Source organism: Furipterus horrens, unplaced genomic scaffold (assembly GCF_987537825.1).
Source record: "Furipterus horrens unplaced genomic scaffold, mFurHor1.1.pri manual_scaffold_5, whole genome shotgun sequence".
Classification (NCBI taxonomy): Eukaryota; Metazoa; Chordata; class Mammalia; order Chiroptera; family Furipteridae; genus Furipterus; species Furipterus horrens.
Window position 1 is genome coordinate 68,880,735 of NW_028327175.1, and position 135,720 is coordinate 69,016,454.

A 135,720-nucleotide genomic window follows, 5' to 3' on the forward strand; every position below is an offset into this window, starting at 1 on the left:
GAAATGAGAGAGGGAAAGACAAATTTGTGTTCCTTCCTTTGGTGATTATCTAGGAGGGGCGTTTATACTAATTGTGGTGAGTCCCCGCCTTAAGTCTTCCCTCCATCATCTCAACTGAACTCAAAAAAGCTTTACCTGCTTTATCTGTTTTGATTTTATATGTCCTATAATTCATTTTCTGTACAGCATTCAGGTTGATTCCTCTAAAAATGCATGCCTCACCCCATAGCTCCCAAGCTCCTCACAGACTCGTAGATCAAACACAAACTCTTGAACATAGAATTTGTCGCCTCTAGTTCCTACCACCCTTTTTAGATTCATCTATCATCCTGACAACTCAAATATTCTAAAGACTCTCCATCCTGACAATAATCTGGCATGTCTCCTACAAAATAAAGAACTTTCAGCAGGATGGAGGCACGTTCTCTGGTCAAATACGTTCTGGAAGCATAGAGAGAGAAAATATTCTTAAAATGGATTCATGAACATGGAAGAAAATGAGTGAGATACTCATCAAATGACAAAGCTCAGAAATCCTTGTCTTTACCCTTTAGATATAATAGTTCTCTATTTTATATTCCCTATAGAAATCTGGCATTTTGATATTTTTAGGTAAATTAAAGTTGTGAATCAATCAGCCATTTTGATCTTATTGCTTCGACATAATATGACTAATAATATGGCTAATATGACTAAAAATGGAATTCATTAGAATACTGCCTGGTAAATCAGAGATCAGTGTGAATAACAAAAGATTAAAATTGGGTAAAAGGACAAAAGAAGAAACTCTGCTAAGGTCAAGAATGGTGTTACTGCTAAACATTCTCATGCAGGCCACTACCACTGGACTGTATGAACTCCAATTTCTTTCTCTTTTCTCTATTAATTGTGTGAAGAGCATCAGGATGTACACCTAAGATTTTGACAACAGAGGAGGTATAATTTTTATCTTTAAAGCTTAGGATGAAAAATAAGTTACACATATTAGTGGTAAGAGAGAAGATGAGGGACTTCAAAATGTAGGTCATAGAAACAAAATAAGTATGGTGGACTAACAATTTTAAAATGCATTTTAGATCACAATATTCCATTAATCTATATCTCAGTTCTATCCCAAACTAAAAGTAAAAACTTCTTTGAAAGTTTAAACTTATTATTTAATGTTTTGTTTGTAATATAAAATAGGCAGTTTAACTTTTAAAGAATTTTTTTTTTCTACTGATGTATTTTAATACTTCTTTTTCCTTTTCTTCCCTCTGTAAGAATCGGTTTCAGTGAAGGAACATGGCTAACCTAGGGGGGAATCTCAATGCAGTAAACAGACCTGATACTCCAAAGAAATATTACATTATAGGAAGTGTTCAGAAAAGCAATCAATCAATAGAGTAGAATGCACTTATTCTGTGTTGTTCCTATCGTGATGAGCAAACTAAATGTGATGCTTTTTGTTGCCATCTCATTTAGCTTGCAGGACATAATTGCAGAATTATAGGCTGTCTACCCAGGATGGATGTCTACTCTCAAAAGAAGCTGATCACACACAGCTTATCCCATTTGTTTTGGTTCCCTTTAATATCAATTGCAATGACTGTCAGGTTGACACAACTTTAACACAAAGATTATAGGATTATACCTGGTTATATATCACCCATGGAAGGAAAATTCAATGTTTCTCAGCTTTATTACACTAGCCTTTTTCCATCTGCCTTCAACATTTACAACCTTCTAAGGAAAGGAGGTGTCAAAGTGATGAGGTCCCATCAGTGAAGATACAATAAAACTGCTACATGTTTTCATGTGTAAGCTCATCTATTGGTTACATTTAGGACTCTCTTGGTTATAAACCAACTCACGCAATCTTAAGTCAAAAGAAAATTGTTGAATGCAGTGATTTTCAATTGGTGTGCTGCAAGAATTTTTTTTAAACCTGACTATGTAGTCAGGGGCACTGATCTCTTTCCCCTTAGATCATCAAAAAAATGATGACAGCCAACAAAGCAATCATTTTCCAGTATGAATGAATCAAAATTATACCTATTTTTGTCATAGCAGCAAAAATATATATTTCTGATGTGCCGCGGAATTTTAGTAATGAGTTTATGTGTGCCATGGAATGAAAAAGGTTGTAAAGTGCTGGATAGTGCAACAGAATGCTGAGCATGACTTAGCATTTGCTATGAAATTGGGGACCAGGACCCCAAATGAAAACTGGAAGCCTCAGACATTCCCCATTTCAACAACATTCCCACAATTGTTAGTGAATGTTACAGGTTAAAGTTTAGAGAAAGCAGACTCTGAGACAGAGTTTATAGAGTCAAGACATTTATAAAGGAGCACCACGAGGATCAACAATGTGGAAGGGAACAGAAGGGATCAGAACTGAGAAGAAGAAGAGGGCAAACTGCTGTGAAAGTCAGCCAGCCTCCCCAGACCCCAGGAATCACCTGGAGCTGAGGTGAACCTTCAGAGCTGTCTTATTTTGGGACAAAACAAATGGGCCTGTATCCTCTTGCCTCCCTTAGTCAGCAGGTGTGAATTGACTCTGGAAGGACAGGTGAGATGGCTCTGCAGTTGAGACAATCATTCAACAGATGGAGATTCTTTGCTGCAGCACCTGGGGTAGCAAGTCCTTCCTTAAAGAGAGATCTGGTGGCACAACCTCCCATCCCCACAAACCCCTGTGCGCCACTGAGATGCATCTCTGCCTATATGTTCAGGGAACAGCATCTTCAGGAATCTAGTTAAGACTCACTTCTCCAGAAAAATGTCAAAATAGAGAGAAACTCCTGTCTGGTCCACAACTGATATAGAGTTTTACCATTCTCAGCTACCCATGCTAGATTCCACTGACCCTCTACAACCTCTCTTGGTCTCAGGGGCTTATTTGATGACATGACCCAAACTATCCTCCATGAGGGAACTAGACCTCAAGTCAGTATGCCATTTTCAGGCCGGATTTGCTATTACTGTTCACTTACAGTAAAAACAGGGCCACAGGAGTGTATTAGCCTGCTTGGGCTGACTTCACAGTATACCACAGACTCAATGGCTTAAACAAACAGACATTTTTCTCACTGTTCTTCTAGAAGCTAGAAGTCTGAAACCAAGATCCAGCAGGGCTGGCTTATAGTGAGGCCTCCTTTCCTGGCTTGCAGATAACTGGCTGTCTTCTCACTATGCCTTCACATGGCCTTTCCTCTGCTCATGCAGAGAGAGAGCACTGTGGTATCTCTGCCTTCTCTTATAAGGGCACTGGTCTTATTGAATTAGGGCTCCTCTCTTATGACCTCATTTTACCCTCATTACCTCTTTCAGTGCTCTATCCCAAATGAAGTTACATTGGACATTAGGGCTTCAACATACTAATTTGGAGGAGGAGACAATTTGATCCATAAGAACCAGCACCAAGTGTGCCTAAGTAGTTCTCCTTGGTTCCTTAAGAATTCCCTCCAGCCCCAACTTCTGCCACGATGTATCTCCACTGTTAGTCTGTGAACATAAATTCCAAGTGCCCAGCTGGCTGATGTAAATTGTAATCCAATGGGACTCTAGTAAGAGTGTGTTTGCTTTGGGGACCAGGACATCTAACCCTGCACAGTCTAGAGTCACAGGGACAGAAAGCATGCAACCCCATTCTGGTCATTATGAGTAACAGTAACTAAGATGACCTCTGCTTTCACTCTTGGGTTCTGGCAAAGATATACACCATTAACCTCTGGCTAAAGTGGTGAAAACAGGTTTTGTTCAATAATGACTGACAGTAGGGGATAGAGCTGAGCTCCATTCCTATTTGTGCAGAACTGATTTGGCATTTTAAAGGAAGAATGGGGAAGGGGGAGAGATTATGCATATTAAATACACATTTTAATGTATTAGTCAACATGTTAGCTATTGATATTATTGTCTTTGCATTTTCCAAACAGATAATTGGGTAAGATAAAGTTATCTGTGTCTTTGTGACAAGAGCCAATCTAACTGGGTCCTGTAAACAATTGCCAATGTAACAATGACCATGAACACTAAAACAAAAAATATTATTATAATAACTAACATATGTTGTATAATGGCTATGTACCAAGTCTTTTACATAGATTACTTCCTTAATCTTCACAAACTTGCTATTATGTAGTTACTGTATATATAGTGGTATAAAATATTATAGTGTTTTATATAGTATGCTATATATAATATATAAAAACTTTTTAATTCTAGCTCATAGGGAAGGAAACAGTGCCAAAACTTATTTAACAAATAATCATGTACCTGCATATTTCAAACTGTGCAGTCCTAAAATATATTTAACATTTCTCTATGATGGCTCTTATATCTACAATACAGATTCAAATACAGTAGTATCTAAATAATACCTTTCTCTAAACACCGAGAAAAGCAATGAACTTTTGAGGAATTGTGAAATGACTTAGCTCTAAAAGAATAGGATTTATTGCCCTACAAAATCTAACTCCTTGGTGGAATTTATTCAGTCTGTCTGCATCTTGAGACAGGATAGGGAGAAACTAGGAAAACTCCTTAGCAGTGGAATAGGGAACCTGAGCTAAACACAATGGCTGAGCAATTTACAGCCAGATGCAGATGGTCACCGGCATGGAAGGGAGCAGTGCCTAGCAAGGGGCAAAGCTGGGAAAACAAGGACCTCACCCCCAGAGTAACCTTTCCCCGACTGGCATTTCCTCTCTGGAAATAACACCAAGGCTTCAGTTGCATTTCAGCTCCAGTCCCAGAAAAGCAGCAAAATCAGATGGGTGACATCAGATTCAACTGCAGTGACTAAAGACCCCCTGTCCTGTGACTGACCAATCAGTAGAGACCATAACCCTGAAAGGGCACACCAGAGAACTGATGAATATTACACTGAAATACACCCCTGAGACCTCCCCTAAGATTCCCACCTGCAAGAAAGAGATAAGAGCCCCAAGACAAAGGACTCCCTCTGGGGAGCAGCCCAAGCCATTTCTTTCCTTTCTTCTTACCACGCCCCCCCCACCCCCCACCTCTTTCGTCACAGGCACATGTCTTCTAAACTCTAGGGCAATGCACAGCCTGGTCCCAGGCTGATCCCCTGAACTTGTCCCTAAAGCTCCATTTTCTCTGACTTCCCAGTGAGCTAAGCCAGCCCAGCCCAGCCCAGCCTCTCCTGTTACTTCTTCTGTGCTAAGCCCTCCCAGCTTTAATAAATAGATCCTCATAGTCACCTGACCTCATGTTGTGAAATGTTTTCTACACACATTCAAGAACCCACTCACTACACCTGGCCCTAGGCAGACCCACTCAGTGCTGGTGACAATCTCACAGGAAGATAAATAAAATCAGCGTGTCTGCTATCGTCTGTCAGTGCCAGGCAATGTCATTTGAAACCTTCTTCTCACTATGTAAAGGCTCAATGCACAGACCTGCATCAACCATTCCACTCAAGTACATGTGTTAGAGGAGAAAAGGAAAGGCAAGATGTGTGGTTACAGAGTCATATATTGTCCCAACCTGCATCACTCTGACTGGAAGTCACCCCTCTCCTGAACCACAGCACAAACATTCATACATTGTAGGATATAGTTCCCAGTTCAACTTAAGTACTTGCTTAAAGTGGATTTCACTGTCTTTAAAATCCACTGAACTAAATAAAGCACAGCTCTATAACTTTTGGTTTTATTTAAATTGTCACATTGCCATCTTGTGGCTGTAGCTGATAGAAGAGGAAATTGATGGTCATTGGAAGACCCTTATGTCTCTCTGTTTTGAACTTGGGATATGAAGGCATGATTTCAATTCAACTGCCTGACTGAGTCATGAGAGCAGAGGTGGATTAAGGTCAGTACAAAACATCACATAGTTCTCTAGAGAAGGACAATGAGGTTATTTTTTCAGGATCCTGTACTTTTCTAGGAAATAAATAACTCAACATAAAATACGGTTGGTAATTAAAGGGAACAAAGTAGGTATGGGAATTGTATTTGTCTTGATGCAGACCTCTGTTGAGCTTTCAGATCAGTGAAGCAGGGAGACTTGTTTTGAGTGGCTTCTGTTTTCAACTTGGTCTGTAGCTGCATGAATTGGACGTCCAGTCTGTTACACCTCTGAGAAGCATTCATTCTGTAATTGTCCAAGTTAGTTATCAGTGTATCCCTAGAGACATTTGGAAATAAAATTACAAAATTTACTTGCTCTTGAAATAGAAGGAAACAACGATGAGAAATCATTTTATTAAAAATAGGAATTCTACTTATCTCAAATATCAGTCCTCTGGAAAAAAAAAAATGTTTTAGCCCTGCCTGCTGTGTCTCAGTTGGTTGGAGAGTCTTCCTGTAAACTGAAAGCTCACGAGTTCAATTCCCAGTTAAAGCACATACCCAGGGTGTGGATTCCATCTCTAGTCAGGTTGCGTACAAGAAGGCAACCAATCCCTGTTTCTCTCTCACATTGATGTTTCTATTTCTTTCTCTCTCCCTCTCCCTCTCTCTCTTTCTCTCTCTCTCTCTCTCTCTCTCTCTCTCTCTCTCTCTCTCTCTCTCTCTCTCTCCTGTCCCCTTCCTCTCTCTAAAAAAGGCAATAAAAAATATCCTTGGGTAAGAATATATTTTAACTGTTTTAGGTAATCCTTGTAAAGACAAATATCATTACAGGAATTTTTAGCTTAAGGAAATTGAAAATAATCTATAAAGAGGAGAGACTGGTTTCAGTTTCAACTGTTGTCTTTATTTGGTTGCAATAGTTAGTTAAAGGAACAAACTCTGAAAAGTGAGACCACTGAGCCAACTATAATATTTACAGTACAAAATTTACAAGACATCAGGTCAGGTCAACCTTTAAGATGTACTTGTGCATATTTCTGTTATTGTGCTGCAGAGGCCCCAGAATGAGCCACCTCATGTACTTTGCTGGGAATCAGAGTTGGCCAGGCATGACTAATGTCCACAGAAAATGTTGAAAGCAGGTCAGCAGGTCAGTTTTGAGGCCTGAGATGATCTTCCTCAGCTGAAGGGAAAGAGATGCATGAAGTCTTAGCTTATTCCCAGAATGAAATTGGAGTCAAGTGGTAAGTGAGGCTGCAGGCATATATAATTGAGCTATATTCTTGATATACTAGACTTGATTCTAGTCCTTAAGGAAGAAAATGTAAAATTGAATCACAAAATCAACATTCTTTACAACTCTGCTGATATTCTTCATAGCTCATAACACCCACCTGAGTCCCAACTTTGCAAGTATCAGAATTTAGGTTCTGGCACTGACTAGTATTGTCACGGTGGGTATCAACTATAGTGACAGACACATACTCATGCTTTTCACAGTCAACAGCCATCATGGAAAGGGCTAGAGCCACAGAGGAAGAATATGGCAACTGTGCACAGGGTTAAGTGAAGAGAGAAAAGACTTTTACATCTTCTGCCCTCTCCTTTTCTGTGGTTTGGCATGAACAGGATGATAAAGAGCAAGGTTTCTAACATATAACAGCAGCCTTCGGTTAAGTTCACAACTGAGCTTAACCTTGCAATTCAACATGTCACAAAGCTAGAGACTATTCCCTACTAACTGCCTCAGAACATATAGAGCAGTACTGGTGCAGCTTTCTCATGTGAAGCCTTTACTAAGAGAAAAGTGAGTATTGCAAAGCAAAACTAGCCCTTTGAATGCTAATCTTCCTTATGCAAATTTATTCAAACTTCAGATTGTTTTGTCATTGATGTGTATTAATTTGAAAGCATGCACTTAATTTTGTGATAATGAGTTGAGCTAACAATGCAGGCTCTGGAAAAAATATGGATTTAGTATGATAGTGCAATTGATATGAAAATCATAATTAGTCAATGAATGTAGAACACTTGGATAACATTCATATTTCTGAATACTTTCAGGGTTTTCTTCAATTAGTTTTTCTATCACATATTTCTCATTTTGAACTTTTATTTACCAAAATAGAAACTATATGAACACTAACTTGAATAAACCTCTGAATAACAAGAATAGATACGTCAACAGTTACCCTAGACAGTAATGAGCACGAGGCTACTGGTGTTCTGGCTCCACAGGGGCCTTGTTACCAATGACCAACATTCTTCAAGCCCTGAGACAGACAGATCTGAGAAAAAGTCACTGAAAAATTTTAGCTGGCTCAGGAAATTCTAAAAATACATGAAACTTTAGCTGTAATCCTGGTGACTTGCTTGTCTTTCCCTCAGCAGAAGCCTGAATTGGGTTAGCAAGAAAAGCAGTAAGTAGATGAAGAATAAAGCCATGATTGAGCAGGAAGACGACTAAGCAAGTGGGAGAAACTTGACCTTAACCACAGACAACCACTCAAATGACAAGCAAAGGCAGGTATGATTGAAGGTTAAGACTGCATTTACCTACCTGGAAAGCTACAGAAACCTATTATGTGATTCTTAACTCTGGTCTGAGAGAACAGTCTCTTCCTGTCCACTCCCCTCCCAATACAAGCTCAACAAGCTACCTAATTTTTTCAAATTCCATATGAACTAACACAACCACATTTTTTTCCCAATTTTTCTCAAGATATATTGTATTTAAATAGGAACCATTTGACCAAATAATTCAAAAAAGAAAAAAAAATCTAAACCTCTAAAATATTTTATAGAATATCAAACACATATGCTAAGAGAAACAGAAATTGTATTATGATAAAAAGCAGAAATATTTTCTCATTCCCAACTAAAATAAAAAAATGTAGCTTTTCCTATATCACCAGTTAGATTTTATTGACCTTTTTGTTAATACATTTTCCCTTGTTATTGAGAGTCAGTATCAAAATCATAGTCATTTGTATTTGTGAAGACCTATAGTCACTGAAATTAAAACTACATGTTTCTTTTAAATCCTCATCAGTGCTCTTTGTGATCCTAATATTTTTCTTTATAAAGATCACAATTTCACTTTTCCTTTATATCTTTCCCTTCTATTGTGCCATTAAAATTAGAGATTTCATATAAATTTCCAATGGAAATCTTTATTATAGTTTAGTTTTTGAATTTGTTGGTGAAGGAAAGTGTTGTTTTTAATTATAAAAGTTATATTTTAATTGATGCTAGCCATCTGAGATGATCTTAGAAAATATTAAAAGTGAGGACTAGATTCTTTTAATCAGCTTCATCATCTCTCCCCACGTACTTATTTACCTGAGTTTCTTCAGTGTTCAAGCTTATATTTTACTTCAATATTTTTAAACAGGTACTGACTTTTTCTTTGTGACCTAGTATACAGTATTTAGTCATGGGTGTAAATATTCACAAACAGGTGAAAAATTGTATTGACTCAGCATATAAAATGCAATACACATCTTGATTTTATAATACATTTTGCTGAATTATTTATATCAATTTAATTAAATAAAAATTAATTTGGTGCTATTATATGGCAGGTTCTTATTTAAGTGTTATCCACACGACCAGTCACAGATTCAACATCTTTATTTAATCTCCAATACAATTATACATATTTGTGTCAATTGCTTCTTTTGTTTATTGAAATTTTTGTTTTATATTATTCAACCTTAGGACTTGTTTTTTACATAATGATTATTATTATTGCATTTTGTTTTTTGTTATCCATGCTTTCCCTTAATTTTATTTTAATTGAATTCAGTTCATTATACAGTATATCTTTCATTGTTATCTAATGTTTTTTCAAGATCCTTAGCTTGCAAATGCCATGGTGTTGAATTACATTTTAATACAATCAAATCTGAGACTTTATCATTAAGCAAAAAAGTTTGAACCATTTACTCTCTTTGTCATAATTATTATGATAGAATTGATTTTAGTTTTCCTACTTAATACAGTCCACATCCATGTTCTCTTGATACTTTTAAAAATTTGTCCTCAAGGTATGCGCTAGAACGTATTTGTATTTGTTTTGATTATTATTTACAAAGCAAATGTCCTATATTTTTTTACTAGTGATTATTTTAAAACACAGCTCATATATTTTGATGTTGTGTTTCTGTGATAATTTAATTAAAGAATAATGACTTTTAATTTACTTTTAAAGAATTAAAATGTTTTGTCAAGTATTGTAACAGAGAGATGTCATGAAAAATACCATGGCAACTCCAAGCTAATAGACCTAAGAGTGAGATTGCTGTATTGTGCTTCTTTAATCATAAAAAATAATACTATTGCAATAGCAAAAACCATGAGCATTATCATTGTAAAGAACTCTACCTTTCCAATTTCCTTCTGTTTACCATGGTTCTTGATATGTAAGTTTATCTGTTTAGTCAGAATATTGGACATAAATCTATTGCTTCATCTTGATTCCCCACATATATTCTATTTCTCTCTCAAAACAATGATTGCCAAATTTCTGTTACTGCTCTGTTTCTTTCTTGATTAGGCAGCTGTTGCTAAATTATCTTGATTCTCATATTCATCCTACACAAAGGGAATTTAAAGTGTTCTGAATTTTATTTCAAGAGCATATACCACTTACACTAGTATGGTATATGAGATGCCTACCTTTTCCAGAAGTGCAAATCCTCTTTCCACTGTTAAAATTTAAAAAAAAAAAAAAAATGCAAGCCAGCCTTGAAAATTCCCTGAGCAGACAAACCAAATTAGTCATACATAGAAGTGAAGCTCATTTAGCTTATTCTGCAAGACTACCTTGACCTGGGTCATTTCTTGTTTATGCCTCTGGTAATCACATGCAAACCTAAACTGTTTCCCAAGATTGATGTAAAATAACCATTAGGCAATTCCCTTTCATTAAAAAATTTAATATAATGAGCAGTCACTGTGAAGAATAAATATTCTCTGCTTTCTCACTATATGAGCTGCTTCATAAAAATAAACCCAAGCCTCATGCCATGTTTTGACTTGAGTGCTCCCAGATCGTGAACTGTCTTTTGGTGTGCACACAATAAACTTTTACTAATTATTACTTCAGTGATCCATTGGTTTTACTTCTGTTATTTCTGAATTTTTGACACAACCTCCTCCAAAATTCATGTTTTAAAAATATCATTGTAGGACTTCTACCTCCAACTTTAGAGTATTAAATCATATCATACCAACCTTTCTAATTAGAACAAAGAAAATATAAAGACTACTTTTTAACGCTGAAAACCTATATAATTTTATTAACCAATGACACCTTGATAAATTTAATTAAAAAATTAAATACACATATCGTTTTATAATAATTTTTAAAAATCTCTTTGACAACATCAAGGGCCTACAAAGGCAGGCAAGGCTTGAAGTTTTTTTTTTTTTTTTTTTTTTTAAGTATATTTTATTTGTTATGTTGTTACAGTAGTTCCAATTTTTTTACCCTTCGCTCCTCTCCACCCAGTAACCCCCTTCCCTCCAGCAATCCCACCCCTCTTAGTTCATGTCCATGGGTCATGCATATAAGTTCTTTGGCTTCATCCTATCCTATATTATTCTTAACTTCCTCCTGTCTATTTTGTACCAACCAATTATGCTTCTTAATCCCTGCACCATATCCCCATTTCTCCCCCTCCCAGCTCCAAGCTGATAACCCTCCAAATGATCCCCATAGCTAGGATTCTGTTCCTATTCTGGATTGCTTAGTTGGGTTTGTTTTTATTTTTTAGATTCAGTTGTTGATAGTTGTGAGTTTGTTGTCATTTTAATGTTAATAGTTTTGATCTTCTTTTTCTTAAATAAGTCCCTTCGGCATTTCATATAATAATGGCTTGATGAGGATGAGCTCCTTTAGCTTCACCTTGTCAGGAAAGCACTTCATCTGCCCTTCCATTCCAAATGATAGCCTTGCTGGATAGAGTGGTCCCGGATTCAGGTTGCCTTTCATCACATTGAATACTGCGTGCCAGTCCCTTCCTGCCTGCCAAGTGTCCTCTGAGAAATCAGCTGATAGTCCTATAGGTACTCCCCTGTAGGCAACTCTTTGCCTCTCTCTTGCTGCCCCCAGGACTCTCTCTTTATCTTTCACCTTTGGGATCTCAATCATGATGTGTCCTGGTGTGGTTCCCTCTGGGTCCAGCTTGCCTGGGACCCTCCGTGCTTCCCAGACCTGTATGTCCATTTCCTTCACAAAATTTGGGAAGTTTTCCTCCTTTTTTTCAATTCTTGCTTCCTCATTCTGCACTGGTTAACTGTTTTTTTTTCTTCCTTATGTTCCAAATCATTGATTTGAACCCTGATTTCCTTCCCTTCACCATTGGTTTTGTGTGGATTTTCCTTCGTTTCACTTAGCATAGCCTTCACTTCTTCTCTTATGCATTTGCCATACTCAAGTATGTCTGTAAAGCCTGTGAGCATCTTTATCACCAGTGTTTTGAATTCTGCATCTGTTAGATTGTCTATCTCCTCATCTGTGAGGGTGACTATCTCTTCATCACTTAGTTCTCCCACTGGAACCTTGATCCGTTCCCCCTTTTCGGCCATACTTCTCTATCTCCTCATTCTGACAGCCTCCTGTGTTTGTTTACCTCCATGTCCCAGGTGGAGCTGTTGTTCCTGTTAGGTTGTAAGGGGTAGAGCCTAAGGGATTCTTCAGTACAGGGTGACCTATTTCACCATGTTGTGGTGTTGTATGTGGGGGAGGAGACCAAGAGGGAAAAGTGCCGCCTGCCCAGCACTTGCTCCTTTTCCAAGCACCTCTCCCACTTCTGCACTGGACTGGCATCTCTCTAGCTGCTGCCCTATACGTCGTTCCCAGAGTGGGTCTGCGGACGTTCTAGGACCATGGGGGCCCTTTTAAACAAGTGGACTCTGCTGAGAGACCAGCAGTTTCTGCCTCAACCCCAACCCCCACTGGTCTGCACAGTCAGAAGCAATGAGGCTTGATTTTCCCCAGTGCTGGGACCATGAACTTCGACGTCCAGTGAGGAGCTGGGAACGCTCACCAGGTGTCCCTCCTGAGTTTTTAAAATGTGTGGCTATGTTCTCTGCTGGTCTGCTGCTGCTGCCACCACCATACTGCATCCTCTCTGCCCAGGCTCCACCCCTCCTACCTGTCTGGATGAGTATTTCTTCTTTATATCTTTGTTTGCTGGACTTCCATGCAGTTTGATTTTCTGGAACTTCTGGTTGTTTCTAGTTTTGAGGTAGTTGTATTTCTTCTTAGTTGTAGAGATGCAGCGTGTCTGTCTGTGCCTCCATCTTGGCCAGAAGTCCAAGGTTTAAAGTTTTAAGATGATTTGTGGTAGACTGATTTCAAAATGTCCCTGTTTTTCTTTCCTCCCATTTGTGCCCACTACTACTTGCAATGAGTCTCTGTGGATCCTCCAAACAAAGATGGAGCTTCTCCACATCCCTCTACATAGGTGGATCTGTGGCATGCTTTTAGCCAAAGAAATGCAACTAAAGATGTGCTGTGCCAGTTCCAAGCCTAACTGTCAAGAAATGTTTGAAGTTTTCATCTCTCTCTCAGGGATCCCTACTACGTGTTCAGTGGATGAGACACGTGGAACACGAGAACAGTGAAGATGCCCAAGCTTGTAGCCCCCCAACCTTCAGAAAACTGTCTAGTTGCTTGTAATTGATTTCAGAGGAACTAGAAACCCAGCTGAAGCACAGACTTCCAGAGTACAGCCTAAAGGACAAACCTACAGAGTCATAATTGAATAAACGTTTGTAATTTGAAGTTACTAAGTTTTAGAGTGGTTTATAGCAGTTGTTAACTAGTACAATCCTGGGAGACAGAAACGTACAAACACAGCGTTCCAGTGAAATCATCTCTCAACAACAAAGGACCATAAAGACAATCTCAGACAAAGGAAAATGAGATATACCATTGAAGAATGGCGCTCCCCCGCCTGGCGCACCTCCTCTGCGCATCTCCAGCTGCGGCCACACTCAAGCCTGGTCGCTGCACCCAAAGCTGCGGCTCTGAGCACTACCTATGTGCCACCATTTACTACCTCAAGGTGTTCCCCAAGGGCTCTCGCTTGTCCTCCTGCCTCTCCAGGGCCCCCGGGGTGAGCAGCTTCCACTCACTGTCGCCGTCCCGAGGCAATGTAGCCTCTTCTGCCACCTGCAACTGGGCTGTGTCACTCAGCCAGCCTCCCCCGCCGCCGGCGTCCTATGGGCTGGACGTGAGCCAGGCGCCTGCGTGCACCAGAGCTTTCTTGCTGGATCATCTGCACCAACAAGGAGCAGCTGCGGGGCCCCAACGCCCGCTCACCGTATTCACGAAGTTGCACCAGCCAGAGACGGAACATTAGTGGCCTCTAAGAAAATGTCCCAGGAAGGTGAAAGTTTTGAAAAAATATTGGAGGGGCAGTAATATCTACTAAGAAAATTGAGACAGCAAATGTATTATAGGAGAAAGCACCACTTCAAGCCAAAAATATATAATCTGTTGCTTAAAAACAAGTTAATGCTTAAGAGAGAATATGCTGTTGACTTGTTAAACAGCCTATTCCTGAACCAAAACACGTGTTATCACTTCTTCAAAGCTTCACTCTCATATTTGGCATGAATTTATTTCCTCCAATAAGAAAGCCGCGCTTTATAGCAGAACAAACTGCTGTCGTAGCCATCACAGACATGTCACCTATTTAAGAATACATCTCTCTCACCCAAAGCTCAGGCTGCACAACAATGGATGATTCAGGTACAGAGGGAGTATAAACTTTGGTGTTAAACCTGTGATTATTATCATTTACTGTGAATTGAAATTAAAACCTGTATTCACTAACTATACCCAGCCATTACCCAGCTATATAATTTCATTCGATAGTTAAAATATAAAAGCACTGCAAGGATAATCCAATGATCCACACCTGATGCCACTCAGAACTGTTTCACAAATGATAGGTGTTTGTTTAATGGTCACTTTCACTCTACCCACCCATCCTCAATTCAATATATTCTTTTCTTTCATTCAGGGGGAAATATGAGACTGGTGTAGTATTCTTCCCTTGTAAACACATTTAGGCTTTTCTCAGAACTTTCCCCCTTTAGCTTTCTTTGTTCAATGGGTTATATTAGTTGCATGTTGACCGTTTCTATAATTCATGTATTGACTTCTCCCTGTCCATTTCATATCTTGCAATTCTGTAGCTTTAAAAAAATGGCAGTGATAAGTTTTAAGGGTTGCCCCCAGAAAACAAAATAATGAAAAAAGTCCCTGGATTTTAGGCTTTCAGCTTATTCAAATCCATTTAATCAGCAGAAAAAACTACTTTGTTAGGAATATTTTCCACCTTAACTTTTAAAAGCACAATCATAGTTTTCCCAAGCTGTCATTAAGCTGACATCAGACTTAGTAGCAGTATAAACTAGAAGAGGTAAGTATCTGTATAGATGGAAGAAGCCAAGGTCTCATTTTTTCTGTGTCTGTTCATTTGTGATGATATAGAATTGGTTTTTCATGCTCTTATACTTAGAATCCACAAAGGGACCTTGTTTTCACTCTCCTATGCCTTTTAAAAGTGTGAAGTGCACACTACTTTATCATCAGGACACAGTTTTACTGCCCCAAAGTGAAAGAAGTTAGTCTGGTCAATCAACACCAGCAACAAATTTTTTTTTTAATCTTTCTCTTTTTGAAGAGTCTTGCCCAACAGTTTTCCCGCTGCTGCATAACTGATAGGCTCTCGTGCCTCCTGGAGAGGGGTACCCTCAGGCCAGCGAAGGGGCACATGTGTTCCTATGCACATGCTAGCAAAGAGGTTCTGGAGCTTTACATTTCCATCTGCCCAAGTGTGTGGCAACTGCACTGCCCGATATTCCACATGTGTCAAGTTTGATGCAGGGTTCTCTGTCAGAGTCACTTCCACCAGAGCTAAAGAGTTGCCATGTTTCTGTCATGCATCTCTATTAAGAGCGGTGTGGTGATAAGGATGTGATGCTTGTACTGAACTTCCTTATCTTAGCACATGCTTCAGTGGCTAAGGAACTTGAAAGATACTTTTCTTTTCTTCCTTTCCCTTTCCATCCCTGTCTTCACTCCCCAGACTTACTGTAAAGCATTAGCAAAATAAAAATTAAGTCATATGAATCCAACTGGAAAAAAAAATGGCTAAAAGGAATTATTTAAACAGAAAGTAAATGATAAAAAAAGTATCTTGGAGCATCAAAAGTATGAGTACATGCAATAAACTATCTTTATTGTCATGAGTTTTGTTATGAATATAAATTTTTGACATGTTTTCAGATCAAACCCAACAAAATTTAACTAGTATAATATTTCATCTTCATGGGAATTTTATTCCAAGGACTAGAGGTAGTTAATATTTACAATGTTAATCAATATATAAACTCATTAGATTAGAGTATTCAAAAATCATATAATTATGTCAATAAAGATCAATACATTTAAGAATCATTTGACAAAATTCACTCATGACAAAAATAATTATCAAAGTATGGAAATAGTTTATTTATGTATGAAGAGTATCTGCTAAATCAACAACAAATCATATTTAATAACTTGATGGTTACTTTTCAGAGCTTGCCTCCTGAAATTGTAAATGAGACATCTCTGACCATTATTATTCCTTTCCCTCAATATTACACTAAAGGATCTAGACTATGTAATAATACAAAAACCAAACAAACAAACATAACTTGTCAGTTATTGCATGCTCTTAGAAAAATCCAAGAGTCTACGGATAATTTAACTTTTTAACTGGTATCTAAACAGTCCAAAACTATCAAATATCTAGAAATAAACAATGAAAGATCTGTAAGACCTCTATACATAAAGTTACAAACCATTACTGAGTAATATTAAGACACAAATAAATGAAAGATAAAACATTTGTGAATCAGATATGCCTCTCTTAATTTATGGATTCAGTGACACCCCAATCAAAATCCAAACTATTTGCTTTATGAAATTTTACATGCTGATTCTCAAATTTCTATAAAAAAGCAAAGAAGCATGGATCTAAGACAATCTTGAAGAACATACATTGGTAAGACTACAGTTGTTAAGACAATGTGGTACCCCCAAACTAGAGCAATAAAACAGAACATGTCATCCAAAAAGAACTATATAAAGATAGAACTTGATTCATAGCAAAGTTGGCATGAATAATAATAATACACAGCTTTTTAGTAAGTTTTGCTGAATTTATTGGGTAACTATAAAGAAAAAAAATAAATTGACTGCTATCTCGCAACACATACACACACACACACAAATCATTGTGTTCATTATTTTGATCTTGATGGTGACTACGTGTGTGTTCACTTTGGAAAAAAATCATCATACTTTACACTCATGATTTGTCCACCTTTATCCATGTGTATTGTACATCATATTATGTTATACTAAAAAGTATATTCTAAAAAAAACCTTTATAGATCTCTATTGTAGATTGATGGCATTAGTGGCCTGTCTATATCCTTGCCTTTTGCTCTGAAATTTTGTTGATCCCACTGTATTAGTCTGGTAGGACTGCCATATTAAAATACCACAGACTGGGTGGCTTAAATAATTGGAATTTACTTCTCACAGTTCTGGAGGCTGGAAGTCCAAGATCAAGGTGTTGGCAGGTTTGGGTTTTCCTGAGTCGGCCTCTCTCCTTGGCTTGTGGATGGCTATCTTCTTACTGTGCCCTCACAAAGGCCTTTCCTCTCTTTGTGTATGCCTGGTGTCTCATTCTTTTCTTATAAGGCCTCTGGTAATATTGGGTTAGGGTCTCACCCTAATGACCTCATTTAACTTTAATTATCTCCTTAAAGGCCTTATCTTCCAATACAGTCACAGTCGGGGTTTGGGGTTCAACATATGTATTTTGATGGGACATAATTAAGTCTATTTCATCACCTACTCTGATTTTGGGGCCCAGACACATGACTTGCTTTACCAAATAGGATATGAAAAATATGATGCAGAACCATGAGCCTGGATTCAGACATAAGGATACGGCTATGCAAAAGTAGCAAGCCATAAAAAACACACCTTTCCAAGAATACAATGAAAAGTCTCAGTGACTTAGCACAGAAAAACAAAACAAAACAAAATACAGTTTATAGCTGTATAAACAAAAAGGAAAAAAAGAGATAGAAGGAGAAAGGACAATGACATGCAGACTCGTAAGTCCTTCTCAAGGCTTTGGCCCAGATAAGAGCCAAGAGGTAGTTAGTATATTGGGTAGTTTGGAAGGAATGTTAAGGATAGAGGGGTTTGGGAATCTGAAAATCTGAAAGAAAATCACATTGTAGGCTGACCCACACCATCTTCAGGGCAACCATGTTAAGGTAGGGTAAACCACATAAAGACAGCAAATATTGATTAAGCAAATTCCATACACTTAGATCTCTGCTAAAAATATTTCAGTATATGAAAGATAAAATATTCACCTGCTTTCAAGGAATGCACGTTCATTTCGGAGAAAAAAAGACATTATCAGAGCTGCAAATAATAGACAGAGATGGTAATTTTTAGGGGTCATGCAACCAGTTAAAGTAACCAGTGTCCATGTTTTTGCTGCAGTGCCATGATGCAAAACTGGTTGTAAGATTAAGCTGGATATCTGAAGAGGAACACCCTGCCAAAAATCTTGCTGCAATATGTTCCAAAGTACATTTGTACGTAAATATTTCGTTGTCAAAATGTCAATAAAGCCAAATGTCACACAGATTTCCAGTCTTCATGCTATGAGGTAACAGATTTATAGTTATGGAAACTCAGTTCACATTAACCACTAAGTAAGTATATGTCTCGTGTCTTCTTAAGGAACCCATTAGACAGGTGGAAATTAAGTCAATTAGTGATGCATGATCTCAACCCCTTTGAATGGTTTTGTTGATCTTATAATTGATTTAAATTGGAGAGGGATTACTGATTTATATGTTGTCATGGTTTTATGTGGCCTGAGGCAATTTCTTCCTCTTTCATGTGTGGTTTTAAAGCCAAGGGTACAAAATGTACTTGGTGTTTTGCTTTTCATAATTGAGGTATAGACTGTGCTGAAGGGGTTGAGTTCAGGGCATATTTCATCCCACATTATAAAATAGTTAACCATTTTCAATTATATCCAGTCATGCAGCAATGTTCAAAAATGATTTTAGTAAAATCTCATTCCTGTTCTTCCAAATAAGCAATGCTTTTAATCTAAAGCCATGTTTTTCAAAGTGGAGTAAAATCTTTTTATGGACACAGAGCTCTAAAGCAAGGCTGTATCTTGAATTTGTGAACTATTCATATTCTTTCCATCCCCACCATTTCTTCATTTCTTTCTTTGCTCCCACAGAGATCCTTATAGCTTTGTTTTTTCCAATTTCTCCTTCTCTCACCTTCATTTTTTGGTATTGTCTCACTGCCTTCTCTCTCTCTCTCTCTCTCTCTCTCTCTCTCTCTCTCTCTCGCCTTCATCCTTGCCCTTCTTTCTTTTTCCCTATTTCATACATACCCACAAACATTCTTTTCTTCCCCTCTCTCTAAACCATAGCACATACAGAAACCAGAACCTGACTTCAAGCAGCTTGTTCCACCCACACAGTGTTACCTTACAAGCATGAGGAAGTTACTGTTGAACAAATAATGACACTTCTGCAGCAGCAGGAGTTCCTCTTCCCTAGATAATTTGTGGTGGACAGGTATGAGCCAATATGAACAAGGCTGCCAATGATAGCACCTCACTCTTGAGTCCACATACAGCCAAGTGTTGGGAAAGGGACATAAACCAGGCTAAGTGGAATCCTTGTTGTTGATGGAAAAGACCTAAAAGGATAAAACCTCAGTGATGCTCAAGGCCACCACTTTTATCCAGCAAAAAAGACCTGAGTGAATGAAGGTGGCACTCTGAGAAAAGAAGTGATGAAATGTAAAAACAGGACCCTTGTTGCATAAATTTCCTAATCTGAGTCTATGGAGTCAACAGGGCTTTCCTGCTTTCAAAATCTATTTCTATTTATTTATTGATTGATTGATTGATTTGAGAGAGATAGAGGAAGAGGAGGAGATAGGAATAACAATTTATTGTTCCACTTATTTATGCATTCATTGGTTGATTCTTGTATGTGCCCTGACCAGGAAAATTGAACCCACAACCTTGGCATATAGGGATGACTCTCTAACCAGCTGAACTACCCAGCCAGACCTCAGAATCTATTTCTTTGTGTATCCTCTAGGCTCTTTTCCCAATAAATTGTTTTGTTTTATTTAGTTTTAATTATTTTGTTGTGTGTATTAGAGTTCAAACTGTGTTCCTGTTACTTGTAATTAAATAAGTCCTAATCAATATTACTATTTATTTCTGTCTCATTCCTTAACAAAACCTTTTGATTCTATTTTTAAGTTGTAAAGTATGGTGGCTAATTTTATGTTTAACTTGACTAAGCCACAGGGTGCCTAGATATCCAGCTAAACATGATTTCTATTGGTCCTGCCCTGTCCTCAGGCTGGGACTCGTAGAATCAGTGCCACTGACTCTCAGGCCTTTGGACTAAGACTGGAACTGCACCACTGGCTTTCCTGGGTTTCCAGCTTGCACACAGCATATCATGAGATCAGGGGACTTCTCAGCCTCTATAGTCACATGAGCCAATTCCTAAATATATATGTATTCTCCTCTTAGTCTGTTTCTCTGGAGAATACTGACTAATATTCAACGTTATAAGGAAGTGTTCACACTTTTATATTTTTGGTAGAGCTATAATTGAACACTACATCTATGAAAAATAATTTGCCTTGTTTATATGGCTCATACCTGTCCACCACCGTTTATCTGGTTAATAGGAAATCCTGCTGCTGCAGAAGTGTCATTATTGATTCATTTGCCAATAGTTATCAGAATATAAAATGTACTCAATCTTTGTCCTTGTAATTAATTCCATTTCCAGTAATTCATTTTATAGATGTACTCAACCTTTAATTATATACATATGAGAATATATATGCACACATACACACACAACAATATTGTTTATAATATATAATATTTAAAAATAGCCTCGGCCTGGCTGCTGTGGCTCAGTGGATTAAGCATCAGCCTGCGAACCAAGTGTCGCTGGTTCAATTCCCAGTCAGGGCACATGCCAAGTTGCACCACCAGGTCCTCAGTTGGGGGCACGTGAGAGGCAACCATGCACTGATGTTTCTCTCCCTCTCTTTCTTCTTTCCCCTCTCTCTAAAGGCAAATAAAAATAATAATAAATCTGTTTAAAATAAATAAGTAAATAAATGAGGAAAAAAGTATTTCTTCTAAAAAAATATTTAAAATAGCCTAAACAAACAGAAATACGTATTGGTCAAAAGTAGATTGTTTCATCTGTGGTATATCATTACTATGAAATATAACAAAATATTAAAAAGAATGAAACACACATACATGAAGTGATATGAAGTAATATCCAAGATAAGTTGAAAAAGAAAGTTGCATAATAAGGTGTATAAATGTTACTATTTGTTTAAATAAAAATTGCACATACATATTCACACACACAGACATCACACAGATACCATCATTAGTTATACATCACTATGAAATAAAATTTGCTATCAATTAACTAATAACACCATGCTTATTTTTTAAATTCCTATATTTCTCTAAAGATTTCTTCACTTTCCATATTAAATTATTATTGGATTACATGTACTTTAATAGTGAAATTTTCTTGTGAGTTGAATGATGTAAAACAAAATATTCAAGTAAAATAAATTTCAAATAAATACTACTGGATGAATGAAGAATAGAGTACCTTGTTACAAAAAAGATCATTATAAACATTTTCTTAATTTGGAATAATATTATGCTATCAGGTGAAGCTGATCACTCTTTGTAGTACTATGGATGGAAAAAGGACCACATACCAAACTGGCAAGCTCAGAGGAGGTCTGCATGGCGGCCTTACAAACTCAGAGACCACACAGGATGGTCTGAACATAAAAATTCCTAACTAAAAGCAAGTCATGGCTGGTAGTCACATCCTAGGCCTAAAGTTTCCTTGACACAGGTCAATCTTTAACTAAAGTGAGCCTGTCTAAGACATCTTCTTTTGCACCCTAGATAACATATCCTTGAAATGCCAGAGTAATCTCCTTTTTCAGATCCTTCAGGGCACAGCCTCTGCACCAGAACAGGAGACCACAGTGAGCGGGAGACCTCACTGTTATCCTCTTCCCCCATCCCGTCTCTATGTGCTGTAAATGTTAATTATTAATTATCCTGTACCCACCAATGTCAAATCAGTATGCATCTCCATTCTACTCTTTATCCAGTCTCAGTGATTTCCTCACTTTGCTTTCTCCCATCTCCCTAATCTATCACCAATGGATTTCATGTGACCTTCCTTATGCCTCCTCTTCTGACTGTAATGTAGAAAATAAGCTGCAAAACTGCCATTCTCTGGAGCATCTTCTCAATGTGTTAAGATTTTGATTCCCAGCAATTGTCATCAATTTGGCTCAAATAAGCTCATAAAAATTCTCTACAGGTTTGAATATTTCTTACATTAACAGTACACATGGTAACAGCCATGGGATGAACTATATCAATAATAAAATTTCTTCCTCTTTAGTTTTTAAAGCAAAAATATGTTCTCAGTTTTCATCAATGTTATTGATGCTATTGTTTTACCTGCCATTTGGTTCTTGTCACACACTTTGCTTTTCAGTTGCATTCCTTTCATGCTGCTTGCCTCCCACTTTCTAGTCTAAGGAGGTCAAGGAGAAAAATGAGAAGTAAAGTACTTTTAAATGAAAGACATCATTTACAGTTATAGGAGGAAATTAAAGTCAAGAGGGAAAGTCAGAGTTCTTCACCCAGTGCTCTCAGAGCAGACCATACACCTTACAGGAACTGAGAGTCACCAGGATAACATTTCAGAAGCTCTCCTTCCTTGATTTCTTCCCCATTGCCTTGGGCCAGACATCAGAATGATTCACCTGAACACCCAAAACCTCATTAGAGATCTAGTATAAAGAGCTTTGCATTTCTCATTCTCTTGATTTACTTCAGTGGAGGGATGGCTCATTCAGAATAGACTGGAATGTGTGAAAGTATGAGCATGTGAGCAGACAGTATCAGAACCATTATTGCCATAGCGATATCAGAGATTTTTATGAAATGCACATATTACATACTTGATTTAACTATGTGAAGCTATAGTCCTTACAGTGGGAAAGTTATTCTAAAGAAAAAGAAATGTATTCATTAAATGATTGATATTGGGTGGCAAGCTTTTTGAGAGCTTCCCCAGTGTAATCTGAAACCAGCCCCATTTTCAGGGGCAGGGAGGAACCAAAGAAAAAGGCAGGCCACTCCACGCTGGAAGGTGGCAGGTTTAACCAGCAAAGGAACTTAAGAGGCTATAAGACAAGTAGACTTCTGCACCCAGCCGCCAAATCTTAAATGTTTACATAGAGCCCTTAAATGAATTTAGTCACATACCCAGTCCAGACAATCTCATCGCCACATTTTTATCTCAAGGCCATGTCCTTGGGCAGCTTCTACTGTGGGGAAGGCAGGGGAGCACACATTCCAAGCATAGCAGAGGGAATGGGAGCCTCCAATTGCCCAGGCCCCATTTGGAAGTCAGTGCAGCCCTCATGTCTTCTTAATGACCTTCCACAACAACCGATTGCTCATACTTCATATCAACTTTCAAGTGATATCCCACTTTTGCATCTTAGTTGTTGTAGTTAAGCCCAAAAGCTTTGTCTTCCTAAATGTAATACAAATGAAGTAGTATTTCTTCCACTCAACTCTACAACATAGGTCAAATCATTTAGGACACTGAAAATCATCACTAAGTGGAATTTTATCTTATATTCTACTAGGGTTTGTAGTAGAGTTTGAAATACCCCAAACCTTTTAATCTAAAGTTAAATTTAAGTCAAAAAAAGTCTTGTATCCTGACTTCTCATACATATAACATCAAAAGTTCAATGTCATCACAAATGACCCTGTTCTCCCCTCAAGTTTATTTTCCTGCTTTTACCTCACTCTTACATCTTCTCAGTTAGAAGAGTTCCATGAAGTTGTTGTGATGAATTAACTGAATTGGGCTAAAACTATTACAGTACCCAGGTGAGAGGCTATGTGGTCTGGGATAATCTAGTAGCAGTACAAGAATTGAGAGTGGAAATCAAGTTCAGGGTATATTTTTGAAAACTGAGATAATTTCACTGCTCATGATTTGGTTGTGAAATAGAAGGTATTTATTGAAACCAAGGAACTATCCGATTTTGAGGGGAAAAGGGTTTAGGATAATAAAGTTTGACAGAGAGCTCAATTAGATGGTCAAGTACAAAAAGCCGAGCAAGGATTTATAGTTATTGAAGTTTGAGTTCAGGAACACAATGAGTGCTTAACATATAAAGAGGGAATTACAAGTATAGAGATGGTATTTGAACCTATGAGATTAGATCAGATCATGTAGGATGTGAGTATAAATAGATAAAATAGAAAGATTCAGGGATGACCACCAAGTGCTCCAATATTTAGTGATTCAGGAGAGGAAAAGTGACAAGAAAAAGAATCTGAAAAGTAGCTATCAGTGAGGTAAGAGAAAAGGTGTTCAAGATTCTGAAGTGTTGTAGTCCAGATACAAATAAAGAAAATGTCTTTAAAAGGTGAAATAGATCGATGGTGTTAAATGTTATTAAGAGCTCTAGAAAAAGAATACCGTGGATTGCCCATTGGGTTTCAGTGATGGAGATCACAGAGCATTTGTACGAGAGCTATGTTAATGGAGTAGTGGGAATGAAACTCTGATTGGAGATGATTGAGAAGAGAGTAAGAAGTGGGTATGGGGAGAATGAGTATATTTGTCTTTGGAGGACTTTTGATATAAAAATGGATTATTTAATAGCAGCTAAAGGACCATGTGAATCTAGAAGGATTATTTTTAATGGGAAATAAAAAAGGAGAGGATAGAGCAAAAATATAGTGAAGAAGTAGTTGTGTAGATTTTTCAGGTGGAAAAATAAAGTAGTTTTCTTTGGATTTCTCAGATTTTCTCAGGAAAATCGAAGATAAAATCAGCTCAGATTAGGGATAGAAAGAGGTTAGAAGTGAGATGAGAAACCAGGTAACAATTATATCATAATTTCAAGCATATAAACAAGATGCTATTTGAATAAATTATTATTAAAAATTATGACTAAACCCTAACCTCATTGAAATAATATAAACAGTAGTGAATCTACTTTGGTAGGAGGTACAAGAACATTTAAGTAAGTAGGTTTGATGGAAGAATATAAATTATGGATTTTAAAAATACTAATTCTACACAATATTCCTAAGAATGCCACTCTTAAAGCTGACCATGCTTAGCTAGAGGTAATAAAATTATATTTAGCTTAGACCTAATATTGGTAAATGTTTGTTTTGATCCTCACTATGGCATAAAATTATAGCTGAGAAATAAGCACGAACCGTGGCTACTAGAAAAACCTCATTCATATGTTTCCTAAATGTTTTGAGTCAAAAACAGTCAAGAATAAACATATTTACTATCTTCTCATTACTGAAGTCTATTACATTATTCTATAAAAATTACCCTAAATGTATCTGGGTAGCCACTCTCAATTTGTATGGCATTCTACAATTTAGAGTTGGTAGATAAAATAGAGGTAAAATGGACATATATATCTCTAAATGTGTAAGAATATAAGGAAAAGAACTGATAGAATTCTGTGTGTGGTAGAAACAAAATGTGGATATTCCACATGGTAGCTGATATTACAGTATTAATCATAAAATATCTTTCTGATTTGTTTCCACTTATCTAAATAATCCATAATTATGATGTTTTACTTAATTTATTTGAGAAAAGAATTCAAATGAATATTTCAGCATTTCTGGGAAAAACAAAGTAATAATCTATTCTATCAAGTGCCTAGTTATTGGCATTTATTTACTCAAGTAGGAAAATAAAAGCAGGCCATGTGTAACAAGCACAATGTTTGTTGAATACCTACTGATTTATATTTCTCTTTGTAATCTTGTTTCTCCCTCCCAACCCCTCTCTGCCACTAGGATCCCAAGCTAGGAAACAGAGTGAACACTGTTACAGAAAGGAGAAACTGATTTAAGGGAATGCCTAGCAGACAAGAAGAGAATGCCTGTCCATCCCCGCCCCATGTCCCCTGAGATGTTAAACAGAAGTTAGGGGGAGATGGTGAGAAAGGACAACTTATGCCCTCATATTTTCTTTCAGGAAAATTCCTGCTGAGAATGGTGGATCTAAAGAATAGGAGAGAGGGAGAGAGGACAGTGACATATTTACCCAGGATACTCTAGGAAGGCTGCAAGCCTCTAGGGCATGAGTCAGCAAATCTTTTTTATAAAATTTCAGGTATTAAATATTTCAGGCTCTGTGGCCTATGTGGTCTTTGTTGCAACTACTCAGCTCTGCTCTTGAATCATGAAAGAAGCCACAGACAACACACACATGAGTAAGCATGGCTGTGTTCAATAAAAGTTTCTTTATAACATCAGGTAGCAGAAGGATGTGGCCTATGGCAGTAGTTTGCTTACGCCTGCTCTAGGGAAAACTCGTATGTGTTCATATTCAACTACATGTCAGGATCATGTAGTATTGGAAGAGAGAAGTGGTTAAAGAGATAGCCTAAGGTTGGCCCCGAACTGTGGGAGCCTTAGAGGGGGTGCCAAAAGTTTTGTTGTGCCCTGGCAAAGAGATGCAGCAGATGAGCAGAAGCAGGAGGGATTTGGATCGAAGAGAATGCTATGTGTAGGGACTTCATGACTGGTGGCAAAAGGTGGGGAGCTATGGGAAGCCAGGGTGCTTGGTGGTGGCAAATGTAGCTCAGCCTCATAATAGAAAACCACTGGGAGCGTGGCGGTACACAGGACTCACTCCACACACCGGTTTTCCTGTGGGGAACCAGGCCTGCATTTCTATAATAGCTAAAAGCTTGCTTTCTGCTAAAGGACCCCCTCATCCTGGACTAAGAACAACAGATGTTCAGTGTGTAACCTTGAAGCGGTTTCTTAGGGCCTATTCTAGGCCAATTTCTAAGAACAGGATGTGGCTAGACAAGTTATCCTTATCATCCATGCATGTATAACATTCTTTTCTCTGTTATATAAAATTAATAATCATATAAAACAATGATTGGCACAATGCTTCACAACTTTCTTGGATATAATCCACCTAAAGAATCAATAAAAGCCTGTTAAGGCAGGGGCAAATGGCACTTTCTCCTCTAGAAAGTGGCCAGTTCTGTCCCCTCTTCTCCACAGGATTCTTGGAGTCTGTGTACATTTATTCATTTCATCCACAATGCCGTGGACCCTGCTGGTTGGAGGTTCACAGCAGGAAGCGTCACTCCAAAAGTAAATTTCAGACAAGGCCCAGTTAACAAAACCAGGAGGCCATTAGACTTGGGTGGTGCTGGTGCTACAGTGGCCTAGGTAAGCAAACAAGCCCAAGGCTGTAAATGCTTCCAGGTTACAGAATTGAAGCCCTAGGACAACAGGACAAAGGATCACAAACATGCACCCAACTAGGCTTTAGCTCTAGCCAATGAACAATTTTCTTATTTTGCTTCTGACTTTTTTCTATAAAAGTCTCTCCCTCAGCTCATGTCGCTGGAGCATCCTAACCTCTGCCTGTTGGGTGCTGCCTGATTGAAATCAATTTTTGCTCAAATAAACTCTTAAAATGTTTAATACATCTTAGTTTATCTCTCAACAGCCCAACATCCATGGATCCACTACACAGCCACTAACTCAAGGACTGTACAGGAGCAGTCGCTCCACAGCAGAAACCTGGCAAAACAAATAAGTACAAAAATTAAATTAATCAACCCTATTATATGATTTCATGTAGTGTATTTTTTTATTCCTAAAAATTTTATTTTGTGAAGAAAGGTTGTTTGTCCAATGCCTATTATAATTCTGTACCCTTTCTATATATCGAGGTGCAGAAAAAAAAAACACTCATGCAAATTTTAACATTTAAATCAAAGATCGATGTAAAGATTAGACTCTAATAGGAAGAGAAAAACTGAAAATAAAGCAGTCCCATAGAATAGAAAAATATTCAAATAGCTGGATTTATTTGTGAGGTTAGGAATTTGCTTCACTTTCTCTTAGGGTTAGCTTCTCCGCTTCCAAATTTCAAATGATAAAATGCAAACTTGGAAATACCAGGAATTATCAAAAGGGATTTTTAAGCATGTGATTTCAAAGCTAGAAGATGTTAAAATGAGACAGGAAATTTGATTTGGCTAAAGTAGCTTTTTCCATCCTCAGTAGGCTTGTCCTTGCTTTTATGACATTTATAAGCTGCCCATCTTGCTTTTTCATTTACATTAAATAAGACTTGTCCTTGCTCCTAATTGCTATCCAATGTCATCGCTGTACCCTGGTCATATTATGGAAAAAAACACAAAGTTGATTCATATTATTCTGAAGGCAGTCTTTCTCCAATTACTCGCTGATGGGCCAGTTTCTAAAATATTTTAACTGAAGATAGAAATTAAGGTCCATTTTCCTAGATAACTCTTGTAAAACATTGATGACAGAAATGATCAGTAAGAATCCGGAAGTATGGTAATATTTTATAACTAGAATTTTGTATTTGTTCATTAATTTTAAAGCTTTTCTACTAGAATGAGCCTTTAAAATTTGAATAATAATGTCAAGAACTTTCCAGAAATCCCATGTTCTATTTTTTTTACTATAATAAAGCTTTTGCAAAGACCCCCTGCTATTTATCTACTTAACTTTTTTGTTACATAAAGAGAAGCCTCATTCCTGAAAGCAGTGATTCTAACTCAATTTCTCTAAATATCAGAATATTGTGAAAATGGAAAGAACAGATGCCTGCATTCCTAAAGTTACAGATAACTAAGAGTACACAAAAGAAAAGGGCTTCCTTGATAGATGGCTCAGTCGGTTGGAGCATCGTCTCATATACCAAGAGGTTGCAGATTTGAGTCCCAGGTGGAATGCACACCAGAGGCAACCACTTGATGACTAGATGCCTCTCTCTCTCTCTCTCTCTCTTTCTCAACCTCTCTCTCTCTTTCTCTTTCTCTAAAATTAATTTTAAAAATATATCCTTAGATGAGGATTTAAAAAAAGGACAGGGTCAAATATTCAAAACAAAGAATGAAAAAAACATTATTATGGTAATCATTATTACAAAGAATTAGTACCATGTTTTTATGATAAGAATTAATACCATATTTAATTATTAAAATCCACAATTTTTTTCTCATAATTTCACTCTAATTGAAAGGTACATGAGTGGTATGCAAGCACCCAGGTTTTGATCTATGGCTACTTTTAAATTCTTTAAATCTCACCATTAAACAAAGAATAATGGCTGCATTTAAGAGCTCCTTTTAAGGACATAGTTAATTAAAAATAAAAGAGTACCCTTAATTGAGAGCTCCATTTCCTAGTATTTATTCTTTTAACAGCCTAATTACACAGAATATAATGTACCTAGTCATGAAAAAAGAAAGACGAATCATCAAACCTTTCTTTTTACCTTTTGAGTTTGCAATTTTCAAGCAACTTTGTTGTCAGGAATAAGGGAAAACAGGTCAATACGTTTGTACTCTCTATAATTTTCCTTCTTTAATTTCAAGGCTATAACCAGGTCTTCAGCATTTCCTTGCTAAATGGGTTTTGCAGAATGGGAAAACAAAATCTTGCAGCCAAGTCTTTTCTCTGCCCTTTGGAAAACATTAGTCTAATGAAGAGATTATTTTAAATGTGATGAAGGATTAGGGAGAGAATCAAATCTTCAGGAGGGTTATGAAACCTCAATATGGGGAAATAGGACATTGGGAAGTAAAGCAAAGGACAAAGGAGTAAAAGTAATGCAATTTTCTTTTGAGAAGATAACAATCCTGCAGAGTGTTTCTAAGTATTTTTTCAACACTCTTCAACTCTTCATATTCACCAGCAGTGATAAAAGCCAGGAGAATGGATTGAGAAGGTGGGCAAAAGGTCAATTGAAGATTAGAGCAGGAAGAGGCATCTGGAGAGGAAAGGAGTATTCCTTTTGCCATTTTAAGTTCCCTGACTGCGGCAGTGCTGGGCTAGTTACCTTTGATGCAATAACTTCATTTCCGATTTATTTTGTGAAGAGAAACAAAAGTTATAGAAGGTAAATATTGATTACAATTGGTGTATTATATATTGTTCTTTCAGTTTATTTATGAGGTAATAAAAAGTCAAATGTTGTCACCCAATCTAGATAATTTCCTACAGTCTTTTACTAGCCAAGGATTTCTGCTAATATACAGTAAATTTTATGATTCGTGATATTATTTCTAAGTATTGAAACATTTCCTGGACTATACTTAGTTATACTTCAGAGCAGTTATTTACTGGGCCCAAGGCTGACTCAAAAAAGATACCTTTTGTGTGTTGTGTGCAAGGAAGAAAGAGTGAGGTCTTCATATTTAGTGTCTACACAGCTTTAAAGTGTATTCTTTCATTCATTTTATAGACTGTTGGAACAGCAGTCATTTAACATTCTCAAATCTCCATTTCCTCATCTATTAAACCCACCAATATATTGTGTGGACTAAAGAAGTTATTACATGTAAAGACACTTGCATTAGTTTCAGGAATATAGGAGGTTCTGAACATATTTATCTTTGTTATTTTATTAAGTGTCAACAATGAGATAAACTGGGATGCACGTTCTCTACCTTAAATTTCTGAGGCACATTCTTGACTAGGCCAATAGGAAGACTTAAAGCATGACCAATAAACTTATTACATATTAGCATTCTGTCCCTAGCAATGATTTACAAGAGGTTCCTTACATGCTTCCTCCCTGGACCATGGGAGCCTTTCTACCAGGAGCCTAGAACTCTTTCGGCCTCTGCAATATAGGAAATTTAATGTCTTCTGGGCCAGATGCCTGTGTCAGGCACTCTAGATCAAGTTCCAATATGCTTTTCTTCTCCATACTCACAGTGCTCCATCATCATGTTAGTCATGACCTTGCTTTATTGCTAGGGAGAAATTCCTCACTGGCCATAGAGAAGTCACATAGGAAATAGCAAGCTCATAATAAATATGGCATGAAAACAAATGACTGGCAGATGATGCTCCAGTAAGAGAACAAGGTGGATAGGGGGCCCATTCACTAGATTTATGTGGCAAGAAATGTAATTTGTATGATTTGTTTGAGGCAGAGATTTCCACACCTTCCCTGGAAGAATGGGCAATATGATAAAAGAAATTATGTTTTATGCTAGCCCTATAAGGATACTTTGAAATTTCTTTTCATTTTCTTACAGATGTTTTGCAAGTTTGTCTCTGATTTCCACAAATTAGTAGCTGAGTATGTAAAATTGTGATTATATATTCTCTGCAAAATCACCAAAAACCTTTTTTTAGATGACTAACTTCAACATTTTCAGTCTGTGTATTTTATGTATTTTAAATGTTAGTTTAAAAATATTAGTTTCAATTATACGAAGTCACCTTCTTGGCACTTCCAGCCTGTTCCATACCTAGGTCAAAACTGCACCTGTGGCCAGAGTTCCCAAATGGCAGCATGTTTGGCAGCTGTCTGTGAGTGAACTCCTTGGTATGGGCATGTGGCTGGGCATCGCCAATATCTGAGTATAGTGAGGAATTCTAAAGAGTCCAACACATTTAAGATGATTTGAGTCTGTGTAACTCAGAAGCATGTAATAGAATAAATATAGTCAGGAAGAAGAGCAATGTATAGACTCTAAATCCAGCTTTGCTAGCACTGGGTATGTGGTGCTAATGGGACATCAGAAATGTGTGCTTTGAACTCAAGAACGAAAATGGGTGATCCTTAAATGGCATAAACAAGAACTGGGAACAGGAGAAGAATAGAGCACCGCCCCCCCCCACCCCCAAGAATAAGCTTAATGGTTGAAAAAAAAACTAGATATTACTGTGTTATCTTTATTGGCATTAAACTAACAGGATTATGCTAGTTTTGCAACATTAGCATTATTTATTAAGGTAATTTGCCTCTAACATCAATTTGGAGATATGTCAAAAGTTTATAGAATATTTGGTTTTGCAATATTAAGTTTCATCCATCACTGATTTTAAGAGTGGCTATGCGAGGAAATGTATAGATTAATAGTTACAAAAGTAGACATTCCCCCGAACCTCAATTTTTAATATTGCTGAATAAATTCTTCTATTTTCAGAAATATTACCCTCAGGGAAGTCTGAGAACAAATGTTCAAAAACTGAAATCAAAACTAGTTTTCATTTTAGTTAATTCAAAGTGATTGAAAACAAGGTAAATATTTTGTTGAAAGCTAGTTTGTAACTTTAGTTATAGTATTCATTATAACATATACCATAATAACATAGTCACTTAGCCAAATGGCTTTCCTTTGCCTTTGTTTAATAAAAATGTGGTTTTAATTGTTTGTCATTTAGCAATAACCTAAAATAACACTGCCTCTGCCAAGTTTGCCATTTCTGGGACAGCAAGTGTCATTCTTCTAATCAGTCATCATACTTCAGGTCGTGCTGCCTAGCATTTCTGTGACTAGAGAAAAAATGATGCAATAAAAGCATGTCAAAAATTCACTAGCAGGAGGAAAGAGGAGAAAAGACTGGGAGGTCCTTTTTAGGAGACTCTTCAGGCTTATCTTTCCTGGTAGTGTCTTAACAGTGTAATGAACTATTTTCTTATGATTCGTTTAATGTTAAAGCCTCTGGTATCTAGATATTAAATGAACGCAGTGATGATTTTAGCAGATTATTTCTCGTTTTCTCAGCCTCATGGCTTAATTCTGCTTATCAGTAACAGAGAAAGGATGATTACTTTGATTTTTACAGTGCTTTACTGTTACTTATGCACAGATTTTTGGACAGAGATCTTTGGAGTCCATAACTATTAAGGCCCATATTGAGCTAAAAGTTTATCCCATGTGAATGACTCACAGAGCTCGCCTTTCTGATCAACTCCTAATTATTTTCATCCTGTGAGCTGCCAGTATTTAGTTTTCAATAAGAAAATGTAAGATTGTGTTTCTGAGCATAAAAACAAAGTGTTCTGCTCCCATGTACTTCTATTACTGTGGGCAAGAAACTTTTTCAAAACTCATGATTTGACTACTTTGAGGGAAAAAAAGAAAGAATGTGTTTTGTGTGTGTGCAAAAGCTTGAGTTATATTTAACCATTCCATAGCAAGTGTATTTAAAACACTTCTGTATAAATGCTAGAAATCTCAGAGTTTGTTTCTATACAAGATAGAAAAACTTGGCAATGAGTCAAAAGACTTTTTGCAGTCCCTTGAATTACTAAATTCTTCCCTTTTTAGCTAATTATTCTGACATCATGTGCAGACATATTGTGATGATCTTTCCAAATCTGTAGACAAATCACAAATTTCAGAAAGTCTTCAAACTGTATGCTTCACTTTGAGATCCATCAATTTCCGTTCATCTTTTTCATAAGTAGATGGGAAGAATAGAGTGAAAAAGGATATGTTATGAAAGGTATATCACATGTACAAAATTGTAACTGAAGGGAAATTTTAGACATTCCACTGAGAAACCCACAAAACCCTTTGAAAGTCAATGGGTTTTATTTTTATTTCTGAAAATACTCAGTTTTACTAAGTGAATTAAGAAGTATGTAATTGTAATTTATTCTTTATATACATAATATATACACAGAGTTTGAAAAGAGGCTGAACCTCACTAGCTGTAAGGGAAATGCAAATCAAAACTACAACGAGATACCACTTCCCACCCGTTAGACAAGAATAACAAGTTTTGCAGAGGATGCGCTAATGCTCATCGGAGCAATAGAATCACATTTGCTACTTTGTACTTACGAAGGTTATCCTACAGTGCAGACTTACAATATACGCAAATACGCAGGGATGTAAATTAGTTTGTGGATATGTACTTCTTTTGTTTATGGTTTTAAAAAGAGTTTTCTGTGCATATAAATAAATATTTTTATTTTTCCTGTCTCTTTTTTTAAGGGGCCCAATATTTTCTTCTGTGCCTGGGGCCTCAACTGACCTTAGTCCACCTCTGAAGAAGACTAGACATTGGGTGGTGAACACACAGTGCAATATACACATGATGTATCATAGAACTATAACCTTGAAACTTATATAATGGCATTGTGGGGCCCATAGTGAGTCACATCAAGATGTGGCTCTGTGGTGTGCACATTATTTAAGCCAAAGGCAAATGTAGCCTCAGGCTCAAGAGAAACTTCTTCCCATCCCTTTAACTATCTAGAAGAACTTGGATTAGGGTTCTCCCTCCCCAGAAATTCAGCATTAACTTCTTTTGATCCATCTATAGGGCAGGACAAACTTCTATTTACTAAACCTCTCATCTTTTTATCATCCTGTAATGACCCTTTGAAACCCCTATGGGGATTTTCTAGATATTAATCTCAGATCTATGAAGTTGAATCTCATGGTTTCAAAAATACTGACAAAGAAAGCTTATCTTCTTATAATTTTTTTTGTGTGCTAAAATCACTGGATGTCACAAATTTATCAGATAGACCATATTTCATACTACCATGTAAGATTATTTAGTTTCTTGGTTACGGATAGACTCATCAAATTCATCTCCTGTGTCTGACCAGAACTGTACTCAAACCTATTATTTAAAGATGTCAGTCTGCCATATTACATTTCCAGTTATGGCAAGAATAATAAATTAATCACAATATTCACACATTAGACATCTATAGGTTTAAAAACTGGGTTAGATATATCTAGAGAGACACTGGCTCAGCCCATGATATAATAAAAGAAAGAGGAGGCAGGGGGAGTAGTGTAAAATTCTGCATAACACAATTGCATTTTCCAGTTTTGTAAAAACTAAATAGACAAACAAATAACTAAATAAAGAAGGAAATTCTCTTTGTGAAAGTGCACAGAAAAAAATATAGGAAGTCTATATACACTGTTATCCTAATTAGGGGAATGAGATAGTGAAGAGATGGGAAGATTGGTAAAGGAATGGTGAAGGGATAAAAGATATTTGATTTGTTTCAATAGTCATATGATAATGTTATAATTTTAACTAATTCAGTATATCAATAAAGTAAAATCTCCCAAAATGAAAGTTCCAGAATCTTTCTTGCACATGATTCCTATGTCTTACAAATTTTAACACACACAAGATTTCTTTTTTTCTCATAATTTAACCATACTTCTTGTCAGTTATTTAAAAAAAAAATTCTTTCATAAGGCCTTGGAAAGTCAGATGAGACACTAAAATTTAGGTGCCAAGTCTGACTCTCTGAGTTTGCTAAAATAATGTAAAACATTGTAGTTATACCTATCCTTGCAGAGAAGGAAAACTCTGACTCCAAAAAACCTCCGCTGCCTTGCGGCATACCTCTTCAGGGGAAAGGCTAAGGGAGTAAACCCTGACAGAAAATCCGGAGCCGGAGTCCCTAAGGCGGTTTGACGTTGTAGTCAACACCGGCAACTCCTGCGGCGCACCTGAAGCCAAGCTGTATCGACTCCGTCTTTCCCTTGGACCCTTCAGCTGCGAAGAGAGGGGGGGTCTGCTGCATGGGCAACAGCAGACCCTCCATATCACCCTGCCCAGGCTCTGTAGCTTCAGCTTCACTGGAGAGGACACTCCAGCGTCATCGCAAGATGTCGATTCAACACGGGAGGAGACAGATACCGTGTCACTCCCGAGTCGGACTGCACAGCCATTCTCGGCGGTGCAGATAGACTCTTAAGAAGCTACACCATCGTCTCTCGAGACGGACGGCTGCCGACGACGATACCTATCCTTGGTACTAACTTTGTCATTTTCTGGCAACTCATGTAATCTCTTTCAGATCGCTCTTTGTATCTAAAAACAACATTTTTTTAAATTGCATTTACTGGGGTGACATTGATTAATAAAATTATATGGGTTTCAGGTATACAACTTTTAGAAAGGAGTATGATAAAAATAATTTTTAAAAGGGAGAGTGATACCTACCTTCTAAATTTTAGGTTGTGGTAATGTTGTCGAATGCAAACTAATACAAAACATTTCAACTTATTAAAAAGTGAAAATGTCTGCAAGTATAAATCTATAATAATCATGATTTGTTTGTAACGTTTAAATCAGGACAAAGCATGAAAGATTACAGACCTAAGCCTAGGATCATATTTTCAAACTAAGACCAGAAGCTTGGGGAAATACAATTCAAAACAGAATCCCCTCCTAAAAGAAAGAATTTGCAAGTTTCTAAAGGAAATGCTCTAAGCAAATGAGGAGAGAGAAGTCTCTTCTCTTATTGTCTACATGGAGAATTAAGCTTCTTATTTTTAAATTTGTATTTGCCCGTATCCGTGTCATATAAACTCACAAAGGCCCTATGGGATATTTAAATTTTTTTAGAAAACACAGCAACACTGGATATCTGTTGTTCTCTGTACAAATGTTTAGCTTGAGGAATTCAGTCATAACATTTGATTGCCCTACGGCTATTCCTTTAGATGATGTCACACCTTTGAAAAGCTGAGTTTCCAGCAATCCCTAGGATGAAAAGCAAGTACCTATGAAGATTAATGTGGGATAGAAAACAAGGATGGCATCTGGAAGGTTCTGACTCTAAGGTTGAAGAAGTTGTATCCAAGTGGTACACACATTAGTAACTGTAATTATTAAGGATTAAATACAAATATAATTTTTTCAAGTTATGTGTTATTTTTTCAAATAACTATTAACTTTTTAAAAATAAACATTTATTAAAAGTTTGGACCTATCTAATGAATAAACACAACTCTTAACCATTTCTTCAGGTCTAGATGTGCAATAAAATACTCAGACACTAAGTTTGCTGTGAACTAAGAAAGTTTTGGAGTCTTTACTGATGTGGCTCAGCGGATTGGGTGTCATCTCACAGACAAAAGGGTTACTGATTCAATTCTTGGTCAGGGCACATGCCTGGGTTGCAGACCAGGCTGTGGGTGGGGGTGTGAGAGGCAACAAATAGATCCTTTTCTTACACATTGATCTTTCCCTCTCTTCCTCCCTTCTTCCCTTTCTAAAAATAAATAAATAAAATATTTAAAAAGGAAGTTTGGGAACCCCTGTACCAGCACTTAATTTCTGCAAAACTACTGTGCAACGCAGCAGTGAAGCAAACTCACCTCATTCTTTGCCCCTTTTTCCTACACCTTTAATGTTAGAAGAGTATTTGTCTCTTCCACCCTCTGAGTTAAGTGCATATTCATTAGAATGGAAACAATTCTAAAACAATCCTTATCTAGAGCAGATCATGGGTGGCACCAAATTTAGGTTTTGTCTCCCCATCCTTATCCCCTGTGATGTCTTGTCATAGCAATAATAAAACAAATTACTCACATTTCCCCATTGCTCCCTCTTCCCCCTCCCAGCTGATAACCCAGCAAATGATCCCCATACCTATGATTCTGTTCCTATTCTGGTTTGCTTAGTTGAATTGTTTTTACTTTTTAGATTCAGTTGTTGATAGTTGTGAGTTTGTTGTCATTTTAGTGTTCATAGTTCTGATATTCTTTTTCTTAAGTAAGTCCCTTTGACATTTCATATAATAATGGCATGGTGATGATGAACTCCTTTAGCTTCACCTTGTCTGAGAAGCACTTCATCTTCCCTTCCATTCCAAATGATAGCTTTGCTGGATAGAGTAATTCTGGTTGCAGGTTGCCTGTCATCACATTGAATACTGCTTGCCAGTCCCTTCCTGCCTGCAAAGTGTCCTCTGAGAAATCAGCTGATAGTCCTATAGGCACACACACACACACACACACACACACACACACACACGGTAGGCAACTCTCTGCCTCTCTCTTGCTGTCCCCAGGACTCTCTCTTTATCTTTCACCTTTGGGATCTCAATCATAATGCATCCTGGAGTGGTCCCCTCTGGGTCCAGATTGCCCAGGACCCTCCTTGCTTCCTGGACCCTCCTTGCTTCCTGGACCTGTATGTCCATCTCCTTCACAAAATTTGGGAAGTTTTCCTCATTTTTTTTTTCAATTCTTGCTTCCTCATTCTCCACTGGTTGACCGTTTTTTTCTTCCTTATGTTCCAAATCATTGATTTGAACCCTGGTTTCCTTCCCTTCACAACTGGTTTTGCGTGGACTTCCCTTTGTTTCACTTAGCATAGGCCTTCACTTCTTCTCTTATGCGTTTGCTGTACTCAAGCATATCTGTCACGCTTGTGAGCATCTTTATCATGAGTGTTTTAAATTCTGCATCTGTTAGGTTGTCTATCTCCTCATCTGTGAGGTTGGCTATCTCCTCATCACTTAGTTCTCCCACTGGAACCTTAATCTTTTCCCCCTTTTGGGCCATACTTCTTTGTCTCCTCATTGACAGGCTCCTGTGTTTGTTTGCCTCTGCATCCCAGGTAGAGCTGTAGCTCCTGTTACAGTGTAAGGGGTGGAGCCTTAGGGATTCTTCAGTACAGGGTGACCTATTTCACCACGTTGTGGTGTTGTATGTGGGAGAGGAGTCCAAGAGGGAACAATGCCGTCTGCCCAGCACTTGCCCCTTTTCCAGGCACCTCTCCCACTTCTGCACCGGACTGGTGCCTCTGTAGCCACTGCCCTGGTCCTCGTTCCCAGATTGGGTGGGTCTGTGGATGTTCTAAGACCATGGGGGTCCTTTAAACAAGCAGACTCTGCTGAGACCAGCAGTTTCTGCCTCCACCCCAAACCCCACTGGTCTGCACAGTCAGAAACAATGAGGCTTAATTTTCCCTGGTGCTGGGACCATGGGCTACAAGGTCTGGTGAGGAGTTGGGAATGCTTCCCAGGTGTCCCTCCTGAGTTTTTAAAATGTGTGACTATTCTTTCTGCTGGCCTGATGCTGCTGCCACCGCCTCTGCTGCTGCCACCACACCGTGTCCTCTCTGCCCCGACTCTGCCCCTCCTCCCTGTCTGGATGAGTATTTCTTCTTTATATCTTTGTTTGTGGCCTTCCACGTTGTTTGATTTTCTGGAACTTCTGGTTGTTTCTAGTTTTGAGGTAGTTGTATTCCTTCTTAGTTGTGGAGGGAGATGCAGCATGTCTGTCTGTGCCTCCATCTTGGCCAGAAGTCAACAGAGACAGTTTTAATCAAACTAGAAATAACATCTGGGCCTCAGTTGTGTTTCAGCTCCTGGTCAGAAAATCTGCAAAACCAAACTGAAACAAGGCCATGACTGACATCAGGAGCAGTTGTACTTATCAACTACCCCTATCCTAGCACCAGCGAGTCAGTACAGACCACGACCCTGACCATGACCCTCACTCCCTTAGTCATCATGATTAATGTTCTTTCCCCTATGGCACTCATGCCCTAGAAGCTATGGGGGAGCCAGGTCTTTGGGCATTGTTAGCTGCCAGTAGGGGCATGGGCCACTTCATGACATAAACCCTTACTTACTTGTTTAAAACTCTTGTTCATGTCTTATTGGGCTTTGATGTGTACAGGTCCAAAAAAACCCCATCATTCCAGTAACATGACAGCATATTTCTTCATCAATTGAACAGTTATTAATATATAAATCCAGCAATTGCATGACTAGTGAAGAGGATATGACACTGGAAAAGTCTTCAGCTAGACAGGCATAGCCTATTGCATCTCCATTAAAGTTTCATGTGTACAGATTGCATATCTGCAATGTAGCTAATCCTAAGCCTTAAGAGAAAAGAAGAAGGAAAGAAACAGAGAAAGGCAAAAAGGAGCTCACCTGTACACCATTGCACGTGTCTGTGTTCTCTTATAAAAACCAGATTCATGAACCATTGCCAAAGAAGGTCATTCACTTTAACTGGAATGAAACACAATAGCAATGTAATTTTCTTAATCTCCCATATGACTTTCCTTCCATGCTCTACATTTCCATCCCTTATTTCTTTTGTTTCATTTCATGTCTTCTATTATAGTGGCTTTAATATGCTTACTCCCCAATCTCTTATTGGCCCACATTCAAACCATTTACTGTACATAATTAGCTTTAGTGTTTCTGAGCCTGTTATCTCTGCTGTTCTGCTGTTCTGTTCACAGCAGTCTTTTACGAGTGTCTTCTTACATCAGAATCTAAAAGAGTCAAAATAGGATCAATGTCTGTTAAGGATACTGTGGCTGAGTTTTTCACAGTTTCTATCAACTAATTGTTCTATTATACTTTTTTAATTAAAAACACAAATCCTCTGACAGATGTACTCTTTAATTAAAAAGTAATAGGGTAAGTCAGACTAAAACTTACAAAGGGCTCTTATATTACAGATTTCCTAAATCCAAAATCAAATACCAAGCAACCAAAAAAGATATGCTGCATAAAATGTGCTCAGGGAGACCTTAGGAAAAATTGGAACGAAATCAAAGAATTTGCATCCCCCCTGACAAAGACAGCCTTCACATCCCTCTCAGCTTCTTCTGGCCTCAAGGCCCCTGACCTCTCTTAGAACATTTAGAATACTCATAATGTAAATTCTTTCTCTGCTCCTTTGAGATGTTAATATTTTTTAAAAGCTTCTTGCCTGTATAACTTCCTAGGAATGTCTTTTCCAAGCACTTGGGTACCATTCCTTTGAAATGTAGTCATCTAGGAAGACAGCACCACTTTCCTGCCCCTCCCCCCATTTCTGTGGAAGGATAGGAGGCTGATTTTCAGTAGGTTCCATGCTCTGATCTACGTTGTAAAAGTACCTCCATGAAGATAGGAGGAAGCTTACTTTTCTTTTGGTTAAAGCCAGTGGGAAAACATGGATGGCCTAAGATGTCCCCCACTCCCTATTTCTTTAAAACAAAAACAAAGCTTAACAAAACTGCCTTTTGTTTTGTGGAGTTAAGATCAGAAGTTTAGACTGAATTCTGGTCTCTCTTGAATAAAATCTTTTTTACCTGTTGAAATTTGCCCAGCATAATTTTTGCCTTGACACCTTAATGCCTAAAAAAATTATTTTAAACATATTCAAAACCATCTATTTTACTTCATGGCTTTCCCCCAGAACTGGCATTGGCAAATCAGCTGGGTGCTGAGTAGGTGGAAAATAAGAATTCAAGAGAATAAACATTTCCATATTGAGTTTATATCAGCAAAGTGATTCATATTCCAGATTACTAAATTATCATGCTTTCATGAAAGAAATGTTTGAAAATAAAAATTAAGCCAAGAAATTAAATTTAGTATTTTATCATTCTTGATTTTTCCTTCATCCACTTATTTCTTGACTATGTATAGATAATCGGTAAATAAAAATTCAGTCTAGATTTAGATATGACATTCTGTTAATTCTGTTTTCATACACTATAACACAATACATATTTATTGAAGAAATTTAAAACTATGTTTATATGTTATACTTTCCTTGAAATTATAGCCATCCTATACAATATTTGTTGCTAGTTTATAGCATGTTGTCAAGATAGGGGCTGTTTACAGGTTTATAATAGGATTTCTTATGGGCTTAGAATGCAAAAGCAGAGGGAATCTGGGAGTCAGCTGGGTATGGTTATTAATCAAAATGGAAAAACCAAGAGAAGAAAGGAGGCTGACTTGGGGGAGGCAGGGAAGATAGTGAATTCATTTGCTAACACCTGGAGTTTATAATGACTGTGATTTAGCCCAAGGGATAGCTCCACTAAACATGTTACCAAGCAAAGTGGGGTTCATTCACATGGTGCCTTGGTGTAACACCCAACAATTAGTGTTGAGAAAAACAGGTCTTTATCTACAATATTCCAACCTGATGGTGGAGGGCTGTGAGCACTTCAGCTCAGAGCCCTGTTCTCCCACTGGACCCAGCACTTCCCTTACTCGCCAAAAGGCTATAAGCCAAAAACATGCCCCAAAGTTCCCCATTCCTTATCCATCAGCTCTCTCCTTCAGGATATGGGGTATGATGTCATCAGGCCCCACATAATAGTCCAGGAAAGCATGTGCCATGTTGCACTGGATCATGGTGAAGCCCAGGAAGGCACAAGTCCTCAGAAGGCACATGTCCCAAGTTCCAGGAGTCCATATAGAGTCCGGGTCTGCAAAGCAGAGTCTGTGGTGGCTACAGAGTCAACTGGAGCTGGCATGATCAAAACAGCATCATGCCTGCTTTCTTACTAGTCTAGTTCTCATGGCCCCCTTTTGTTCTTTCAGGCCGCATGGCTTACTCTACCTCCTTTCAAACTGCATGGCTCTGCCCCCGCCCAAATGGCTGCTGCTTTATTTTAAACTCTAACCACAGCCTGTGACACAGTAGGTAGGGTGACCAATCATGGCCACCTGTGAAATCTTGCACAGGCCCCATAAACTCTTTTGTCACTATTCTATGGTCAACTCCCCTCCCATCTTCCTGGCACCTTGGAAGGACCATAGCCATTTGCTTAAATAAGACACTAGCTTCCCGCCATAGATACGGAAAGTACCTTAGAAGCTGCACTCCGCCCCCCCCCCCCCATTCCCCAAACCACAACCATGGGCTGTGGGGAATTTGGGGATTGTCTTCTTCCACCCTGTAACATACATTCTCCTGAATATGGGGAGGCCCATCAGGGCTGGAGTTGGGCGTTTAGAAGGGATAAAGGGAGAGAGCAGATTTTCTAGAGAAGGGAGAACCTTGAATTCTCTAGATGTGAAAGAGGAAGGGAGAAGAGATTAACGTGTTCTACAGAACAGGGAAATTAACTGAACAGGCTGCTGAGAAAGACTATCAGAGGGACTCTAATGGAATGAAGGGGCTAGTTTGGTAGAGTACCTTTAAAACAGAAGAGGCTCTTTTCCTTGGAGATGGTACAAAAAACAGGTCAATGTTAATTTGTAAACAGGATATAAAGAGATGTAAATAGAAGCTGAAAGGAGTCCTATTTAATGTCTCTTTCTTTTCTGTAAAGCAAAACGCAGAAACACCTGCAGAAAATGAGGTTGAGATTCATACTCAGAGCTTCTACATGCTTGTTCCACTGCGGAGCTATAGCTCTCACTAAACCAGTTTGGGCATAAAGCTGTGCAAGTCGTTTGTGATCAGGCATTGCTTTGTAACATTATGTCAATCCATCACTTTCTAAATCACTAACACAAGCTGTCATTCTACTGCATAAAAATTCCAGATAGAGTTGTTGAGTCACTCCCATTGTGCATTCTGGTAACTATTTGAACACTCCATATTATATTTCTTTACAGATTTATTGACTGTAAGCACTGGCTTGGGAGGAGTGGTGAGAGTAGGATCTATATTTCTGTATTATCAGCTGTGCTTGACACCAAACTCCTTTACATAAAAAGCCTGGAGATAAAATTGAACTATATTTTAATATAATTGATTAACCACAACTCTATTTACCAAAGTCCATGAGACCTTGAAATATATAGACAAATGGCCTCTCCATGCCTGCCACACAGTTTTTGAAGCTCAGCATAGTTCCCAGCATTAAGTAAAAGGCCAATAAATGTTTCTGGAGCTGAATGTTTTGACTTTTATTTAAATCTTGAGTTGTTTTACTTGTTAACTCTTCACATACCTCAGCATTATTTCACCAATTAGATGCTAAGTTTCTGAGGACAGAAGCTCTGGTCACAGCACTACATATTAAAGCTCCAATTGGATTAAAAAGAAACTTTGAGAGAGACAGTGTTGTGAGAAAACTACAGAACATAAAGCATTTCCTGGCTAGACAAGAAGGGTTTGAGAATTATGAACACACTTGTGTATAATAAAAGCATATAACAAATACAAGTACATATTATCTGTATCTTCAGATTCATTTTTTAAATTGTATTTTCAGGTGGTCTTATAGCTACCAATGGCAGAAAATCCCACTATAATAGTAAAAAAATATTAATAATATTGGTATGTACAGAATTCATGCTTGCCAATGGAGAGACAATGTGGTTGCAATATGGAAACTTATTAGTTTTGGTATTTCTTCTCTATGCTTTAGAAGGATCAACTACTTTTAATGGAGATAATTTAAATAGCTATCTAAAATTCACTCTTGGCCAATATCTGGAAGAAAAACCCATGAAATCAGTAATATGTTCCATTCTATTTCTAAATGAGAAAAAGAAAAACAAAGTAGAAATAGTGAAATTTGCCTGGCAAATAATTTTTGTTAATTACTAAATAATTTCTAACTGGAAATTCTTCCAATTTTCTTCAATGAGAAAATAATTCTGGAAAAATCACTAGAATGATAGGAATAATAATGATAGAAAATGGAAATAAAATATTTACCAAGATATCAGAAATACTTCCCCGTTAAGAAATGGAACAGGTTCTTAAAACAAAGCACTTTTGCTGTGGTAGTAAAAACAACACCGCCACCTGCTGTTAAGAATATAAATTGCAAACCTGTTAAGATACTGAAAGGGTTTAAATTCAATTTTTTTCTTGTGACCAGCACATTTTTATATCTAGTGACTCAAATTTTCTAACTATAAATTTATAAAATATAATTTTAGGATTTAAATAAATATTGGATAAACTCCACAATTAAAAGCTTTGGGCTTTTTTTGTTTGTTTGCTCTTTTCTTTTAAATCTATACATATCCTCAGTGTATTCCAGAGAAAAAAAAAGAAAAATACCGAACTTTAGAAACACAGATACTTGGATTCAAGTTCTATCTCTGACACTTACTAGCTTTTTGGCCTTGAAAATTAAATTTTCCCCGGGATTTAATTGTCTCTCATGTGAAATCACTGTTAGTATTACAGAGAGTATAAAATATGAATACATATAGCACATTTCCACATACCCAATAGATAAGCAATGACTAATGTTTTCAATGAGCAATAACAGCCTCATTTTCACTAGGCTTGCCTGATCTTTGCTATATTTTTGAAAGTGTTTTCATAAGTAGTGTTAGCCAACAAGTTTTGCTGCTTATAACTTTCAGACCTTCAAATTGCCTGTCAAAGACATATAATTATCATTATACCATTTGCTTATATGTATAAAAGGGAAGCCAATAATAGATTGACTTAACCTAACCAAGGCAAAAGTGAGATGTATATAAGACAAGAAAAAGAGAAGAAAAAAACTTTACATACATTTGATACAGTGATTTATTTTTTCCTTTCCTTGGGTAAGCTTCTTCTTTGCTGACAATTAGCAAAGAAACTAGTCACAGTACTCTGCCATTGGGAAGCCAGATGGGTCCGTTGTTCCCATGTTCTTTGGAAGATCTTAAGGATATAGTGGAGGAATATGTGCCAGGACATCTTTGTGTTATGACTGTCAGTGTGTTAAGCATCTCCACTTAATTATGTCAATTTTGCTCCATCTTCCTCTACCAGAATTTCTCACATTATTGCTACAGGATGCCACACACTCAACCCTATTCTTGGATCACTCTATGAAATAACCTGTAGTTAAGTGTCATGCCCACATTATTACAGAAGTGGCTCGTTAATGATGGAAAGAAAGAATTTATCAAGTGCAGTTCTCTAAGTTTTTATTTCTGAAAGGAAGAGCCTTGGGGAAAATTTGAAAACAGGTAAATTGCTTTCCAACTTTCTTCCCCAACTCACCTTACTCCATCACAGAGAGCACATGCTTTCATATTTTCAGAAGCCCCCAAAGTTACCCCATTGTTCTTTCTCTATCCTTTGCTTTCAGACCAAAGTTTTACTGTCTTAGAAATGAAACTAGAAATAAGAAAACATAATTAAATCCCTGACAAAATGTGATTTACTTCTTCAATGTGTTAGTTTCTATTTAGCAGTAACTAATCACGAGTTCACTTTAGAATCACCTAGAAAATTTTTAACAAGTGAATTTAATTGGTCCTGAATGGGGGTTGAATATTAATTTTTGAACCTCCACAGTTGACTTCAATTTCAGGCTTGTTATCAATCACTCAACCCAAACTCAAGTTAATGATTTTCAGAAAGTTAAGGAATAAATTTTTTCACGGGTGAGAAGGAAATGTACTAAAATCATGTTTATTTCCTCTGAATAAGTAAAAGGATACAAAGATAGTAACATAACTAGAAAAGGCGGAACTCATGTGAACCTTCTTATCCCATTGCTACCTGCAGATCCCTTTTGTAGGATCTATTAACTTCGCCCTCTTGACAATATTCCTAGAGATAATCCATAGCCCCAAGGTCATTTTTAAGTATCAAAGGTCTCGGTTCTCTCATGTTCCCAAATTAGAACTGACTTGTAAAAAAGGGTCCTGTTAAGGGAAGGGGTAATAAACTCACTAGGCCTTCTCATATTCTGCATTCTCCCGCAGGGGAGTGGGAGAGAGGCAAAACCCTGACACTACCAAGACCTGCGTGCTTTTCTCTTGACTGCTACTGGCTGATGGCCATGCCCTCCTTTCTGGAAGGCCTCTAATAAAGCTGGCTTAATTATGGGGTGCAACTGTAGGTCCATAGAGACTGCTGAAATGATCAGTTCCCAGACAGGTTGATGCTCTCTTGCGCTGATTTCTTACAGACTTACTATTCCAGTCTCTACAGTTGCTCTACCGCTGGCAATGGAATTATGTCCCGATAAATCCATCGTAAATTTCAAAAATCCTAAATTGGAAATGCACTTAATACGCCCAGTCTCCTAGCATTCCTTACACATGCTTAGAACACTTACATTAGCCTACAGTTGGGCAAAATCATCTGACACAAAACCTATTTTATATATTTTTTAAACGTGTTGAATATCTCATGTAATTCATTGACTACTACACTGCTGGTGAAAAACAGAATGGTTGTAGGGGTGAGAACTCATCCTTAGCCTACGCAGCTGAGAGCACACCGGGCCTGAAGAATGTTGGCAGCATTGAACCCAAACAAAAAGTGCTGCCAACATAGCACACTGTGGAGTATCAGCTGTTGACCCTGCGGATCGCCTTGCGGACTGGGGTCTGCTGCTTGCTTCCCCTGCCCAGCATCGCGAGAGTAGCACACTGCATAGAACTACCCCGGGAAAAAGGTTAAAATTCACAGTATGGTTTCTACTGAATGTTTATTACTTTTCCACCATCATAAAATTGAAAAATCCTAAATAAAACCATTGTAAGTCTGGGACCCTCTGCAGAACCTCACAACAGACAGCTCTTTGGAGCAGTCCCATCGAGACTTACTCAAGAGGGTCCCGTTCTTGACATCTCACGGCATCTCAGGGCATCTCGGGGCAGGGGCAATTCTGGTCTTCAGGTAAGTGCAGCTACTCCTCTAAGGCTTCCTGTCTGTGTATTGTGGTGCCTATGCCTAAGCCAGGAAACCAAATCTGTGTTCCTTTCTTCCCTCAAAATATTGGTGTACATACTCCATTCTCATGCCACTGAACTCAGCAGACATCCAATTGGGGAGGAGATACCAAGCTCCTTTCTTAGAAACAATCTTATCACTAGCATGATTTCCAGCAATTTTTTTAACATTGTTTCTAATATCATTTTCTCTTTATAAATAAACTCTATTGGGGCATGATTTACTTATAGCAAATGCATTATTTTAATATATACAGTTCAATGATTAAAAAAAAACAAACACATTGCCAACACAGGAAATAGTTCTGCAATTAATTACATATAAAATCACCACGGGTCAACTTATCAATTCAAGCTTACTTAAAAATCATTACAAATTGTAAAAAATACATATAATAAAAAATTGTCTTTTAAAAGTAGCATAATACCAACCCATATCCAAAAGTATAAACAATGTTTACAAATTACAGTAGTGTCTATTCTGCCCTATCATGAAAGGAGATATTCTTTATAAATATGTATATTATAAATAAAAGAGACTCACTTCCTTCAAGTGCCAAAATTTTCACTTTGACCATTATTAAAAAGTTTGTAAAACGTATCATGAAATTGAGTACACAGAATACAATAAAACCTTTGATAATTAAAAGCCATTAAGAATGCCAACTATTTAGAGACTTGCTCATCCAACTACTTTTATGTACAGGGTTATTTTCTTTTCTGAAGTGGGAATGTTTTCATAGTTATTCTGTTTCCTCTCTTGCTGTTGTTTCACATCTCTATCAATGAGTTCCTCGGAACTTCCCATTATTTTACATCTAGAAAATTATTCTATTCAAGGCCCCACTTCCACACATCCACACAGAAAGCCTAAACTCTCCTTTAGGTTTGCTCCAACAGGAAGCAGGATTTAAAATGCCTCTGGTCAGGTGGAAGGGATTGATTCTGAATAGAGGTATCCTGTGTTTGTTCCCTGCCGACCTTGCACTCACTGTCTTTTCGGTTGCTATGAATTTCCTGCTTCCCAAATTCCTGGGTTTTTGACTACACGCCTAACCTTAACCTCTGGTTTTATATGTTCCTGGTTTAAGTTTGCCTGTTTCTCTGATTACTGACCCACCGTTCCTCTAATTCTCTAATAACCAGGTGTGCTTGCTTGCCTAATTCATCCTTCTTGCATTTCAATTAATAAATGCTACTAGTACTTGAATCATCACTGGCCACAGATTAGCATGAAACATAATCTCAAATTCTGTGAATTACTAGTGCTTCTGATCCTGGCTTCCTACCAGGCTTTTACTCTGTTCATTATTCTGATCACAGTGTATATAACACACTGCTTGTAAAAAAGCTAACCTTATTAAATTAGTAACTTTATTTCACAAAAATTTCTAATAGGTTTGAATGAACATTTTTCTTAATCAGTAAAATTCTTCACCAGGCATGTTATTTTTGTTGATGTTCACTGATCTAATTTCTCCACATTCTGAGTAGACAAAAGTTGGCTGAGGTCTGACCTGAATGAGTGGAGTGTTGTAATGTTACCAGACATTTGAAGCACTTTATCTATCAAATAAATGGATCAGTTAAAGAGTAGAGTTTGTTTTAACCAAACAATAATAGGGCATGCCAACTTATAAGCATAGCACTGTTTTAGCACTATAAGTAATGTACCAGGTAATCAGGTTTTTAAATGATAACAATTAAAGTACTGAGTATCTAAATATTAATCATTTATTAAACATCTTTTCAAAGAAAACCAGTAAAAGCACCTAAGTCATTTTAAAAAATAAACTTTTTTGTATCTAATTGGCACTTTTCTTTGCTGAAGCTGGTACTTTCCTCTGGAAGCTATGTAACTGAATAACACTATCACAGATTCATATTAAGAGGTTAAGTGTTATAAATCAGCAATATCAACAAATTACTTCCTGGATTTTTTTGAGTTAAAGTGAAAATATGTATATAAAATTCTGATATTTCTAAATTCACTATATGCCAGAACACAAAGCAGATAATTAACCTATATTCTAATAGTTCTGTAAATTTCTGCGATCAAGACACATTAGTATATGTAAATTAAAAAAATGTCATTTAGCTGGTTTTAAATTCATGGTCTTTCGATAATAGTTTTTGAAAATCATCACACATAAATTTAATTAAATTTTTACACCATAAATTTTAACTAATCATTGGGTTTTTCTTTTTTCTGGCTTAGTTTATTAGTTGGAAATTTCATACCTAGTCAATGGGAAATGTCTGTGTGTGTGTGTGTGTGTGTGTGTGTTCAGGCTTTTGGTGGATTTTGAAGGCACCAGTCTGTTTCTTACATTAAAACAAAACAAGTAAGAGTTTATACATATACAGAAAACACATGGAATTATAAAACATCCATTTTGTAAATGATTGTCCATATTAAGTAGATAATGCTGTGATGGCCATGTGCATTCTTATAAGTGGAGGCCAATTTTCCAGCTGTAAAACAGTCTCTTCTTCTTCTATGTCATCCTTCATTCCCTGCTTTGTTGAAGTCACATTCCACTGCCACAGTAGTCCCAGCTGTATTTGAATTTTGATATGATACATCTGTGTCTAATGGTGGTGGTTTATACAAAAAGACCGCAAGTCCATTGAAGAAAATGGTAATAATTTTACATGTAACACCTAAATATAAAAAAAAAAAATTAATCATGCACTTGGGACTTTAATTATTAAAGAAACCAATTCTCATCGGGAAATTCTTCACAACTAGAAACTCACTATGTTAAAGAGTGGTGTATAGGCATTATAGTTCTGTTTTATTTATTTTATCCTCACCCAAGGATCTGTTTTTATTGATTTTTAGAGAGAGAGAAAGAGAGGAAGAAAGAGAGAGAGAATGCGATTGAGAGAGAATTTTCATGTTCATGATGGAAAATAACTCAAAAGTTTTGAAGTTCTTAGGAGAAAGCCTCTGTGAGAATATATCACATTTGATACTTATCAAATTTACTTTTAAGTATCAAATAAAAATATGAAATAGCATGATTCACTTCACAAGCTTGATTTGTTTTCAAAGAGCTCAGATTTTGAGCTCACTTATATGAAGAGAAATTAGTTCTGGCCACAGCACAAGCATTTAAGGTCCAGTCAAATAAGTTAAATGGCCTTACAATGTAGTTTTCGCAATGTAGCTACTTTGTGTTCATCATTAATATTTTACTCAAAATGTATAGTTGAAAAACAGGAATGCTCAACAAGCTAAGTATTTCTAGGTCTAAAAAAAGATTAATTACATAAGTACTACTATTATGTTTTTGAAAAATTTAAAGGCATATATGTTTTGAGGGAAAAATTCTCATTATTCACACTAGGAAAAGAAATAGTTATCTCTATCTTTTGTTGAAAGAATACACACATAATTAAAATTTTAAACACAAAAACACATCGAATAAAAAAATGTTTTTTAGCAGGTAAAAGTGGTAGGAAGATTAATTTTGCCTATTCTGATCAATATTTACTCTCCATTTTTTAACTTATGTATTTATTTCTTCCATGGATATTTTATTACTTTGTCATCATACATTCAAACAGCATACTCTGGGTTCAAATACATGTAAGAGCAATAAGCTATCTTGATAGCTTGCTAAAATAATTGTGATCACACTGCAATGAAAATCAAACATGTAATTCTTTTTTCTATCTAGGATTTCTGTTTTAAAATATTCTAATTTCTTAGGATGTTTTAAAATTTTTTATCTTACTCTTACAAAATATATGCATTACTCTGCTTCATTAACCTTCACTTTTATGTATTGCGTAACCAAGACCATATAAGACAGACTGCCAAAAGCAGAAAAGGTTAAATATCATGGCTAATCTTCTAAACTTATAAAAAGATTTCTTGTAAAGTGCCTTTGAGCCAAAGGGCACTTGTTACTCAGCTCTATGTGCTTTCCAGAGCCTAGGTACTAGATGAAATCATTCCAGAGTTTCTAAGAATTCTCCTTCAGTTTTTGTTAGACTTCTCAAAAAGAGTTTGAGAGAAGTTGTTAAAAGAAAATTATATGATATGTGATATAATGAAAGTTAAAATTTTATTCTCTTCTATTTTAGACTGAGTATTGCAGACTCCAGGTAAAGCCTTTTATTACTTGCTGATAACTGATCTCTGCTTCGGGACTCTAGGACAGCCCAAAAGTGTAGACTGAACATTTTAAAACCTTTGTAATAATAATTAATTTTTTCTCTTGACATCATCAATTTAACCTGAAGTTATCAGTAAGTCACTACTTACTTATGGCCACTAGCATATGGGCCATCTTGATGTTATCATAAATCCAACAAGCTCCTTTAATTCCACATTCATTAATATCCCAGAGAACACATGTGCTGTCTATTGCGACACCAAAAATAATTGGTCCAGGTATTGAGCCTAGAAGAATTATATGTGAAATACACATGGGTAAAGATTAGTTTATAGTTATAGGTTTTTATGTTCATGATTATCCATATATTTTACATAAATGAGAATAGGTATTAAATTTATCCATTTAAGCAAAAATTTACTGACTTTGGCTTACTATTTATACTTGAAGGCAACGCAAGCAGCAATTCTTTAAAAAGTCATAATGTATAACTTTTAATGCATTTGAGTTATTCAAGTTATTCTAATACTCAATAACTAATTTTCTATAGAAAAATATGTCTCCATTTGCAAATCAATCAGTTCACATACAACTAATAGAAATATAGGCAAAAATTCCAAAATAATTATACATAATTATATATTATTAATCCATTAAAAACTAGTCTAATAAAAATCTCTAGCATATATTGCACTAATATTTAGTTAAGTAAATATTTTCATTCACTGCTTTTCTAATTTAATAAATGTGTCTTTGAAATTAACTATTATACTTTTTAAAAATCTAAATAAATTGTTGATGCACAAAATAACAGCTAAAACAGTGTGTGTGTTGTATGTTGTGTCTATGTGTACAGATACATATACTGACATGTGGAAGTGCATGAGAATGTACATGTTTACCCACAAACATTAATCTAACATGCCTAGTGCTATCTGAAACACACACACCTGAGGTTAGAAGGCACAAAATTAAGGAACTTTCATATGGACAATACAGTAGTGAGTGCTGGGAGGAGAGAGGCATAAAAGGACTAAATGGTAATGGAAAAAAAAATACAACAAAGAATACACTACACAAAAAAAGGAACTTCCAATTGTAACAAATAAAATAAGCAATTTGAGGTGGTATTGCTTAGACAAAGGTTCCAGCTGCATCCAGCCTATTCTTTCGTGACCTGTGGCATGGCAGAGTCAAAAGACCACTGGACTGAGTGAGAAGACTGCTTTCCTACTCTCATTTGCACCATTAATTGTGTAACTGTGGCCAAATCCCCAAATCTCTCAGGGCCTTCACTTACTCGTCTGAAAAATGGGAAAGGTTGTTCAGGTGACCACTAATATTTCTATGTTTTAAAAAAAATTATCGTAATATTATACGCATAATATTGTGTAAGAATACACACATAATTATGTGTATAATATAATGTTTTCTTTTTCTTACTACAACTGAAACCTTATAAAATTTTCTGGTATAAATTCTTTCTCCCATTAATTCTTAACTATTTCAATTGCTGATACAACATAATCATGCCCCAAATGGAGATAAATTAGGAAGAAAAAAATTACAGTAGTTATAAATAAGATTTTATCATAATTTATGTTGGTAATAGGTTTTATATGAATAGAAATAGGTCTCTATTAGAAATGCATTGACGATCATATATTTCAAATAAATATGATATAATGTTTAAGTTTTACTTGCAACAGAATTGGAAACAATAGTTAATCAAGTAGGCAAAAAGTAAATTCATTATTTTCTTATGTGATATACAAAAAACACTACATCTTGAATACTGGCAAACAGCTTTCTTTAATGATAATTATGTAGTTTTCTAGCACATTTAAATTAATTGCTTTCTTGGTACATACCAAAAATGAAAAAATCAGTAACACTAATGAACAAAAATAATCAAATTACTAATGAATTAAGGAAAACAGCATACCTAATAATCGAAGCACCATAAACTGTATTCCCAATGCTAGAGACCGTTGCCTTTGATTAACACACCTAGAGACAGTAAATACACTTGAGGCCAGAAATAGTTGTACAGTACATTCACTTTTTGAGCAAATTCGTTTTTATACCAGGATGCATTTCTAGGTTAAAGTAAATATTATGTGCATAAAGAAACAAATTATTTGTAATAGTTTATGTACAGTTCAAACTTTCTGGAAATATAGAAGGAGAAAAATGTTTTGTGAACTAAAATACTGCAAAGAATCAAATACATGTTAACAAATACACTGAAAATGTATGAATTATAACAAATGTAAAGGGAAAAGACCTATTTTTGACTACTGCTGAATTCACATGTCACATGACTTAACTCTCAAGCAAATAATTTTTACTCTCTTACTAACTTTGAGACAGATATCATACCTATGGGATAAGAGTACAAGTTTGAGACGATGTGAAACGGTTGCTGAGGCTCAATCTGATATAACAATAACTCTTTAAGTAATGATTGTCTAACATGAATGGGACATGATGCTGGGAGTTAGATATGGCTTAAGAGATCAGCTAGTCCTCCAAAACATATTTGCCATTGAAAGGTGACACAGATAAATTTTTTCAAAATAAATATTTTTTACAAAAATCTGAGCATTTAAGGTTTTTATATTTAAAAATTATTTATTATAGTTGGCATACAATATATTTCGGGTATATAACATAGTGAGATTTGACATTTATATACCATATGATGTGATCACCACACTAAGTCTAGTAACCATATGTCATCATGCAAAGTTATTACAATATTGTTGGATATATTTCCTGTGTTGTACACTATGTCTCCATGGCTTATTCATTTTGTAACTGAAAATATGTACCTCTTATTCCCCTTTACCTTTTCCACTTATCTTCTGACCCTTCCCCCACCCCTTGGAAATCATCAATTTGTTTTGTTTCTATGAGTCTGGTTTTTTTGTTTTTTGTTTTTTAGATTCTATATATAAGTGAAATCATGAGGTATTTGTCTTTCTCTGACTTACTTATCACTTAGCACAATATCCACTACATCCATCCACACTGTCACAAATGACAAGATTTCATTCTTTTTTATTGTTGAGTAATATTCCACTGTATATGTAAGTATATATGTATGTAGTATGTAGTATGTATGTATGTAATCAAGCACATCTTTATCCACTCATCTATTTATAGACAACTAATTGGTGTGGTAATTTGAGAATGGGGGGTGGGGAGTATAAGGGGACTAAATTATAATATAAAAAATACAATAAAATTTTTAAAATAAATAAATGAAATGAAGAAGTGAAAAAACATCCAGTTGAAAGTTTGCAGAGGCAATGAATAGACATTTCTCTAAAGAAGACATAGAGATGCTCAGCATCACTAATAATTGGAGAAATGCAGATCAAAACCACAAGGAGTTATAACCATACCGGTCAGAAGGACTAGTATCAAAAAGTCAACAAAACAAGTGCTGGCAAGTATGTGGAAGAAATCGAACTCTTGTGCACTGTTGAGGTTGTAAACTGGTGCAGCCACTATAGAAAACAGAATGAAAGTTCCCCCCAAAATTAAAAATAGAACTGCCATACTACACAGCAATTCCACTTCTGGGTATTTTTTTGAAGAAATCCAAAACACTAAACAAAAAGATATATGCACCCCTGTGTTCACTGCTGCATTATTTACAAAGCCAAAATAAATTTTTAAAAACATATTCTCTATTCTCTAAATGACTGCAACTTTCCATGTAGTATAATATTAAGACTATTTAATGTTTTTATATGGAGTCTCTAAAACTTCCATTTGTCAAAAAGTATGTGAAAAGGTATCAAAGAACCAAAACTGAAAAGGGAAAAAGCCAGAGTTTGTTACAAAAGAAATAGAAAGGCTGAAGCGCTTATGGGAGGGCAGATAGGAAACATTTTTACAAAGTGGTATAGAAGGCAGAAGAGCAACTAAAAGCACAGAACACTGTGAAAAGCCAGGTGACAGCTAGCTTATCTATTAGCGCTGTTTACAGGAAGGTTTACTATCATAGCACCTGCTGTATAGGGTATAATGCATGTCATTCTGATTCTGACATAGATGGAGTGCACTGTATTTCCATCAAACTCAAATACAATTGAACATATTTCCAGCTTACAGCCAAAACCTCATGAAAGAAGCAGATAAACTAACATCAAGCATATAACAGGTGGGTAATGTTAGGACACTTTCACATACGTGATTTTATTTAAACCTCACACATCTGAGACTCAAGGAAGTAGCATTTTTAATAGCATCAAACTAATGATCTTGTCAGGGCTGAATTGGCATTAAAATCAGAATAAACCGCAAGTGAACCCCTGAGTCCACTTTTTTTTTTCATTCACTATGTTGCCTTAGGAATGGCAAATTTCAAACTACAATACATACCTTAGGATGGACACAGTTATAGGAGTACCAGCCATAAAGGTAAAAACAATTGCAGCAAATAAAACACCAAGGAATACAGGCAAATTTGTACATCGAGTTTTACATTTTCCAGCTTTAGCTTCAAAGTCAAAACTTGCTGCAGGAGGTGTTAGTTCTGTGTTCATTTCAATACAGGAACAGTTGTAATATACCTAGAATATTAGACATAAAAATACCAAAAGTGTCTATCTTGAGAACATGTTTTATCATTGTCAATTAGGTGATATCTAGACATGGCTCCCTTACAGTCTTAGTACATACACAATGAAGGATGCTGAGAAAGATGAATTAACCCGAGGAAACTAAGCTAGGGAAAACAAATAGCCATGTTCATGAAGTAGAATCATCTGTGTTTGACATTTGTGTCCATTACCTCAATTTGTAACCTATTATTGATTCAGGACTTACAAAACAAATTCACAGGAATCCAATAATTACATTATCACACACATTCTAGGCTGCTTAGAATTGATCATAATTGTTCAAATAATTTTCCTGCTTTCTTCTTTTCCATTATAGGAAAGTCCCCCCCCCCAAAAAAAAAGCATGCACAGTGACAACCTCTCCATTGCACCACTTTACAAGAACAAACACTATAATTTAAACACGGGATTCAGTAAAATTAACTAATATGTCACAAGAGTTTGGGGGGAAATGCTCCTCTCTACAAATAGAAAATTTGTAAGTCAAACAACTTGCTTTTCCTAAGCAGTCCCTAGAAGACAATTTAATGTTTAAAATGGCAATTATAGTATTTAGTAAAAGAACATGTAAATATCAAATTAATCATATCAAAATAACCAATACCATTTCAAGGATGTTTCTTATATTTACTTAGTTATTCTTGATTTTCTTGTACAGAATAATATTTGTATCTATAAATTTACTTTGTAAAACCCTTCCAATAACTTAACTTCCATGTCATAATTTTCTAATTAGAGTAGTCAATAGAACTTATTGAGCTCTGATTCTATGACATACATCATGCTCTTTTATAACTGACACAAACATCTAATTTCCTAAACCTATTTTGAAACTGAAGCAATACTAGATGTCCACTGGTGTAAAGGTATGATAACCCTATGTTTGGGGATTTAAAAATATTCCTGATGTCTTCTATTAATTTTCATAGTCACATCATGGTAGTGATCTAAGGATTAAGATTACACTTAGTCATGTCTATCAGGTCTACTATGACTCAACCTGGCCTCTTTTTTGTTTTTGTTTTTAACATGTTTTCAATGTCCTTAGATCATTTAAAAATCTGTTAGCCAGGTAATATAAAAAAAATATATACATTGTTTTTCACATTCTGGTTTACCCTCAGTAGGAAGATCAAATCCTAGTCTGTTGAGATAAATGTTTATTTATTACCTGCAAAATTACTACAGATGTGCATATATTGCACAAACATATTTATGTGTGTACATATGAACACATAGATGTGTATAACCACACACACATATACACACATCTAGAAGAAATATGATCTTATAGATTTCAAATAATTATTTCTCCTTATTTATACAAAATATTTTCCTACAATTTTAAATTTGTCTTTATATAGAAAAAGGAATGCTATTTCACTCGACCATTTTTCAAATATTGAAGGTTGTGCTGTTTTGTCATCCTATTCATTATGGTCTCATACCATAGTATATATTCCCCTCAGGTATTTTTAGTGTTATTACATTATTTATTAATGGCTAAGATATTATATAGTATTAATAATGTGAGCATTATTTTTCCCAAAACTCTTAAATTTAGCTACAATAAAATCCTCAGATTGTAAATAAAATACCATAAAATTTTATATTAGATTCTCTTAAAACTATATCACTGTATTTTTAAAATATCTAGGTAAACTGATATGTATTCTAATCCAGAATTAAAAGTAAATTTGTACTTCAGAACGAGTTAATGATTTGGGTACTTTTTAATGAATCCATGGTGCATCAAATAAAAGCAGTAAATATTTATGATGTTTTTACTATATTCAGTTTAGTTAGTAAGATTAGAAAAAGTTCCCTGACTTGAAGGGGGGTGTGTAGTTGAGAAAAAAATAAAACAATGCAAAATGGTAAGTAATATTTAATTTAAAAAATGTTACTAAGATGTAACTGCCAAGTTAATTTTTCTCTTGGATTGGTCAGATTTTGTGGTTTTGTTTTTGTTTTTTTAAGGTAAGAACACTTCACATGAGATCTACCTTTTAATGAATCCTAAGTGTACGACACGTAATAGGTGATTACAGGTACAATGTTGTACAGCACATCTCTGAAGCTTATTCATCCTACATGACTGAAACTTTATGCCTGGCTTCTGAGCGGAGGAGGAGGGCCAGGAAGGAATGAATAGGCACTGTGTAACTCCATGAGAGAGACTGAGAAGGCCATCTATAAATACATAAATACATTGCCTCATTAAGGTAAAGTAGCAAACACAAGTTACCTCTGGCTGTCTTTTTGAAACAGAATTTTTACAACCTGCAAAGCAGGGAGAAAAATATTGGACTCCATCTCTGCCACAGACAGGGTAATAACGTGATCGCATGCAGTTACAATTGGCATTACAAGGAGTGGTCAAGTTTCCCAGGTTTCCTGTCCTGTCAACAGGAAATGAAAGATGGGCAAATCATCTGTTATAACATTTAATGAACATTTCAGAAGCATTGTTATATCTTTCCATTTAGTCATTTATTCACTCACTCAGCATATATTTAATTACTAAATGAATAAAATAAATGTCTGCCTTTTCACATGTGGAGCGTAACTTCTTGTGGAAGAAAGAGGCGTTAAAAACAATAGCTATATAGTAGGTCTGTCAGTGATAAAATAGGCAGAGAAAGCAAAAACAGTTTCTCATTTGATACTAGAAAACTTTTTTTTTTTAATGGAGGGGGTCTGGTTCTGGGGACTATAGGATGTTTAGCAGCATCCCTAGCCACTACCACTAGATACCAGTAGCATCCCCTCAGCTGTGACAACTGAAATGTCTCCAGACACTTCCTAATTTCCCAGGATTGCACAGAAAATTTTAATCCTGGAAGAATGAATAAAATCATGTTCAACATATTGATTTTACCAACAGGAAAACTGAGACCCAGGAAGATTAATTTAGTATTTTTCTTTCTTTGCCAAATATAATACTCCTTGTTCACAGGCTCACTGTTGTTCCATACTAACTTAATAGGAAGCAGCACATTTGATAATATAAAAGGTTACCCTAAGCAAAGATACTCTCCAATCCCTTATTTATTCATTAATTCAGGCACTATATATTGAGCGTGTGCTGAACCTATGCTAGGTATTGGGAATACAAAGCTGAGTAAGATATTCACTGTCATCAAAGATGTCAATCTAGGAGTAGAGATGGACACATTATTATACACAATCTGGTGAGTGTGCCTATAAATATATTCAAAGTGTGTTTTAGAAGCACTGGGGAATAACACATAAAACAAGCCAACATTTAGATAAGAGGGTCTGAAAGAGTGACTGCCTAAGATGAGTTTTAAAGGATAAATGAGAGTTAGTTGGGTAAATGGAGAAGGTGAAGGGTACTTCAGAGAAGCTAGTATAAAGGCATAAAGCTGAGAAATATCCCCTTATACAGAAAAATAGGAATGATGTTTGAGGCAGAGAGTGACAGGAGATATAGGTGAAGAGGAGTTAAGGACCCAATTATTGAGGGCCTGCTGGGTCTTGTTAAAAACTATGAGCTTTAACCTATTTTGAAAAGGTAATCAAAGTATTTTTAGACTGGAAAGTGACACTGTCAAAAGCACATGAAAAAAAATAATCCTAGGAGTTATAGAGTATGACTTTTAATGAGACCAGATATAATACTTTATAAAATAAGTTATGATAATGTACAGGAGAAATAGAATACTTGGTTAAAGCAAACAGATTTGGGAAATATTTTAGATGTAGAAACACTTAGATTTTGGGTTTGAGTATTTGAATCCATATTCAGAATGGAAGAATCAGGAGTAAGTTCTAGTGTCTAACTTGGCATTTTGGTAGAGAAGAACTAGTTTTGGGGGTGAGATGTTTGGTTTTACGCATAATGAAATTAGGAGTCTCCAATTTGGTGAAGAAATCTGGCCTAGAGTTAGACTTCTTAATATCTGTTTGCATACACATGTAGCTGAAATCATGAGAATAAGCTCAACTATACAAACAATGGAGCATGAGAAGAGTACAGAGGTATTGGACATCCATTTACTTCATGACTACATAGTGAGCTGACTATGGTATTTCATATTTTGTGAGGTTCTAAGTATAAGGTAAAACACAGATCACCTTTACAAGTATTGGATTAGCAAAACAGACCCAAAGATCCTATAGATTGTCAAGACAATACAAGAACAATGGAAAATTTTAATAATTAAAAGATTTCTAGAAATATACTGACAGTCACCCTTCAATTTAATTTAGTGTTTTGCCCATATGAAACACTTAATAATAAATTCTTTAAAATACTATGAATATTAAAAACATCTCTTGAAATAACCAGTATTATTGATCTTAAGGTTTTTGGATATAATGTTAAATAGGGCTTTAAATGAACTTATCAAAAAGCTTAATTCAGTGGTCCTATCTGACACCTGCAGCCACAACCAAAACCCAATTACAACCAGAGAGCCCACATAAATAGCATAAAGGGCATCACAAGAGATCAAGCTCAGAAGATCAAGGAGATTGCACAATTGAGTCACACAGGTCTTCTACCACAGAAAGTCACACCACAAAGACAGGGAGTCAAAGCAGATCAATCTAAGATATGGAACAAACAAAAAGAGTCATCTAAAATGGGAGGACAAAGAAATAACCACCAATCAAAAGGAAAGGAGGAATCTCCAAAGAGAGTGCTAAGTGAAATAGAGGCAAGCAAACTATCAGACATAGAATTCAAAATTATGATTACAGTATTCCCTTACTTATTAAGGGTATTATATCCTAGACCCCTCCTGTGATAGGTGAAAATCCGTGAATTAGGAACCTTACATTTTAGTATTTATATATATTTTAAGGCTCTATAAACCCTTCCCACACACTTATAAACTGTTCCCAGTCCCTTATTAACCTTTCCCACTCTCTTATTAACCTTTTCCACACTTTTATAAGCACTACTTATGTTCTTAACCATATTCTACATTCTTAAACCTACATGACTTTAACAACATACGTATACAGTACTGTAAAATTTTATATGGGTACTCACCAGTGAAGTATACTAAAACTTGAATGATGAAGATGACAAATTAGTGGTGCAGTACCAATGACGGTGAAGGTGATGTAGATGAGATAAATGTACTGCGCAGCAAAAAAGAGCATTACAGCTCTTCTAAAGACACCATTTCATCAGGTGCTTCTTCAAGTGGTGCAGTAGTATCTTTGGCCTCATCCATAACTTCTATTTCTGCTAAAGGCGCAGGCATAACCTACCTCTTTGAGTGATGAACATAGTTATGGGGAGTTGCTGGCGCTGCCTCTTCTGATTGAGAATGTTTTTGGAAACTGACATGGCACTGTCAACTGAATTTGCAAACTGCAATGAACGAACCATATGAGAGTCCCATTTTTCAGCCACTCCATGAAGTTCTTTGCCCATTCTGACCATGGTTGCAAGATGATCAAGTGTTAGGCTAACCTCCTCCTCTTCTTCAACTCATTGTTCGTCTTGTTCCTCTTCTTCACTTGCTGACTTAGTCAGCTCCTCCAGATCTTCGTCCATCAATGGTTGAGAGTGCACGTCAATCAGGGTATTTACATCTTCAGTAGTCATGTCACTGAAGCCCTCTCCTCCCAGTATTTTTGCCAGCTTCATGGCCTTATCCACGGCAGAGTGATGGATTTCATCAGGAGAGAAACTCTTGTAATGATGGACCACTTCTGGCCACAATGTTTTCCAGCTGGCATTCAAAGTTTCACTCTTCATCTCCTTTATGGCCTCTTGAGTATTTTGGAGACACGATGCAATTGTGTACTCATGCCAGTATGCCTTTAGCGAGAAGTCTTCATCTGAGTCCATAGCTTCAACAAGGTTTTGCAGGGCATTTCAAGTGTAGAGCACCAAAAAGTGAATAAGCCTTGATCCACTGGTTGAATGAGTGATGTGTTGTTCAGCGGCAAGAAGTCTATCTGGATGCCATCATACGTCAGGTCCACATCATGGCCTCCAGCATTGCCCATTATCAGAAGCACTTTGAAATCAAGGCCTTTCTGTGCCAGATAAACCTTAACCTCCAGGATAAAACATTGATGAAACCAATCAGTCATGAGGAATTTCATCATCCAAGCCGTAGGGTTGTGCATCCGGTACACAGACAACACATGCTTATTTTTGTTTTTTAGGGCCTCCGGGTTCTCAGACTTCTAAATAAGCCCTGGATTTATCATAAAGCCTGCAGCATTCTCACACATGATTAAAGTTACCCTATCTTTTTGGGCCTTGAAACCAGGGGCTTTTGCTTCTTCCTTCATAATGAAAGTGCGAGACGGCATCTGTTTCCAGAATAAGCCCGTTTCATCCATGTTGAAAACTTGTACAGGCTTACAGCCTCCTTCCCTGATGATGTCTTTGAATGTGTTGTTCGCGTACTCCTTGGTTCCAGCTTTATCTGCAGAGGCAGCCTCTCTGTGCAGAGAAATGCTCTTGAGTCCAAAGCGTTTCTGAAATTTGTCAAACCAGCCCTTACTGGCACTGAATGGGGTTGGTCTGGTTGGAGAAGCACTCGAAGGTCCTGCTTCAGCGTCGTTGTCATCATCCTCTTTTTCATTCTCATCACCATCGTGATCATCCCTTTTTGCTGCTAAATGATCATACAGTTGCTTGGCCTTTGTTCAGATGGTGTTTGTATCCAGCGAGATATTCTTTTTTTCTGCAATTGTTTATACACACAGCTAATTCAGACTGCATCTTCACAATGATCTTATTGCAGGAAGTAATCATACTATTTGCTGTTTTGTTGAAAGTCACTGATGCCATATACCTGATATTCTTCTCATCCTTCTTTATATAGTGAACCATAGACTCATTGATCCCGTAATGGTGGCCAACAGATGCATACCTTCTCCCTTCCTTCAAGAAGTTCCACATTCTCTTTTATGGTAAGCATCTTTCTCTGGCACTTGGGTTCACTGCCAGAATCCTTAGAAGATGCAGAATGTTTGGGTGGCATCGTAGGGCTTGCAATAAGTTCAGTCTTTAAGGAAAATTTCATAAAACACAACACTGCAGAGCAAAACTACGCACAACAATCAGAGGTAGGAGTGAAGTGGACAAGGCGAGATGCTGAATGTATGCACACAGTGCAGGATAGCAGACAGACTGATGCTACAGTTACTGAGCCAATCAGTGCCCAGGATACACAAGACAATGCTCTGGTTGGTCACTTTCCATCAATCAGTCAAGCGTGTGCCATGTACAATCTCACATAGGCAAACGAGCTCGAGCATACATTTCATTTTCAGTGTAATGTATGTGTTCATCCGCCAAAAAAATACATACTGTAAATAGTGTGCAGTATTTTATTTATATTTAATATTATTTTAATGATAGAATAATTTATTATATATTTTATATACTTTTTGAAAAATTTTAGGCAAAAATCATTAAAATCATAAATACTATGCATAAAAATATGTATACAGTACTGCAAAATCCCATGATATAGCAAAAAATCTTCAATAATAATCAAATATAATATTTTTTAAAATCCTGCGATACAGTGAGGCCTCAATAAGTGAACCACAATATAGAGAGGGATTACCATATAAGCAAGCTCAATGAGCTCAGTGAGAAAATGAAGAATATAATTTCTGAAATGAAGAACACAGTAGAAGGAATTAAAAGCAGGCTAGATAAAGCAGAGGATTGGATCAGCAAGATGGAGGACAAGGTGAAAAACAAAAATCCCAGACAGAGCAACAAAATGAAAAAGGACTCAAAAGGAATGGAGGGTTTAAGGGAGCTTTAGGACAATATAAAACATAATAATATCCATATCATAAGATTACCAGAAGGAGAAGAAGAGGAGCAAAAGACAGAATAGGAAATGACAGAAAACTTCCCTAACCTGATGAGAGAAAGTCACACAAGTCCAGGAAACACAGAGGGTCCTAATCAAGATGAACCCAAAGAGGCCCCCTCCAAGACACATCATAATTAAAATGGCAAAATTTAAAGACAAAAAGAGATTCTTAGAGACAGCAAGGGAGACTTCTTCCCAAGATGCAGGCATAGGTAGACATGCATCGCCTTCTAGCACATCCATAAGAGTTACAACTACCTCAAAAAAAACTAAACTAAACAAACATAGAAAAACAATCAGAACTGCCAGAAAATCGAGCTATACAAAAGCCCAAAACCAAAGACTTAAAGAAGTAATACTCACACAGACAAGAAGGAAGGGCAGAGATGGGGAGCCAGGGCAGAGAAGAAACAGTGTGGTAGAGGTGAGGAGGCAGTGGCAATAGCAAGACAGTGTCTGCGGCAGGCCAGCAACACAAGTGGTTACACATTATAAGGGCTGAGAGGGACACCTGAGAAGCCATCCAGTCCTAGGTGAGTGCATGCAGCTCATGGTTCCAATGCCAAGAAAATAAAGCCTCATTGGTTCTGGCTGTAAATTTGACAGATAAAATTAAGCACAACAAACACATAAAGGAAGAAATGAAGCCTATGCTAAGAAAAATGAAGAAAAATCCACATGAAACCAGTAATGAAGGGAAAGAATCCAGGGTTCAAATCAATGACTTGGAACATAAGGAAGAAATAAACTGTCAACCAGTACAGAATGAAGAAACAAAAATTGAAAAAAAAATGAGGAGAGCTTTTGTAACCTCTGGAACAGCTTTTAATGTGCCAACAACCAAATCATAGGGGTGCCAGAAGGATAAGAGGAAGAGCAAGATATTGGAAACTTATTTTAAAAAATAATGAAGGCAAACTTCCCTAATTTGGTGAAGGAAATAGACATATAAATCCAGGAAACACCCAGTCCTAAGCAAGCTATACCCAAAGAGGACCACACAAAGACATATCATAATTAAAATGCCAAAGGTTCAAGATAAAGAGAGAATCTTAAAAGCAGCAAGAGAAAAGAAAAGTCACTTACAAATGGGTTCCTATAAGACTATCCATTGATTTCCCAAAAGAAACTTTGCCAGCAAGAAGGGACTCACAAGAAGTATTCAAAGTGATGAAAAGCAAGAACCGACAACCAAGATTATTCTATCCAGCAAAGCTATTAATTAGAATGAAAGGGCAGATAAAGTGCTTCCCAGACAAGATAAAGCTGAAGGAGTTCATCATCACCAAGCTCTTATATGAAGTGTTAAAGGGACTTATTAAAAAAAAATATCAAGACTATGAACATTAAAATGACAACAAACATAACTATCAACAACAGAATCTAAAAAATAAAAACAAAAACAAACTAAGCAAACAAACAAAAGAGAAACAGAATCATAGGTATGGTGATCATTTGGAGGGTTATCAGCTGGGGAGGGGGAGTGGGAAAAAGAGGGAAATGGTTCAGGGATTAAGAAGCATAATTGGTAGGTACAAAATAGATAGGGGAATGTTAAGAACAGTGTAGGAAAGGATGAAGCCAATGAACTTATATGTATGTACATAATCTAAGTGGGGTGGTATTGGTAGAAGGAAGTGGGTATTGGGCAGAGGGGAGCAAAGGGAAAAGAAATTGGGACAACTGCAACAGTATTATCAAAAATATATACTAAAAAAATAAAATAAAATAAAATACAACCCTCATCTATAAAAAACATATATCATACACCATGATCAAGTGAGATTCATCCCAGGGATGCAGGGATGGTATAATATTCACAAATCAATATACGTAAACACCACATAAACAAAATGAAAGACAAAAATTACAGGATCATATCAAAAGATGCTGAAAAAGCACTTGATGAAGTACAGCCCCCATTTATTATAAAAACACTCAATAAAGTGGGAATAGAGGGAGCATACCTCAACATAATAAAGGGTAAATACGAGAAACCTACACCCAACATCATACACAATGGGCAAAAACTAAAAGCTCTCCCAAGTTCAAAAAAAGAGACAATGGTGCCCACTTTCACTACTTCTATTAAACATAGAATTGGAAGTTCTAGCCATAGCGATCAGACAAGGAAAAGAAATAAAAGGCATCCAAATAGGAAAGTTGGAAGTAAAACTGTCATTATTTACAGATGACAAGATGGTGTACATAGAAAACCTTATGGTCTCCACCAAAAAACTACTTTACCTAATAAGTGAATATGGCAAAATAGCAAGATACAAAGTCAACATTCAGAAATTGGAGGCATTTTTGCACACAACAATGAAATATCAGAAACAGAAACTAGGAAAAATTCCCATTTACTATAGCAACAAGAAAAATAAAGTACCTGGGAAAAAAACTTACCCAGGAAGTAAAAGACCTGTATTCAGAAAACTACAGAACACTGAAGAAAGAAATTAAGGAAAATACAAAATAAATGGAAGCATATACTGTGCTCATGGATTGGAAAAATTAACATCATTAAAATGTCCATACTACCCAAAGCAATTTATAGGTTCAATGCAATCCCTATTAAAATACCAATGACATTTTTCACAGACCTAGAACAAATACTTCAAAAATTTATATGGAACCAAAAATGAACCCAAATAGCCTCAGCAATCTTGAGAAAGAAGACCAAAGTAGGAGAGATCACAATACCTGATATTAAATTATATTACAAGGTCACTGTAATCAAAGCAGTCTGGTACTATCATAAGAATAGACACATAGAAGAATGAAATAGAATAGAGAACCCAAAAATAAACCCATGTCTATATTGTCAATTAATATTTGACAAAGAGGACAGGAGCATAAAATGGAGTAAAAATAGCCTCTTCAACAAATGGTGTTTGGAGATCTGGAAAGGTACATACAAGAAAATGTAACTAGACCATCCACTTACATCATATACCAGAATAAACTAAAGATGGATAAAAGACTTACATGTAAGCTGTAACACCATAAAAGTCCTAGAGGAAAACATAAGCACTAAAATTTCAGATATCTCACCCAGCAACATTTTTGCTGATATATCTCCTAGGGCAAGGAAAATAAAGGAAAGAATAAACAAATGGGACTACATCAAATTAAACAGCTTCAGGAAGGCTAAAGAAAACACCATCAAAATGAAAAGGGAACCAACCATATGGGAAAAGATGTTTGCCAATGATACCTCGGACAAGGTTTTGATCTCCAAAATATACAAAGAACTCATACGACTCAACACAAGGAAGATGAACAATCCAATTTAAAAAATAGGAAAAGGACCTGAATGGACACTTCTCCAAAGAAAATATACAAATCAACAAATCATCAAAGAAGTGCTGGCAAGGATCCGGAGAAAAGGGAACTCTAGTGCACTGTTGGTGGGAATGCAGACTGGTGCAGCCACTGTGGAAAACAGTATGGAATTTCCTCAAAAATGTATGGTGCTAGAGATATACCTGAAGAATCTGAAATGAATTCAAAGAACCTATGCACCCTTATGTTCATAGCAGTGTTGTTTACAATAGCCAAGTGCTGGAAACAGCCTAAGTGTCTATCAGTAAGTGAGTGATCAAAAAAACTGTGGTACATTTACACAATGGAGTACTATGCAGCAGAAAGAAGAAGAAACTCCTACCCTTCACTACAGCATTAATGGAACTGGAGAATATTATGCTTAATGAAATAAGCCAGGCAGCAAAAGACAAATACCATTATGATCTCATCTATAAGATGAACCTAATGAACAAAACAAAGAAGCAAAGTAGAACCAAAGGCATGGAAACAAGAAACAGACTGATAGCCACCAGAAGGGAGTGGGGAATGAGATAAGAGTGGAAAGAAGGGGAAGGGTCTAGTCAAGGAACATGTATAAATGACCCATGGACATGGACAACGGGGAGGGTATTGACTGTGGGGGCAAGGGGATGAGTGGAGCAGGGGAGAGCAATGGGGGGGAAATGGAGACAACTGTAATAGAATAATATTTTTTTTATTATGTGTACATTAAGCACTATCTCTATGTCCCAGTTCTTGATATCTCTTGATGACCAACCTCCACATGCACCTCAAATTGACACCATCTCACTTGCCTTCCCCCCTCTGATTAGACTACAAACAGCTTCTCTGGTAGTAACTTTTATTTTATGGAGAAAATACAAAAGAGATTCACATCTACATCATTCATCTGTCAAGGTGATAAGTGTTAAACAGTCCAGAACTTTCTGTTCCTCTAAAAGGAATATACCAAAACAAACAAACAAACAAAAAACCAAACAGTGGTTTCTTGAGATAGTTTTGGGTGTGAAAGTCACTTCTCCCATCTTAGCTTTAGCACCTTTCGATGTTTCCAAATATTTTTCTACTATTTCCAGAAACATGACCTAAGTTCATTCAAATAAGTCCCTAAACCTAGCCTTCGCTTTCTAGCTATTTATTGGCGCAATGTCTTCCCTCTACCTTTCCCTCTTCTAAAATCTTTCTCTCTCAAAACTCTTTGCATTCATAAAGAACATTAATCCCCATTTTTTCCTATTCTACCATGAAGGCTTTCCTGAATCTAATCAAAGGAAACCGCAAAGCTCTCATTTTGAAATTCATAGCCTTTTGTATAATTCTTATGACCCAATGCATTGTTCATTCACTGTTTTATTTCCCAATCTCTCCAGCTACAGTCAAAACTCCTTTATAGTTTTTTGCCATAAAATTCTGCCAGGGGAAGCAGCTAACAAAAGTCAACAAATGCTAAGTAGATGTATGGGAGCTGAACTACACATGGCTTTAGAACGCTCAGTATCTCATTTACATAAAACAATAACAGACATCAACAGCAACTACAAATCATGGTACTGTTAATGGCAAACTTTTCCAAAGTATATCTTAATTAGGTTATCTGACCTTGAGTACCACTCCCCCAACAACCTCAAACATATGTAATGAAACTAATGTTAAAGCAGCACTGCAGCCTATAAAATACACTGCCAAACACCCTCCTGCCTGAACCACTGCTCATGGCTTAGGACTGCAGAGCAAAACGAACAAGGCAAAGACAGATAAAATGGTCAAACCGGTTAAAGGTTGAAACATGTTTACAGAGCAGAAGGATAAGAAGCCATTTATTTCTTTATGATAAACATGAATTTCTAAAGTGGATACAATGATCAGTATCACCTAGGATCAGCTTCATTTTAATTTCTCTCCTAGCCCATTTTCAACCCATCTAATATAAGAATTTCACCACAGAGAGGCATCTCCATATTTAAATATTTAAATCAATCGGAACATATAATGTGAAATTCCCCCTAAGATGTAAATCCCTTCAGAACAATGATTCTGCTGTATTAAATCTTTGTATCCCTGAGTAGTATCAGTACAGAATAGTTGCTCTCTGAATAAATATCCAACTTTTAATGTCAATTATTTAAACTAAAAAATAGTACCTATTCGGACATATGAAAAAGCCTTCCAATTAAAACAAAACAAAACAGCCAATCTATCATCAATTTATCATATACTTGGAAATACACACACGTTCATTACTCTGCTATTAATTTCAAAAAGCATTGAAATATATTTACCCATTATATGATTCAGACACACCAGCAAATGGTTCATTTTCACAGCTGGCATAAAGAAATACAAAACTCAGCACAAGAGCGATTAAAGATGTGAGCAAAGCAAACTTCATTGTGTTTTTACATGTCATTTTGAGCTTCGAAACAAGAGCTCCACCTAAAATCTGACCAAGAGCAGCTCCAGGAATTAAAATAGCCCCTAATGAGAAAAAAGACAGTGAGAAAATATACAAATGCACTCAGTAAATCACACTGAAAATTGGAAAGCATCAAAAACAAACAGCAAATTGGTTTTAAGATATGGAACCAGTTGTGATTTAGACATATAGGAATAGATGATTTAGTAGTTACAACAATACAGTAATAAAATTAACGCTTTGAATATTAACAGTAATGTATATTCTCTTAAGCTATATAGCCATGTAGCCTCTGTATCTTTCAAGTTCACATAAAAGGTTATTTAATGTCAGAAAATCAGAAACTTTTATCAAAATCACTATAAAGTTTAAATTTCAAGGACTTGGCTAACCAAAATTGTATGCTATTCTATTAAACATTTACTATGATACAGTAAAATTATTAGATTACATTAAAACAAAGAAAATGTTTTACCTCCAAGTGTAGCTGCAAAGCTGGATGACAATCCAAATTGATGTTCTATAAATTTAGGTAAAAATGTAGCAAATCCAGTAGTAATTAAGGCTTCTGAAGAAGTTGATATAACTAAACACATAAAGACAGTATTCCTCATCAAATTCTAAAGAAAAAATACAGTTCACCAAATGAATAAGTATGATCAAATTGCAAAACAGCATCAGGATGACAATTTTCAATAAACACCATATAATAATCCATAAAATTTCCATTTTTCCTACAGCATAAAAGTATAAATATAGATTAAATAGCTTTACATATAGAAAGTCGAGAATATTTAGCTGTGAAGCACCTAGAGGATTAACAAATGATGCATCAGCAGGATGACTGTTCTTTTGTCACATGCAAGGGAGCAGAAAAAGGAGATAAAAACCCACTTGGAAAACCTACCTCTCCCAGTCTTACTGTAAATCTCCACACAGTAAATCTGCCCCTTATTTTATTTTTTTATTGTGTTCTGAATTCCTGTGTCCAGTCAATGAAGAACTTGACTATCAGCACATATAAGAATGGTCTTCATGTATCTAACTTGTAGTATTGTTCAATGAGTAAAGGACTCTGGAGTTAAGAACCTTACACAGGCGTAGAGTTAAGTAATGTTAAAAAGGTGTCTATGTTGCTAGACTTCTCAGAATGTTATTAATCTATCAGATGGGAGTATAGAGATTCATTATTTCAAAATATTTAACCATAAAGTAAAAATTAAAGTGTATTTCTGGAATATTGAATGTAAAATAACTTCATAAAACCAACCACAATACACACACACAAACACAAGGGTCACAAAGAGGCAAGGTAAGATATTTAGAAGTCAGAGCCAGAAGATCTAAGGGAAGATAAATAATTTCACATCTCACAAGATAAAATTATAAATGTCTTTATATGAAAAATTTTTATGATGCTAAATAGAAAGAATGCTTTTCCACTGAGTTCAACAGAACAGACCATAACACTTTTGTCTCTTGAACCTCAAATTCAAACCAGGTAACCACTAACCACCACTTCTTTCACAAGGGAAACACATTAGTTTGGCGTTCTCAAATATATATTTAAAATTCAGTGATAATTGATCTGTTACATAAAGGAAATGGCATGGAATAATGGACTATAGTGTTAATAAGAAACCACTGAATATTGATATTGCCAATAAGATAACACATTTTCTTTCAACCATTCTACTCTAGAATAGTTTTCATTTACTCAAAGCACAATAAAATTAAATCTGAAGAGTTGTTTATAAAAGCCAGAATAACAGTAAATAAGCAAACAATAATGCATTGTGGAAATACTTGTATATGTGTATATGTGTTTATGTATATATGTAACATATACACATATCTATATATCTATGTGAGAGGGGTGAGTGTGTGTAAACAATGTTATTTTACCTTTAGAGCAGCTGGAAAATCTTTAAAATGTTTTCCGAAATTCTCATCTGTATGTTCTAAGGAATTATTACTCTGATGAGTCTGGGAAGTTTTTCCATCTTGAATTTTTGCTGTACCTAAAGAAATAGTAAATGTACTTACTCTATCACTTCATTTTTCATTTTAAAAAATGCTTTCTTTTTCATTGACATGAACATCTACAAGTATGTAGATTCCAAATGTAAGAAACCAGTTCCTCTTTTTGTGGGGGGGCAGGGGGGTAAAACCTGTATGAATACCCATGTCTGTGATCTGGCTGTCCTAAGAGCTAATATTATTACCATTAACTAAGAAAGTTACAACCCCTCTAAAACTTAAGATGAAACAATTTTGCTCCAATCACATATTTATTCTTTTAATTTAAAATATCTCAAAAATGTTTTCTTCTGTTCAAATGCTTCTTTCTCATCCTTTATACATTAAAGAATGTTTGAGCCCTTTTCCCCTTTACTCTCTTTAATTCTAACATACTTTGCAAATGAAACAATATTTACCATCTATTACTAGGTGCCTTTTTTCTTTAATAATGGTTATTTGAATAAATCTAAGAAAATAGTTGATATATAGAATTATAAGTGGGATGATTCAGAGCAGAGAAAGAAAAAAATTGATGGTTTCACCTACTTCTATTCTGCCAACTTATCTTTTGCCCATTTCCAAATGGTACTTATATAATAGAAACAATGAAATACCTTGAGCCTAGAGAAAAATACTTATATGTATATATTTGGACTACAAGATTATACAGAAGCAAAATCTCAGAGAGATTTTGGATATTCTCTTCTATTCTCTTCTATTAATTTTTTCTTTTTTGGACAGACTGTCTAGTATTGGCACATAGTGAAAATGAGTTGGTGACAATTGAAAAAAAGCATTTGTACTTTCAACAATAAATAATTAATATCAATGATTTAAGGCAGACTTGCTCATGAAGTTAGTGACTAATTGAATACAAACTAATAGTTTAAAAGATATTGTACCTTATATGTATACATAAAGCAGGATTTCAGAAAATATATAAGAAACAAATTTAGTAAGTATATAGGAAGGAGTTGAATAGGTACAGTTTTACTGAGTCTTAATTGAAAATAAAAAATTAAGATTGCTACCTAATATTTTCTAAAACACAGACAACTATTCAAAAGTTTGCATAGGCAGACAACTTATATTTTTACAAAATAAACAATTAATTTCTAGGGTTCTTACCAATTACATGGAAAGCAACATTCTGTCTAGAATTGGAATAAAATTTCCCGGTTAAAAAAAAAAAAACGTTTTTACCTGGTAAATGTTTTGGGAAGCAAGAAAAAGGTACTATCAAACACCAAGCAAAGAACCAAGCCATAAGAAATCCAATCCACCATGCCCCTAGCCATCGCGGATCATCCTCAGTGATATCAGTGCTATATGATAGAAAAACAAAAGGTCAAAGTCAACTCTATCTTGTTGATTAAAATTGATGCTTTTTAACCCTGTTGCCAAATCTGTTGCCCCCAGAAAATGACAAGGACGCCAGCCTGTTAAACCAAGCACATGGTCTGGGGACAGCCAACTGACCTGGAGTCTGCAAGATCCTTCCCCGTGTGGGAAGGCCACCCTCCCCTCCACACCCCCGCTCTTATTAGGGATTTCTGGACCCAAGGGTAGATAGGACAATGACCATGTCCAGCTTGAAGCAGCTAGAGGAGCACGAGACCTTTGTCCTTTGCCCTTTATAAGATTATAAAGGGTCTTCAGTCTGAGAGGGGGAAATTGTTATTTCTTATTGTTATAAAAAATTAATTAATTTTTTAAAAAAGAAGAATATGGGAAAGGGTGAAGCTGGAGGGCTTGTATGTATGGCCCATGGGCGTGGACTGGGGGGATGGGATTTCTGGGGGGGGGGGTTCTGGGCAGAGGGGAGCAAAGAGGGGAAAAATTGGAACAATTGTAACAACATAATCAATAAAATATACCAACAAACTCAGTTATGATACTTATATATTTTATAATTCAAGTGCCTTTATAGAGGAATACTGTAATAATATCCATATTTCAAGCAGAGCCATTCTGATGAATCAGTCATGAAAGCTATAAGAATAATGGTTTGCAATGTATTTCAGAATGGCAAAAAAGACACAAAAGTTTCAAATATTTAATGGTAAATATAAGTATGTTAAATATCTGAAGGCATACGTAGAATTTCTGAACATGCTTTATTTAACTTAGGCTAAGTTTTCCTGCTCTACTATATTAAATATACTTTACAGCGTATCAGTCACTGATCTATGTTAAAAGTCCATACATTGTGCTTCAATTATGGCATTTAAATATAATAGTCTTGATTTATTAAATTTTTTAATAATGGTTTTCATATTTTATATTAATAGGCTCTTCCAAAAAAAGTGCTCCTACAAGTTATGAAATTTTCCACTAAAATTAAAATGTCCTTTCTTAAAATCCAGCTCTCTGCTTCAAGATCTTCCTCTGACACCTTTTCGTATAGTCTCTAAAAGATTAACGTAGGACTAGCAGCTCAAAGGTCATAAACCCATGACCACATACTCATTGCTCACAGTCATGCATAAGATGGTAGTTATAATTCCTGGTGGTAAAGTGAGAAAATGTGGCCTCAAAGGTCAATTCAGAAAAAGGAGAAGGTAACTCAGTGGTTAAGAGGGGGATTTGGGAGACAAGAAGATCTACTTTGAATCATGTCTTGGCCACTTACTTAGCTATGTGTATCAACTATCTTATAAAATTATTAAAAGGAATAAAAGTGGCATGTAAAATAAGGTAACACACAAACCTGTTGTCTAGAACATAGTATGGGATAAATAAACATTACCTATTACCAGTCTCCATTGTCACAGTTGTTTTTTGTTTTGTTTTTTTTTTTAAGATTTTATTTACTTATTTTTAGAGAGAGGGAAAGGGAGGGAGAAAGAGGCAGAGAAACATCTATTTGTTGTTGCCTCTCATGAGCCCCCAACCAGGGACCTGGCTTACAACCCAGGCATGTGCCCTGACTGGGAATCGATTCAGCAACCGATTGGTTTGCAGGCCAGAGCTCAATCCACTGACCCATACCAGCCAGGGCCATTGTCACCATTATTAAAATTGCATGACTGTGATCCCTAAGACATCATCAGAGCTACCACAGAACTTAGTCTGAGAATCAAAGACTATATATGTACCTCCAACTAAATCTATTAAAAGCATAACTAATTTTTATTAAATTCCTATTTTGAACAATGCATGGGGTCTTGAATGTCTATTTTTAAAAATTTAACCAAGTGATTATTAAACATCCTTATTTATGAATGAAGTTTTATATTAAGAGATTATATGACATTAAATCATGAAACAATGCAATCAAAATATTACATAACAATTGTGTGTATTCAGTTTTGTTCCTGAAAAATTCCTCATGTTATAATGAAGAAATACAGTGAAAGTGTTCTATGATGTTAACATTATAATAATAAAATAAATTTGAATAAAAGAAAAATAGATATCGCCTTGCCTTTGTCCCAAACCAATATCAATGTACATGGTTAACAGCTGTCCTCCCAACACATATCCAATAGCAGGGCCTAATATTGACATAGAATAGCCAATTCCTAGAAGAAGGACAAAAACATGGAAAATGGTCATCTGTAGAACTGTGCTTTGAATGTATAACAGTAGTGAAGAAACACAAATATTTTACTGTAGAACAATCAAAATGATTAGAATTACATGAAAATTACACATATTTTCACTAAAAAAAAAATGTCATAATGAATGGTATCACTTGTGAAATCCAGGAGCTTAAAATATATAATTCAATGTAAAAGTTTCTAGATTGTAATTATTGCAATAAATCCAACAATTATAAATCCATGGAGTGTTAAATCATTGACTGGTGGCAGGGACAGTATATTGATTATTGTCCTTTATAGATGATGATAGTAATTACCGTTTACAATTCTTATGAAAAACAATGTGAAATAATAAGCCTCTTCCACTCTGTACATACTTCAAAAGCATTCTTTATTTTGTACTACAGCAACTGATAAAAACCTGGATCTGGTCATTAGTCTGTTCTTAAAAGTAAGCGATTAATTTAAACATCTGCTTTTAGTGAATCCCCCACTTGTACTTGCAGCACAATTAAAATGACCTTATTTATTTCAGACATTTAAGTTTTTACCATATATAACTTTAATTTTTGCAAATTAAGCCCTCACCAAACTCTGAATCTGTAAGCACACTGAACTTGGGCTTCCCAGCCTCCAGGACTCTAAGAAATAAACATCTGTTGTTTGCAAGGCAACCAGTCTATGGTGTTCTGTTATACAGTCCGAATGGACTAAGACAGTCCCCTACATTAGAATAATAAATTCATAAAGTGAAAATACATGTGCAAATAAATGATACATTAATTGAGTGTAGGGCCATGGATAGTGTAGTTAGCTCTATCTTGTAGGAACATCAGAGAAGAAATTTAAAACTTATGTTATCAAAAATTAGATCACAAAAGGAAAAAAAATCAAGTCATATATCAAAAGGGTTAATCTGAAGTGGAAAACTCCACAGAGTTTCTGGGTACTGTCTTGTGGTTTCTTTTATTGACTTAAGTCAATAGGATGTAGTAAGTCACACAGAATGGCAGAGCTCAATCCCCACATCCTGTATAAATTAGCCTGGAATTCAAGCAATCTAGAGAGTCTACTGCTTGGATGGCACTTCCAGAAAGGCAGGCACGCCCAGAACAAGAAATAGAGCAGGACGTTCAACCAAACTCTTAACTACAGTCAAGTAAATAATAAAACAAACAATCAAAAAAGTAATACTGCATCTATCTCATGGAAACTTATGGAATTACAACTAAGTTTTTAAACAAATAAGTATATCCTATGCTAATTGCTTGTTTAATTTAAACAAGTGATAAGATTAAATGATACTGAGCCATTTGTATTACAGAGCACAACTTACCTATATAGAGAGAAGATTTGTGAGTGGGCACAGAATCATCAATAAAGGCCGTTCCCAGGGTATAAAGAGGAGTTCCTCCTGTTCCAAGCAATAGTTGTCCCAAGATGAAGACATACAAGTAGTTGGAAAGTGAAGAACTTGAAGAAGTACAACTGGTTCCATTCCTTGCTACTAAGCAAGTATCTTTAGAGGAAAACAAATCAAGTTGTGAATATAAAGAAATTCAGCTAATAACTTAAATATTTATCTTTACAAATTATACCTGCCTAACATCACCGTCTTTATTTCTTCCAATCGCTTCACTTTGATTATATTTAGCTATTTTAAAAACATATATTACTAAAGAAAATCTATGCAATATTTCCACATTAAAATTTAGAGAATACAAAACAAAACCAAGAAACAATATTTAATAATCAAAATTAACAAATTTTCAGGTACATTAATATAAACACAATTGAAGCAAGTGGTCCCACATCATAAATACAGTATGACCACCATACTGAATTTATGAATGAACATCTTCAACACATTTTAAGTGTACTAGGATAATAAAATATTTTTGTCAAAATAGTAATTCTTAATATTCACCACAAAGCAGTAATATTTGGAAGTTATGTCCAGTTCTGTTTTACAGCTCAAACTATTTCATTAACTTTACATTTTGAAACAATCTATGGGTCTGTAGGATATTCTTTCAAATACCATCAAAGGGAAAACGGTTCTCTTTAAAATTTTATTTAAATCCTCTTAAAAATTATGATCAAACTCTGGGTAAATCCATATGTCCTAAACTCATCTAATAATGTTAATGAACTAAAATGCTTGTTAAAAATGTATTCCACCCCTTTCCTTTGAATCTGGTGTAATATCCAGGAATTTGCATTTTAACTATGGCCTCAGCTAATTCTACCTTCATTTCCTTAATATCAGATCAAGACTTATTACTTCCTGATTGATGGAATAAGTAAGGCCCTGAAAGTTACCAATCCTTAAGATTCTTTAACTGGTTCATACCCATCAAATTTTATACATAAAATATGTGTTTTTTAAATTTTAAATTTTAAATATATCTTATAGTTCATATTGTAAGAGACTGATTAATATTTTGGCACATAATCGGTGTTTATAAGTGACTGGGTCTGCATTATTTGTGTTACCTCCCTGGCCATGTCAGACATTTGAATTGTAATTCTTGGTTTCAATATTCAATTTCTTAGAGATAGTAGATTAGACTAACAATCTCATGGTTTGATACATAGCAAGATTGAACACATGTGTGTTTCTTGGTTTATTATTTTTTCTATTTCTTTTTTTATAATGGGTAAGTTGCCTTTTTTTATAATGGTAAATACCTGTTTGTAGTAATCTGGTAGACATTTTCACTATATGACTGTTCTGTAGGGTTTTTGCCTGTTTATTTTTTTTCCATAGGAAGTAATCCATGAGGATTCAACACACTTTTTAAAATAAATTTTAAACAGCACAGAAGAATATTAGAGAAAAACATAACTGTCCCTTTCCCCTGCTTGCTCCATTTTATACTCTTCCACTAACTTAGATGGGGGTAATAAACCCCTGTTAACAGTTCCTTTTATCATTTTTCAGACATTTCTTCTCACACATTCATGTTGTATATTCATTTACTTTTCTTACATTAATATGATCATACTAAATATATGATTCTTATGTTTAATGACTTCTATTATGTCCTGAACATCTTTGATTCTGGAACTTAAAGCTGTATTTAAAATTCTTTGTTGGCACTGTTATAGTAATCCACAGCATAAATGTCCTGTGATGTATTTATTTACGTAGTCCACAATTTATATTTAGTAATTAATAATATAGCATATATTATATTATTGTATTATACAAACAATGTTGTGATAAATATATTTAAAATTTATCTTGGCATATTTGTACAAGTCTATCTGTAGTACAGGCTCCAAACAGTGAAAGTGCTAGGTCAAAGTGTATAAATATGTATATTTTGATATAGCCAAATTGCCTTATCAAAAAGTTATATAAATATTTAATCCCACCACCAACACAGCAATAGCTTACATAATAAAAGAAATAACCACCTATCTCATTGTTTAAAAATACATAAAAATAATTTATTTTTAAATATTTTCAATGAAATTAAGCATTTTTCCATGTTTATTGGCCACTTGCATATTTTTTGTGACACAACTTTTCTAATTTACTTCATAGGTTCTGATATGTAAAAGTCTTCCTTTCTCCAAGATTACATATAAGTTTGCAATGATTTTATCCTAGCATTAGCATTACTTTCTTTTTAAATATGTAATGTATTTTAGTGGGAAGAGATAGGGAGGCACCATTCTGTTGGATTAACCAAAGAGCATACCTCTTATAACATTTCTTAAACATTTCTTATTTTTCAGTGCTCAGTTTTGTGTCACTGATTTTTGCAGCCCCTCTCCAGCACAATCTTTTGCAATTACTCCAGCTGCCTATGCTTTGAGGGTAGCAGTATGTCAGTCTGGTACTAACCATTTTTCAATACTGCATCAAAGGCTCTGTAACAGTTAACATTTTATTTTATCATTTTCCCAAATAAACATGGCCTAAGGTCTACCTATGAATATTATTCTATTTACTGATTTGAGAGAGAGAGAGAAATACTTATTTGTTGTTCCACTTATTTATGCATTCATTGGTTGATTATTGTATGTGCCAGGTCCAGATACTGAACCCACACACCTGGCATTTTGGGACAATGCTCTAACCAACTGAACTACCTGGTCAGGACTACTTATAAAATAAAAACTGTTGTATCTGATATACTACTCTGTCTGTATTATTTCTAAATAATTTTCTTCTACTGACTTTCTTAGGCTTGATACAAAGAAATGACATAACAAGACAGAAAGGCATGGATGACTATCAAATGCACATTGCTAAGTAAAATAATCTAATCTGAAAAGGATACACATTTTATGATTCCAAGTACCTAACTATCCAGAAAACCACTATTTACCATAGAGATGATAAATAGATTAGTGGTTGCCAAGGGTTCAGGAACAGGGAATGAGGGTTAAATAAATGTAAGACAAAGGATTTATTTTAGGGTTGTAAAACCATTCTTATGATAGTTTAATTGTATATATATATATATATATATGTATATATATATATATATATATCACTATGCATTTGTTTAAATTCATTGAACTTTACAGGACAATGTACTATTTAATGTACACATAGTTTTAAAAGTCATTAAGAGGTCAAAGGTTTCCAGGATAAATTGCAGAATGTGACAAAAGTGTCTAACTGGAATACAAACGCATGAAACCACCTCATGAAAGGGGTTGGGGGTAAGCATGCTGGCCTATGGACTTTGGAAATGAGTGGAGTCTGTGAGACTGTAGGCAAAAGGAACTGTACATAATCACTGTATTCCAGATGATTAAGTTATTTCCCAATCTCTAATTAAAGGGCTCCTTGGACAAATGGTTGATTCTAGGACTGGGGCAAGAAATACACAGGATGAGCCTGGATCACCTCATAGTGCCAGCAAGTAAAGATGTGCTCAAAACAAACAAAAAGAACCCCACAATGGGCCCTGGCCAGGTAGCTCAGTTGGTTAGAGTGTCACTCAAATAAATCAAAGTTGCAGATTTGAGCCCCAGTTGGGACACATACGAGAATCAACCAGTGAATGACAAATAAGTAAAACACAGATGTCTCTCTGTTTCTGTCTCTCTTTCTCCCCACCCTTCCTTCTCCTTCTAAAATAACAATAATTAAAAAAAAAAAAAAAAAAAAACCAATGATAGTGGTCGTCAAAGGGACAGATGAGCCAACTGAAAGCACTCTGGTGGCCAGAGCTGGAATAATTTGAACAACAAAATAAAGTAGCACTGGATTATAACCCAAAATATTGTACATATAAAATATCCATCCACACTGAAAAATAAACAATTGAATAAGTAAATAAATGTGGAAGGAAGAGACAAATCTCTAGTTCAGAACAATTTCAAGAAATTTTTATTGATATTCCATCCTCAAGGAGGAAAGCATAACACCTCACTTCTGAAGTGTGTGTGCACATAGTGACTTTCTTCCAAAGACTAGAGTATGAAAAGTGAAAACATATAAAAACACTTTATACTGGATTATTAACCTGAAAAACACTACCTCAGTCAGGAAACCAAGGTCATCATCAAAAGGGATGTGATGTTGATAACATATAGCCTTGATAGGATGTGATGAAAATGGCAATTAGCCCATGTGGTCCTCCCTCAAAATTTTTTAACACCAGTCGAATAACCAGAAAAACATCAGGTAGATCTCAGTTGAAGGACATTTTACAAAACATCTGACCAATGCTCCTCAAAACTACCAAGGTCATTTATAAAAAAGAGAGAAGAAGAAGAAAAGGAAAGAAAGGAAAGGAAAAAAAGAAAGAATGAACCTGAGAAATCATCACAGTCAAGAGAAGCCACATAAGCATGAAAAGTAAATGCAATATAGTACCTAGATCAGATCCTGGTACTGTATAAAAGAATATTAAATAAAAATGAAGGAAATCTAAATAAAATATAAAGTAAGACTTCAGTTAAGTACAAACATTAATAGATGTATTAATATTAGTTCATTAATTAAAACAAATGTAACCCACAAAGATGTTAAACGGTTCTAAAAATCAAGTTTATTAAAATTTTAAAGTATAGAATAAAACAACCCATTACAAATACAAACTTTCATAAAAATTGAAAGTAAATAAGAATTAAAATATATTGCAGCAATTTTAATTAAGCAGATACTGCAAGAATAGACAGAAAAAGTTAAAACAACCAGACTTTAATTTTCATCCTTCTCAGTCCAAAAGAACAAATTGTTCAAAGCAGGCAAGGATGGATAAGATGTAAACAATAGCAATACTGAATTTAGGAAAGCCTGTCAAATTCTATTCTCTGATAAAATTGTGCCTTCCATTTTTAGGTCTTATTTATAATTCTAAAGACAAAAAATAAAAGACTGAAAGATATTACAATGCAAAAATATCTATATACATCTAAAAGAGTAAATAACAATATCATTTTATGATCAAAATGAAGCAAAACTAGATTCTTCTAATACAACAGAAAATGAAAAGGCCCTTCTATCTGAAATTCAAAAAGATTAAAATTCTATTAAATTATTCTTAGATCAAAAAATTTGGGATTACAAAATCTCACAAAATGATACTAGAAACAATACACATCAAAAAATATGTGCTATAACTACAATAGTTTTTACAAGATAAGCATGTCAGTAAAACACAAAAAGACTCTCCCCATCAAAAAAAGGAAATCAAAATAAAAAATATATTTAAAAAAATAACACATTCATGAGTTGCTCACAACACAAACTCCACCTGAGCTAAATGAAGTTATTAAAGAATATCTATGGAGAAAATAACATGCAAGAGAATACCAAAGAAAATAATAATAACAATAATGAAAAAGGCAAGCAATAAGAGATCCCTCTACTTAAAATAAAGAACTAACAAATAACTGGAAAACTGATTAATGGAATAAAAAATATTAAAAATTAACAAAAAGTAAAGCATTAAAAATAATCAATAAAATAAACAAGCAGTTAACATAGTGAAAAAGGAGAAATTGTATATATACAAATAATACATGAAAAAAGGAAATAAATTCTAAAGAGAGGAAATTTTTAAAAAATCACAGATTACTTAGAGCAAATTTCTAGAAAATAAATTTGTAAATCTAAAATGATTAACTCCCAAACCCACAGTTAAGAGATGAATTTTACCAGCCTTTTAAACATTAAATAATAATGACAATGATAATATTATACTACCTAATGCTACTTAAACTATTCTAGAATGCAGAAAAAGGGTTAAATATTACCAAAATATTTTTTTATTAATTGAGTACAAATTGATACCAGCAGGTAAAAAAGGTTAACAACAACAAAAGAAAATCACAGACAAATATTATATCAGAATATCAATGCAAAAAATCACAAATAAATTATTAGCAACAAAATCTAAGAACAGAAATGGGATCCAAGGTGGCGGAGGAGAAAGTGGAAGCTACACTAATCTCCTCCCAGGACCAGTCTGGATTTACAACTTAATTTTGGAGAAATCATCTGGAATAACCAACCAAACACTAGCTGGAAAGAAGTCTTATAACCACGAAGAGACAGAAAAGGCTGCTACATCACAACTTGACCGGTAGGAAGTGCGGAGACGTGGAAGGGCTGGCTGGGCTCCCATGGGTGGCAGCTGAAGGGACTGAGAAACAGTTCAGCAGCCGGGGGTTCTCCCTGAGAAGGGCAGGGTCTAAATCCCCAGCTGGGCTTCCCAGCCTACAGCAACAGAGCAGAAAGTAAAATAGTATCAGCTGTGAAAAGCAAAAAGCCACAGGGTTTCTTGCTAGCTGGAGAGAAACAGTAGGAGAAAAAGAGGTCTTAAGTGGATCACATACGAAATTATTTTGGCCCCCACTTACCCTGGGCTCAAGCAGAGGAAAGGCAGAGAGGACTGGAGACACTTGGGGAGAGTTTGGTGCGGTGGCTTTGAGGGGAGAACTGGGAGAGCAGCTGACTGGGTCCCAGTCTTGACTCATCCCCAGTACTGCAGGAAGACCATTCCCCTCCAAGTGGTGTCAGCCTGAGGGGAAGCAAAAGCCCTGCCTACAGGAATTAAGCTGCCACACCCATGTTCCTTAAGCCTGATGGCTAATCACAGATTGAATAGATTAATAATTTAAAAAGACAGACAAAGGCAGTAGATCCCTGGAAGTCTCCAACAGGCTGCCTAGGGCCAGATTGGTACATGATCTGACGCCACCAGAGGCAGATCCAGGAAGTGAAGATAATTCTAAGAAGCACCAAAAACAATAGGAGTCACAAAAATGGGGAGACAGAGAAACAACCCCCCATCGAAAGGAAAGGTAGAATCCCCAGAAAGAGTGCTAAATGAAATAGAGGAGAGCAAACTATCAGATATGGAATTCAAAACATGGATTATGGAGAAGCTCAATGAGCTCAGCGGAAACTACAAAGAACTCCAGGGAAACTACAAGGAACTCCAGAAAAACTACAAGGAACTTACTGAGAAATACACCAACATGAAAAAGGACATAGAAGCTATCAATAAGAGACAGGAGGAAATGAAGAATACTATCTCTGAATCGAAGAACACAGTAGAAGAAATTAAAAGCAAGCTAGAGGAAGCAAAAGATCAGATCAGCGAGCTGCAGGACAATGTAGACAAAAACTCCCAGACAGTGCAACAAAATGAAAAAAGACTGAACAAGATTGAAGAGGTTCAAAGACAGCTGCCGGACAACAGGAAACATAATAATATCTGTATCATAGGAATTCCAGAAGGAGAAGAAGAAGAGCAAGAGATAGAAAACCTCTTTGAAAAACTAATGCCAGAAAACTACCTTAACATGAGGAGAGAAAGAGTCATGCAAGTCCAGGAAGCACAGAGGGTCCCAATGAAGATGAACCCCAACAGGCCCACTTCAAGACACATCATAATTAAAATGGCAACATTGAAAGACAAAGAGAGAATCCTAAAAGCAGCAAGAGAGAAACAACTAATAACATACAAGAGAGCTCCAATAAGGCTATCATCAGCTTTCTCAGCAGAAACACTACAAGCCAGAAAGGAATGGCAAAAAATATTCCAAGCAATAAAAAACAAAGGCCTACAACCAAGAATACTCTCCTCAGCAAGGCTCTCATTCAAAATGGAAGGTGAAATAAGGAATTTCAAGATAAAAGAAGTCTAAAAGAATACATCTCCACCAAACCAGCATTGCAAGAGATGCTAAAGGGTCTGCTTTAAGAAGATGAAGAAACAGAGAGAGACAGAGAGGAACACGAGTACAAAGGGGGGAAATGACAATGAATAAGTACTTATCGGTAAAAACCTTAAATGTAAATGGATTAAATGCACCAATCAAAAGACATAGGGTAGCTGAATGGATTAGAAAGAATGACCCACATATATGCTGTCTACAAGAGACCCACCTTAGAACAAAAGATCTACACAGACTGAAAGTGAAAGGATGGAAAAAAAGTATTTCAAGCAAATGGACATGAAAAAAAAAGCTGGGGTAGCAATACTTATATCAGACAAAACAGATTTCACAGCAAAGTCCATAAAAAGAGACAAAGAAGGACATTTCATAATACTTAAGGGAAAAATCCATCAAGAAGATATAACCCTTATAAATATATATGCACCCAACTTAGGAGCACCCAAATATGTAAGGAAAATTTTGAAAGACTCCAAGAAAGATATAGACAGCAGCAAATCATAGCAGGGGACTTTAACACCCCATTATCAACAATGGACAGATCTTTGAAGCAAAGAAACACCAAAGATATTGAGGCACTGAACAACACTCTAGATCAAATGGACTTAGTCAATATATATAGAACTTTTCACCCCAAAGAAGCAAAATATACATATTTCTCAAATGCACATGGAACATTTTCAAAGATAGACCACATGGTAGGACACAAAACAAGCCTCAACAAATTCAAAAAAAATTGAAATTATATCGAGCATCTTCTCAGATCACAATGGCTTAAAATTAGAAATCAACCTCAAGGAGAAAACTCAAAAACATTCAAACTCATGGAGAATGAATAACATGCTATTAAACAATGAATGGGTTAACAATGACATCAAGGAAGAAATCAAAAAGCTTCTGGAAACTAATGATAATGAACACACAACAACCCAAAACCTATGGGATACAGCGAAAGCAGTCCTGAGAGGAAAGTTCATAGCAATACAGGCCTACCTAAAAAAGCTAGAAGAATCTCTAATAAAAAATTTAACCCTACAGCTACAAGAACTAGAGGAAGAACAACAAGCAAAGCCCAGATCAAGTAGAAGGAAGGAAATCATCAAGATCAGAACACAATTAAATGACATAGAGACTAAACTAACAATTCAAAACATCAACATAAGTAGGAGCTGGTTCTTTGAAAAAATAAACAAAATTGACAAGTCTTTAACCAGGCTCAACAAGAAAAAGAGAGAAAGGGCCCAAATAAATAAAATCAGAAACGAAAGAGGAGAAATCACAACCGATACCACAGAAATACAAAGAATTGTAAGAAATTATTACAAACAACTGTATGGCAAGAAATTCGACAACCTAAAGGAAATGAACAAATTCCTGGAAGCATAGTCTTCCAAAACTGAATCAAGAAGAAGCAGAAAGCCTGAATAGACCAATAACAACTAGTGAAATTGAAGCAGTAATAAAAAAAACTCCCAGAACACAAAAGCCCTGAACCGAATGGCTACACAGGTGAATTCTACAAAACATTTAGGAAAGAACTAACTCCTATCCTCCTCAGATTATTCCGAAAGACCCAAGAAGAGGGAAGACTCCCAAACTCGTTCTATGAAGCCAGTATTACCCTAATTCCAAAACCAGGTCAAGACACAACAAAGAAACAAAACTACGGGCCAATATCGCTGATGAACATAGGTGCTAAAATCCTCAACAAAATATTGGGAAACCGCATCCAGCTACACATTAGAAAGATCATACACCACGATCAAGTGGGATTCATCCCAGGGATGCAAGGATGGTTTAATACTCGCAAATCAATAAACGTAATACATCACATAAACAAAATGAAAGACAAAAACCACATGATCATATCAATAGATGCAGAAAAAGCATTTGATAAAGTACAACACCCATTTATGATGAAAACTCTAAGCAAAATGGGAATAGAGGGAGCACACCTCAACATAATAAAGGCCATATATGAGAGACCTGAAGCCAACATCATACTCAATGGGCAAAATCTGAGAGCATTCCCCCTGAGGTCAGGAACAAGACAAGAATGTCCACTCTCTCCACTCTATTCAACATAGTCTTAGAAGTTCTAGCCACAGCAATCAGACAAGAAAGAGAAATAAAAGGCATCCAAATTGGAAAAGAGGAAGTAAAACTGTCATTATTTGTAGATGACATGATAGTGTACATAGAAAACCCTATAGACCCCACAAAAAAAAACTACTCGAACTAATAAGTGAATTCAGCAAAATAGCAGAGTACAAGGTTAATATTCAGAAATTAAAGGCATTTCTGTACACCAACAATAAAATCTCAGAGATAGAAATTGAAAAAAAAAATCCCATTTACCATAGCAACAAGAAAAATAATGTACCTAGGAATAAACTTAACCAAGGAGGTTAAAGACCTATACTCAGAAAACTACATAACACTGAAGAAATAAATTAAGGGAGATACAAATAAATGGATGCATATACCATGCTCATGGATGGGAAGAATCAACATCATTAAAGTGTGCATACTATCCAAGGCAATTTATAGATTCAATGCAATCCTTATTAAAATACCAATGACATTTTTTTCACAGACCTAGAACAAACACTTCAAAAGTTTATATGGGACCAAAAAAGACCCCGAATAGCTACAGTAATTTTGAGGAAGAAGAACACAGTAGGAGGAATCACAATACCTGATATCAAACTGTACTACAAGGCCACGGTAATCAAAACAGTCTGGTACTGGCATAAGAACAGATATATAGATCAATGGAACATAATAGAGAGCCCAGAAATAAACCCAGGTCTATATGGTCAACTAATATTTGACAAAGGGGGAAGGAACATTAAATGGAGTAAAAAGAGCTTCTTCAACAAATGGTGTTGGGAGAACTGGACAGGGACATGCAAAAAAATAAAACTAGACCACCAACTCACACCATACACCAGAATAAACTCAAAATGGATCAAAGACTTAAATGTAAGCCATGACACATTAAAAGTCCTATAGGAAAAAATAGGCAGGAATAATTTCAGATATCCCACGTAGCAACATTTTCACTGATATCTCTCCTAAGGCAATGGAAATAAAGGAAAGAAAAAACAAATGGGACTACATCAAACTAAAATGTTTCTGCTCAGCTAAAGAAAACATCAGCAACTTCCAGCCAAGATGGAGGCTTAGACGGACGCGCTAGGTCTCCCTCTACAACTAGAGAGGAATACAACTACTTCAAAACAAAGGATAACTAGAAATTCCAGAAAATAAAACTACACGGAAGCCCAACATATGAATTTATAAACCAGCGGCGCCCTTTGGGCAGGTAAGGGGAGCGAAAGGGGGCGGTGCTGTTTGCGGTCGCACCTGGGACAGCGGCGGGGAGAACAACCCCGGCTGCAGTCGAACCCCCGGCAGCTCGCAACCCTAACGCTGGGGAAAGCAGCCACCACATCGCCTTGAACAGTGAGGCCCAGGGGGGCGGGAGGACGGATCCCGGTCTCCTAGCGGAATAACTGTGTGAATCCATCTTGGACCCCCGCCCCCAAAGAAAGCGCCACAGGGCTGCGAAATAGGTCGCGGACAGGCACCGGTCGCTGGATTGTGACGACAAAGCACCACGGCACAGCAAGAAAGGCTGCCAAAGGGCGCCGGTCGCTGGGTCATTACGAGTACACAGGCACTGCCCCCTACAGCCGGCCCAAGAAAACAAAACGCATCTGTCAAAATGAGGCAGACAACTATAGAAATCCCGGTGGCACAGCTCACCAGGCAACAGATGGAGAACCTGACAGATGAACAGATAAGAAACCTGTCAGAGGCTCAGTTCTGGGCCATTGTTATCAGGTGGCTTACAGAATTCACAAAAGATCTGGAAAAAGATGAGAAAGAAGCGAAAAACACTCATAACGAAAGGAACAAAACCACATACGAGACAGATGGTGAGGAAAAAAAATCCAGAGTTCATTTCAACAAACTGGAATATGGAGAAGGAACAAGCAGTCAACCAATGCAGGGAGAGGAAATGGGAAGCAATGATGAGAGGATCAGAAACCTCTGGGACAGCTATAAAAGGCCCAACATAAGAATCATTGGTTTGCCAGAGAGCAAGGAAGATGAACTAGAACTTGAAAAATTGAGTGAAAATATAATAAAGGAGAACTTCCCAGACTTGGGGAAGGAAATAGACTTACAGGTCCAGGAAGCACAGAGAGTTCCAAAAAAACTGGACCCAGGGAGAACCACTCCAAGACACATTATAATCAAAATGTCAAAAATTAAAGATAAAGAGAGAATCTTAAAAGCAGCAAGAGAGAAGAAAAGAATTACGTACAAAGGGGTCCCAATTAGACTATCAGCTGACTTCTCAAGGGAGACCCTGCAGGCAAGAAGGGACTGGCAAGAAATATTCAAAGTAATGAAAAGCCAAAACCTACAACCACGAATACTCTATCCAGCGAAATTGTCATTCAGAATAGAAGGACAGAGAAAGTGTTTCCAGGACAAAATAAAACTGAAAGAGTTCATAGATCCAAACCACTGTTATATGAGATGTTAAAGGGACTGGTTTAGAAAAAGGAGGAACAAGACAATGAAATCTAAAATGAAAACTGCATCACAAGAAACAACAGAAGCTAGGGAATTGAAACAAAGGCAAACTAAACAGGCAACAAGAGTGGAAAAAGAACTATAGGTATGGGGAACATATTGGGGGGAGGTCAACAGGGAGGGGGAATGGGGAGAGGGAGGGAGATGATATAGGAATTAAGGATCATGGTAGGAGGGAATGGAATAGACAGAGAGAGGTTGAGAAGAACTGTATGCACAACTAATGGACATGATCTAAAAGAGGGGGACAACTGGAGGGAGGGGGGCCACCGGGTGGAGGGGAGCAGAGGGAAGGGAAATTGGCACAAATGTAATATTATAATCAATAAAACACATTAAAAAAAAAAAGAAAACATCAGCAAGATGAAAAGAAAACCAACCATATGGGAAAATATATTCGTCAATGACATCTCAGACAAGGGATTGATCTCCAAAATATATAAAGAACTCATACGACTCAACACAAAGAAGACAGACAACCCAATTTAAAAAATGGGCAAAGGACCTGAACAAACACTTCTCCAAACAGGACATACAGAGGGTCTATAGACATATGAAAAAATGCTCAACATCACTAGCCATCAGAGAGATGCAAATAAAAACCACAATGAGATACCATTTTATACCAGTCAGAATGCCATCATCAACAAATCAACAACCAACTTGTGCTGGAGAGAATGCGGAGAAATGGGAACCCTGGTGCACTGCTGGTGGGAATGCAGACTGGTGCAGCCACTATGGAAAAAAGTTTGGAATTTCCTCAAAAAAAAACTAAAAATGGAACTACCTTTTGAACCAGCAATTCCATTGCTAGGATTATATCTGAAAAATCCTAAAACACCAATACAAAAGAACCTATGCACCCCTATGTTCATAGCAGCACTATTTACAATAGCCAAGTGCTGGAAACAACCTAAATGTCCATCTGTAGATGAGTGGATCAAAAAACTGTGGTACATTTACACAATGGAGTACTATGTAGCAGAAAGAAAGAAGGAACTTCTACCATTTGCAACAACATGGATGGAACTAGAGAGAATTATGCTTAGCGAAATAAGCCAGGCAACAAAAGAAAAATTCCTTATGCTGTCACCTATTACAGGAAACTAATGAACAACACAAACAAATTAGCAAAATTGAACCAGAGGCATGTAAACAAGGAGTAGACTAACACTGACAAGGGGGAGGCAGGAGGGAGAGAAGGGGTAAAAAGGGGAAGGGTCTAGTTAAAGAACATGTATAAATGACCCACAGACATGGACAACTGAGTGGGGACTAAATGTTGGAGAAGGAGGGGACAGGGTGCAAGGAAAGAAGATGGAGGAAAAAAAAGTGGGACAACTGTAATGGAAAAACAAACAAAAAATTTTTAGTGGGGGAAAAGTGAAAATATGAAGAACGGACATGCCAGTTCAGTGAATACTAGGACAAAGATTTTCCTTCACGTTGTATATTTTTCTCCCTATCTGATCCCTCCAGGGTTTGGCATTCTAAACAAGTAAATAATGACATAAGTTTCTTTGCATAAAACTAATAAGACCAGTTGTTAATAGAGGTTTTTCTTTTTGTTGTTGTTGTTTTTTAACCAAGACTTTGACTGGAATGTCATGCCTAAAGGAGACATGCTTGGGCTCTGGTTGTTACCAAAAAGCCCTGAGGAACTGGGAATGACTTTCGACAGTAATAAAAGCCCACGAGATAAAAGGCCTGGTACCATGGTTGGTTGTCCGGTCCACAGCAATCTTTCCAGGGAAGGAATGAAGGTTGTTTTCCTGAAAGATGGCTAGAAGGGACCTTAAGGCACAATGGAAAGCCAGAAGGACTTGGAAAAGACAGGTGTTTACAGGCAAGGCTGAATGCCAGGTATGTGGTTCTGCTTCTGTGCCCTGAAGGGCAGACTGAAGGTTACCCTAAATGTTCCTTGCATAAGTCCCAGCAAAGCAGAACTAAAGATCATAAGTGATCATTTGCAACTCTTGTCGTGTTTATGCAAATGAACAGGCTAAACTAAAAATGGACTTAATGCAGTCCCTTTAATGACAAGGAGGGTAATCTTAGGGAGAAAAATCATCATTCAAGGAAAATCACAATGATCAGTGGTAGACTATAAAGTAGTGCAGCTAACCATCTTAAATTTTCTTTTCATTTAAAATGTTTTCACTTGAAAGCTAAACTATGTCTGTGGTATTATCAAAGATATTTAATTTACAGACAAGAAGAATGTCAAATGCCTTGCAACTGGGTGTCTTTCCAATAAGACAATCTTACAGATTTAGAGACTTGTTTGTGGGTTATGCTACATAAATCAACATGTGTTTTCTGTTTTCAAAGGGCATAAGCCTATGATCTCATTACCTGAGTGATTATCTGTATGTATAGGCTTCACTTAATCCTGTCTGCAGCGCTGCCTCCTGAGACTCAGTGGTTTGGCTGAACTAAGTGGCTGGTTTGGTGAAGAATGGGGTGGTCTGTGGGCCTCACTTTAAAACTGGTTCCTCTTTTCTATCCTAATGGCTTGGACCGAAAGGGCCCAGAGGTCTGAGAGGGGGGAAACCTAAAATATTTCCCTCAGCCCAAACTAAGTATAATGGGCAAAAGGGTTTTGGACAAGTGAGATGTGCCTGGCACACCTTCCTCCAAAGAAGCCCCCCCCTCCCTTTATTTTTCCCTAATGTGGGACATTGAAAAATTAATCCCTGCCTTTTGTCATCTAGTAGTTATTGACTGAATGATGTCTTTTAACCCTTTTGCCGAATCTGTTGCCCCCAGAATACAACAAGGATGCCAGCCTGTTAAACCAAGCATGCCATTGTCCGGGGACAGCCAACTGACCTGGAGTCTGCACGATCCTTCCCCATGTGGGAAGGCCACCCTCCCCTCCACATCCCCCACTCTTATTAGGGATTTCTGGACCCAAGGGTAGGTAGGACGACAACCATGTCCAGCTTGAAGCAGTTAGAGGAGCTTGAGACCTTTGCCCATTGTCCTTTATAAGATTATAAAGGGTCTTAATATCTGAGAGGGAGGGATTGTTATTTTTTATTATTAAAATAATTAACCATTTATTTATTTTAAAAAAAGAAGAATATATGAGGGGGTGAAGCGGGAGAGCTTGTATGTATGACCCATGGGCATGGATTTGGTGGGAGATTGCTGGGGGTGGTGGGGTGCTGGGTGGAGGGGAGCAAAGGGGAAAAAACTGAAATTATTGTAACAATATAACCAATAAAATATAATTTTAAAAAATCTAAGTACATATTAAAAATACAACAGGACTTCTTTTAAAAGCACCTTTTTTAAAATCCAGAAAAATTTAACATATTAAATCTAATTACAAAAATCAAATCATCACTTTCATAGATTAAGTAAACATTTGATAAATGTCAACACCAAAATCATATTATCAACATAAATAGAAATAGATATTTATGTAATATGATCAAGTATGTATGTATATGTACATCTATGCACTGCTAACACAAGGAAATGTGGAATTTAAAAATCTCTGCAACTTTTCTTAGAGGGAATGAGAAATGAGCTAAAGGCCTATAAAATTGAAATAAGAAGTAAACCTCCCTCATTATGCAGAAGTTGTAATTGTCTTTCTGGAACACTGAGATGTCAATGGAAAAACTACTAAAAATAATAAGAATTCACTAAAGTAGTAAAATATAAAATTAACGTACAAAAAATCAGTAGGCTTTATCTGTACAAGTTAGATGTAAGAGATGAAAAAAAAACCAATGTATAGTAAGAAAAACAAACTAACACACTCAAAAAAAATGTGAGCATCCTATATGAAGATTATGGTCTACCTAGCATCACCGAGAAACCAGTGAAGTGGGCGTGAACAGTTTGTCATTGTCAAGGTGCCAGATAAAGACTAAATTTTAACAGAACTTTTTATGTGGAGGGGTGGGGAGGGAGTAAAAGCTTTACTCATGAGGAACATCCACCTCAACAGAGAGAATCCCTGCTAGTCCAGAACAGGGTCCTAGTCCCTCTCCTGCATGACTTGTTTTATGCAGAACTCTAAGATGGTCCCCCCAAATTCCCCATCCTAGTTTCTAAGACTGCATATGACAACATCACACCTTTGATTATGTTACAGTGGCAAAAGGGATTCTGCAGAGTAATTTAAGGTTACTACTCAGTTAATTCTGAATAAATCAGAAGGATTATCTTCTTGTGTTCAATTTAATCACATGAGCCCTTTAGAACCAAAAAGGTAAAGCAAATGACATGTCACAACAGTTTCCAGAAAAATGTCACCATGATGTAGACTTAAAAATTACCATATTGCCATACTTTCAGTACTTTTAAAAAAGTAAAAAAAGCAATTTCTTCTTAAAACCTAAAGCTGAAAATAAGGACTTAATAAGATCATAAATGTGGTGCAATTAGAGAAGAAAAAAACCAGGCTGAAAGAACTCAGAAAGTAAAATGAAAACTACTATAGAAATAAAAGACACTGGCATGAACAAAAGAAAGAAAAGAGACTGAGAATTACAAGAAGGGACAAAAGAAGCTTGAAAAGGATGAACAAAATTAGATGAACAAAAACTAAGACTTAAAAGAACACAGAGAAAATTATATAAATGAAATCCAGACAAACAAAAGTCAAACCTATGTATAATCACTTAAAATATTAAATATATATATATACATATACATATATATATATATATTAATAGGTAAAACTTAGGAAAGTTTCCTGAAGTAAATGAAGACTGAGCTATATTTAAAAGGGCATAGAGCATCCCAGAAAATACTGTTTCAGGACTTTCAACAATAAGACATTGCCCTGTAAAGTTACTAGATTTTCAAGATGAAGAAGGACTTCTTTGAATAGTCAGGAGAAAAGTCACTTTACGCAGCAGGAAATGAAAAACACTTAGCTGAAATCAGACTTCTTACAGCAACATTAATCCCATAAAGACAGTAAAGGAATGGCAATAGTAATCAGCGAAAGATAATATGATTCACAAATGTTGTGTTCCAATTGTCATTTAAACATAAAGGCAAAAAAACAAATATTTAAATATACTTAAAATATCATGAAATGAACCTTTCCTGGAAAAAAAAAATAACTATGAGAGGGTACATTTTAGAGATGCCATGGGACCTTAACACCATTCATTATAAGTAATATTAAATAACTTATTACATTGCATCTGTTAAGAACATCTTTATGAAATAGTTATATTTACCTATAATGTAAATTCCCTGGTGTTTTTTTGTTGAAGAAACTATTTGAACCTAGAATTTCAGCTTCTAATGAGAAATTCAAAGTTTTCTGGAAAAAACAAAAAACAAAACTTGCAACACTAATTTAAAAGCACGTGATTTGACTACATACCAGAAGAGGGAGCTCCTCTGTTGTTTGTGAACATGGAGCGCTGCTAATAAAAATAAGGCTTAAAACTTCACTTACTGGACAAACCAGTGACCTGTCTAGCCCACTAACTTATGCTGAAACTAAAGGCAGAGGGACAAATAAAATCTACAGAGCAAGTGTATAGTAGTTAAATATCAAGTTCAGCTCAACCCTCTTCCCTAGGCACTTACCTTCAAAACCCGAAAATTAAAATGGGCTATGTTTTCCTCTGGGCTCGTACTGCTGCCTGCAGTAAGGCAGGGTGCTGCAGTCTAAGATGAAAGTCCATATCCCAATCATAGTTTTCTGAAAGTATTTCCAAGAAGTATCCATGCCTCCTGAGAAGCAGAACTGGGGAATCAGGCCTGCCTAATTATCTGTATCAGGTACTTTGAGATGGCTAACTTTAATCAAAAGCAGCCTATTCCTCCCTTCCCAGGCAGTGACTAAATTTATTCCCCGGGCTCTGCTTCCCATCTCTTAATCAGTAGTCCCTCTCTGTATCGCGGTTCACTTATCACAGCCTCCTGTATCGTGGGATTTTTTTAAATATTATATTTAATTATTTATCATGGATTTTTTGCTATATCGCAGGATTTTGCGGTACTGTATACATATGTTGTTAAAGTTACGTAGGTTTAAGAGTATAGAATATGTTTAAGAACATAAGTAGTGTTTATAAAAGTGTAAAAAAGTTTAATAAGGGAGTGGGAAAGGTTAATAAGGGACTGGGCACGGTTTATAAGTGTGTGGGAAGGGTTTATTAAAGCCTTAAAATATATATAAATACTAAAATAAATGTAAGGTTCATACTTCGCAGATTTTCACCTGTCATGCGGGAGGAGGTGTCTAGAACGTAATACCCGCGATAAGTGAGGGAATACTGTATATTATGAAACAAAGCAATTATTTGTATGGTGAAGACAGTAAGGCATAAATGAAATAACTTAGAAAAGAAATGGTGAGAGAAAGAAAGTTCTGCACTGGCAGAACTCAGGGAAGACATAACAGGGAAAAATAGAAACCCCATAGGAAAATAAAATAAAATTGGGGTACAAAGGTGAACAGATTGAAAAACATAGCATAGGCATATAGTATAGAAATGAGAGATGCGAGCAAATGAATAAGAAATGTTAAATACACAAGATGGCCAAAGGAGATCGTATATGCACAAGACTGAAGTACCTCGGGGCGGGGGGGGGGGGGGGGGGATAACTGTCATGGAAAAAAATACTCAAAGATACAATTTAAGAGAAGTTGCTAAAATTTAAAAATATGCATATAAATCCATATACTTCAATCTGCCTAACTGGGTGCCAGGGAAAAATGTCATGAACTGTCATAACCAAGACAGCTTACACTGGACTTTGAAGAGACACTGAATTGCAGACATATGGCCTACTGAGAATAATATATTCTTCTTACAGAGTATCAGCAACAGACTGTATATCAAGTGTCACGAGCACTTGTAAATAACTTCAGAATACACAGAGGACAGAGGCTATTGAATCCTTAAGTAATATAAGAATGGAATAAGAAATTCCAAAAAAGGCAATGATCAAATGATGAATGTACAAAGGAAAATACTAAAGCTATAAATATGAATAGCACCTCCTGACACATAACCCACTAACATTTAATTACAATGAAATATATCTTATTTTACTTACATTGTATTGTTTGGAAGGAAAAAAAACTATATGTAAATAAATAGTGCTAGTGTCATGGTGTTTCTCAATACCCAAAGCTTTCACATATTAATACATGTCCTAACCTAATCTTTACAACTTTCTGCAAACATTTTATAAATGGAAAAATGGAAACCCAAAGTCATACTGTGCAACTTAATCCAATAATCTGATTCCTATTCTTCTCATCCTCCAGTGTATTCTCCATGAGTTTTGAGCTACAATTTAATGAGCTGAACCATCCTCTAAAGGAGTATAAAGCAAGATTTCCCTACATATACTTTATGGAACCCCAGGTTTCTGAGAATTTCCATGAACAAAAGGGTTCAAAACAAAGGGTCTTCATGATTTTAATTTATTTAAATCCTAACTCTAGAAATAATATCTTCCTCTCCCTCGCCCTCCAACTCTGACAGGCTGAAGATAACATCCTGACCTAAGTTATATTTTAACTCTGAGTCCTAAGGCGAAATACCCCCTCGCTACTTTCCCATGTGACTGAATAGAGGGATACTGAAACTGACCTCAGAGATGTCCTCAAGATCTGAAAAAATTACTCATCGCCCCTACCTCACCTCCCACCAACTGGCTCCCAACATGACCCCAAACCCCTACATAATCTGTAACCTACATGCCATCATGGAATTCAGGCTTTTGAACATGAGCATCTCTTTATCCTGGATGGCGCCATTCATACTAAAATAGCCAATATTTCTCCACTGCAATTCTCAGTGTCTAGTGTTCAGCTCTACTGGCACTGGATGTAAAAACTCCTTCAGTTCTGCAACAGGATCTATGGCCAAATTAATTTGGAAAACATATACTCTATTATTGTAACTCCCCTCTTAGTAATATGCATGCATTTATATGTAATATGAGAAAGTTTTACACATTATCCATCATATATTTAAGTTAACATTTTTTCTCCATTAATGTCTACCATCTCACAGAATGAATGCTCTATATAACACAATTTTGAAAAATACTGGTTTGAGGTACCACAAGGGTGTCAAGTAAAACAAAACAATTCTAGGTAAAATTTTTTTAAATTTGACCCTTGTATAAATAGACTTAAATCTTAGAGAGTTAGTGTTATCAATGATCACACTGATTTCCACTGCCATTATTTAGGGCTTTGTCTTTCACCTTCTCTCTTACTTGCTATCTCCTTTAGAATAAACATTCACTATCATGGATGAGAAACTGTGAAGATGACTCCAACTATCAATGTTGAATTTCTAATATCTCTTGGGATCTAGAGTTACATTTTCTAATGCCAAATTTCTACCTCTAAAACCAATTCACCCTCTTTCTCACAAAACCAACCTCTATCTGATTTTCCAGTATCTGTTTATAACATGTTTTCTAATCAAGTTTAAAACATGAAAATCCTTCAATATTATATTCCTTGCCTATAATGACCACATCATATGTTTTTCCTACTGAAATAGTACCCATTATTCAAGTCCAGCTCACATTTCACCTCCTTTTAAAAATTCTCCCCTGAATTTCCCAGTGACTACAAACCCTGAAATTTTAATTGCACGTATGTCTCACCAGGTTCTTGCTTATCATACATTACTTATCTCTTATCCTCATGTATGGTAATAACAATAAGAGCAGTAATATTTACTGACTACTTATGCAAAGTCCTTCACTGCTATGCATTTTCTTCTATAATCCCCGGATAGATCCTGTGAAGAAGGTACAATTATTTTGCTCATTTTACAGATGAATAAAGTCAGGATTAGATTAACTTCCACAAAATCTAATAGTCAATCTCCTTATCTTCTTAAAAATGTAAACTCCTGACCTCATTAACCCATTCAAATTTAAGAAAAACAGAATTCTGCACCTTACAGATGATAGGAATAACCACAAATATATAAAACAATTTTAAAACATGTTACATACAATCTTATGCCAAGAAATTCAAAAATATTGACAATAAGTCATATAAAATTTGAATGAAGCTATGATTCTGAAATAAACTAAAGCGAGAATCAAAGTCTACCTCTAAAATCAACCTATCTAAAATTATTTTTCTAGGGAATTTATATTAAAGATCAATCAAAACCCCAATCAATCCTTGTGTGTTAAACTGTTTCAATATAGAAAATAAAATAAAAGGTTCTCAACTTGTTATAAAAGTATCAGCGCAATTTCATTTCAAAACAACAGTCATTTTAAGAAGGAACTTTAAAAATGTTTTAAAGGTAAGTTAAAATATGTGTATGAGTACTTTTTGGTATCACTTAAAGCTGCAGTAGGATACAAACAAAAGAAATAAATAAAGCAAATTTACCATTTTTAGATGAATGCAGATTGTGTTATGGGGTGAATTTTTTTTCCACGAAGGCAGAGTTAAGAGAAGAAACAGCGAGCGCTCCTACCAAACCTTGCAAGTACTGTAGCTGTAGGTGCCACCCCTGAGAGCTGTGGCCTTAGGTGGAAGCACACAGCAACTTTTGCAACATGGCTGATGGGGAGCAAATGAGAGGAATAAGCACTGCAACCTCTTCCCAACAGGCACACTCCCTTTGGCTGATCCCTACTAGAAACCAGGGGGTCAACGTGCCGGGGCTTTACAAGTCTTCTGCTGCCCTATCCTTGTTGCTTTGGTGCAGTTTTCCTTTTAACAAATACTATTGGGTGTGGGGTGTTAGGCACCCAAATTAATTCCCTTGGTCCAAAATATATCTTTTTTTGTCAGTATATAGAAACAATCCAATTTATTCTTGTTAACTAGGGTTTCTCACTTCTGCCAGTTCAGTGACCACCTTCTCTTCCTGTTGATTATTTGGCATGAATAGATAAAAATGATTAGAAAACAATCTGACCTTGGATTCTAATAGGAAAACACTGGTGGAAGTATTCACCCTGGGGGGCTAGGACTCAACAAGACCAAGGAAGGGAGCAAAAATTCCATGAGTAGACTTTTTAGGTACAGTAGCAACAGGCACCAATCCATAGCCACTCCCCTGTTCCCTTACCTGTGCATTCTGGCTATGGGGGACCCAGCAACACAGAAGTGGTTTTTGCCTTATTTAACACATATACCATGTTAAAGAGGGAAGGAAATCTTATTCTGCAGGTTGTACCAGACGCCATTCTAGCAAGTCGGAGGTTTCTGAGTGTTCGGACACATAGTAAGACAAGCAAGTCAATTTTATGAGCAGGCATTTATTACCATATTTTTTAATTTTTTTTGCTGCAGGTGAGTTTCTTGGTCAGACCTGATGTTGTATAGGACATTGTAATGATGAATAAGGCACTTTGTAAGTCAAACAATTCTTAGTGTAGATAGAAGCATTGTAGACAGTAGAAACAAATTCATATCTAGAATATACACTTATCTCAGGAGGACGAATTACAACCAGGATAGATATATTTTGGTCGCCCTGGAGTATATTGGTTGCCTGGGGAATGCTGCAATACCAGGAGCTCTCAGAACTGGCCCCTACAGATTGGTAAATCAGGAAGTGAATTTGCAGCAGAGGTAATTAGAACAGCTTTGATGAAGGACAAGACACATTTTTGAACTCTGGCTTAGCTTCTTTTTTTTGCTATATGGCCACTTCCAATATGGGGCAATTCCATAAGCCCCACAGTGGCCTAGGAAAAACACTAATTGACATTCACTGGACATACCCTCTCTTCTTCCTGATTGAAAGCCTTTCCCATGAAGAATACCTTCAAGTAAGCATTAACAAGTGGCAAAAATAGCTTTATATTCTACACCCATGCCAGGAGGCAAACTATACATCTCTTAGCTGGAACTTCTTATATGTTGTAAACAAGTCTCATTTTTGTTTTTTCCAAGCTTCTGACTATCCAGCTTATAGATTAATGTTGTTCACAAATTAATAGAAACCTGTACCTCACACCTCTCTTCTCCTACCAAAAGGGAATTTCCATTTACCATTGCCTTTTAGGGATATGCCTGATTATGGCTGTTACTCAAGAGTTGTCCACTTTCAGGGGGCGCCAGCACATCTTACAAACCCTCTGTAAACCAGGCAACACTTCTTCCTCCTCTGTTAGCCAGCCACAGGGAAGTCTGCGAGGTCCTTATAATGAGGACATCTAGGTGTCTGTAGTAAAGCCATGTTAATTTCTGCCTACAATGTTAACCTTTCTGCATTTGAGAAGAGAGAAATGCAAGACAATAAAAATAAATAGCACAGTAGTCTGAGATGCCTGCCTAAATAGTTACTTCTGCCTTCCAAACCTACCTGTACCTAAAATTTTATTTAACAATAAGTGCTACCTCACACACCTAATTTTATGATTTGCTACAGTAGACAGCACATACTTCATGAGAGGAGTTCAGATCATATGGTGTTCATAATCATGTTTACGTCTAACAAACCAGCATCAAAGAGCAATCCAAAAGTTGTTTTTCAAATGGAGAATAGTGTAGCAGAAGAAAGCAACATCTTTCTACAAAAACCTAAGGGTTCTCTCCTTGATATTGCCATGCAGCCTTGCCGGAGGCTTCCTACATCCTTTCTGTCTGCCATAAATACTGCCTGTATCTGCTACAAGAACTTCATCTTGTTACAGCCCTCTGCATTATCTAGTAAATGGGTTGGAATAATCAACATAAAGCCTGTGCAAGTACAGAGTATGCATGGTGGAAAGAGGAAGCTGTGAAGTGGCCCAGGCCACTGGACCCATAAAAGTCTAACGGTTATGGTATGTCCCTTAGTGTTCTTGTGGTGTATCTCCTACCCTCTGGTATGCATATGCTTTACTAAAGCATCTAAAATTCTTCAACTCACCAAATCCAATTAACTTAATACCATCACTATAGAGTCCAACATGATGTTTTGTGAATAGTAAGATAATCATGGTACCTCCAGACAGTTTCACAGCCTTGTCACTAATGACATTTGAGGGCAGATAATTCTTTTTTTTTGTGAGGGGCTCTTCTGTGTCTGGTATGACATTTACCAGTGTCTCTGTCTCTACCAACTACATGACAGTGGAACCCTCCACCCCAATCATAACAATCAAAAATGTCACTAGAACTGAGAGGATGGCCCCAGCTGAGAACTACTGCTCCAGACCACATTATGACAAAGAAGAAGAAGATATGTGTAAGACAGTGATAAGACAGTGATGATACAGTCTTGTTCCTCCAAAGAAAAGCAAGCCATCTAGACTGTCTTTGCCACTGAGAAAGGAAAGAAAACATTTGCTAGATCAACAACTATACACTAGGAGTCAGGCTCTGTGCTCACTTGTTCCAAAAGAGGTACCAAATGTGAAACCATAGCTATAATTAGTATCACCACCTGAGTATGTTTACCATGATCTAGAGTGATTTTTAGGACTTTATCTAGCATTTGCATCAAATACATTTTTTAAAAAAGAACACAGTAGGAATCACCACCCTTATATCTTTTAAATCTTTGATGGTTTCACTAAGTTCCATAATTCCCTTAAGGAAAAAGTATTGTTTGTGGTTTACTATCTCATATAGGGGCTTCTACTTAATCCACAAGGCAGACAACCAATGGGGGAATTCTGCCAGCCAGTACATGTTTACCTCTTCTCTATCCTAAGACTTGGAAAATAACTATGGGATGGACCCATTGTGGGATAGAGTAGTCTTGGGCCACCTTTATTACTGGAACTTCTTAAGTAGTCTCAAATTCTAGAGATCAGCTCAACTCCAAGCCATTATCTAATCACTTCCAGTGAGTCTGAATACTACTCTTTCCCCTTAACCCTCAGGATAAAAGGTGTCAGGGTGGATTCAGAGGAAGAGAAACATTATATACTCCTGGATATGTTATAAAGTTCTTCAAAGATATGCCCTGGCTGGTTTGGCTCAGTGGATTGAGCGTCGGCCTGCGAGCTAAGTGTCGCTGGTTCGATCTTCCAGTCAGGGCACATCAGAGAAGGAAAACTCTGACTCCAAAAAACCTCCGCTGCCTTGCGGCATACCTCTTCAGGGGAAAGGCTAAGGGAGTAAACCCCGACAGAAAATCCGGAGCCGGAGACTCTAAGGCGGTTTGACGTTGTAGTCAACACCGGCAACTCCTGCGGCGCACCTGAAGCCAAGCTGTATTGACTCCGTCTTTCCCTTGGACCCTTCAGCTGCGAAGAGAGGGGGGGTCTGCTGCATGGGCAACAGCAGACCCTCCATATCACCCTGCCCAGGCTCTGTAGCTTCAGCTTCACTGGAGAGGACACTCCAGCGTCATCGCAAGATGTCAATTCAACACGGGAGGAGACAGATACCGTGTCACTCCCGAGTCGGACTGCACAGCCATTCTCGGCGGTGCAGATAGACTTTTAAGAAGCTACACCATCGCCTCTCGAGACGGACGGGCATGGGCAACAGCAGACCCTCCATATCACCCTGCCCAGGCTCTGTGGCTTCAGCGTCATCGCAAGATGTCGATTCAACACGGGAGGAGACAGATACGATGTCACTCCCGAGTCGGACTGCACAGCCATTCTCGGCGGTGCAGATAGACTCTTAAGAAGCTACACCATCGTCTCTCGAGACGGACGGCTGCCGACGATCTTCAAAGATATTTCTCCTCCCTATGGATAACAAACTCACTTAGGTCTGGAATTGGCTAAGGGGTTGTGAAACCCCACCATATTGATTCAGATGGGGTTTCTGTCCAAGAGACTTAGAATTTTTCCACTATGTTAATTTAATCTCTATAACTTGTTTGGGTAATTAAGCCAAACTTGCTTCTAAAATTTAGCATGCCCACTTAATTTCTATCTCCCCAGGGTCGGGATGGGCAAATGAAGACTATCCAGTACGATGCATATCCCATAGGTCTATCTGAACTTGTGAAAAATAAATTCAGAATGTAAGAATACAAGACTAGATTTTATAGCAAAATGCCATGGGTATGAATTCAATTCAGTAAACATTTACATAATTAACATAAACCAGGTATATTAACTTCCCCAGCCCAATGTCCTGGGCCACCTCAGCAAGCACCAGCTAGCCAGCTAGCCCTGTAGGGTTCCCAAAGCATGAACTAGTGGGCACTGGGCACAAGCAGTCTTATACGGAAATCACTCCTATACAGAGTCACTCCTTCAAGATCAAGAGAGATAGCTATTTTGTTAATTCCTAGAAACAAACACAGAAAGCCAAACAAAATAAGAAGACAAATAAATATGTTCCAAAGAAAGAATAAAAAAAAACCCTAATAAAACAAAAATAAATAATCTGCCTAATAAAGAGTTCAAAATAATAGTCATAAGAATGTTCATCAAACTTTAGAGAACAGAGAAACTCAGTGAGAACTTTAAGAAGGAGTTAGAAATTAAAAAAAAAAACAGAGCTAAAGAATACAATAACCAAAATGAAAAATATGCTAGAAGGAATCAATATCAAATTATACAATACAGAACAGATTAGCAACCTAGAAGGTAGAATAGTGGAAAACACCCAATTAAAACAACAAAAAGAAAAAAGAATTTATAAATAAGTGAGGATAGTGGCCCAGGCTGGGTAGCTCAGTTAGAACAGTGTCCTGATAGGCCAAGGTTGCAGATTTGATTCTAGGTCAGGGCACATACAAGGATCAAACAACAAATTGATGTTAATCTCTCTCTCATTCTCTTTCTCTCTTCTTCTTCTCTACTCTTCTTTCTCTCTCTTTCTCTCTCTCTCTCTCTCTCTCTCTCTCTCTCTCTCTCTCTCTCTCTCTATCTCAAGAAAAAAATAAAAAAGAATGAGGATAGTTTAACAGGCCGGCCTCTGGTACTATATCAAGCATACTAACATTTACATTGTAGAAATCCCAAAGTGAGAAGAGGGAAAGAAAAGGAGGCAAAAAGTTTACTTGAAAAAATTATGTCAGAAAGAGTTCCTCACCTGGCAGGTAAAAATACATCCAGATTCAGGAAGCACAAGGAGTTCCAAACATGATGACTCCAAAGAGACTCACACCAAGACATATTGTAATTAAAATGATAAAAATTTAAGATCAAGAGAGAATCTCAAGGGCAGCAAGAGAAACCAAGTAGTCACATACAAAGCAAACCTCAAAAGGCTGATTTGTGACAGAGAAACTATAAAACTCTTAGAAGAAAACATAGACAGTAAACTCAGTCTTAGCAATAATTTTTGAATGTCTCCCCAGAAAAGGGCAACAAAAGCAAATATATATAAACAGGACTACAGCAAACTAAAAAGCTTTTTTACAGCAAAAGAAACAATCAACAAAACAAAAAGACAACCCACTATATGGGAGAAGATATTTGCAATTGACATATAAGGGATTAATATATTATATTAAATATAAATTTAAAATAGAACTACTATACAACCTAGCAATTCCACTTCTGGGCATTCCAAATAAAACACACACACTGATTTGAGAATAAATGTTTACCTCTATGCTCATTGCAGCATTATTTACAATAGCCAAGGTAAACCTAGGTGTCCATCCATGGGTGAATAAAGAAGACATGTCACATACACACATGCACATGCATGTGCACACCAAGAATACCAGAATATTATTCAGCAATAAAAAATTATGAAATCTTGCCATTTGTGACATGGATGGACCTAGGGGATATAATTCTAAGTGAAATCAGTCAGACAAAGATGAATACCTTATGATTTCACTTATATGTGGAATGGAAAACAAACAAACAATATAGAAACAGACTCATAGATACAGAGAACAAATGGATAGTTACCAGAGGAGTGAGGGGTGAGGTGATGGGTGAAAAAGATAAAGGGGAATAATAGCTACAAACCTCTAGTCATAAAATAGTAAGTTACTAGGATGTAATGTACAGCACAGAGAATATAGTCAATAATATCTTTAAAACATTGTACTGTGACAGGTGGTTACTTGACATAGCATGGTGATCACATCCAAAAGTAAATAAATGTAGAAACACTATATTGCACACTTGAAACTAATATAATATTGTACACCAACTCGTCGTCGTCGTCGGCAGCCGTCCGTCTCGAGAGACGATGGTGTAGCTTCTCAAGAGTCTATCTGCACCGCCGAGAATGGCTGTGCAGTCCGACTCCGGAGTGACACGGTATCTGTCTCCTCCCGTGTTGAATCGACATCTTGTGATGACGCTGAAGCTACAGAGCCTGGGCAGGGTAATATGGAGGGTCTGCTGTTGCCCATGCAGCAGACGCCCCCTCTCTTCGCAGCTGAAGGGTCCAAGGGAAAGACGGAGTCAATACAGCTTGGCTTCAGGTGCGCCGCAGGAGTTGCCGGTGTTGACTACAACGTCAAACCGCCTTAGGGACTCCGGCTCCGGATTTTCTGTCGGGGTTTACTCCCTTAGCCTTTCCCCTGAAGAGGTATGCCGCAAGGCAGCGGAGGTTTTTTGGAGTCAGAGTTTTCCTTCTCTGTGTACACCAACTATACTTTAATAAAAAACAAATTAATTAAAAACTCTACACTTGGGAAAAAAGATGTAGTACTTAGAATACATGAGTAACTCTCAAAACATAACAGCAAAAACTAAACAATTTAGTTAGAAAACATGCAAAAAAAAATACATGAACAGATATTACACCAAGGAGGATAAACAGCTGGCGCATGAGCACAGGCAAAGATGCTCAACATCATTAGCCATTAGTGAAATGAAAATTAAAACCACATTAAGATTTCAGTGCAACCCCTCTGAATAGCTATAATAAAAAATAAGAACTCCAAATGCTGACAAATACACAGATAAATTGACTACCTCATTCACTGCTGATGGAAATTTGTGAATGGTACAGTCACTCTGTAAAGCAGTTTAACAGTTTCTCAAAATCCTAAGCATATACTACCATGTGACCCAGCAGTTTCACTCCTGGAAGTCTATCCCAGAGACATGAAAACTATGTGCACAAAAAAATCTGTACACAAAACGTTCATATCTTTATTATTAATTGGCAAAAAAGTGGAACAACCCAGATGTCCTTTAACAGTTGAATGGTTAAACAAACTGGTACACCTGAACCACGAATACCTACTAACTAGCAATAAAAAGAAATGAACAATTGATAAACACTACCCTGATGAGTGTTCAGAGAATATTATGAATAAAATAGCCAATTCCAAAATGTTATATAATATATAATTACTAAAATATAGTAAAACATTTAACATAAAATAAGGAAATTTATAGTAGAAAAGTTTAAATGTAAATATTCAACTCTGAGAATAATTAAAATATAAAATGGAAATCTATGCAAAAATAGGAAAGCTCATGAGCTGCAAACTATGCAAAGTATTATAGTAACTCTAAAAATAAAGACATAGTAAAAAGACTAAGACAATTCCAAAGTTGTTCTCCTTGAGAAAAGATTAATAATAATAAATTGGCACTTTTCTCTTTCCACTTCTTAGTATTATCAAAACTGTCTATAATGACCAATATAACTTCTCTAACCAGAAAAAATTATATTAATAAAAACACAAGAAAGGAGGTTGACTAAATAAGTAGATTATCTATAAAATTAAATAATATAAAAACATAAATATTCTGCAGCTTTTTTCATATATAACGATGTCCAATATATGGTCTGAGTAAAAAGAAAAGTAGATATCCATAAGTTCAAAATCGTATTTCCTTAAAATATACATTTGAATGTGCATGTGTAAATGTAAAGATGATTTTGTATGAATGTCAGTAAGAGTGTGTGAGTATGAGTGTATGCATGTGTGTGTGTTAATGACTGTGTAATGTAAGTGTCTGTAATTATGTGTGGCTATTAATGAATCTATATATGCACCGAATAAATTTACTTTCCTATATCATAAAAAGAATACAATCCTGGAAACATATATAATTAATACTCTTTCTAATATATTAGTTTCACAGTGGTTAGCCACACTGCCACGCTTTGGGGGTATGTCAATATCAGTGGCACCCACCAAAAAATATAGATACCATATTTAAAATTTTTTAGTTGTTCATATTATTTTGTAACTACCATTGCCAACAGGTAAAGAAACCAAGAAAGACAGTATTTTAACATTAGTATAGCTGTCACTGAATCATGAACATCATCATTATTCATTTCTACTAATTAATGAGCACTTACCAAACACCAGGTACTGCCTTAGCACTGTTTGTATACAATCTCCTGTAAGGTAGTAGTTATCATCATCATGATTTATAGCAGCAGAAAACTTGTCCAGGGTCACATAATACTATCACACAGTGCTGAAGCAAAAATTTAAGCTCTGTCTTGTCTTCCCTTAAGATTCCTGCTATACTACTCCATACTTTCATTCAATGCAGTGGGCTGATAGTATTAAAGTTTAAGAAAAATACACTAAACACACACTGGCTGATTTGTGCATTTTTAAGAACATTGACTAAGAGAATAGAATTTCCTCATTTCTTTCTTCCCACAAACCACATTTTAACCAACCTTCCTGAAGAAGCTGCAAAAAGCATTGCTTAATCTTTACCTCCCATGTACATTATATCTGGTTTGACAAGCTATGCCTATGATCCACTTGAATGCCCTGTATGAACATTTCCTTCTGTTGTATACATTAAGATAAACAAAGGAAATTTATACTAAGTCTATCAAAAAATAATCCTGATATTTAGCACCACCTTAGAGGTACAATAGTACAGTAGATACATACTGAAACCAATATTTTAACAAGTAATTAGACAAAAACCAAAAGCTACTCTTTCTGAATAGGCTTCTCATTTTAGCTTCCTTTTTACACTATAAAATTTTCAGATCCCAAATCTTACCCCCAAAAGATCATTAATGGCAAAAATATTTTGCCTCTGATAACATATTTCTTCCCAAATTCAGTGGCCAAAAGAGAAAATGCCCCACAATACTTTAGGCCAAGTTTATGGAACATGTGAACAGAGAATCCTAAACTGCTTTTATCTGCCATTACCTAGTCTTAATGCCTCTGTGGAAGGACAAGTCATTAGATTCTTAATATGTCTTCATTGAAGGGATCCACTCATTCATTAATTCATTTAACTCAACAAATGTTTCCTCAGCACCTACTATATATCACATGCTGTTCGAGGTGCTAGCCATGAGGTTTCTAAATTCAATAAGAACTTTAAAAATCACGTACTTAGCCCTGACTGGTATGGCTCAGTGGGTTGGGCATCATCCCACAAAACAACAGGCCACCAGTTCGATTCCCAGTCAGGACACATGTTGGGTTGTGGGCCAGGTCTCCAGTTGGGGGCATTGCAAGAGGCAACCAATCCATGTTTCTCTTACACATCTATGTTTATCTCTCTCTTTCTCCCTCCCTTCCTCTCTCTCTAAAAATAAATAAAATCTTTAAAAAATAAAAACCATGTACTTAGATATAAGAGAGCACAGAAGAGATTTTCCCAAAGCCTGTTCAATGAAACACTAATCTGGAAGAGAAAACTTAAGAGTTGAAGCAGGGTAAGAGGGCAGCAGCATAGGACCAGAGTCACTTCATCAATAAGTTCAGAATTCTATGTATCATTTACCTAGCCAAAGATTCACAAAATACATTCACTTTTACAGTGGCGCAACAGAGACACCTCTTTAACTTTCCCTTTTCCCCCAAATTCAGTGAACCATAGAACACATTTTTAACATATTCTTCATGCCTTCAGAAACTATACTTTGCAGATCATACTTTGGGAAATGCTGAGATATACTCTCTTGGTCAAGGTCATGGATGTTTAAAATGTTTACCTATCGGACAACAGTAACTATGAGCAAAATTGAGTCTGTGCTAACTTCTAATTTTCACATGTTTTTCTACTTATTTATCTCTGTGACTTCCCTCTATTTCAGAAGTTTGGTTATTTGAATTTCAACAAAAGTGGTTACATTAGGTTACCTAGTATTTCATGATGGTTGTGAAACTCCTATTTTAAAGGAAGATGTAAAGCAACAATCCTGAAATGAAAAGAAACATTTTTCTCTATGCACACAGTTGAAACTTTACAAAATAATTAAACATTAAACTGGATATGTGTTTCCTAAAATGCACTGATACGATAATCTGGGTAATTTTTTAAAATATGAATCCCTGAGTCCTACTCCAGACTTACTGAATGAAGATTTCCAATGGACATTAAATAAGAGTAACAACCATGCAGAATAATTCTTATTATCTAGGAATTTGGGGTGAGAGTGAAGTGCCTCTGATATTAAAAATCATGATAACGTGATCTGGATAACTGATTAGTTCTAGCTCTTTTACTTTGTGTATTAACTTTAAAAATCTTTCTGAATAATTTGTTTTATTACACCATTACATTTTCTAACCTAAGAAATCACCTCTCTTCTTTATTCACTTCAATTACATGGGCCCTGAAAAAGGGGATACCTTCTAAGAAGGGCCGCTGATATCTTAACTGGGCTTAAATTTGAAAAACAGCAAGAATAACAACAACAAAACAAAAACAGATCTTGGAAGTCATTTCTAAATAGGAGCCTCTCACACAAACTGTACTTTAAGGAGAAGCCTTCACTAAACTGCCTTCCTCCAGCACTAAACTGCCTTCTTCCAGCACTGAGCTGCCTTCCTACACTGTTTTTCTGATATCTGAGCCAGCCCTTGAGGAGTTCCTGGAATCTTGTTTCAAACAATAGGACTGAGGTGTACCTGTCCAAGTTAAGTAGAATACCTATATCTCCATCAATATCTCCACGGACTAAGCCGAGCAACTCCACACTGATCAATTAGGACAGTGCCTTGTGGACCGATCAAACTTGGAGGATTTAGAGTCCTCATTTGCATGAGGATGAACCAATTAGGGACCAGGGGTGGGACTTCTCTCTATCTAAGTTCAGAGAATTCACTTTCCTCTTCTACTGAAGACTGAAAACTGCATTTTCCTAGCTGGAGCTGAAATACCAATGACGTCTTGCCGAACAGAGCAGACCAGACTGGCACAGAGAGGAATGGAACTGAGCGGATCAGAGCAGAGTTGCCTAGCTGAGTAGGAGCCTAGCCTGAGGGCCCCTCAGAAATGTGCTATATCAACATTGAGCTGTTTTGCACTGAATAAAGTTTCCGTCTTCACTGCACCTCATATTGAGGATTCCTGTTGGTGTTAGTGACCATGGCTTGACAGTTACAATAAAATTAAAATATAAGAAAAATAAAAGTGATTTTCATGAGGAAACTGTATTATCAAGAAGGAGGAACACTGTGGTCAAGCAAAATTGAGGAATTCTGTACTAAATTAGTGCTTGAAAAACTAAGATTCTCAGCCCTATATCTTCTACAATGTAGGCAAGCATTCTATATATATTTTTAAATCCTTAAGAGTACAGCAATTAAAAATTAAGTACAACTTTGAATCCCACTCTAATCATTTTCCTAGTTAAGCTTTTTAAGAAGTCACCCTGCATAACCAATCTTTTGGTACAGAATTGTCTCTGAAACATCAATCTACAATATTAGAAATTCAGTGCTGAAGCAAATGAAAAGTGTTGAGAGCTACCTTTTTTGAGAGAAAGGGAAGGAAAAGAGAAAATAATGTAATTTCAGAAACGTTATCCAAATATTAGTCAATAAACAAAAAAGAACTTTACTAGATTTAGTAATTATCCTCTACAATTCCTAACTATTTACTAATGACAAAGGAGCTCCTGCCCAAAGTCTCAAAGAGAGAAAATATTTGCTTTATAATATTAAATTAATGATCACCCAAAAGGAATTAAACAGTGCTTGGATGAAAACAAAATGTTATGTGATAAAGATTTGTTTATTACATTTTTTAAATGTGTTATATTAATGTTATGTTAAAGTATATCAAAAGTGTCAAAAGCACTTACTTGAAAAATGTTTTATTATAATTTTATTTTTCAGGTTAACATATGCAAAAATTAGCCTTTAGAAGCCTTTATTTCTCTAAGTATAATTTTTCCCTTCTTTGTATCCAGTAACAACCACCAAAACTTCCCTTTGGTAAATGTTTTTATCTCCATTCAAAGTTAAATAATCACTTCTAACCCTTATGTCTCCATAAAAGAACCCCTTAAAAAATATTTTCCCAAACCTACTTAAACTTATTTTTTACAGAATAGAAAATTCAAGCTGTTTCCAAACACACTTTTCTACCTTTTGCTAACTCCTAACCTCTTTTTGTGTTCTATTCACACCTGTGGAAATTTTAATGCCTATCATACTTCACATTTTGTTTTCTTCTACTTGCTATTTATTGCATACTTTAATCTTTTCTTACAGAGATTATCTCTTTTAGACTGAGCTCTGACTTTGCTTTCCCTCAAATTCAAAAACAACGACAACAAAGAAAAGCACACAAGGAATATGTTAATTCTCTCAATGTCAGTTTCAAATTAAATTACATGTATGATTTTAATTAATAAAATAATTTCTTAATGTTATGCTCTTTAGGATATTTATGTTATGTTACCTAAGAAGACTGAACATTCCCTTGCCTCTAATTTATCCACAGGAAGTTTTCAATGAATTTGTTTCCTTTTACCCCATAAATCCTGTTTTCTTCTACACTGAATAATTCATACTTTTGGTTATAGGATCCTATACTTGCAAAGGTGGATTAATTCACTTGAGCAGCCAAGTTATTATGTTTTAAAGAAAGTACAGAGCGTTATAACTGGCATTTTGAAATTGGAGAAGTGGTTTAAAGTCATAAAAATATTTAAATTATTTGATATAGTTATAAAACCTACTATGAATAACAAACAAATATTTGGAAAACATTAAACAAAGCATAAAAACTAGTATTAGTTTTAGCTGTTATTGAGCACCTAAAAAATCACTATTAAGTCACTTCACCTCTTGTTCTAAGGTTTTACACTATAAAAAAACAGGGTGGGGCAGCGGCAGGTTTATGACTTCTAACATCCCTGATATTTCTAAATGTCTGACTTCCTTTAGATACATAATACAATTTTAGTCCTGAGTTTTATATCTGTTATATTGTAAACACCTACACATATACACAAACATACCACAATGGTATTTCTATTAAAGAAATAGTTCAGGAAAATAAAGAATGTCAAAATTCAAAATAGTGACCAGACATTTTCATATATTGGTTGTGGGACAACACCTGCTATATTCCTTCCTAAAAGTTACTGTGACATTATGAAAAGTTAGAATAAGGAAGCCCTTCAAACCCAGTATTTGCACTTCTAGGAAAGAGAATAAAGAATGACTTATACATTTACATAAACAAACATGTTCAAAGATAAATACATATATACAACATTGCATATATAATAAGCAGTTCAAACTTAAATCCAAACCTGAGATCTTGATTTTCACTCCCAATACTGTTCTACCTAGTCTTCCACATGCTGGTAAATGGCCCCAGTTGGTCAAGGCAAATATCAAGGAGTCATTATTCATTTCTCTTTCACAATTCATCCACTAGGAAGTCCTATCTCTTTCTCCTTTAAGATATAATGAAAATCAGTCACTACTGCCCCAGTCCCAAACACCTTTATGTCTCACCTCGACTATAGTAAAAACCTCCTGATGCTATTCTCCCACTTAACCTTTGTCCCTCAGAACAACAGAAGCCAAAATGATCATTTTAAATAAGATCATACACTTCCCTGTGTGAAACTCTCTCATGCTTTCCATTGCACTTAAAGGAAAAGCTAAGTGCCTCATGACTTGACCTGCCTCTCCAAGCTCATGTCCTGCCAGGTTCTCCCTCGCTTTGATCATGCAGGCAAAACTGACAATTCCTAAAACCTACCAAGCTCTTTCCTGTTCTAAGTCCCTTAATCATGTTTCTCTCCTCCCTAGAAAACATTTCACTATTCTCCCGGCAACATGTATAGTTCCTATCAACAAATACTTATTTTATGAATGACAGACTAATGTAAGGGCAACCTGAGTTTCTGCTTTCATTTGCCACAGATAAGCTATTGTTTAAATTATGAGTCTTAATTTAGAGTAAAAATTTGACATATCAGCCAATACCTACAGCAGCTAAAATAAAAAATATTAGTAAGAATATGGTGAAAACATACACAGTATACAATAATGTACTAAAAGTCTATCATCGGGCTTCAGCAATCTTCTTCGCTTCAGCTCAGGCCAAACACACACACACACACACACCTTAATTTGTGGCCATTTCCCTTTGAGAAATAGAAATTGTTTCGGTTGGCTGCAACTCAAGGTGCGTGTGGCAAGAGATGAAGCTAAGAAGATTGCTGAGGTCAGGCTTTTATAATGGAACAGGTGATTATGTTTTAGAGAGTCAAAGGTTTGTTAACAAAGTTTGTGTACTATATAAACAAGTAGGGCATCTGATAACCTACTAGAGTGAGGGATTAGATTCAGTACAAAAGTTACCTCCTATAAGCTATAAATGTAGTAATATTTTTGCTGTCACAGAAGCAGTATCATGTTTCTTGTGTGACACACTAAAATTTAGATTTTTCCCTTACTGTTAAAGATTTTGAAGGTGTTATACTAAAGTCTATGTACCTTGTTCCTAAAACTACCCTAGTGAAATTATGTGAAGATGGCTTTATGAAATCTTACCCAATCTTAGATAATGCACTAGACTCAAAATAAGTACTCTTTCCACTGATAACATATTCTCCTTATCTTAGTCATTCCAAACTGTACCACATATTAAAAACATACTCTATTGGCCCATATGTTTGTATATTCTATTTTTATTTCCAAATGAAGTATGCTTATGGAAAAGCGTACTTCTAAAAATCATGCTGCATAATATATACTTTGTTATTAAAAATATTTTCCTATTTGTTATCATTCTATAATTGGGAACTTGGTCTCGGGAAATTTTAACACTTTAATATTAATTTTCAATATTAATTCTCATAAAAATAACAATCTTAACTTTGAAAAAATAATGCCTATATTGCAACAGGTCCCAATTCTCCTTTCTTTTTACTCTAAGCCCTAGACTCTGAAAGCTTCTGACTTGGTAGCCTTCTGATTTTATTCTATATTTGCTCTTAAAATTCCAAAAAGAACAATAGAAATGTTAAGGTCTAGTTTCATTAGTATATTCCTCTGCTATCACCATAATTGTTTTTCCTTTAAAAATGATTCTTTAGAGGGGAAAAAGTAGAAAGACGAGTAATCAAATATCTTTCTTGAGACCCTGAATAATGCTTCTTCATCTAACTGGAGCAACATGTTTGATAACTCCTGAAGTTCTGTGTCTCTGGAGAGTGCTAAGTCCTTCAGTTATTAGGAAAAGATTCAGCTCTCCTATTAATTTCATCTCTCTTTATCTCATATGAGGAATCAACAAGTCCTGGTGTAGAGCTGTAAGCACAGCAAATAAAACTACAAAGGGAAAAATTATCAATCTTAGAACTCCAGTGAGTTTACAGCCTCAGAGGAAAACAGGTCATCACTTTTTGAGGAGGACCGTGGGTAATATGGGGAATGAGTATCAGAGGATTAAACATTTGGAACCACTAAAGTGATTGCTAATGCACAATCTGTCTCTGTAAACTCCTTCACAAAATTTGCATCAGAACAAAGCATTGACATTGAGCAGTGGAAGAAACCTTACCCTACTTACCTGTACAAGGGAGTTGCAATATATAGTTAATGGCCTAGTTTCATCCTACTTCTTAAAATAAACAAAAACACAACAGAAACTTACCTTCATAAGGGGATCCCAATTGGTATTTTCCACTAAAAAATTTTGGCAATGAAAATACAAGTGCTCCCAGTCCTATCATAAAGGATGCAAATGCAAGCCATCTTGGTTTGTGTCCTCTTTCACCAATATATGATACAAATAAAGACAACAAACAGAATGAGATATCATAGCTTGATGATATCAGGCCTGTCAGCGAACTCTTCATTTCATAGCGCTTCTCAATAGTGGAAATGCTAATATTTACTAGGCCATTTACTACGACACCTAAAAGAGAAAACAAGAAATTATGTGCACTATTACAACTTTACCATATAGTTTATGATTATTAACACAATACTAAAGTTTGGTTGCTCATTTCCTTTGATCCCTTTAAATGTACCAATTTTAAAAATCTCTAAGTTTCAAAGGTAGGCAACCCAAACATACTTCCTTACAAATCAGTTTCCTTTTAAGTTGCCCACTTGTGAGTTTTCAGGTGTTAAATAAAATTGATGCTTACCACATCCTAAATTGTAGCTAACTTCATTTTTCTTTCAATGCCAATCAAAAAGTCAGACTGGTAAAGTCTCATGAGGCCAGTTGTCAGCTTCAAAGGGTAGCATACGCTCACTGACCTCACTCAGAAGAGTACAGAAAGTACAACTGATTCCAGAGGTCATCTGAGTAATGCTCAAACACTTCCCAAGTTACTCAATCCTTAAACATATTTCTCTATAACAAGAGATCCTTGACTTAGTCTTAAGAATGTTAAAGTTGAGCTCTCAAACCATTTTCTTCCCTTCTAACACTCTTACAGACAGACATTAAAGTTAAATATCCTGGAGAGAAAGTAAACATAAATTAAGAGTCTTATTTCAACTACTGGTATTTTAAATCATAGGCAAAGGAAAAGAAAAAAAAAAAAAGTACACTTCATCTGCTTATTATAAATATGAAGGAGGACTATAATGTAAACAAGGAAAAGCTGAAAATCAAATTTGGACTGAAAATAAAAGTGTCCTCCAAATATTGATAAAATTTACAGCTTAAACATTACTATAAATTAAAAAGAAAAGGCATCTGATCAAATTATAAAGTTTTTGATTATTGGGTTGGCCAAAAAGTCTGTATTTTTTCCTGTAAGATAAAAGACACATTTTTCATTTTCACCAATAACTTTTGATTTGGATATCTTGACTATGCTGGCTATCTCCTGTGTGGTATATAATGTTGATTGTTGTCAATTAATGTCTTGATTTGATCGCTGTCAACTTCAACTGGTCTACCTGACTGTGGAACAACATCCAGCAAGAAATCTCCAGCACAAAACCTAATAAACCACTTGTGACCCATTCAGTCAGTCACAGCACCTTCTCCATACACTGCGCAAATCTTTTTTTGCATTTCAGTTGCGTTATCTTTCTTGAAATAAAGGATAATATGCCAAAAATGTTACTTATTTTCTTCCATCTTCAATATTAAAATTCACCAATTTTGATAAGTCTTTTATTAATGCATGCTGATATGACAGTTGTCACAATACAATCTAACAACATTGTTTTGGGTAAAGTTAAAGACAATGAAGCACTACTAGAGATATCTTATGGGGAAAAAATCAAATGAACTTTTACTTAAGAGAATATAATAAACTGTTTTCATTTATTTATTAATAGAAGGAATATACATGAGCCATTATCTCTGCAATTTCTTTAAATTTTACATTATCAAGACTGTAACTGAAAATATATTTCAAGAAAATTAATATGACATGTTTTAAAGTCTTAACATGTTTTTTACTTTTATGCCAGTTTAATAAGTCTGTAAGTCAATTTACAATTCCTAAGATTTCAATGTAAAAAAAAGTATCTAAAATACCTAGGGATGACATATTCACAAGGAGATAAGGTTATCTGAGAACATGAAAATTTCATCATCCAAAAATCAAGTTCCCAAAACACTTGCCATACTGATTAAAAGTCAGTCATTATTAGAATGCCTTGCCTTTATGGTAAAACTTTTCTGAAAAAGTAATTTTGTAAAGTCTTGCAGAAGTATGGCACTTTAAATACCAATCCCAGTGTGAACTCTATGCTACAGAAGTTCCAAGAACTCTGCTTTAAAAAAGAAATAGAAAGAAATTCTATAGAATATTGCATAATATGTCTCTCTATCATCAATACATGAATACAGGAGGCATAGTAGGAAGTTAAGTCCTCAGAAATATTCTGTTATCTCAGAGAAATGTTATGTAAACTCACTTGACAAGTTTTGGGGTTCTCCCCAATAAAACACCAATTAATATACCATGGAAATGGCCTTCCCAAGATTCATGTTTGAGAAACATATGGTAATAATGTTTTCAGTCATTTAAACTTAAACTGGAACAAGAATTTAAGAGTCACTTTTATCTCTGATTATGCTCCTTAAATTGGGGACCTCTGGATAGATGCAGTTCCAGGCAGAACATTTTTTAAGAGTGGCAATTATATTTGATAATAATTTTTAAATGTTATATTAAATGTAAAATGATGTCTTCTGGAGTAATCCAGAAATTTCAGAATTCATTTTAATATAAAACACAAGAATTTTTGTGTGTGTCCAACTTCTTTGAAATTTTCAATCCTTTGACACTGAGATGCCTCACAATTATGGATTTTGGACAACTAAGATCAAGAAATTGAGAAAAAAAGAACTTCTATGGGACAAGAGAGGTAGAAAGTAAAATAACTCTCGCACAAAACTACCTTTATAAAAGAGCTGCAGTTAGTTCAACTTGCAATCAACAAATAATTAGCACTTAACTAGTGCAAAGCAAGGGACATGGAGTTCTTTTAAGACAGGGAAGCAAAAATAAGAACAGGAAAAACAGATTTATATATATTTGGTTAATCTTAGAAAAGAGCAACTTCCAACCCCTCCCTCAACGTTTTTTGAATGGCATTTCTTTCAATCAGACTTGCCCCCTTACAAAAAAAATTTTTTTAACTATGACTTAAATTCTAATTAACCTTCAACATGTCCTTTGAGATGCTGTACCTCAATATGTACCTCCCCTCAATTTGTCACGTTGGTGTGAGTGTTGTTTGCCATTCTTTCACCTCCTGCATTAGAAGCACCATCCCACAGCAGCTTCTACCTTCTACCTATGTTTTCTTTTTCATGGAGACATTCTCCTGAACCCTACCTACCATTAATCCTCCAAACGAAGCTTAGATTGCAAACTCCTCAGGGTATAAACCTGGGCTTTATCAGTAAGTCCCAAGAAAAAGTAATAGAAATACTTGAACAAAAGAGATAACGCATAACTGGAGTGTTTGAAAGACCTCACCCTTCAACAACGCCTCAAGCCTTAGCTAACAGTATTGGACTCCACGTGTGCCCGCAAGCAACTCAAACTACATATCCTCACAAAATATGAATGCTTATATCTAACTTAAACATATTCCACAAGCTTCTCCTTTGAGAACCACCCTACTACCCTCACCTGAGAGTTTATTAATTCATCCTTCCGTCCCAGAAACTGTAAAAAAAAAATCCCTTCAGTTGGGGGGGTTTGGCAAAACGCATACTTTAGTCCTGTAGAATGGATTCCCCAGGGCAACCTGTTCCCACAGGAAGGCTCAGGTGGTTTCAATCTTCCCTGGAGGTACTGAAACTGCTAAACTGAGGTAGGACACCAGAGAGAAAAGGCAGTATGGCAAGTTTTAAATCGTGTTTGCGAATAAAGAGAAGCTAAATGTGGAAGTCTGAACCCAGCTGGTTAATGTGGGTGGGAGCGCTTGCGAGTCCGCGGCTGGGGCCGCCCCGCAGGGCGCGTGGACCACCTGGCTCCCAGCGCACCTGCCCTTACCCCCGCGCCGCCCCCACCCCCCGACCTCTGCGCCTCTCCTCGCCCTCCCCGCGCCAGCGAGAGCTGCACCTTACCTTGCGTGAGGGCCAAGAGGCAGTAGTGAACCAGAAACCCCTGGGGTGTGTTGCAGAGCTGGAGACACTGGGGCTGGAAGTTCCCCCACCCGCAGGGCCCCTCCTCATATTCGGACTCTGGTCCGGTCCGCTCCCGAGAGTCAGGGGGCGTTGCTGGAGGCGGAGGTGGCTCTGGGGGCTGGTGTGGCTGCGAATCCTCTTTCTGGGCATTGGCGGACAAGGAAGAGACCTCGACGTGAGAGGGCGATGCAGAGAAACGGCGCGGGGTGTCTGGGCTGGAGTTGAGGAAAGCCGGGTTCTCAATGCCTCTGCTGCCCTTCATGGTCAGGATGGGTTCTCCCGACCCAGCGCGTCGGAGTAGGGTAAGAAAAAAAAAAAAAAAAAAAAAAAAAAAAACAGGTCCCGCCCTGGCTCCTCCCCTGGGCAGGTGGCCGCGCCCCGCTGCGGGGAGACTCTCGCTTCCCTGCGTTCCTCTTCTAGGGCTTTAGTGGCGCAGCCGCTGCGACCCTCCTCCGCGAGCTCCCAGCCTTAGGGCTCTGTAGTTGGAGGTGGCGCTCCCACGCCTCACCTGTCGCGGCTGGGACGAGCCGGAATGCGCGGCGTGGGTGTGCGGCCCGGCCGACGCCAGGTGAGGAGGCCAGGGCCCTGGCGTGGGGACCCCAGCGCGCCGCTCTCCTTCGCGGAGCCCAAGGACTGGGAACCAAATAAAGGCAGTGGGAGTCTGGTAACCACAAAGCTCCCCCTGGGTGCTGGCAGGAAAGCTGTGAACATAGTTGCATCAGGAGGTCGTTCAAGAAAACGCCCTGTGGTTTTCTTCCTTAGCTGCTTACCAAACCGGCCTAGATCTGAACTCGAAAAATCTAGCAGTCACAGGTACATTACTTTGGATTCCATGAACATTATGGTAAGAATTTTACCTGTCATCCTCCTTAAAAGGGGAAATCCCTACCCTCCCGCCCCACCCCAGCACAATATAGAAATCTTTTTGGTTTTACTTCCCCAAAACTGAAGGAATAGACGTTAAGAATTGTAAAAGCATATATATGATATTCTTTCTGCAATATATTGCATATTTAAGATCAACAGTATTCATGATCATGTAAATAATTTCTACCTGAGAAATAAATAAGAAAAACACTTTGAAGAACTGAACACTATTTACCATAGTAGTTACAATTTATTCGTTCATTTATTCATTCATGGGCAAATATTTATTTCCTGGACGCCAAACACTGCATAAAAACTGAAAAATACCCCTAGTCTCCTGGTGCTTTCATTCCAATAAGAGACAGATAATAACTAATAAAGATATAGTACATTTCACTGTGGTAAGTTTCAGGCGGAAAAAAGTAAATCAAGCACAGGCTAGAAAGCATGTGTTGGGGAGAGGGAGGAACAGGATGCAATTTTGATATGAGTGGTCAGGGAAGGCCTCACTGAGAAGGTGAGATTTGAATTAAGACCTGGAGAAGGGAAGGGAAGGAGCCTGGTATGTTGGAGAAATAGTGCTGGAGTGAAATGAGATACTTGGAGAGCAGCAGGCATTAAGGGCAGGTAAAGGGATGCATGTGGGGTGGATGAGAAGTGTTTGGGGCCAGACCTCGTAGGCCACTATAGGACATTAACTTTTATTGTGAGTGAAATAGGAAGATTTGGAGCCAAGGAATGACATGAATCTGATATGATTAGGTTTTCAAAGGATCCATCCTCTCTCTCCTTCGGAAGATAGACTAATGTATCCCAAAATAATATATTTTAAACAAAGATGTTTTTAAAACTATACATAAAAATTTCAGAATGTTTACTTTCCCTAAGTTAAATGTTTATTCCAATAAAGAACATAATAAAACTGCACATGTTTTCTTTTTGCTAGGTAATCAGGATCACATATACAAAGTTGTTATGCTTCGTAAGACTGTAGAATGTTAAGGAACCTACTTCCTCAGAACTAATTACTAATGATAAAATATCTCAAAATAGGTCTCAGATGTCACTGGGTAATATACTGCTATATTATGTTTTCAATACACTGCTACTATTATTCATATATATGGACTCTTTTATTAGAAGTTGGAGTACTTTACTATATATTAATTAATCATGCTATCAAGTTCTAGAGAGAATTTTTAAGTGTTGCTGTCTTTATTTAACACTTGGCTGATTGCCTGCCCAAGAGGCTACTTCTACATTCAGTGCTGCTAGCTCATGAGTAGCAATGATTTGGTAGCAGATGTTGGTCTTCTCCGGTGTAAGCTTTAACCCAGGGAAGAGACTATAATGATGGAAGTGTTCCCTCTCACACCAAAATAAGATGTTTTTATTTTTCTAACTGTAGGCACTAGGATCAATTAAGATAACCTAGAGGAATGTTTTTTAAACACTACTACTTTTTTTTTTTTAAGAAATGTTATTTATTTATATTTAGAGAGAGTGGAAGGAAGGGAAAAAAAAGAGGGAGAGAAACATCAAATGTGTGGTTGCCTCTCGCCCACCCCCAGCTGGAGACCTGGCCCACAACCCAGGCATGTGCCCTGACTGGGAATCAAACCGCAACTCTTTGCTTCACAGGCCCATGCTCAATCCACTGAGCCACACCAGCCAGGGTATCAAATACCATTACTTCTTAATGAAATAAACTAGAATTCAGAAGAAAATACAAAGTGTGTGACTCATAAGTAGTATTTTGTGAAATTTTTGTTTCAATTATATATGCTTTATTTACTGAGTTGAGGGATTGAAATTTTTAAAAATACAGACATATATCCTGTTTTTTGTTCCTTCAAAGTCAAAATAGGTCTAGACTGACGTAAAACATAGGGAAAGCATAGAAATAGGAAATAACATTTTAAAACGTCTGTTATATATCCCATTATTAATCCTTCCGAAGGCAACAGCTATTATTATCTATGTTTTACATATTAAAGAGCAGATTAGTAACTGAACCAAAATCATACAGCTAATAAATAGCCTGCCACTTATTAAAAATACAAAGTCAGTACTCTCAGATATCTTCCCTGGACTTTGCATTTTTCTTTTAATTACTGCAGCCTTTTTCTTTTGGTTAGAATTATTACATAGGAATTCTAAGAGATCGAGATTCATATTTACCTGTTGTTTATGAGGTTTAAAGACTAATTCTGCTCTGAATACCCCAGAGTTTTTAGATATCCAAATTACGCTTAGTATGTAATCCTCCTAGGCCGTCTATCAAAAACATTTAGACAGAAATGGACCGAAAGTGACGTCTAAACGTGCAAATAGATATGGTCACTGTTTTATCTATGAAATATGAAGTAATTTAACCAATAAGCAAATTCTGCTTTCTGAGATGTAATTAAGTACAGTCACAGCTTAAGATTATTTTGCAACTTTGAATTAATAAATTCAAAATAGCACAATTATTATGCACTTAAATCTGTACTCTCTAAGGAGAAATCTCTACTCTTGCAGAGTTAGAGTTTTGTTGAGAGACTGGCAAAAATGGTATTGCTCCATTTTAAATACATCTTACTCTTACTGAAAGTGGTATCAACATCACTTTCCTGTTTCCTTGCATTTTTTATGCTGCAATAATGGAAGGAAGGGGGTTCAGATTTGTTACAAAGACAGAAAAACAAAACAAAACAAAGCTTCATAGGTTTTGTCTGTGTTAATTCTGTGGAAAATTGTCATTTTTAGTCGTTTAGTCAATCTAAGGTAAATCTAGTAAGCATGGTCAAAATATATCATGTTAAATTTCAGAAAGAAATTAATAAATTGCTATTATCTTAGTGAACTTTATTTGCTATATTTTTGAAGGTGAAGAATGAAAGAAAGAACAGTATCCAAATTGTATAACAAAGTTCCAACAATGTACACAGGAGCAGATGCCCCTGCCTATGGATATCATTCTCTGGAATGTATAATAGGTAGGTCTTCCCAGTCATGAACTAAATGAACCATGGGAAAATGTCTTAATGACAGAAGCTGTCAAGATGATCTCACAACTCTTCATGCTCTGATTCCATGCTTAAAAGCAATCATATGATTCTATTTTGGCCTTCCATGTAGATATACCTTTAGAATGAAAATGTACTTATATGCCTATGTCAAGAACTTTATCATTTACCTTTCTGTATGCTTTTAGTATTTTATTAGTTCCCTTATAGCTACAGACTGGATATGAATCCTTTACCAGTATAACACTATGAGGGTCATAGAATATTACAATTAGAGGGGTCTTGAGAGGACCTGAATACAAAGATGGTCAAGGACAGATATTGTTGAGGTAAATTAAAAATCCCAGTATTAAAAATATATTACTACTGCTTGATCTCATATTACTAAATAAAAGCAATGAAGAATTCTAAGTTATGTTAGTATTCTTCATTTTTCTTTTCAATTTAAATGCTCTACGAAATGTATAATTAGAAATAAATTATTTCTAAGAAAAAGGTAATTCTGAACTAGATTATTTTAAATACTGTTTTGAACTTCAGTTGCTTAGAAAGATATATATATATATTTAAACATTTTATTCATTTTTAGAGAGAGAGGAAAGGAGGGAGAAAGAGAGGGAGAGAAACATGCTTTGGCTGCCTCTCTCACACCCCCAACTGGAGGCCTTGCCCACAAGTCAGGCATGTGCCCTGACCAGGATCAAACCAGTGACTTTTCAGTCCACAGGCCAGCATTCAATCCACCGAGACACACCCACTAGGGCAGAAAGATATATTTATATTGAAAAATTGCAGCTATATGAACCATAAATCATTAAGATAGTACACCCACAAACATGGTGATCATAATTTTTAAAAAAGAAACAAGTAAACATTTAATACAATAATTCCATAAGAGAGCTAACCCAGTAGATTGTGAAAAGTAAACTATTGGTGTAAAATTTACTATATAGTATCAAGTTAAGCTTTTCAGTAATATATGATTATTTTATTATGATTTATTCAAAACACAAACTATAAAATCATAGTTATGATACAAATATCACAACATTAGATATAGTGAAGAAAGAATTGTTTGACTTAAATATATTGAGAAATGCTTTAAACTAGAAGAAACTTTTCTACTGTAAATTAGGCTTTAGGTTATTATTTCTAATATGTATTACTTTTCTACTTGAGATCTGGTTTTGATGCCTGGAATCATATGATAATGTTATGATCATGTCTAAATGCAATCTTTGCTGAATAAACACACAAAATAAAACACTTGATAGTCTTATCAACCAATAATTTAATTCCTACTCAATTTTTTTAACAAAGGAAAATAAATGATGAAGCTTATTAAAATTTAGATTTGTAGAAATATAAGGGACATCAGGATATCATTTGCTCCAGCAGCCTGCTCCTAGGAAGATTAATGTCAAATGCAACCAAAAGCTCTTTGCAATATGAAGCAGGAAATAGGCCAATAATAAAGTGAGTGGTGAGTGAGGAACTTTTAGATATTATTTTATAGTAATCTTTTCATAATTACTGGGAATTGGGAGAAGTCTAGTGTGAGGTCAAGGAAGCTAGCAGACTACTGTTAATTAGCAAAATAATTTACTTGTAAACACAAGTAAGAGCTTTAATGAACAGAGTTCAAGGCAATAGACATAGTTAAAACAAAATAAAACAAAAACCCTTACATTTCTACTTTAAAACTTGTGAAATCTTTCAGAACATGCTCCTAAAGTACAATGACAAAGAATGCAGAAGAAGAGAACAAAAGTGAATAAGACAAAAAGAAAACAAGTAACAAGGTGATACTTAAACCTAACTATATTAACAGTCATATCAAGTGTAAATATGGTAAACATGCCAATTAAAAAGAAAAGATTAGACCTGACTGGGTGGCTTAGTTGGCTGGAGTGCCATCCCATACACCATAAGGTTGCATGTTTAATTCCTGATCAGGGTACATTACCTGGGTTGAGGGTTTGATCCCTGGTCCAGGTGTGTATGGGAGGCAACTGATCAATGTTTCTCTCTCACATCGATGTCTGTCTCTGTCTCTGTCTCTGTCTGTCTCTCTCTCTCTCTCTCTCTCTCTCTCTCTCTCTCTCTCTCCCCCACTCTCTTTCCCTTTCTCTTTCTCTAAAATTGATTTAGAAAAGAAAAACATATCCTCAGGTAAAGATTTAAAAAAAGGAAAGATTAAAAAATTATCAGATCTGATATAAAATGTATGAACCAATTAAATACTGCCTACAAGTAAAATACTTTAAATGATAATAGTCTAAAAATAAAAAATTGAAAATGATATATTATGCTTATACTAATAAAAAGAAACCTGGATGGCTATATTAATAACAGTACAAATAACAGTACAAATAAACTTCACAGCAAAAAAAAAGTATATATATAATTTTATATATATATTTATATATTTTATATATAAAATCTGGGATAAAGAAGGTTAGTTCCTAATAATAAAGGGGTAAATTCACCAAGAGGACTTAAGTATCCTGAACAATCATGCACTTAAAAACAAGATATCAAAATGCACAAAATAAAAACTGCAAGGAAAAAATGGCCAAATCCACAATTTTACTCAGAGATTTTAATACTTGTCTCTCAATTAGAGAATGGCTGGTGATGTAAGCTTGAGTAGAGGTAGAAGCAGAAGCCAGAACGTGGTGCATGAGGAGTTAATGGGAAATGAGACAGGAGACACCACCTACAGCCCTCTAGTAAGCTACTTGGCTATGTCAAGAAAGAAACATATTCATAGTTGATTTTGTTGAAGGTTGTACAACTCTGACTATACTATACACCATTGAGTTGTACACTTTCGGTGAATTGTATAGTGTGTGAGTTGTAATTCAATAAAGCTCTTCTAAGAAAAATAAAAATATAGGATGAGGGGACAGAGACACAAGACAGGAAGACTTGAACATATTCATATGCTGAAAGGTAAAAGCCAATGCAAAGAGAGAGCATAAAGAACCATGTTGTGAGGGTCCTGAGAGAATGTCACCTGAGCCCAGGGTTCAGAAGCCCAGGGTAGAAGGGAACTCAGGATGGCTGGACAGAGATAAGGACAGGGGAAGATGTAGCTATGTTTGTGGATGAGGAGGGCTAGGCAGTTAAATGAGCTCCCACTTGTGGCTTGTATTTTTTTTCTGTGAAGTAAGATGTCTGAAAGTGAAGAAATCCATCTTTCCTGTTTCTGTCTCCAGCTGGAACCATTTGCTAAAAATGGGTGTGTGTGTGGCAGGGTTCTGAGTCAAAAATTGCTTAAGACCCATTGAATTAGAGCCATACAAAATGGGATAGACTGCCTCAGTAGATAAATTTTCTATCACTGGAAAAGCCAGCAGGTCAGTTATTGGGGATATTGTAGGAGGCAATCAAACTGTAGAGATTTGCACTGGCAATCACTGAAGCCCATTCCAAATATAAAATTCAGTGATGCTAAAACACTATAATAATCCATTAATTGCGCAGAACAGTGACAAGAATATAAACTTTGTTAAATTTGTTTCATTAAACAACTGTTTAGTGCCAGAGCCATAATTAGAATTCTGTTCTTTCCACTAGACCACTTTTATTCCTTCCCCTGATCTTACTCCCATAGAAGCAACCTATTTCCTCCAGGAAAATAAAGAGACTGTTCTATTCTAACTGGAACCATCCATGACCTCACAGGCTAAGATGTTTGTTTCTTATAACCACCTTCTTTTCTTAGCATTTTTTGACTGACTAGAAAATAAATCTCTTATGTTTCTGACGTACTGTTTACTTCAACTCTATTTTTTCTTTTTATGTCTAAGGCATTCGAAGTACATGTTAGCAAAGAGAGAAAGTTTCAGTTCTGGGATGTGGGAGGGAAGTAAGAAAACAAGAATGAAAATGCTACTTAGTTTTGAGATCATTCATAGAGTGGAATGAGTCATAAAACAATAAGGCACATAAAATTGTACACAAACAAATACTTCCCCAAATAATGGACCTGAATATAAAAGATATATTTTATGAATGCCACTCAAGGCTTCCTAAAATAGTACAAGACAATACATTTGGTATGCTGTAAGCATGAAAATACTGTAAGCATAAACATTAATTCATTACTATAATGTATGTGTAATAATATTCAAGCACCATTATTGATGGCAAATTTTTGGATAAATTATACATTTTTTAAAAATATATTTATTTATTTATTTATTTATTTATTTATTTATTTTTGAGAGCAGGGAAGGGAGGGAGAAAGAGAGGAAAAGAAACATTGAGCTGTGAGAGAAACATCAATCAGTAGCCTCTTGAATGCTCCCCAACCAGGGGCTGAACCCATAACCCAGGCATGTACCCTGACCGCGAATCGAACAAGTGACTTTTAACTTCGTAAGATGACACCCCAACAATTGAGTCACACCAGCCAGGATTACATATTATTTTATAATGTTCTTGTTTCAGAAATGTATACCTGTATTTCCTTGCCCACCTCCACCCCCCCCCAAAAAAAAAGTCAAGAGTAAAGACAAAAATCCTGAAGTGAAATTCAAGCAGTAAAATAAAATTTCCCACAGGGTACTTACAATGACACCAGACAGTAGAGGCTGATCTGGAAAATAGTTTCCCACCAGATAATAGGTACCAACCTGTGGCTGTCCCAAACTTAAACACCAAAGATAATTTCAATAGTCTCCCAAAATTTTTGCATTTATATGAATAGAGAGAGGGAAGTGACATAATTATTATGGTTCCTGATTGTTATATACTAGGTATAAAAATGCTGTTTTTGAATCCTAGAAGAGTAAATGCCACTACATTCGTCCCTCCATATACCAGGGCAATTGGTTCCAGGACCCCCCTCAGATACCAAAATTCACAGAAGCTCAATTCCCTTGTGTATGAGAGGGGACTCCTCCCCCAAATGGAATTATCTTCTGGAGGGCAGACCCCTTGTAGTACAGGCTTCCTGCTAGGTGAGTGTTCTAGAAACCCATTTGTATCAATGTACCAGCTGGCATTGTTGTGAGAGGCTACATTTAGCTTCAGTGAATTTTTCTGAAGTCTCTTTTCAATGTGTTTGCCCATTTCATGATAGGTGATTTATGAGCACACCTGCCCACACCACACTGAGTGTTCAGCAGTTTTTGACCAAAAACAGCATGAACCCCCTACCCCACCATCCCTATTCACCCAGTCTTGCCCCAGGCAACATTTTTTTTTTGTTTGTTTGTTTCCTGGATGAAAAAAAGTCCTCAAAGGTAAACATGTTACCAATGTGGAAGAGGTAAAAAAAAAAAAAAAAAAAAAACCAGCAGGAGCACTAAAAGGCATCAAAATTGATGAGTTCAAACACTGTTTTAAACAGTAGGGAAAAAAGTCTCGATAGGTGTATTGTTTCAAATGGAAAATACTTTGATGGTGACTGAAGTTTAAGCATGTTAGAATAAATACACAATTTTTTATAAATAAATTTCAGTTCTTTGGGGTTCCATCTCGTATAATGGAATCGTCGGCAGCCATCCGTCTCGAGAGACGATGGTGTAGCTTCTTAAGAGTCTATCTGCACCGCCGAGAATGGCTGTGCAGTCCGACTCGGGAGTGACACGGTATCTGTCTCCTCCCGTGTTGAATCGACATCTTGCGATGACGCTGGAGTGTCCTCTCCAGTGGAGCTGAAGCTACAGAGCCTGGGCAGGGTGATATGGAGGGTCTGCTGTTGCCCATGCAGCAGACCCCCCCTCTCTTCGCAGCTGAAGGGTCCAAGGGAAAGACGGAGTCAATACAGCTTGGCTTCAGGTGCGCCGCAGGAGTTGCCGGTGTTGACTACAACGTCAAACCGCCTTAGGGACTCCGGCTCCGGATTTTCTGTCGGGGTTCACTCCCTTAGCCTTTCCCCTGAAGAGGTATGCCGCAAGGCAGCGGAGGTTTTTGGAGTCAGAGTTTTCCTTCTCTGATGTGCCCTGACTGGAAGATCGAACCAGCGACACTTAGCTCGCAGGCCGACGCTCAATCCACTGAGCCAAACCAGCCAGGGTATATAGTATTTGCATATAACCTATATTTGCAGATGGGCTACAGCAGGTTATTCCTACATCTCACTTCATTAGCATGGATTCAGCAAAATGCCAGGTATGGATGACAAATTCAAGTTTTGCTCTTTTGGAACTTTCTGGGATTTTATTTTCAGAATGTTTTCCATCAGTGGTTAAATCTATGGATGCAAAACTTATGGGTATGGAGGGCTGACTGTATACCATTTTAGATGTTTTGCAGAGAATAGATTTGATCACAGAGAATAATACAAAGCTGGCATTGTCATATAATTTTCACTTTATATAAAGTATATATGAAACTTTCTTGCATTATTACTGCAAGTTTTTTGTAATTTTGTAATTAGAGCAAAATTTGTAAAAATAAGATTTTGTCAGTACCTTTTATAAAATCATCCAGTGTTTCTCACAATACTTAGAATAAAATAAAGTCCTTCCCATGGCCTATAAGGTCCTTTTTATTCTAGCCCCTGCCTACCACTCCAATATTATCTCGTACACTTTACATCTTGCTCAATGTACTTTAGTCATAAGGGTCTCCCATTTCCTTCACATGACATACTCTTTTCTGCCTCCTAGCCCTTGAACTTGCTATTCTCTCTTCCTGGAATATTACTTTTTAGGATCTAGTAAAGCTGATATTTTCCTCAACATTCAGTCTCAGCATGCATATCATCACAGGGAGTCTTTCTCTGGCTTGATTGAAGTAGTCATCACACACACAACACATTCTTACCTTGTCCTGATTACTTTCCTTATATTAGCTGTCACAATTCACCAATATTTTCTATACTAGTTTATTATTATCTTTCTTCTAAGCCAAAGAAGTTTTATATTTTTAGTTTTAGCACAGTAACAGTTCAACATTTGTTGAATAAATCAGTTTGAAAGAGAGCCACAGTATAGTTACTTTTGTAATAATCATTTTAGTAGCTACCATTTATTTTGACCATCCTGAGACTAGGCTATGGAAGACTGACTTCCATCTTGTTTGCATTTACTCTTTGGACCTCCTTGCTTGATATGCTGATGAAGCAAGTTCCAGGATGTGAGCCCACATGGAAAGGCCCACAGGCCAGGAACTAAGAGTGGTCTCTGGTCAAAACCCAGTGAGCCATTCAAGCCCTTGATCCAAATCCCTTGAGAAACTGCAGCTTACCAACAACTATATAACTACTATATGATTGAGCTTAAAAGCAGATTCTTCTCTGTGTGAGCCTTGAGATGACTGTGGCCGCAATGACACATTGATCCCATCCTGTGAGATCCTGAGCCATAGAACCCTGTAAACTACACCCAGATTCCTGACCCACAGAAACCGGATGATATATGTTGTTTAAGCCACTAAGTTTTGGATTGATGTGTTGCATAGTAATAGATAACAAAGACCCATGTCTCTATACAATTATTATTCCTATTCTTCCAATAAGAAAAGTAGCTTAAAGGATATAACTGCCCAGTTACATAATTGACAAATCACATTCAAACACTCATCTCACAAAGACAAAGTCTATAGTTTTAATCATGGCATTATAATGTGTTCATAAGTTCCCTTAAAAAAGCAGTTATATTTTTTAATAAAATTTTTCTAAACCAGAATCAAGTTTTACAAAACATCTGAACCTATTGACAAATAAAATTAAGAAAAAATACCCCTTAATATGTAACTTAAGTCAAAGTAAAAGCACGGGCTTTGGGGTGTTTTCACCATGATCTAAATGGATAATATTAAGTAATCCCATTTAGTGAGTTCTCTCTGCTGCTTGGAAGTACGTTTGGCAATTAGCATTTTAGTGGGCCGAGCAATGATAAAATCAGACATTCTATAAGATTCAGTAGTGTGTTCAAGGGATTTTAAAGCTGATCAAGGAAAAAGCTATGACCATAAGGTGGCCTTAGGACATACGGGCTTTATTTGGGCAATACTTGGACAAGTTTGCATGTGGGAGAAGTCTATCGCAGCATGACACAATCCAGAGGCTGTAGCAAAAGGGAGGAGAAGAGAAGCAGTATTCAGAGGGGAGGAGGGAAGGGAATTCTGGGAGGAGAGGAAACTGAGTGAGGGGCTTAGATGTCTAGGGGATATCATACAGCAGCTGAGCAGAGACCCAGGTCAAGAGTTCTAAAAGGTCAGCAGCAGTTTGGGGTCTTTGATAGCTACAGGATTTATGTTATCTATGATTAGCAGATGTTTGGCACAGTTTCATATGATATGCAAAGCAGAAAAGCTCAAAATAGCTAAAAACCTGTTTATTGGGCTATGTTGAAAACAAATGAATGTGTAAAAATTGTAGTTTGGCACAAGGGTTTCTTGAGCTAACAGATTTCAGAGGCCACTGTGAAGAAATAAGCAATGTAGGGACCAACTTTTGTTCATTTCTTATATAACAGATTCACACTAAAGTTCTATAATTGATTGGGTCAAATACCAACAACTTGCCTTTAAAAACCACTAGACTAAAACAAAATCATAACTTTTAGTTCTTTGGCAAATAACTGCCAAAGATATGTTTATTCAGGCATACAAGAGGCTCAAAGTTCTGACTTCTAGACAGCCATTACTGTAGACTCTGCCCCACATACTTTCATGAGGAGGTAGGGTTACTGCTAAGGAAAAGTAAGGCAACCTCTTAACTTCTTTAATTGCATTTTACTCTGCTACTTACCATTGTCCTTAAAGATCATATGGCTCTTTTCAATATGATACAGGCTTCATTTCTGGCACTAGTCAGAGAGCACAATTTAGAATTATAAATATCGTGTACTAAAAGTGTAGATGGGATGTAACAGTCTAAGCATTATATTAGTCATAAAGTCTTCTAAATTCTGTAAGCTCTATCTTCAAGCCAGAACTCTAGAAATTAGAGTAAAACTTAGTAATACAAAATATTTTTACTAAGCTATAATTTGGTGTTCTTATTTTTTGTGATAAACTACAAGGTCTGTCCAGTAAAAGTCCAACCATTGTTAATATAACAAGAACAGTTTGCAGGGCATCATTGTAACCTGGCAGCCAAGGAGAGTGGGACTGGAATGCACATGCATTAATAATGATGACTTCACTGTACTAGTCAGTGGGGGCAGTAGATGCTATTGAGCATCTGTACTATGTGGCCATTGCTTTCAAAATGACTGAATGAGTAGAGCAACAAATCTGTATTAGATTTTCCCTTAAGCTTGAACACTCCTCTGCAGAAACTATTTGGATGATTCAGAAGGCTGCAGCTATGGGAAACTGGTGATTGACGGCTTCATCACAACACACCCACTATGCATCACATCTCTTGCAGAGTTTTTTAGCAAAACATCATCAAATCACCCAGGTAACTCAGCCATCCTGCAGCCCAGATTTGGCACCATGAGACTTCTGGCTTTTCCCAAAACTAAAATCACCTTTGAAAGAGAAGAGACTTCAGACCCCTGATGAGATTCAGGAAAATAGGATGGAGCAGCTTGTGGTAATTGGGAGAGCTGAGTGAGGTCCCAAGGTGCCTACTTTGAAGGAGACTGGGACATCTTTGTCTTATGGATCTTCTTGTATCTTTTTCAATAAATGTCTCTATTTTTCATATTACATAACTGGATACTTTCTGGACAGACCTCATGTCACATTGTGGTGGTGGCTTAGCATAATAAAAATTTTATTTCTAACTCAATATTCAATGAGGATTTGGGGGTGTTTACTATGCTATGCATAGTCACTCAGGGGCCTAAGTTAACTATTGTCTTGGAGTTGTGCCATCTGAACCATATAGACACAACAGAAGAAAAGAATCTGATCTAAAAGTGACCCATATCACTTCTGCTCACATTTTAGTAGCCAATATAAGTAACATCTAACTTCAAAGGGACTGGAAAATGTGAGTAAAGGGAATATAATATTTGATGAATATTATATCTATGACGATGCCAGTCTTACAAGATTTTGAGGACTAATATGATAGATATATTAGTTTCTTATTGCTGCTATACCAAAGTACCACATACTAGTGTCTTAAAACAACACAGATTCGTTACTCTATAATTGTGCAGGTCAGAAATCCAAAATTAAAATCAAGGTGTCAGCATTCAGCATTCCTTGGCTTGTTGCCCTCACCCTTCCATTGTCAAAACAAGAAACAGGTAGTTTAGTGCCACATCACATCATTCTGACACTGTCTCTTCTGCTTCTGCCTACCACATTTCAGGATCTTTGTGATTACGTTTAATTTGGATAATCCAGGATAAACTCTGTTTTAAGGTCAGCTCATTATAATCTTGATTCCATCTGCAAATTTAGTTCTCCTTTGCATCATAACATATTCACAAACTCCAGAGATTAGGACATGGACATGTTTGAGGGGCTATCATTCTTCCTGCTGAATAGGATATAAAAAATATCTGTGCAGTTTTGGCATACCAATATTAAAGATAATGCATATTATGTCATGCAATGACATATATAATTCAAATTAATAAAAGAAAAGAACAACAGACAAGTTCCCTTTTATCCATCCATGGAAACAAAGTAATCCAATATGTTTTCCTTTTAGTGTTAGAAACAAGGAAGAAGAAAAAGGAATTTGGTAATACATTGCCATACCCATTTCAGTATCAATTTCTGGAACAAGTAAATCCTGTTTCCCTAGGTAGTCCCATAATTTATTTCTCCTTTTAAACACTGCTCCCTACAGCTTCCAATGCTTTTAGAATCAAAAAGTATTAAGAAGTACCTTAAACAAAATATAGAATAATAATATCAGCATTGCTGAATGGAAGAAAAAGTATAGAAATTTGGATGCAAAGTGAAAGGAAAAATAAATATTGAACATTATTCTGTGGAATATAGTCATCCTTATATTTTATTTACAACCACACAGAGATCAAGACATACATGAACTTTGAAGGAAGAATATTCAGGGGAATAAAATAGATTCTCTTTGCTCAGGAGCACAACTTTATTTGCAAAAACCATACCCATGAAGGCATAACTAGATACACCTAGCATGAAATAAGCAAAAAAGTATAAATCAATGCCATACAAGTTATATCAGGAAGAAGAGGAAGAAAAATGAGTAATTACAAATAAAAGATCTAATGGGACAGGAGTTTTTTAATACTAAATTATGTTTTAGAATTGTGTTTTAAGTTCACAGAAAAAATGAGAGGAGAAACAGAAATTTCCCATGTAAAGCCTGTTCCCAGTCCCACACCTGCATAGCCTCCTCAATTATCAACACCCCAGAGTGGTACATTTGTTACCATTTATAAAACTGCATTGACAAATCATTATCACTTACTTTAGGTTTCACTGTTGATGTTGTATATTCCATGGTTTTGGGCAAACTTATAATGATATGTATCCACCATTAAAGTATACAGGGTAGTTTCATTGCCTGAAGAATTATCTGTTCTCTGCCTATGACTCCCTTCCTCCCCCTTAATACCTGACAACTATTGATCTTTTTGCTCTCTTCATAGTTTTTCCTTTTCCAGAATGGCATATAGTTGGAATCATACAGTATGTAGCAAAGCAGAAGTTTTTATTTTCATTAAATCCAGTTTATCAATTATTTCTTTCATGGATTATGCCTTTAATGTTTAACCTAAAAAGTAATCACCATATCCAAGGTTATCTAGATTTTCTTTTGTTATCTTCTATGAGTTTTGTAGTTTTATATTTTATATTTACATCTGTGATTCATTTTTAGTCAATTTTTGTGAAGAGTATAAAGTTTGTACCTAGATTCATTTTTTGTCTATGTGGATATCCAGTTGTTCCAACACCAATAGTTGTAAACACTAATTTGTCAAAGATCAGCTGACTCTAGTAATGTATATCTATTTCAGTCTCTCTGTTATGTTCCAGCATCACACTGTCTTGATTACTGTAGCTTTATATTAAGTCCTGAAGTCTGGTAGCTTCAAACCTCCAACTTCTTTCTTTTCCTTCAATATTTTGTTGGCTATTCTGAGACTTTTGACTCTCTGTATAAACTTTAGAATCATTAGGCTGGGCACAAAGGACTAATAAAAACAAAATATTGATCCCTAAAAAAAAACTACTTAAGAGTTTTAAAAAATAAAGGCAATGTTTGTTGGGCAAAAGTCTTTCAAATTAACAGGCCACAAGGGGAAGACAAGAAAAATTTAAAACAACCTAGTTGGTAAAATGGTTTGGAACTACTATTCTAAGTTAGTACTTAAATGTTCTAGAAAGGGGGCTGCTCATATAAGCAGCTAATAAACACAGTCTCTTTTCCAAAATATATTTCTAGTTCATAACTTGAATTTACAGATTATTTTAGGATGGCTTTTCATTACAATGTGGGAAAACTATATTTTGTCTTTCTAGATCCTACAAAGCTATTTTTTAAGCACAATATATTTTTGAATTTACATCTTATTTATATCAAATGTTTCTTAGTACAGAGTTACATCAATCTGTTTAAAAACGAAGAGTTGTCAAACAACCATACCCAATAATAAAATAAATAAAAATTGTATATCCACAGCTAAAGAATGCTATTCATCAGATACACACCTGCAAACAAAACAAGGGTGTAACCTTCACTTAGTAATGGATAAAATAGTTCTTTCTATCCATTGTTTTTCCTGATGGCAAATGACCAGAAATTTAGACTGTACAGACTTAAGGGCATAACCTTTGTCTTTCCTCTTCTGCCTCACTTATCCTCTCCCAATAAACAAAATTCCCTGCAGTTTATGTGGGAAGGAATGTATGGGCCAGAAGTGACTGCCACTGCACAAGAAATTAACCACCAGCATTCATACCTGACTCCCTTTAACTTCTTCTCTTTGAGCAGAAATAAACATAAAGCTATTTTTCCTTAAAAATATTGCGAATTCCTGAGTCTGGCCTTGCCTACACAGAGCAGAATTACATATAGACAAATACCAAGTGATCTTACCTCATACAAGAACCTAATGAAGAAAACAAACAAACAAGCAAAATAGAACCAGAGGTATGTAAAGAAGGAACAGACTGACAATGACCAGAGATGTAGCAGGAGGGGGATAAGGTGGAAAGAAGGGGAAGGGTCTAGTCAAGGAACTAGTATAAATGACCCATGGACACAGATGACAGGGTGGAGATTGACTGAGGGAGGGGGGAGAGTGGGCAGGGCAGGGGAGAGCAATGGGGGAAAATGGGACAACTAATAGAACAAAAAAAAAAAAAAAAAGAAAAAAAGAAAAAATAGATTATGCAAATGTGGGTACAATTCTTTGGTACACTTAAGAACCATTAAAGTATAAGATATTTATAAAGCTATTGTCAGTTATATTTTTAAAACTATACGTGTCTGTTCAATAAGATGACATATGTCATACTTTGAAAATCAAAATAAAGTGCAGGGAATGTTTTCTAAAAATAAAAGTTTATGACAATAACCACTTTAGATAACTCATTACTGTATAATATATCTATCTCAGCTAAAAAATAACAGAAATTAA

The 135,720-nt window shown here is 36.2% G+C and overlaps 1 protein-coding gene across 1 annotated transcript; it reads right to left on the bottom strand.

Moving 5' to 3' along the window:
- Positions 1–48,748: 48,748 nt before the first annotated feature.
- Positions 48,749–118,602, bottom strand: SLCO4C1 (solute carrier organic anion transporter family member 4C1). Its single transcript, XM_090276524.1, has 13 exons — positions 118,281–118,602; positions 114,378–114,641; positions 76,279–76,461; positions 74,825–74,921; positions 72,601–72,722; positions 71,281–71,396; positions 69,851–69,995; positions 69,242–69,437; positions 58,049–58,202; positions 55,559–55,749; positions 53,109–53,173; positions 51,313–51,450; positions 48,749–49,700 (listed from the first exon to the last, which is right to left on the bottom strand). The coding sequence occupies exons 1-13, from the start codon at positions 118,600–118,602 to the stop codon at positions 49,540–49,542; spliced, it is 2,154 nt and encodes a 717-aa protein (XP_090132650.1). The 3' UTR covers positions 48,749–49,539.
- Between the last annotated feature and the right edge of the window lie 17,118 nt (positions 118,603–135,720).

Coding starts and splice junctions, on each gene's coding strand:
- SLCO4C1 (XM_090276524.1), bottom strand. CDS start 118,602: ATGAAGGGCAGCAGAGGCATTGAGAACCCGGCTTTCCTCAACTCCAGC. Junction 76,462..114,377: donor ATTGGGATCCCCTTATGAAG/GTAAGTTTCTGT, acceptor TTTCCTCTAAAG/ATACTTGCTTAGTAGCAAGG. Junction 74,922..76,278: donor CAAATCTTCTCTCTATATAG/GTAAGTTGTGCT, acceptor TCCTTCTTCTAG/GAATTGGCTATTCTATGTCA.